The sequence below is a fragment of the Camelus ferus genome, chromosome 5 (genome assembly GCF_009834535.1).
Source record: "Camelus ferus isolate YT-003-E chromosome 5, BCGSAC_Cfer_1.0, whole genome shotgun sequence".
NCBI lineage: Eukaryota > Metazoa > Chordata > Mammalia > Artiodactyla > Camelidae > Camelus > Camelus ferus.
This window is the reverse complement of record NC_045700.1, coordinates 4,651,029-4,788,966: the sequence shown is the minus strand read 5'-3', so window position 1 is coordinate 4,788,966 and position 137,938 is coordinate 4,651,029. Positions and strand designations below refer to the sequence as shown.

General features: G+C 42.6%; 4 protein-coding genes and 1 long non-coding RNA gene across 7 annotated transcripts in view; 3 read left to right on the top strand and 2 right to left on the bottom strand.

Annotated features, from left to right (window-relative positions):
• The window catches only part of PROC (protein C, inactivator of coagulation factors Va and VIIIa), a 10,197-nt gene extending 1,707 nt beyond the window's left edge, over positions 1 to 8,490 (bottom strand). Inside the window, exons 1-8 of one of the 2 annotated variants that reach the window (XM_032479215.1) lie at positions 8,355 to 8,489; positions 6,849 to 6,930; positions 5,315 to 5,481; positions 3,909 to 3,933; positions 3,654 to 3,791; positions 3,379 to 3,513; positions 1,135 to 1,553; positions 136 to 253 (exon numbers count right to left, since the gene is read on the bottom strand). In XM_032479215.1, coding sequence (XP_032335106.1) covers positions 136 to 253; positions 1,135 to 1,553; positions 3,379 to 3,513; positions 3,654 to 3,791; positions 3,909 to 3,933; positions 5,315 to 5,481; positions 6,849 to 6,930; positions 8,355 to 8,393 — 1,123 coding nt within the window. In that variant the 5' untranslated portion in view covers positions 8,394 to 8,489. Of the gene's footprint in view, positions 1 to 135; positions 254 to 1,134; positions 1,554 to 3,378; positions 3,514 to 3,653; positions 3,792 to 3,908; positions 3,934 to 5,314; positions 5,482 to 6,848; positions 6,931 to 8,354 lie in introns of both variants that reach the window. The other variant, XM_032479216.1, reaches the window with a different exon arrangement.
• A 7,884-nt stretch (positions 8,491 to 16,374) lies between these two features.
• On the top strand, positions 16,375 to 21,662 carry LOC116663849 (translation initiation factor IF-2-like). Its single transcript, XM_032480809.1, has 3 exons — positions 16,375 to 16,422; positions 18,873 to 19,353; positions 21,444 to 21,662. The coding sequence occupies exons 1-3, from the start codon at positions 16,375 to 16,377 to the stop codon at positions 21,461 to 21,463; spliced, it is 549 nt and encodes a 182-aa protein (XP_032336700.1). The 3' UTR covers positions 21,464 to 21,662.
• Positions 21,663 to 24,256: 2,594 nt separating this feature from the next.
• Positions 24,257 to 26,159, bottom strand: LOC116663545. Its single transcript, XR_004319714.1, has 3 exons — positions 26,044 to 26,159; positions 25,211 to 25,309; positions 24,257 to 24,503 (listed from the first exon to the last, which is right to left on the bottom strand). It is a non-coding gene; the product is annotated as an uncharacterized LOC116663545 (long non-coding RNA).
• Positions 26,160 to 36,714: 10,555 nt separating this feature from the next.
• Positions 36,715 to 98,295, top strand: MAP3K2 (mitogen-activated protein kinase kinase kinase 2). 2 transcript variants are annotated; one of them, XM_032479213.1, is made up of 17 exons: positions 36,715 to 37,273; positions 59,761 to 59,829; positions 63,475 to 63,593; positions 64,205 to 64,245; positions 65,692 to 65,791; positions 70,769 to 70,882; positions 71,261 to 71,348; positions 74,192 to 74,322; positions 75,264 to 75,343; positions 76,470 to 76,537; positions 76,710 to 76,802; positions 77,527 to 77,733; positions 78,588 to 78,736; positions 79,113 to 79,244; positions 83,638 to 83,767; positions 88,152 to 88,329; positions 96,071 to 98,295. In XM_032479213.1, exons 2-17 carry the CDS (start codon positions 59,823 to 59,825, stop codon positions 96,132 to 96,134), a joined length of 1,701 nt encoding a protein of 566 aa, XP_032335104.1. In that variant the 5' UTR covers positions 36,715 to 37,273; positions 59,761 to 59,822; the 3' UTR covers positions 96,135 to 98,295. The 2 variants fall into 2 exon arrangements, with proteins under 2 accessions (XP_032335104.1, XP_032335103.1); XM_032479212.1 differs by having other exon boundaries at positions 36,718 to 37,273; positions 89,280 to 98,295.
• A 4,952-nt stretch (positions 98,296 to 103,247) lies between these two features.
• ERCC3 (ERCC excision repair 3, TFIIH core complex helicase subunit) lies at positions 103,248 to 125,005 on the top strand. Its single transcript, XM_032479211.1, has 15 exons — positions 103,248 to 103,375; positions 103,734 to 103,939; positions 104,791 to 105,027; positions 106,694 to 106,743; positions 107,157 to 107,292; positions 107,465 to 107,629; positions 108,060 to 108,264; positions 109,484 to 109,798; positions 112,387 to 112,571; positions 114,641 to 114,843; positions 117,118 to 117,214; positions 118,344 to 118,461; positions 120,514 to 120,632; positions 122,687 to 122,839; positions 124,529 to 125,005. The coding sequence occupies exons 1-15, from the start codon at positions 103,348 to 103,350 to the stop codon at positions 124,658 to 124,660; spliced, it is 2,349 nt and encodes a 782-aa protein (XP_032335102.1). The 5' UTR covers positions 103,248 to 103,347; the 3' UTR covers positions 124,661 to 125,005.
• The last annotated feature ends 12,933 nt before the right edge of the window (positions 125,006 to 137,938 follow it).

The window sequence follows — 137,938 nt, the reverse complement described above, 5'->3', positions numbered from 1 at the left end:
GGTGTCTAAAATTCCACCCCAAGGGTAGCAGGCTAGTAGCACACAGGCCTCCTCCCTCCAGGTGCCCCAGAGACCAGGCTCCACACCTGCCAGCCCATCGGGGCCCTCTCCCTCCCTCCTGGTTCCAGCCCACACCCAGCCTGACGGTGAGCTTCTTGGGGTCGTCGAAGCAGTGGGCCGCCGTCAGCACCCAGGAGGTGTGGATGAGCACCGCCCCACACGCCAGCTTCTTTTTCGAGTCCAGCAGGATCACCTGGGGGTAGGGGTGGGCAGTGACATCACAACATTGCCTGCTGGCAGCTCTGAGCCGGGGCCCCAGGGTCTCAGCACAGCCCTGGGACTCAAGCCGGAGGCACTGGCTGTGTAAGCAGGTCTTTCCTGGGTTCCCTGCTCACACGGGCATGGACTCACAGCGCTTTGATGGCATCCTCCATTTCTGCGTGTTTGATGGCATTCACCTATTCCAGGGCATCCCCCCGCCTTTGTCTGTGATCACCCTCTGCGGCATCCAGAGAGTTCTTCCCACACTCGGGGCTCAGGCGAGGTCTTGAGACCTGCAGGAAGCCTTTGAGGCCCCCAGGCTGCCTTGGTGCCCACCTCAGGGTTCAGCCCCTGCCTGTCCTGCCAACCATCCTGGCTCTGGCTGCATCAGTTTGCTGTGCATTTAGATGCCCAAACCTCCTGGGGGCCACGGGCTCCCCAAGGCCTGCCGATCCCCTGCTTATTGATCGCTGGACCCCCCACTCAAGTGCCAGGCAGAGACAGGAACCAAATAGGTGTTAGTTCGCATGGGGAGGCTGAAGACGTGCTCAGGGGTCAACCTTCCCTCCGAGCCCTCTCCTGCTTTAAACACTGCTCCCCTCAGCCAGGTCTCTCCCTGAAATACTACCAGCAGAGCATTACCTTTCCAGCTTGTTTTGAGAATGACGCCTCTCCTTCCTACACATGCCCCGGGCTCCTGGGCCCCATTAGGTTAGTGCCATCTTTCTCCAGAACCCTCCACCCTTAGCACTACCCCCTCCACCACACTCCCCCCAAGGCAGCCCTTCCCTCCCCATTTGTGCGTCCTGAGCGGGAGCTCCCAGCTGGGGCTCAGGGACCCTGACCCAGCTGGTGAGCTGCGTCTGCTCTCACCTGCCAGGGGCTTTCTCCCCATCCGGTCAACTTCCCATTGATGAGCCGCGGATCCACTTGGTCTCCTTGGTCTCTCTGGTCTCCTTCATTTTTTTGGTCTCCTTTGTTTACTTGGTCTCCTTGGTTTTTTTGGTCTCCTTGGTTTACGTGGTCTCCTTGGTTTACTTGGTCTCCTTGGTTTTTTTGGTCTCCTTGGTTTTCTTGGTCTCCTTTGTTTTCTTGGTCTCCTTGGTTTTTTTGGTCTCCTTGGTTTTCTTGGTCTCCTTTGTTTTCTTGGTCTCCTTGGTTTTTTTGGTCTCCTTTCTTTTCTTGGTCTCCTTGGTCTTCTTGATTTTCTCGGTCTCCTTGGTCCGTGTCACGTTTCACGTTCTTGCGTTTCTTCTCTATCCGCTTCCCTGACCTCCCACAGGGGAATGTCACTGAAGGTAGGGGAGGCTGGTGAGTGCCAGGCCCTGCTCCCGAGACTGCTCCCCACCACCTCTGTGCATCTCCTGCCAGCAGCCTAGTTTGCTGCGTTGTAGGATAAATGATGCTTAGACACTATTCCATCAACCAGCACATCCCCTCGGGATGGTCAGTTGACCAACAGTGCCACTTAATGGCAAGTGTCAGACCAAGCAGCCTCTCTCCCCAGCAGTGTGCCCTTGGGCAGGCTGTTACACACTTCCAGATGGGTGAGAGCAATCCCTGAGACTAGTAAGTAAGGTCTCTTGCTGGGATGCCGCCAAGCTCCTAACAGAGGTAAGAACTTGTGGGAAGAGGAGGTGGGGACTCCTAGAGAGCCTCAAGGCAGCTCCGAGTATAGCTGTGAGGTCCTCTGCCCAGAGGAGAGAGCATAGAACAGAACTGGCCTGCTCATGATGGACCACTCATGCTGGGTGGAGAGATTTGGACTTGTAGGAGCCATGGGAAACCATCAGCAGGGGGACTGCTGATGGACAGAACATGGAGACAGCAGCGACAAAATTCTAGAAGCTGGAGAGCAGAGGGCCACTGTAACTGACTTGGCCGACTGACAAAGCAGAAACCTCAACTTGCGGTAGCAGATGCCAGGAGCAGCCTGCTTGACACCACAGAAGCCTGGAGGCCTCCGTGGGTCTCTGAGGATGCACTGCAGGGGGAACCATACAGGAAATGTTGAGAATTTGTAGAAGAAACTGCTAGAGCCCTATACTTCTGCCTCAACTCCTCATCAGTGGCTTGATTCTCTGTGACCTCTGCAGAAGACCACAGGTGTGTTTTCTGCAGAGGGTGAACCAGAGACTGTGACCTGGGGACTCCAGGCACCATCATAGTGACATGCAAGGGTGACCAGGAGTCATATAGACACCTGCAGATCAAGCAGATGCCAGCTTCTCTTCCCTACCCTCTCCAAGGGGCTGGAAGCCAGGCAGGGGCCACCCAAGCACGAGCTCTCAGAAAGTGACCTCAAGATCTAAGAAGCTGGACATCAGGGGTTCTGCCAGTGACCTGGGCTTCAGATGGCTTCACGGGAAAGCCTACGGGCTAAGAGGTCCACCAGGCATTTCTTTGCAATTTCCTGTGAATTTCTAATTATTTCCAAATGAAAAGCTAAATTTTTTTCAGTTAAATGTTTGGAATATAAAGTTGTGGAAAGTTCCCTGAAAGAAGATCACCAAGTCAAAGAGATGTAAAATAGAAGAGATAATGAAACTAGAAGGTCAATCCAGAAGAGATCTGATTAGGAGGTGCAGAAAGAGGAACAGAGAAAGCGAAGGCCAGGTGATCACAGACATAGAGAAACGTTCCAAGAGGTAGGAGATGGGAATTTCCACATTAAAAGGGTCCACCGAGGGCACCGCGCAATGAATGAAAGAGGATCAGCCTGCTGAAATTCATCGCAAGAGCTGTAAACCCCTGACTGTTGTGTACGTATATGAATGTGATAGCAATTAACATGTATTAAAAGGAAAACAGAAAAGAAGGTAGAATCACGCTTCCTGTCTCTCCTCGGAGAAGTCGGAGGTAAAGAGGGAAATAAAGCCATCCACGATAGATGGAGAAAGATGCTTGGCCCTCTACATCGTTTTATCCTTTTGGGAGATGAGCTTCCTCTGTGCTCCTGCCCCAGGAGGCGTCCCCAAGGTGAGCGGCGCACCTGGAGGAAGGCGGGCAAGCCCAGGAAAGAGCCAGCAGGAGACCCGCCGCGGGCACGACCACGGGCTCCTCCCACTGGGACTCTACGGTGCTGCTCACTCACTGCCCTCCCCATCAGGGGCTCACCCTGGGGCTCGCACCGCCGGTGGTCGTCCCCCAGCCGGTAGCCGGGCGCGCAGCTGCAGCGGCGCCCGCCATCCCCCTCCAGGCAGTAGTGCGAGCAGCCGCCGTTGTTCGCCGAGCAGTTGGAGAAGCGCACCTCTGCGGGGACAGGGAGGAGAGCGCCGCCCCGGCGCGGTGGCTCTGCTCGCCCGGGCCCCGCCCCTCCTGGGCTGGTCTGGCCCCGCCCCTGGTCCCCGGCCCCGCCGCAGCCTCCCGCTGCCCCGCGGATGCCCTCTCACCGTGTCTGCAGAAGAGGCCCTCCCAGCCCCGCGCGCAGTCGCAGCGGAAGCCTCCCAGGCCGTCGATGCACGTGCCGTGCCCGCAGCACGGGCTGTCGCACTGGTGCTCCGGGGGCGGGGCCTCGCACTGGTCCCCGTCTGCGGCGCAGGGCGAGGAGGGCGTCACTGGGGCCGCCAGCCTCCTCCGCGTCCCCACAGCAGCAACCCCAAGGGGCAAGGGCGCCGCACGCAGCGGGGGGCCTGGAGTGCACTCACCGTAGTACTTGGACCAGAAGGTCATCTGTGGAGAGAAGGGGCCTCGTCAGAAGCCGTCAGCCCCCGGCCTGGCCCAGGTCGGGCAGGGCAGCATCTAAGCGGGCAGTGGAGTGAGAGGCTTCCACATAGAGAGGGACAACCCCAGCCTCTGATGCAGCCGCACCCTGAGTAAGGCCAGGCCCCTCCTTGCCTCTATCCGATCTCCACCCCACATCCCTCCCTGGGGCAGCTGGAAGCCAGCCCCGGGGGCCCTCGCTGTATGCTACCACCGCAGCCTCTGAAAGAAGGGGACACAAGTCTTCCACCGAGGGCCTCTGCCTTCTTCCAGCCCAGCCCTATCGCTCCTGGCACCCGACTCTGGTCTGCCCTAAGCCACGTCCTCAAAGTTAGGGTAACTAGCAGGATATCGTGGGCGAGACACAGACTGCTGGTTCAGAGGGTCTGGGGCAGCAGAGTCTGCTTTTCTAACCAAGTCCCTGGTGGCACTTATGCTGTTGGTGGGGGACCACTACTCCCTGAGATCCATGGCATAATGCCTAGGCCACAAGCCCCTCTGCTGGCCAGGGGGACCGGGGCTGCAGGTGGGGAGGAATGGGAAGTGCTCAGGCTGTGCCTGTAGAAAAACATTTTGGCATCTGCTGAGGAGGCGGGATGGGGAAAGAGGCAGCAGGGATCTAGCCAGGGAGGTGGTGGCTGAGGGCCAGAAACGGAGCCAACCAGAGTTCCCCTTTCAGCCTTGAGAGCCCTAAGTGGGAAGGGCATCCCTAGGAGAGACAGCTTTAAGGGTCCCAGGGCTTTGGAGCTGGAGCGCCCTTGGGGGTGGAGGGGATCTGAGCCTTGGATCTGGAAGCCACCTCCCTTCCTGAGTGCATCCCACCACCTCAGTGCCACCAGCACAGAGCCCTGGGGGCCAGAGAGGACACAGACCCTTTCCCCAGATCCCCTGAGCAGTCAGATGTCACCCCTGGGGAATTTGAACTGAGGCACAGAGTGTGTGTGGACAGACATCAGGGAGTCCTGGGTCACATAGACCCCGATTGGCAGTTGCGGAGGAAGAGGGCTTTTGGTCACAGGGAGAGAGAGCAGGGGAGGCAGAGGTGGCCAGCGGCAGGTGGAGGGGGACTGAAATACCTCCATGGGACTGGGTAGGAATCCTAGCCTAAGGCTTCCCCGAAGTCTCTTTTCCAGCTAATTGCAGAATTCTGTTTCCTGCGGTCACGTGTGCCCAGACCAGACCACAGGGCCATTCATTCCACTGACCCACCCCCGACAGCCTGGGAGGATAAAGGGCTGGTGCCCACGGCCTTCCAGGACTCCCAAGAGGGCCTCAGCAACTAGGCCCCAGCCGGCTCCTCCACGTCCCACCCCTGAGCCTCGCCCGGTGGACCCAGTGGGGGCGGCCTTACCGTTTCTTTCATGTCTTGGAAAATCTCCCACACCTCCTCAAAATCACAGATCTCCTCCTTGCACTCCCGCTCCAGGCTGCCGGGCCGGAGCTCCTCCAGGAAGCTGTTGGCGCGTTTGCGGATCCGCAGTACCTGGTGGGCATTCTGGCTGCTGGAGAACACGGAGTCTGGGGAGGGGGTAGGGGAGCTCATTTTGGTGGGGCGCCTGCGGGAAGGGGCCCTAGGGGGTCCAGCGGGGAAGAGCCTGGGGAGGTGTCTGTCTCGGGCCCCTTGGGATTATAATTCCAGGTAACGGCCCCCTCCCGGCTCCTCTGCCCTCTTCCTCCTCAAAGCAGCAGGCCGGCCACCGGAGGACAGGATTTGGCCATTCAGAGTGTGTGCATTGAGACAGGCAGACAGTCGAATCCAACCCGACCTCCGTGTGACCTTGAGCCAGTGTCTGTACCTCTCTAAACTTTGGTGTGTTCATCGAAAAATGAGGACAGGATCATCATAGAAAACTTAGTCTGGGGCCTGGCACAAAAATGAGCAGCCAGTGACAAATGCCATCTGCTGCTGCTGTGGTGATTATTAAACTACAAAGTTAACTTGGTCTTGCTCTCCAAATACACCTTGTGCAACCCCATCCTGATGCCATCCCTCCATCCTCCCTCTGCCCTCCTCCTCCACCTTCCCCCCTCATGGAGCGTTTTCCATGCCTGTCCCCATGGGCAGGCATGCCTGGAGAACAGCAGACCTGTCACGCAGTGGGCATCACCAGATGTCTCCTGGGCTCTGAGAGGTATCTGCCTTGGGTACAGGGGGCAGCTAGGGTGGAGGGAGTGAGTCAGGGGATTAAGCAAGAGAGGCTCAAGAATGCAAAGGCCAGAAGGGCATCCTTGGGAAAGGAAGATATGCCTGATTGAACCTGGACATGGGAACCAAACGGACCACAGACAAGAGCCAGGCAGGAGGAGGGGCGGGGGAAGGGCACCCAAAGCAGACAAGCAGTTCAGGAAGAGGCATAAATGTAAGAAACAGCCTGTTGTGGCTCAAGGAGGTGGCAGGGGGATGGTGGAGGCTACAGAATAAGCCAGATTGCTCCTTCCTCCCACAGGCCTACCCGAGCATCCCAGCCTCCAGGTGGTGGAGGCCAGGGGAGGGGTTGGGGCAGGGCAGCAGCCAGCAGGTGGGCATTTTTAGGAGGAGAGGCTGCCCCGGGGGCAGTATAGGTGGCAGCTGGGCCTGGGACTTTCACAGTTGAGGGAGTGAGGGGTGGGGTGAGAAAGCCTGGGGACTCTGTGACCCCCCCCACCACACCCAGGGTGAGGAAAGAGCTTCAGGATGTGACACAGTGGGGCTCTCAGCCCTGTCCCTGGGGGGCCTGCCACCGGGTTCACGGCAGTTAATTCATCCCAGGCCCCAGGCCTCTCATCTCATCCTGAGGCTCAGAGGAGATGGAGGAAGGTGTGCAGGCGTGGGCGTGGCCCTGTGTCGCCCTGGAACAGCCCCCAGGGTCCCACGGAGGTGGGGTGGGGCAGGAGAGCGGCCTTACCAGGAGGAGCTGGTGTGCTGGAAATTCCCCAGATGGTCGAGAGCAGGAAGAGGCTTCCAAGCTGCCACATCCTGGCACCTGTCTGAGGAGGGCTTCTGAGCGCCCGGCAGCCCCCAGCCCCACTCTGCCTGCTGCCCTGGGTGGCGGCCAAGGCACTGGGCCCCCTGTGTGTGCTGACGGCCAGGCCAAAACCTGGGCTCGGGGGTCCCTGTTCAGATAGCCGCCTGGGGCCTCTGTCCCCTTCTGTCTGTGGGGCTGAAGTCACATGACCTGGGTCTGCAGGGTGAGGAGAGAAGGTGGAAAGGGAGCTGCATCCTGGTGAAGACCTAAAGGGACAGAAGGGCTGTGGCTGGTGCACCCAGAATATTCCTGCCCTCCCTCAGTGAGGGTTCGGGGCTGGCACCTTTGCTGAATCAAAACGCCAGGCTAAGAGGAATCACCAACGTGTTTTGGCCACTCATGTTGTCTTTCAAGCATTTGTACGTGGTTCTGACGGGCAGGCCACCAAGTCAGACCACTGGGTGCAAATCCCAGCTCCAGGACAGGAATGTTGAGCGAGATACCTAACTGCCCCTCGGTGTCCTCATTTGTAAAAATGGACAGAAGAGCTGTCTTTCTGCCCCCGGGGGTTATTGTGAGAATTCAGTGAGTGGATCTAGTAAAGCTGTTAAGTACGGAGTGCTCATTGCAGTCGCCATTATTAGTTCAGGTAAGTCTTACCGCCACTCAAGAGGTGGATATTAATGTTGTCACCCCCCCCCTTTTTTTTTGATTTTTTTGTTTGTTTTATTAAAAAAAATTTTTTTAATGGCGGTACTGGGGATTGAACCCAGGACCTCATGCATGCCAAGCATGCACACTACCACTGAGCTCTACCCTCCCCCTGTCATCCCCTTTCATATAGCGGGGAGTTGGGGCTCATAGGAGGGAAGTAGCTTATATAAACACCCACAACCAGGAAGTGCCGGGGCTGGTGCTCAAGCCCAGGCCTGTGTGGCTCCAGGCCTGGAATCTTAACCCCTGCCGCAAGCCACCAGGGGCACCACAAGGCCATGGAGGTAGTCCTGCTGGCCAGAAACCCAGGTGCTCCCCTCTACACTGCCTCCCCATCCGATCTCACTCTCACCTTCCCTGAGTCCCTCTGAGGCTGGTTCTGACATTTGTTTAAATCAGACACCTCGGAAGAGCTTAGATGTAGAGGTGGGGGTGGGGTGGGCTGGGGTGCCTGGAGGTCCCGGGATCCAAGCCGCCTTTGGTGATGGCCCTGGGCTCTGGGGGACCTCAGCCAACTTCCTTATCCCTCAAAGTCTGGGAAGAAGGCCCCCAGGAACGGTGGCACCCAGGCCTGGGGAAGGCCAACCACAACCTGGGACTGACCGCTGGCAGAGCCCTGATTTCTTTTACCCCCAGCTTCAGCCAGGCCTTGAACCCCGGCTAGAGGGGTCCACCTTCAGCCCTGCTCACCCTCCTTGGGACCTCCTCCCAGACCTGCCCAAAGGGACTTACTGGGGTGGGCCGTGGAGACACCGCAAGGACTGCCGCCATGACAGCCAGGAGCGCAAGTTAATCCATAACCACAAATATTTGCTCGGCCCTCAGTGCTGAGGCCGCCCTCTCCACAGATAAACAAACATGGTCCCGGCTCAGAATGGCCCTGTTTGCCCCAAGCCCACCTCTGCCCACCAGTGATGTCATCCGGGAGGGATGGAGTTGAGGGGCGGGCACCCTCCAAACTGTCCGCAGACGTGGTCTCATTTCAGCCCACAGTGGCTGGATGAAGGACGGACATTGTCCCTGTTTTGCAGACGGGGACACTTTTACCCAGAGGTATCGCAGTTTACCTTAGGTCAGCACAACTGGTAAGTATATTTCACCAAATCTAGGATGCCATTAATTAGAAGATGGACCTATTTTGCGTGCCAGCAGAAAAGGAACATTTTCAGTTACACACCATCCCAATTTCTGATCTTCATGGAGCAAAATACAAACTTAAATGCTTCTCAAGGTGCCTACCACATGGGTGCCAGGCCCTTGGCTAAACCCTCAGCTCCAGCAGCTCCTATAAAGGCTTCCACACAACGGCACATGATGATTCGCATAACCTCAATTTTGCAGGCGAGGATGTTCAGAAATCTTGTGTTTCTGAGCTGGTAAGTGGCAGGCCTGGATTAGAACTCAGGTCTTCCTGGCACCTCTTGGCCACTTTTGTGAGCAAGTGAGAAAAATAAACAGGATTCCGGAAAGGCTGCAGTAAGTTCACGGACCAGATGCCAGAAAGGACAGGCAGGTTAAAGGGCTGGACGCAGAACCTTGGCCCTGGCCCTGAGGTCTATTGGCCATTTATTAGGCATCTTCCGTCCTGTACCCATGGTACCCGAGATGCCCCCATGTCTTCCATGCCCTCCCCCCTCCTTGGAGGACTTGATCCCATTCCTCAAAGTCCTGGCCCCTGCACAGGTCACATGACCCTTCCCCGCTTGCCTTTAGTGACTGCACCTGGAAGTCACCTGACCCAGGAGTCAATCAGTCTATGTCAGCCCCGAGAGGAGAGCCTCAGAGCCCTCATTCCACTGTGAGCCCTGGACTCACAGATTTTGAAGCCAGAGTCCGGGCATCTGTGATTGGGCCCAAAGCAGAGGCCACTGATGGGGAGGAAGATGTAGACATGCAGAGAGGCTGAGAACAAATGCAGAGAGGCTGAGCCCTTGAGGACCTGGAGAGTCCGAAGGAGTGGGGGGATGGGGGTGGCAGCTGACCGCGTCATGACTGGGGCACTTCCTGGCTTTGGGTTCATGGGGGTTCAGCTGCCCTCCCAGGAAGCCCCCTCTTTCCTTAAGTTCCCTTAAGTTGGCTGGAGTAGCTTGTGTTCCTTGCAACCAGATGCCTCCTACTGAGGCACAGCACTGCGCCCTGCTTTGGGGTACAAGGTCCCTATGCTGTCCACACGGCCCCCTGGAAAAGACCAGAAGAACAGGGTGAAAGTCTAAAAAGGCAGGCCCTTGGGCAGAGGCCAGGTTGCAGGATGGTGACGCTCACTGGAGTTCCAAGGAGAGGGAAATCAGCACAAGTGGGGTGGCCAGGGAGGGCTGCCTGGAGGAGGCAGAGCTTCAGGCAGGACCCTAAGAGTGGAAGGGCCCTCAGGTGGGAGGGGAGGAGAGGGGAAGGCGAAGAGGGCAGAGTTTGGGGTGGAGCCTCTGGAAATGGGGAGTCAGGGGCTGTTTGTAGGCTCTGAGGCAGCTGCCTGGAGAAGGGGAGATGTGATCCTGACGACTCTGGCAGGAAGCATGGAGGCCGCGTGCCTGACCACACGAGAGGAGCGTGTGCACAGCTGAGGAACTTGTGAAAATGCCTCCGGCACCTGTTTTCTTGTCCCAGAGTCCTCTCCCATGAGTCTGCAGCGGTCACCTCCACTACATGCTGCCACCAAGTGCAAGGCACTGTGCATGTTCTCGGGGACCCCTGCCCATCTCCCCTTCCCTACCATCTCCTCACCTCCCACCTGCATTGTCTCTGCTCATTGTAACAGGCGTCCAGCAGGGGGCGCTGCTCCAATGCCATGGACGGGTCCTGGCGCGGGTTCAAACTGTGCAGCCTCACCGGCCCTGGTGGGCTCTGCTGATTGACCTTGTCTGACTCTGGGGTTTCTCTTCCCAGGGTGAGTTGCCCCACAGGGGCCCGAAATCAGGCAGGTCGACTCCAGATGCTGGAGCAGAACTTCAGCATCACAGCCAGCGGTGATGTCGAGTGAAGGAGGACGTCTGTGGGCAGGAAGTTCCCTGTGTTCGTGAGAACGCAGGCAGAGAAACAAGAAGCAAAGGAGTGCGGGGAAAACAAAACGCCAACATGATGAGATGGCATCCAGCAGTGGGGTGTTCAAAAACCTCATCTTTGGGGCCAGGCTCAGGCTCGCTGAGGGTTTAAACTCAACTTGGTGCCTTCCTGCCTGGATTGTTTAACGTCCGTGGGCCTCGTTCCTACGTCCATAAATGAGGCCAAGCACAGTATCCTCCTCAGGTGGTTGTCACCAGGATGAAAAGAAATAGTTTCTTCAAGGGGAACGGGGCCTGGGACTTAACAGGTGATCAGTCGATGACAATTTTCCCTTGTGACTCGGCAGATATCCTCAGAGAAAAGGTGAGGGACCACATGAAGTCGGGAGGAGCCAAGCCAAGGGCAAATGGGTGTCCCCTTTCATAACTGCCTGTAAAGGGTGGGAGAGGAAGTGTTAGAACAGGCAGAGAGCTAGATTTGAACAGAGAAAGGGAGCCACGGGGCCAAATGGCAGGAAACTACACATCTTGTGAACAACGGGGTCCTTGTGCAGACAGAGAAAAGCAGGAACCTCCAGACTGATAAGAAATCACACATTTAGGGGTGACAAGTATTCTGGAGGCAGAAAGATGTGTGGGAAAAGGCAGGAAATCTCCAGCATCCCAGTGTAACCTTTTGCTCATTATGCCTTCATTTTAATAAAATTAGCCTTGCAGATCAGAAGCACCCACCATGCACGGACTGCCAGGACACTTCCCATCCAGACAAAATAAGGACAAAAATCCCTCCTCCTCTTGGGAAGATGGAGCAGGGATGGAGATCAGGGAATACAAATCCCTGTTCAATGAATATTCTGCCCATTCATTTTTACACTCTTTGTAACCAACTTGCCAAAGAAACTCAGGGCAGCTGCTCACCTGAGCCTGCCCCCTCTTCCCTTGAGAGCATCTTATTATTTAATAAATCCCCATTTTACTTTCTTGACCTCAGAGTCTCATCTCTGAATTCTTTCTGCGACAATACAAGAATCTACTCTCTAACAGCAGAAGGGCAGCTGCATCTGTGTCACAGCTTGGCAGCCCCCCCCCTTTGAGCTTCCAGGGTCACCCCAGCTCCCCGGGGTCTGGGGTGTCGTCTACCTAGCATTGGCCTAGACTCTGGTAATAGCAGCCAGAACCCAATGCAAGCTACTCTACCGACCAGAGTAGTAGGTGGGCTGGTGCTGGTGATGGGGCACCTTCCTCCTCCCCCAGCCCCCACCCCCACCCACTACCCTGTGCCTGCCATCCCTTCCCTCTGGCTTGGAACCCAGGCCACTCAGGGCTCATGCCAAGGAGGATGGGTACTGACCAGGATTCCTCAGACTCCTTAATCAATAGAAATTGATAAGAGGCCAGACAAGAAATTCAGGCAAGGCTTTATTGGGGCTTCCTGCAACAAAGTGAAGACAAATAACAAGTGACTTTGCTCACTCCCTGAGCTGGGGGCGAGCTAGTCCCTTAAATGGGGTAAGGGTAGGGGCAACTCCAGGGATCAAGTCAGAGGGGTGGCTCAGGTGGCCTGCCCGCCCCCTTGGTGGCGCTGTGTGCAGGGGTCATACTGGGTCCCCTGCTTTTGCTCCTGACACCTCAGAAGTGGGAGTTGGGTTTTTGGTCTTTTCGTATCTTGTTGTTCATCACTCACTCCAACTTCTCATGCATCCACTTATTTTTAGTTCCTTATAGTTTCTTTTTTGCTCCAGGAGACGTTTGTCCAGGTGCAAGCACTGCAGCACAGGGTCCCAGGTCCCAGGTCCCAGGTCCCAGCCTGTCTCAGAGAGAGGCCCTGGGGGCTCCCCATTAAGAAGTGAAGATGGATGGATGCAGTTCCAATGTCAAAAGCACAATGACACATTGGTTCTTTTTTTTTTTTCAATCAAGTTTGAGAGGGGAGGGTATAGTTCATTGGCAGAACACATGCTTAGCATGCACAAGGTCCTGGGTCCAATCCCCAGTACCCCCATTAAAAGAAAAATAACAGATTTGAAGTATAATTTACATACAATAAAATTCACTCTTCTTAAATGAACAGTTTCGTTTGTTTTGACCATTGTAGATAATGGCGTAACCAGCACCACAATCATTACATGGGTCATTTCTGTCACCTCCAAAGTTCCCCTGTGCCCCACCCGCAGGCAACCACTGATGTGATTTCTGTTGCTTTTTCTAGAATGGCATACAAGTATGGAATCCTTACCATTTGTATGCCACTTAAAACTAGCTTCTTTCATTCAATATAAAGCTTTTGAGATCCATCCTTTTTGATGTGTGTATCAGCAGTTTCTTTCTTTCCATGGCTGACTAGCTTCCATTGTATAGATGGACCACAGTTTATTATCCACTCACCTGTTCTTGGCTATTATTAAATAAAACCACTAGAATATTCACGTACAGGTCTTTGTGTGGGTGCATGTTTCCATTTCTCTTGGGTAAATACCTACGAATGGGATTGCTGAGTATTGTGGTTAAGTACATGACTACTTAAAAAAAAAAAGCCAAACTGTTACCAAAAGTGTCTGGACCAGTTGCATTCCCACCAGCAACATCCATATGAATGTTCTAGCTGCTCTGTATCCTCCCCAGCATTTGGTGCGGTTAGTTTTTTGGGTTTTGTTTTTTAATTTTTATCTATTCTGTTATGTATGTTGTAGTATTGCACTGTAGCTTTAATTTTCATTTCCCTAATCACAAATGATGTTAAACATCTTTTTCATGTGCTTATTTGCCATTCACAAATCTTTGGTTATGTGACTGTCTACATCTTTGGCCTCTTTTTTTTTCAATTGAGTTTTGAGAATTTTTATATGTTCTGGCAACAAGTCCTTTGTCACATAAATAAAAATTTCTTTCAGTCTTTGGTCTTTTATTGCTTGTGTCTTTTGATGAGCAAATGTTTCTAATTTTGATGGAGTCCAATTATCAATTTTTTTTGTATCTTTATTTTTTAAAATTTTTTTGGGGGGAAGGTAAGTAGGTTTATTTTTTATTTTTTTTTTCTTAATGGAGGTACTGAGATCGAATCCAGGACCAAGCACACGCTCTACCACTGAGCTATACCCTCCCTGCACCTCAATATTTTTTTATGGTCTGTGTTTTTGTGTCCTACCTAAGAAATCTTTGCCTTAGTGAGATCATACAGTATTTATCTTTTTTTTTTTTTTTTTTTTGCAGAGGGAAGGCAGACATAGATGATTTATTTATTTATTTTCTAATTTATCCCCCACCTTGGTAACCATAAGTTTGCTTTCTATGTCGGTGAGTCTATTTCTGTTTTGTAAATAAGTTCCTTTGTATCTTTTTTTAGATTCCACATATAAGGGATATCTTATGATACTTTTTTTTGTGGGGAAGGTCATTAGGTCTATTTATTTATTTATTATTATTATATTTTTTAATAGAGGTACTGGGGATTGAACCGAGGACCTCATGCATGCTAGGCATGTGCTCTACCATTTGAGCTACACCCTCCCCTGCTATCATATGGTACTTGTCTAAGTCCATCCATGTTGCTGCAAATGGCAGTATTTCATTCTTTTTTTTTTTTTCAGCTGAGTCAAACAGTATTTATCTTGAGACTGATTTCTGGATCCTAGAAGCATTTGCCAGAGTGATCCACCATCCCAGTTTATCTGAGACTGTCCTGATTTTAACACTAAAAATCAAAAACATGGGCAGAAGACCTGAATAGACATTTTTCCAAAGAGGACATCCAGGTGGCCAACACGGACATGAGAGATGCTCAACATCATTCATCATCATCAAAAAAAAAGCAAATCAAAACCACAATGAGATATTGCCTCACACCTGTCAGAATGGCTATCATCAACAAGAACACAAATAACAAATGTTAGCAAGGATGTGGAGAAAAGGGAACCCTTATACACTGCTGGTGGACTGTAAATTAGTACAGCCACTGGGGAAAACAGTATGGAGATTTCTCAAAAAACTAAAAATAGAACTGCCATATGGTCCAGCAGTTCCACCCCTGAGTATATATCCAAAAAAAAAAAAAAAAAAAGAGAGAGAGAGAGAAAGAGAGAGAGAATTCTAGTTCAAAAAGACATATGCATGCCAATGTTCACAGCAGCACTATTTACAATAGCCAAGATATGGAAGCAACCTAGGTGTCCATTGACAGATGACTGGGTGAAGAAGGTGTGATATACATACACAATGGAATGCCACTCAGCCATAAAAAAGAATGAATATTTGCCATTTGCAACAACTTAGATGGACTTGGAGGGTACTACTCTGAGTGAAATACAAATACCGTGTGTCACTTACATGGGGGATCTAAAAACTACAACAAACTAAGTGACTACAACAAAAAAGAAACAGACTCACAAATATTGAAAACAAACTACTGGTTAACAGTGGGAGAGCGAAGGGGCCAGAGGTAATATAGAGGTAGGGGATTAAGATTTGCAAAGGTATAAAATAAATAATCCACAAGGATACACGCATAGGGAATATAGCCAATATTTTATAATAACTATAAATGGACTATAACCTTTAAAAGTTGTGAATTATTATGTTGCACATGTGAAACTTGTACAATATTGTACATCAACTATACCTCACTTAAGAAAAGAAAAAGAAAATAGAGGCCACTGAATTAGCTTGGGCATGCCACATGAATGAATATATTTCTCCTTGGATCATTCTATGAAACTGAGTAAAGTCACATGTCCTCATTTAGAGGCTGTACCTGAAATATCCTGTGGGTGAAGACAAGGAGAAAAAAATTTTTTAACAGCTTTATTGTGGTATAAGTCATGTACAGTAAACTACACATATTTCAGATGCACAACTTGATGGATTTTGACAGATGTATACACCCGTGAAACCACCACCACAATCAAGATATCTAACATTTCCATCACTCCCCAAAAGGTGCAAATCTCCAGCTCCCAACTTTTCCCTTCCCACCCTCTTTACCCTCTGGTAACCATAAGTTTGTTCTCTATGTCTGTGAGTCTGTTTCTGTTTGGTAAATAAGTAAGTTCATTTTTTTTCTTTTTAGATTCCACACATAAGCAATATCATATGGCATTTTTCTTTCTCTTTCTGGCTTATTTCACTTAGAATGATGATCTCCAGGTCCATCTACATTGCTGCAAATGGCATTATTTTATTATTTTTTATGGTTGAGTAGTATTCCTTTGTGTGTGTGTGTGTGTGTGTGTGTGTGTGTGTGTGTGTGTGTGTGTGTGTGTGTACACCACATCTTCTTTATCCGGTCATCTTTTGATGGACATTCAGGCTGTTTCCTTGTCTTGGTTATTGTAAATAGTGCTGCTGTGAGCTTTAGGGTGCATGTGTCTTTTTGAATTATAGTAGGAGAAACATTTTGGTAACAGATGTGTTGGCCCTTCATGGTGTAGAGCTGAGTTTATCAGACTCACTAACAATCACCCTTTCTGCAGTCTATGAGTGCTGAGTCAAATCATGGCAATAAAAACATGCTTGCCTACCTCTTAAGTACTTTCATTTGAAAAGTAGAATTTCAAATTTGATTTCTATGAAGATTTTAATGAACCTTCAGAAAAAAATAAAAGAATGTTGATGATATTTTGTACAAAGACAAGGAAGACTTTTCTCCTCTGTCGTTGGCAGGCAGGGCAAATGTAAAGTTTTGCAAATTCCATTCAGTCTATAAACTCCTGCAGAGAAAATACATTTACCTTGCACGCCTTGTGCACAGCACGACTATCGGGATGTGGGTTGCTTCCTGTGATACCGAGGCTTTCATGATGAAAGGTTTGGTGACTTCTGTTTCCTCAGAACATACAGAAGCACTCAATAAGCTACTTGACATTCTAGAAATGGAAAGAGATGGCATCCTTTAAACATATGTCTACAAGATACCTGTCACTACTGTCAGTCACAGAAGAGATGTAAAAAATTTAGCCTGTCATAAAATCATCCTCTCAAAGAGCAGGATAAGAAGAATGTTCTTGTCTAACTTGGAAATATTCTGAGAATGAGAATGGAGAAAAGGACGGCTGTCAAACAGAAGTTTATAAACTTTTCCTCCAAAGCTATTTGATGATCTTCGAATTGGCCATAAGGATTCTAAAAATGGATGGAACCGATGGCACCCAGGTTGTTCAATGTTATGTGTAGGTAATGACAAAAGCTCATGTAAAGAAAAAGGATTCAGTTTGGGGGAAATAAAACAAAAGACCACCAGAAAAGGACAACCAATTTAAACAGGACTTTATCATTCCTTCACTAAAACTGGAAATTATTTGTAATTCAGCTTAAATTTCCCAAGTTCAACTGTCGCCATGCTTTTAAACCGTTTTCCCTAAGAGAGAGAGGTTTAACTGATGACATCCAGCGTGATTCAAAATATTTAAAAGGATGATCATATTAGACGTATACAGTACATGATGAATTTACAGATGCAAAGGACCTGACGAACAGCTGGTCTACCCAAACCAGCCCGTGGATACAGAGCAGATGGACATTTTTGGAGAGCTGGAAAGTCATCCCTCCAAGTCTGAAAACCTGCTGTTGTAAGTAAGACCCTAACTTTTCCACGCTCAGATGATTTTGTTGAGAGGACCGTTAGATCCATGCCATCACACTGAACTGACAGCTGGAATCAGTGTAATGTGGCCTTCGTAACAACCGACTTGCAAGCCAAAGAATTTTATGCCTGGCTGTAGTCAGTTTCATCCCCCCATAAAACAAGGGTTTCCTAAAGGCTGTAGGCAAGAAGATAGAAAGAGGTAAAAGTAGCCTTTGTATCATAGGATAGAAATGCCATGATTATTTTTATTAAATTTACATTTATATCTCCCTTTTAAAAAGCTTTACATGTTTGTATCTTATTTTAAAATATATTTTTGGAAAAAAAATATGTATGTATATGTATAACTGAATCACTCTGCTGTACACCTGAAACTAACGTTGTAAATCAACTACAATAAAATTTTTAAAAAAACACTTTTTTTGGTAGAGCAGTTTTAGATTCACAGCAAAATTGAGGGGAATGTACTGAGATTTCGCACGTATCCCCGTCCCTACGCATGCGCAGCGTCCCCCGTTATCAACACCCCCACCACAACCGGGCATTTGTTACAACTAATGACACATCATCAGCCAAAGCCCATAGTTTACACTCGGCTTTTCTCGTGATGTAATACATCCTACCGGTTTGGACAAATGCCCAGACTGTACATGTGGTGACATATATCTATCATTATGGTAACATACAGAGTATTTTATTTTAATATTTTTGTTTTATTTTGTTTGTTTCATTTTGGTGGAGGGTAATTAGGTTTATTTATTTATATGTTTGTTTATATTTTTGGTCGAAGTGCTGGGAATTGAACCGAGGACCTTCTGCATGCTAAGCACGCGCTCTACCACTCAGTGATCCCCTGCCCCCAGAGTATTTTCAGGGCCTTAAAATCATCTGCGCTTCACCCACTCATCCCTGGTGTCCCCCACCACCTCCACCCCAGCTCCTGGAAGCTACTGATTTTTTTCTCCCTCCTCACAGTTCTGCGTTTTCCAGAATCTCATGTAGCTGGCAGCCTTTCATATGTATGTAACTTAATAAAAAATTTAAGTAGCCAATGAGTTAAAACAAATCACGTATCGCAGGACATAAACATTATAAAACTATTTTTATATGTCTTTCTCACACCTATTGTTTCATTAGACCTACTGTTAATTAATTGCCAGCGTTACTAATCCCATTGTTTTGTTTAACCAATAATATTAACGTAACAGAAAAGTAAATACAGAACATGTAATTTCAAATAAGCACCTATTTTTCACATTTTAATATGATGCTTAATTCTAATGTATATGTATGATTTCAAATAAACCTCTTTCATATTTCTGTGTGAAAGTAACACATATACATGTACGTGTAGAATTTTTTTTACGTATTATATCACTGTGGGTATAACAAGTATAGAACTATTTTTTATTATATTATATTATCATGGGCTTGGGGTCTCTGACTCCAGTGGAATCTCTAAAGTTGGTCACCCGAGTACATATCCACCTCCTTCTTTCCCAGGGCTCTGTTTAAGCCCCAGGGACGCTGAGCCCTGAGCATTTAGGCCCTGTCTCTGCCCTCTAGGGGCTCACAGTCAGGTGACGAAGCCAGACATAAGGCCAGCAGGCGGAGAGCCACTTTGAAGGTGCCAGGAGGGAGGTCCCCCCAGGCAAACTTGGGGCAGGCCCTCCCTAGCCCGGAGGAGGCCCTCTAGGAAGGCTTCCTGGAGGAGGCAACCGTCTGCTGGACCGCGGGGGCGGAGGACGGGGCGGGGCGCGGTCGGAATTCCGAGAGGGGGCGTGTGAAGAGGAGGGCGGGGCCGGCGCGGGGCCGGCGCGGGGCCGGCGCTGGTCTCCCTCCCAGCTGGGGACCCGCCCCACCGGACCTGAGCGGCCTGGGGCTCCCTTCCCGCCCCCGCCTCGGCGCGCCCTGGCGTGTTCCGGGGCAGATCCTGCGCCCCGGCAGTCCGTCCCCCGGTGTCCAGCCTCTGGCGAGGCCACCGCGTCCGGCAGCGCAGGTTTCCCGGCTCCGGGGGGGTCCGGAGCCCGCAGAGCTGCTCCCGCGGCCGCGGCGGGGCGTGCGCCCGGGCCAGAGCTGCTCGCGTCCCCAGCCCGCCCGGCGCCCCGCCGCCAGGCCCGGGCGGGTGTTGGCGGCGCGCCTGGCGCTGAGTCAGCCGGTGAGTCAGCGCCCCCTGACCGCCCGCCGCCGCGTCTGGGCTGCAGTCGGGGACCCGGCGCGAGGCGGGGCGGGGCGGGGCGCGGGGGGCTTCTGGGGTGGGATGGAGGGAACGGATGGGGGGAGGAAGGGAGGGAAAGGATGCAGGGGAGAGATGGAAGGAAGGGATGGCGGGGAGATGGAGGGGAAGGATGGGGGGGTGGGGGAGAGGCACTTCCAAAGCAAGGGTTTACAACCTGCGGCCTGCAGGCCCTATCTGGCCAGTCTTAACGTTTTTGTTCAGCCCAGGAGCTAAAAAGGGTTTTTACATTTTTCAATGGTTGAGAAAGACCAAAAAATGATTACTTTGTCACAAATGAAAAGTATATAAAATTCAAATTTCAGTGTCCATGAAGCGTTTGACCGGAGCAGCCGTACTCATTCTTTACGTGCCGTCCCTGGGCTGCTCTGCACGATAGTTGAGGGTGAGCTGTTGTGAGGGACCGTGCGGCCCCTAAAGCCTGGACTGTTCACCTTTACAGAAGGTGTGCGGTCTGCATCCCAAGGGCTGTTAGGCAGATCGGTCCGTGGAGAGCATGCCCTGTGTGGGGGAGGGAGGCAGGGGACTCCAGCCTGAGGGGCATCCCCACCCCGGGAACCATTCCAGCCCCAGCTAAGCTCCCTCGGGGTCTGGAGAGCCCTCTGCCCCGGCGCCCCTAGGCCTCTGTCTGTAGGGGGTTGAACTTGCTGGGCTCTGGGTCAGAGGGCTCTGGCTGCAGCCTGGGGACCCAGGTTTGTCTGTCCCACACCATGTCCGGGAGCCCTATATTCTGTGGTGTGGCCCCATGCGTGCTCCCATGGGGCCGCGTACTCTCAGCTGAGTGTTTATTGCTCCCGATTAGCCATTAACCAGCTCGTCCTCACATCAAGTTTCAAGGACGTCGGGCCTACACGTTTATTGCCTGGTGGATCGCAGGACCGTGACATGCCCTGTCACCTGCAGCCGGGGGCAAACTGTCTTGACGATCCAGGTTCTGGCATTGTGACAGTTGTACCTTAAGGCAGTGTTTTTCAAACTTTTTTTTTAACCCTCCACCTTTAATAAGAAATGCATTTTACTTTGTAACAAAATTTCACAAAACTCTCTTTGCAGAGAGGCATCTTGCCATTGTCTTTTCGTTTTTCCTTTTTTCTTAAGCTTCCTGGGTGATAACATTTTTTACAGAGGCTACAGTGGCTAATCTCAAACACAGAAAAGTAGAAACAGGATAAGCAACTTCCATGTACACCTTCAGCAAGGAAAGTTTTGTTTCGTCTTGTTTCATCTGTTCCCCTCCTGTTTTCCTAGAAATCGTTCCTTTATATTTTTTTCTTAAATGATGATCATGAAACACTAAATTGATTTTATGACCTACTAATAAGTTGCAGCCAATTAGTGGAACACAAGTGTGTTTGATGGTATCCACACGTAGTTGTCTTGTCTTCTCTGGCCTTTTTTTTTTTTTTTTCAATTAGCAATAATCGCCTCAGGTATACCTCATTGGCTCCTGTGCAAATCTTGTCCTTTCTCTTTTTAATGCAAAGCACAGCAATAGGAAAGGACCTCCTTCAATGTGACCCTCCTTGACTTCCCTGAATCTAAGATCGAGCCCCCAGCCCCTGCCCACCGCCCCCACCCCCCGGCAATAAATACAAATACCTGTTTGTTTATACCTGATGTGCATTGAATCTCTCCTAACTGTGATGACCTAGGGTTCTGGGAGGAGGGGGGAATGGAGGGGAGGAACTGAGGATAGGGAGGAGACTTACTTTTCCCTGTACCTTTTGAATTTGTCCCACATTTTATAAAATTCTTCTCTGGGTTTTTTTTTTTGGGGGGGGTAATTAGGTTTACTTATTTAATTTTTTTTTTCATTTAACCGGAGGTACTGGGGAATTGAACCTATGACTTCGTGCATGCTAAGCATGTGCTCTACCACTGAGCTATACTCTCCCCATTTAAATCTTTCTTTAAAAGCATTTCAAACCTACACAAAGGTGTCAGGAACAAACGTAAGAGTCCTGTACCCATCACCAAGTTCACCAACCCCCCTCCCTTCCCCTTAACCACAGACATCTCCAGCCAGCCTTAGCGCCCCCTCCAGTGGATGAAGCCCAAGAATGAGCATTCCGAGCAGCTCTGACAATCGACCGCATCCAAACTTGAGTTGAACTGAAGCATTGTGCTGTACACCAGAAATTGACACATTTTAAACTCACTGTACTTCAATAAATATATATTTTTTAAAAATATTAAAAAAATACAAACTAACTTATTTACAAAACAGAAACAGACTCAGACATAGAAAACAAACTTATGGTTACCGGTGGGAAGGGATAAATTGGGAGTTTGAGATTTGCAGATACTACTATATATAAAATAGATAAACAACAAGTTTATACTGTACAGCACAGGGAACCATATTCAGTATCTTGTAGTAACCTATGGTGAAGAAGAATATGAGAACGAATATATGTGTGTTCCTATGTGACTGAAGCATTGTGCTGTACACAGAAATTGACACAACATTGTAAACTGACTGTACTTCAATAAAAACATTAAAAAATAGATAAAACTCAAGTCGAAGGTTTTTTCCCACACTGTAGACTGTCCTCTCCTGATGCTGTCTACTAACACCCAGTCTTTTTATTTAGAAAGTTTGAATTTACCAAAAAGGTTGCCAATATAACACCCTTTACTCAGATTACCCTGACATTAAAATGTCTCATATAACCACAGTGTAAGGATGAAAGCCAGGGAATCACAGTGTTATAATACCATTAAGTCATCTACTGAACTGATTTGAATTTTGCCACATCCCACTGATGTCCTGTTTCTGGGCCAGGGTCCCATTCAGAATCCCACATGTCCGTTAGTTGTCATGTTGCCTTCGTCTCCTCCCACCTGGGACAGGTTCTTCAGCCTTTCCTTGTCACTGCAACGCTTTGGATGGTTATTTTGTAGGACATTCCTCACTTTGGGTTTGTCTGATGCTTTTTCCATGACTGCACTGAGGTCACGCATCAGGGAAGTGAGGTTGTGCCCTTCTCGGGACACCGGATAAGGCGTTGTGGATGGGTCTAATTACAGGCATACCTCCTTTTACTGCACTTCACAGATCTTGCTTTTTTATTTTTTTTTAAACAAATTGAAGGTTTTGGCAACCCTGCCCCAAGCAAGTTTGTTGGCACCATTTTTCCAACAGCATTTGCTCATGTGTCTCTGTCACATTTTGGTAATTTTCACAATGTTTCAGACTTCTTGATCATTATTATTATATTTGTTATGGTGATCTGTGATCAGTGATCAGTGATATTCCTGTTACCACTCGCTGAAGGCTCAGATAGATGATAGCATTTTTTAGCAATGAAGTATTTTTAAATTAAGGTATGGACTTTTGTTTTAGACGTAATGCTTTTGCACACTTAATAGACTACACTGTAGTGTAAACATGACTTTCATATGCCCTGGGAAACCAGACAATTTGTGTGACTTGCTTTATTGTGATATTTGCTTTATTGTGGAGGTCTGGAACTCCACCCGAAATATCTCCTACCAGCACCCAGTACTAGTCATGGTAACTTTGATCAATTGGGCAAGTGATGTCTCCCTGGGGTTTCTCACTGTAAAGTTTCTTTTGTCATTAGTAAACATCCTGTGGGGAGAAGCTTTATGATGCTGTAAATATCCTGTTTCTCATCCTTCTTTTCCCCTCTAATTTGAGCATCCGTTGATGATTCTTGTTTGTAACAGTTATTACTGGAGTTTTTACCAAATGTCTTTTTCTATAACCATTGTTCCCCCCCTTTTTTTGTTTTTTAAATTTTATTTTATTGAGTTATAGTCAGTTTACAATGTTGTGTCAATTTCCAGTGTAGAATGCAATTTTTCAGTTATACAGGAACATACATATATTCATTGTCGCATACTTTTTCACCATGAGCTTCCACAAGATCTTGTATACATTTCCCTGTGCTATACAGTATAACCTTGTTTATCTATTCTACATATACCTGTCCGTATCTACAAATTTCCAACTCCCAGTCTGTCCCTTCCCACCCTTCCCCATCTGTTAATTGGAATTCTACTGTGAAAAAGAGTTTTCTCTTTCCTCCATTTATTTATTTATGCCATTATGTTTACATCTGCATAGACTCTTGGATGTTTGTTTCATTCTATGGGTTATAAATCATGACAGTTACTTCTTTATTTTTGCTCAAATTATACCATATTCCTTCAAGTCTTTGATATCCCTGAGTCTTTGAATGTGCCTCCCCCCCTTTCCTCTGAGCACTTCCTGTGGTGATCTGTGATCAGTGATGCTTTTTCATTAGAAAGTAAGATCTAGGCCCGGGGCAGATTCCACTTGGTTAGATGAAAATGTGGAACTGGGCTGGCATCAGGGCAGCTTGGGAAGGAGCAGGACAGAATGTGCAGGGCTGAGAGGCAGAAGGACAAGCGGACTGTGAGACTGAGAGCCTGAGTGCGCCCAGGGAGGGAGGGCAGCTTGGCCACTCCAGCCTTGGCTGTGAGCACCTGTGGGATGCGGGGCCTCCATGCAAATAACAGGATGGATTCAGAGCAACAGCGCCCCCCAGTCCACTGGGCTCCACGCAGAGCTTGCCTCTGGAGTATGCACTTGGAGCCTGGGGTTGAAAGGGAGAGGCTGATTTTTATTTTCTCCCTTGAATTGGTACCGTGGGAATTTTTTTTTTTTAACAATAGCATCCATTATTTTTAAAATAAGGTCGACTTGCTTATTTTTTTCTTGTTTGTTTTGTTTATTTTTTCAGAATGGGGATTAGGTTTATTTCTTTTTGATATAGATACACTGGGGATTGAACCCAGGACCTCACACATGATGTAGATACACTGGGAATTGAACCCAGGACCTCATGCATGCCAGGCACACACTCTACCACTGAGCTATACTCACTCCCGTTTCTTTTCCTTTAACAGTGCCTGTATTGTTTCCTTTTCTCAAACTGAAGGACAGTGGAGAGGATGCAGATAGATTGTTTCAGTGGAGTTCACCCATCTCAGAAAGTCTGGGCGAGGCTCCGGCAGCCCTCCGAAACAAAACCCTCAGGCTTCAGGGGGAAGAGGGGCTTTCAAACTCTCCTGATTGTCACCTACAGGAAAAAAAACCCTATTTTATAACATGGCCTACTCTATACACACATTTTCAGCTTACGATTTCCCAGCACCACTGTCATCCTTGTTATGTGTGACACATTCTATTTTTCGATTCCATGTGGGCTATTTCCCGCTAGTTTGATTTCACAAAGTACGGATGGACGGATCAGGACCCGTGGTTTCAAAAACAGCCCTCTAGGCCACTTTCTTATTGCACAGACAGGGAAAGTGAAGCCTTAAGAAAGGAAGTGAATGGCCAAACTACTGCAGCTTTTCAGGGTACATTTACTTACAGCCTTTAAAACAATGCTACGTTTTTACAGATGTTGGGGAGAAAGAAGTCTGAATAATAAAAGTAGATTTTTTTTGAAAGGGGGAGGTAATTAAGTTTATTTAGTAGATTTTTAAAGTGTCGAGAGCTGGATGAACCAGAGATTTCTTGCCCTTTTCTTTTTAAAAATTTTTATTTATTTTATATTACTGGGGGGGTAATTAGGTTATTTATTTATTTATGTGAATGGAAGAGGTTCTGGGGATCGAACCCAGGACCTCATGCATGCTGAGCGTGGGCTCTACCACTGAGCTATACCCTCCCCCACCTCCCCTACCCCTTTTCCATAGCCTCAAGTTCCTAACGTTGGAGGCCTTAAGCTCTTTAAAATAAAACACGTTTTGCCCTTCACCAGCCCAGGTGTCCACTTACTCAGCAACGTGCGCAGCTTGTACTAGGTGGAAGCAGTCCTGCGAGGTGAGGGCTGGAGTGCTTTGCCCTCAGGGTGCTTTCAGTCTCGTTGGGAGGCATCTGTATAAGCAGCCAAGGGTTGCAATGACAGAGATGGGGGGGGGGGTACTGAGGAAAGCATAGGGGCTGTCAGTCCACCAGGATAGGAGTGTGACCTGAGAAAAGTCATTTTCCTGAGCCTCAGTTTCCTCCCCTGTAAAATGGGGCAGCTGAGACCTGCCTCCCTGAGTCACAGCGAGCCTGGGAGGCACCCAGCGCAGTGGGGCTGGGAGGGCCTTGAGTGGGAGCAGGCAGGGAGGAGAAGGCATTCTGCAGAGGACCTGCAGGCCTGAGAGGTGGGGCTGGTTGAGGATTTGGGGTCCGGAGGGCAAGGGGTGATGAGAGTGACAGGATAGGCTGGAGATGCAGTGGCCCCGTGACTAAGGCTTGGTCTGCCCGCCACACAGTGGAGTTTAAATGTCACCCTGTAGGCTAGGAAGCCACGGAAGTGCTCCAAGAAGAGGACTGACACGGCGGGATCTGGATCCTTGACTCAAGAGAGTTGTGCAGCCATCAGGAAATGGGGGTCGACATCTGACCACTGTTTGGCACTTGGAAGACACCCTTTTGGGTGACACAGGAGGGAAAAAGGGAAGCAGAGAGCAGACAGGCTGGGGCGTGAAGGCAGTGCACCCCCTCCCCGCCAAGTGCAGGGACCATCATCAGCCTTTGTCTGACAACAGAGAGAATTCTCCAGCCTTCCAGCCTCTGGGACTACCCCAGAGAATCGCTTCCAGCTGAGCCCAGAAACTCACCGTCCCCGAACCCATCAGCTGGGCTAGAGATTTGAGCAGGAGGTGGGGAGTCACAGTGAAAACCCTTCTAGAGCTTCGTATCCCACAGATCCAAGTTTGAATCCTGCCTTTTACACCTACAAAGTAGTTGACTTTAGAAAAGTGAGTTAACGTTGCCCTGGACTCCATTTGCCCTGGACTCCAGTTTCCTCATTGTCAAGTAGGGGTGGGCTGGGGAGTGTTAGAGTTAACGTGTTTAAACTCTGTTGTAAGCCTCCAGTAAGGTCACTCTTAACGTGATCGCATACTCTTCTCTTACTGAGGAGGAGGCTGAGGTCAGAGAGGTTAAGTGACTTGCCCGGGGCTACACAGCCAGCCGCACTAGTTGCCCAGCGGCAGCTTGCCTCGGGTTCCTCGTTGGAGCTGGTGCTGCTCCCCTTCGGTTCCACTACCAGAGCCCAGCCCGCTGCACCCGGCCCCGAGCAACGTGTACCTGTTAAGCCAGTCCCCGGGGTCAGAGTGTGCAGTGATGAGTCACCGCAACCCATTCCAGCGAGGAGACCCCTCCTCCCCAGCCCGCTCGACGCCCTGACCTGGTTGCCAGGCAACAAGACACAACACGCGTAAACACGGTGCGAGCCCTGGCTGGAAGCCTGTTTATGGCCCCGCATCTTTTCCGCGCATCTCCCGCCAGCCCCGCCCCTCAGCCTTCCCCCAGCTTCTCCTGGGGCCGTGGCTCTGACCCTCAGGCTGAGAGCTTCCGGGCCAGCGTGAGCCGGGACGCGGAGCGGGGACTGCTCGGGGTGGATGCGGGGCTGTGCCCGGGGCGGAGGGGCCGGGCCGCGCAGGGCAGGCGGCGGGGGCTGTTACCGTTCCCGCCCGGGGCTCGATGCCGGGGCGTAATTCCCGAGACCCACCCGGGGGACCTCAAGGAAGGCTCCTGCGACCCGAGTGCCTGCCGGTCTCCCAGGGGCCGGCGGGGCTGCTGCTGCTGCTCCTGGCGCCCCGGGGGCGGTGACAGCGTCCTGGCTGGGTCTCAGGGTGGACCCTCCTCCAGACCGCGCTGTTCTCTCTCCACCTCGCTGCACCTGGTCACTCAGCTTAGCCGCGGAACGTCATGAGGGGGCGGCTCCCCTGGGTGGCCTCCTGCCTGCACACTGGCCTGCTCTTGCCAAAGACTCTCCACGTGGTCCACAGCTATTATTTTAGGGCTCCTCTCCTACTCAGGCCCTGAACTTGGGGCCGCCATCTGTATCACTCCATTAACCCTCCCAGCGACACTGTAATGTAGGTATTTTTACATCAGCTTTATTAGGCTTAATTTACATACAATAAAATGCACCAATTTTCTGTGTACAATTTGATGAGTTCTGGCCGCAGTATACAATCTTGTAACCACCACCGCAAAGTTCATGACATAGAATGTTCCCTTGACCCCTCTGTAGACAAGCCTCCACTCTTGGCCCCTTCACCGCTGTAGCTTTACCTTATTCTAGACTTTCGTATACATGGACTCAAGTAAACTGTAGTTTTTTGTCTGGCTTCTTTCACTCAGCACAATGCTTTTGCAATTAATTCATATTAGCACTGGTTTGTTCCTTTCTTTATTTGGGGGGGGGATCTTACTCCTACATTTTATTCTAAATTTTTTACTTTATTATTTATTTTTATCTTTCTCCTACATTTTACTCTACAGTTTTTGTTCCTTTCTTCTAATCAGCTGATGAATATTTGGGTTATTTACTTTGGGGCTATCATGAAAGATGCTGCTATGAACACACACGTACAAGTCTCTGTGTGGACAAATATTTTCAGTTCTCTTGAGGAAATAGTAGGAATGGGATTGCTGGTTCATTCAATAGGTATTACTATTACCTCCATTATATAGATGGAACGGTTGAAGCTCAGACGCCTTATGCAGCTTGCCTGAGCTCACACAGCTTGGCAGAACTTCAAAGCCAGGTCCGACCTGTTTGCCAAGGGGTCACGCATAGGTATTTTTTGAGCTGAAAGTACTTCTTTGGTCAGTAATTACTGTAGTGCTGTGTCCACGGGCTGAATTCAGCCGCATTCAAGTTCATGGCTTGCGTAAGCAGACCCACACTGAGCACAAGGTGCTGAGCACAGCATGTGCATAGGGACATAGGTCACCCATGGAGGGCACTTCGGCAGGTGACTTCCAGAAGCCTGAGTGGCAGGGCTTCAGGGTGTTTGTTTCATTTTGTAGAGGTGATGTTTGCAGGTTTCTCCACTGTGAAGTTCTGATTTCCCTGTTGTCATTCATCATTTGAGAGGAGAAGCTTTGACGGTAAGTATCCTATTCCTCATCCAGCTTTCCCCCACCTGTTTGAACATCCATCATGCATTTTCTAACTCCACCATTCCCTTCACATTTGTTAGGCCTTCTTCTGCTGGGAGAGTTTTCCCTTCTGCCTTGTCTATGTTTGCATCACTGTGCCTCACGGGTTATTTTCTTACACAGGATGGAACTCATTACTGTCACTGCTTTAATGTTCAGCGTGTCCCAGATTTGGCCCGAAGCAGTCCCTTTCAGCTGACTCCTGTGTCCTTTTAACCTGCTCTGGTTGTATTCTGAGTACTTCCTTACTTTAGGTGTGAAATGGTCTAGGCTCTCACACAGTTGCAGCATTCAGGAAACAAGCCTGGGGCCCTGGGTATACTCATGGTGACTGGGATGTGGGACTTCTAGGCCCCTCGGGCTACAGGGTCTGAAGGCAGCAAGGTTAGGTGAATGGCAGGGCCCTGAGGCTGGACTGGTGAGCCCAGCCTGTCAGGGAAGCTACAGTGAGAGCTGGGTGACTGGATGGGGAACCCAAGCTGGGCCAACCACACCGGGAATCTCTCTACAAACCTCATAAATTCATAAACCTCCAGGGGGCGGGAACATCTTTCAGCTCTTCTTGCTTTTGTGTGAATTACTTCCCGGGCAGAGGATGTGAGCGGCTGGTTCTCAAGGATGGTAGTTGAGGGGCAGGTATGCCTGGGAAGGGTGGTCCCAGGGGCTCCAGGTGATAGATTACATTTCCCCTGGCAACATAAGGCTGAACAGACTGCTCCTGGCACTAACCCTGTGCTGAAGGCTGACTGGCCAGCAGGTTCAGGAGAGCTGGGTCATCAGAGTGACCTCCAGGCATCAGAGGTGGTGACTTCATAATGTGGGGTCACAATCTCAGAGTTGGTCTCCCTGAAGATAACTGTGTCTTCCTGTCCTGTGTGGGCCAGCAGGGCAACACTCCCTTCTGAAGGGCCTGCTGACTCTGCGGCCTAGCGGGGACAAGTGCTATCTGTTTCCAATGGCTTTCACACGCCTTGTCCTGCTGGGGTCCACTACAATCCTGGGGCGGGATGCCTTCTTCTGTCCTCCAGACGAGGATGCTGAGCTAGCCAGGCTGAGAAAAGCGGGCACCAACGTCTGCCAGCTCCAGGGTTGCTCATGGTTCAGGCTGGCCAAAGCCACCAGGCCTGGCCATGGCGGGGCAGCCACTGTCTAAGGGCCCAGGGAGCCCCACTCTCTCAGACTGCTCAGAGCAGCCTGGAGGGGACAAGGGGTCAGCTGCACTGGCTCTCGGGACACCGAACCCTGCCCCGCTCAGCTCTGGCCAGACTGGTGCCCAATGAAGAAGCAGGCCTTCAGTTGAAGAGAGGACCGCAACCCTGTGACTTGACTGGTGGGAACCATCAAGCTGGGCTGAGGGGGTTGATGAGGCTTAAGGATGAAGATGACTCTTTACTTGCCTGCACTGGTGTCAGCCCCCTTGATGGTGTACTGACGGGGCTTGGGGTCTGGCAAAGCAGATCTGAGAGGGGGCTGGGAAGGCTTGGAACAAAGGACCAAGAGCCTGAGACCAGAGCCCTGGTACTGAGGGGGGCACCCGGGGGCATCAGGCAATCACGGAGGGACCTGGCAACAGGGAGACGGCGGGAGGCATCAGGCACTAGGGAAGGCCAGACAGATGGATGTCAGTTCATTGCTGCTCCATCAGGTGTCCCAGGGGCCTGGTGACAGCAACCCACCTTTCTCTGCCACCTTTCCCCCTGCATGCAAATGAGAATAATAATTCTGCTGACCCCCTTCTCAGGATGTTTGTGAAAAATAACTAATAAAACATGGTAAATTAAAGAGAGTGGGGAAGAGGCTGAGAGAGAAAGAAAAAGAGGAACAGGAAGAGAACGAGACAATATAAACAGGCAAAAGGGAAGAAAAAGCCAATCCTTGTTTTGTTGACAGAGGTCAGAAGTGAGGAGGGGACCATTGTGGGGGACGCTGCCGGAGTGGAGACCACCAGGAGGCTCCAGGCAAACAGCCAACTTCTAAAAAAACAGGTTGTCATTCATGATTTGATGTTTTAAAAGCGTATCTTTTGCTGTGAGGTCTCAGAATGCACTAACTCAGATAAACCATATGATTTAAGTACCTCTGGGTCCTTTTCCGAAATAGAAGTTCTCTCCCACGGGCAATCACTAGCATTCCTTTTGCATTGTAAGCAAAATAGATAATGCTGGGACAGAGGCTAGGGGACTGTGAAAGGGACAGTCATTCCCCAGATGAGTTTCACTTCCCAGAGTGACGTTGGCCCTGGGATCTCGCGTGGTCACTCTCACTTTGCCTCAAACACTAATGCCAGAAAGAAATCTCTTTCCTTCCTCCCTCCCTCTCTCTCTGGTTCCACGGTGGCCAAGAAGCTGTCCTTAGCTCTACTCATATCCATTTTATAAACGTTTTTCATTAAATAAATTAGAATAAAGGTAAAATTTTCAGTATACATACCAGCTATTCAAATTTAAGTTTTTAAGTATGAGAAAATAAAGTGAAGCTACTTACGCTGTCTAAGTGAAAAAAGTAGAATATAAAATTGCATGTATAGGGTGATCACAACTACCTAAAAATTGTCTGGAGAACTTATGTAAAGTTAAAAAAAAACCTCGACAACAAAGATGTGTGCACAGAGAAAAGACTGGATGGACACAGAGCTACACAAGAAATGAGACGTTATTTTCTATTAATATACATAAGAGAAAATGTGTAACAAATATAATTTAAAGAAATCTAGGGACCAGCAAGTGATAAAAGAATTACAGATGATCAAGATCATGGAAAGTTCAAGGTACTCCTGTTAGAAATCTTTCATACGGCCTTTTTCCACACTCAGAATAACTTCTGGTTTCCAAACAGCGGACATCTCAGAAATGACTTTTCTTTGGTTGTGCAAAGCACTGTCGATGTTTTAGCAGGAGATTTACCTTACAAGTGTTTTGCTTTTTGGAACAGCAAAGTGAGTTTCCACCCCAACTGCCCTGGGGATGATACTAATCATAGACTTGCTGCATATCATTTACACGGTACAAGATGTGCGGAGGGTCCTGCTCCAGCTCCCCGAGTCCTGACTCTCCAGGTGCTTCCAGGCAGACACCGCTGGCCACTACGCCACAGTCACCCAGCCCTCAGCTCCCCTGTATCTGAACCTGGGTTTAGGTCCGTACAGACGCGGATTGGCAATTTGCCCATCCCAGGCCGAGCCTCATGTGGGTTGAAGGCATCGAGTTCTTTGCAGGCACAGGCACGTGGGCTAGCTCCAGCCTATGAGATGCTACTAGGAGCAGGTTCAGCTTCCAGAGCCAGGTGTTTACTCCTCTCTCGTGTGAAAGTACAGAGCCCTGTGGTCCAGACTGGGACTCTGCTTCCATTCCTGGGTGTGGCCCCCTGTCCTCACGTTCCAAGATGGCCTGTGGGTACTCCAGGACGGAGGGAGGGATGAAGACAGAGGAGTCAAGGAAGGTACCTGGATGGAAGCTTCCACTGACTTCCCTTTTGCCAATACTTAGTCATGTGGCCATATTTAGCTGCAAGGGAGACTGGGAAATGAACTCTTTCTTATGGGGGGGCCTATGTACTCAGCTAAAATCTGATGACTCTGGAAAGAGAAGAATGAACTCGGGGACACCATTAGCAGGCCTTGCTGCAAAAACAAATGAGCCATCTTCTGGGGGGCTGATGTGAGATTGTCCTTAATAAAAACAGAATCCCAAGCACATCCAGCCTCCGATCATTTCTGATGTCATTCCCTAATAGAGGGAAACAGGGCTCCTTGGAGAAATGACGAACTCTAGGGCTGTGGCAGGAAATATTCAAGATAAATCTGGCACATCTGGAATGCCAGAAAGTAAGGCAGTGCTCAAAAAAATAAAAATATAAATAAAAGCCACAAACGGCCAAAAGCAAAAACCAAAAAGCAAACAAAAAAAACCCACCAACAATGATGGGGTCACAAGGTCACAGGAGCCAATGGAAAGAGCTCCTGATGCCCAAACCTGGAGCAACTTGAGTAACAAAGTCAATAATGTGGTATTAGATTATAACCCAAAGTGCAACATGAATACTCCTGAGCCCACAGTAATGTCAATAAATAATTGCATGAATAAGTAACTGAGGGAAAAGGGACAAATCTCCCACGCAGAAGGATTCCAAGGAATTACTGTCGATACGCTGCACTGAAGGAGGTGAGTGTGACTCCCCACTCTTCAGGTGGGAGCACAGTGACTTCTCTGCAGAGAGTATAGTATGGAAGGGGGTGGGGAGAGTGGAGGAACCTGACAAAGACTGCTTCAGACAGGCAGTCAGGTCCCCCTCAACAACTGGAAATCACGTGGACAGCATGTGTCCTTGACGGGCTGTGGGGAGACTGACATTTTACCTCTGTGATCTGCACCCCTCAACCCACCACTCTAGTCTACGCACGACAGAAATAGCAGACATCCTACAAAACACCTGACTATCAGTGCTCAGAACTGTCAAGGGCATCAAAAACAAGGGAAGTCATGACCAAGAGGAGCTTAAAGAGACAGGATGACTAAAGGTAATGCAGTGTCCCGGGTGGGATTCTGAAACAGAAAAGGGACAAGGGTGAAAACTAAGGAAATCTGAATAAAGAATGGAATTTATTTACTTATTTATTTTTTAAATTGGCAATGATTAAAAAAATTATTTTATCATTTTGTAAAAATTTAAGTACAGGTACAGTGTGTCAATTTCTGGTGTAAGGCATCATGTCCCAGTCATGCATACATATACACGTATTTGTTTCCATATTCTTTTCATTCGAGGTTATTGTAAGATATTGAATATAGTTCCTTGTGCTATACAGAAGAATATCATTGTTTTTTAAATGGAGGTACTGGGGATTGAACCCAGGACCTTGTGCATGCTAAGCATGTGCTCTACCACTGAGCTCTACTCACACTGAAGAATGGACTTTAATGATAACGTATCCATTTTAATGTAAGATATTAATAATAGGGGAAACTGGGTGTGGGGTATGTGGGAACGCTTTGCACTATCTTGATTGTTCTGTAAATCTAAAATTACTCTGGCAGGGGTTATAGCTCAGTGTTAGAGCACATGCTTAGTCCTGGGTTCAATTCCTGGTAACTCCATTAAGAAAAAAGCTACTTTAAAATTAAAAGTTTATTAGAGAAGAGAGGAAGACTTTCCCCCTCTTCTTGAGTGGGAGGTCATAATGTCTGAGGCGGAGGCAGCCACCCTCTACCTGCCCAGATGACAACTCACAGCCCTAATCCACTTGGGGCCCATTTGTTGGACTTTTGTAATGAGAGAAAATAAACTTCACTGTTCAAGCTGTTTCAGCCCAGATGTTTTGATCCTTGTGGCTGAACGCATCTCACCAGAAATTCTTCGTATCACTTTAGTGACCCCCTGCTGTGGTTTAGCCCTTCACCTCCTTACCTGAGACCTCCCGCTGGCTCCTACACCCTTCTGTCCTAATCTCTTGCTCTCTTCCTTCTCTGCCTTTATCCCGCTCGCACCTCTTCCAACACCCTCAGGCCAGCAACTCTTGCTGTGGTCTTCACACTTCCAAGCTTATGCACACTCCATTCCTTCTGCTTGGGAATGCCCACTCCTCCATCTTTATTTCTCGAAGCAAATAACTACCCTGAATCAAGTTTCAGCTCCCCGTGTGTGATAGGCAGGATTCTCCCGTGTCCCTGAAGATTCCCACCCACCGGTGGACATGGCCTGCAAAACCCTAGGTACTGTGAATACGAGTTGTACTCCTGGGATGAGGTTATGGTGTACACTCAGCTGACTTTAAGTACAGATCATCTGGGTGGGCCTGATCTGATCATATGAACTGTTTAAAAGCAGACAGCTTTCTCTGGCTGGTGGCAACAGAGCAAGCCAGAGATTCAACACGTGAGGGGGAATCAGATGTGCAAGAGACCCTCAGTCACTGGCTTTGAGGATGGGCAGGGTCACATGGCAAGGAACGCTGGTGGGCTGTAGAGGCCCGCAGCCAGCTCTCCGCTGACTGCCTGTGAGGAAATGGGGTCCTCGATCCTAGAACCACAAGGTACTGAATTCTGCCACCAAGGATGAGGTTGGAAGCAGGTCTTTCCTAGTGTCTCCAGGTGAGAACTCAGCCCCGTTGACATCTTGCTTTGAGCCTGTGATACTGAAAAGAGAACCCAGCCATGATGCTGTGCAAACTTTTGCCCTGCAGAACGGTGAGCTGGTAAACAGGTATTGTTTGAAGCCACTACATCTGTGGCAGCTTAAGTTATCCTCCCAGAAGTCTTCCTTCACTCCTTGGTCACATCTGTGACATCTTTCTCTCTGCTGCTGTGGCACCTCAAAAACATCCCTGCTACAGGGCAAGTCACTGGGTATTACAATGATTCATTTATCAGTCTGCTCTGCTCACAAGATTCTGAGTTCCTGAGAGGTGATGAGGACCACCACTTGTAATACCAGGCTCAGTCAGGGCCCGAAGGCAAAGCCAAAAACTATTTGTTAGATGAAGGTCATTCAGAAAAAAAAAAAAAAAAAAAAAAAAAGAAAAAGAAAAACCCCAAGGTCACTGATTTGTAATCATATATACTAAAATAACCCCAGATGCCCAAGATTTAATGTCTAAGCAAGAGTCTTACTGAAGTTAAAAGAGAATGGAGAAAAAGAAAAAAGAGAATGTGATTAATATACATGCGGGGTGTTTCTAAGGAACCAGTGATGAATGAAGAACCCAGGTATGGTAGGGAGGGAAGGAGTACGCACATCTCCATCTCTAGATTACTTAGTAAACAAATATTTATTGAGTGCCTGCTATGTGATCAGGTCAGGAACTGTGGGAAACAAGTTTAATATTTAAACTTGAAGATTTAAATCCTGCCCAAGCATACTGAGATCCTTTTTTTCCCCCTGTGACATACCAGGGTGGGAATGTTAGAACCAAAAGCAATCTTAAGGACCAACTTTGTGTGTACATAAGCTTAGAAGTCCTCCACTTTTTAAACAAGTGGGAGCAAACTGATTTTTCTACTTAGTTCTGTATTTTTGAGGTCCTCCAGGAACGGCCCTCTGTGTTGGCGGCCTAATTCTCTGCAGAGCAGATGAACCATTATTTATCAGCTCAGTCTCACAATCACTTCGATTTTCAGGCTTCAACTATTACAAAAACCTGCCAATCAACAACTTTTGTTTCTGCTCCTCTAACTGGGCTCGCGGGTCTTAACAAAAATTCCAAGAAGGGGACCCAGATATTTTGTTCTATCATACCTCCCTCTCCCTCCCTCCCTGCCCCACGGACGCCAGCTCCCTCAACCTCTAGGGCCCCTGAGTGGGAGCAGTTGTTCACTTGGGGCGGGTAGGTGCCAGCTCTCTCACTTCAACTGCGGGAGTGGAAATGTGGTCTGGAATAGGTACGAAGGTGGTGGGCTCCACAACGTATCCGGAAACCTAGTAGGCGCTGAAAGAGGGAAAAAACGGCACAGGAAGTTGTAAGGGGTATTCCAGGAAACAAGAAATGGGGCCGGAAAGATACTTTCTGGATCACAGAAGGGTGGGGTAAAAACAGTCAGAATGCAGCCCAGCCACATCACAGAGGCCTCCCACGCGAGCGCGATGGATTTGTATTTTATCCCGTGGGCGCTGGGGAGTGAACAAAGGATTCAGTGAAAGAGATTCGGGTTTTACACTCTGGCACCAACTCTAGGGGGTGGGTGGGGGGTAGTCATCGCCATCTCTCTGGGCCCAGCTTCCCACATCTGTTAAACTGAAAAAAGGGATACCTGCTAGGCCGACCTAGAACATCTACAAGAACTAAACAGAACTGTAAAACAGGAGGCCGACCTAAACAGGAGTGGGGGGAGTGCGGGGGTGCTTTACGGTCAGGTAGGTGACAAGCCGACAATAATTTCTTTAGTGCTTCAGAAAAAAATTCTGCAGCCAGATCCAAAAATTAAGAAGCAGATGGCTTTTCGCCTGCAAATGACTTGCCATGGACTCGGAGTAGGTGGCAGCCTCTCCTTGCTCCGCTGTCCCCGCTCCGCCCGAAGCCCACGCCGGAGACCCTTCTCAGGATCTGCTTTGGAGTCTCGGCGCCGAGAAGCCCGGCAGAAGCCAGGGCACCAGGTGCGTGTGCGAGTGTGTCTGTGTGCGTGCGTGCATGTGCACGCTAGCCCTCGGAGCTAGGGCCGAGGCGAGCCGAGACGGTTCAAGAGCCCAGCCTGGGCGGGACGCGGAATCCGCACCGCCAAGAGGGAGCTGGCCACGGGGCGTGCGTGGGCGCAGCGGGCCACTGCGCAGGCGCGGGCACGCCCCCTCGGCCTCGGCGCGGCGCTCCCGGCGGGCGCGCGCCCGCGGCGGGTTCCGCTCCGGGCAGGCGGAGGGCTGCGCGCGCACGCGCGAGCCGGCCGTGACGTGTGCCGCGCTACGCCCGACGTCACGGTCAGTGTGTAGTGGCGGCCGGGCTGCCCTCCGCAGCGGCGCCTGACGCGGGTGGTGCGCTCGCGGGGTGCGGCGTTCGAGGGTCGTGCGATTCGCGGCGGCGGCGTGGACGACGACGACCAGGAGGTCCGGCGCCTCCAGCCGCGGAGTCGCCGCTCCCTCCCCTTCTCCGGCCTCTGGCGGCGCCTGGCCCGCGGCTTCCTCCTTTCCTGCCCAGCTTCCCGCGGGCCTCGGGGCCGCGGCGGCGAGAAGCACCGAGGGGCGCCGAGAGGCCCCCGCCGGCCGCCGCAGTCCACGCGCCCGCTACCCCGCCCGGCCCGGGCTCCATGTGAAGGAGGGCCGGGCCTGGCCCCTCGGCCCGCGTCCGACTCCTCGTGCGCCCCTCCGGCCCCTAGGGGCCCGCGGCCTCCCCGGACCGGGGGGGCGCGGTGACAGGCCGCGCGGGGGCGGAGGGGTGGGCCTGCGGCTCCCTGGGTCCCCGCGGAGCGGCCGGTACGTACGTGCGTGGGTGTGGGGGGCGGGGTGCGGGTCTGGTGGGGGCGGGGGCGGGGGCGCGGGCTGGACTAGGGGAGGGGTCCGCTTGGCCTGTGCGCGGCCGCGGGGGCGGAGATTTCGCTAGGTTGTTGCCCCGCTTCGGGTGGGCGGGCCCCGGGCCCCCCGCATCCTGTCCTGAAGTCCAGGTCTGAGCGAAGTGGACTGCTGGGCGGTGTAGCTGTCAGACACGTACTCTGCAGAGATTTTAGAAGGACGATCACCCCTGGTCCCCGCGGGAAGCAGAAATGTTACGTGCAGTAAGCGAGAAAGTGCTTGTCTCTGCACTGCTTCATCGCGGTGTGCTATTGATGAGGGTTGAGTCCCTTTCTCTTACAGACCGTTTAGCTAGTTGGCACTTACCGCACGCCTGGTATCTGTCGTGCGTTGTCTCACTTCACCTCGGCCTAGTGAGGTGGGTACGTATCTCCCCCATTTTACAGATGAAAACATTGAGGCTCAAATTAAGGAACTTGCCCAAGGTCATGCAGCTGGGTAATCCGGAAAAGCCTTGATTCGAATATGATGTCTTTTTTGTAGAGTTTTATGTCTGGGTCTTGCAAATATAAATATAAGAAAATGAGAATAGCTGGAGAATTTCTTCTTGGGAGTAAATTCTAAATACATGGGTAGAGTTTACTTGCCCCTAACGTAGGCTGTTCGACGTGTTTTGCTGCAGCCTAGCCAAATGATTTTCTTGGCTTTTTTTTGGTATTACTACTTTTCAGAGGTGACTTCAAGCACCTTCATCTTTTTTTGCAGTAAGACTGACTGAACAGATATGTCTCTTATCAAAAAGAAGAACTATATTTGGTAAAACTCCGTATTTCTTGAAAAGTGACAATTTTACTTGTGCAGTTTATTCTTGATGCACACAGGGAACTCGCAGTTGGGTTATTTGCTTGAGATTTCCTCATTGCAAAATTTGTTGCTGGATTATGTGGCAATGGCAACACGCTTAGTAATTCGTGCATTAACTTATGCAATATTTCTGAGCGGAGTGACAATTTAATGCGTAGGACATCGTAAAAAGTTATCGTTTAATGGTGTGATTTTTTTTTTTCATTTGTAGCGAGTAATCAGTGTTTATGAACTAATTGAAATGTTCATTTTAGCATTGGCCTATGCTATTTCTTTGATTATGCTTAGGGAAAAAGTAAAGAGCCTTTCTGTTTCTCTTTCTAGAAGAAAGTGTTGGTGAATTATTTTAAGTAATTGAAACTTCATGCATAGTTGTAAATGTTTAAGAAATCTATTGATGCCCAGTTGTAGTACTGTATAATTTTCTTTAGTATATTGCCAGGTTTAAGAAAATTTGTAGTAGAATCTCTTTATAATGTCTGTAGGGAAAAGTCGAGTGATGTTTCACAGACTGATTTGTTGTTTGGTGAAAATGTGAGCATGTTGAGCCTTGTTGAATTATATTGAATATGATATCATTATAGAATGCTCATCTTGTCTTGCTCTCCATGCATCTCTTTTGAAAGAACTAGCTGTTAAAAGATCTATCCTAAATAATTGGATTACATTATAGATTCAATCTTTTAGCAGTTTTTGATGGAGCTTTCACACCTAGTTTACCTTATTGCTACCAAAGGGTAAAATGTATTTAATAGATGCTGAATTAAAATGAGATCATGTTTGGTTCTCAACCGTTCCCACAGGTTTGGTTTCAGGTTGATTTTTTTTTTTCCTTGGAGTTGGCGCTCTCTAGGTTCCCCACTGCCCGCCCCAAACTCAGCCCCAACTTTTTATTGTGAAACAATTTCAAGCACGCAGGAAGTTGGTAATAGTGAACATCCATGTGATGATCCTCTTAATTCATTTGTTGACATCTTGCCATGTTTGCTTTATCTATAAATATGTGTGTATTATTTTTGGCCATACCACTTGAAACTAAGCTGTAGACCCTAAATATGTTGACTTGCATTTCCAAAATATGGGCATTTTCTTACATAGTCAAAATACCAGTATTAATAATTTTCTCTTTCTTTTTTTAAAAAATGTTTTTATTTAGGTGTAGTTGTTAATTTTCTTGGTTAATATTTTTATTGATAATTTGTTAACAGTTTCTTACTAATAATTTCTTAATATAATCTAATATCCATCCAAATTTAAATCTCTCCATATGTGCTGAAAGGCTTTTTACATCCAACCTCACCAGACCAGGATCCTATCAAGGTTTTTATTGGACTTGGTTGTTAAGTCTCTTCGATCTCGCCTAATCTGCAACAGCCTCACCTCCCCGTTTTTAAATGATGTTGATTTTTTTAAGAGATGAAGCTAGTTGTATAAAATGAATTACATTCTCAATTTGTCTGATTTGTTTCCCCTGGTGGTGTCATTTAGCATGTTTCCCTATACCCCCGTATTAGCTAACTGTAAGCTAGGTTTAAGGGGTTGATTAGTTTCAGATTAAATATTTTGGGCAAGAATAATTACTGTGTTGCTGTATACTTTAAATTGCTTCCCATTAGCGGGTGTACATTGGCAACCCCTATTATTTGTGATGCTAAGTCTGATCACTTGGTTATGGGGATTAAGGTGAGGTTTATTTTCCCCACTGCAATTAGCAAGTAGTCTGGTATGATAAATTACCACTGTAGTGCTAGCCTGTTCTCCAATAATCTTTCACCTAATTGTTGTAGCATCTATTGCTGATCCTTGTCAAACTAACTTTTGACTTTCAGTGTTAACAATCTTTTGTTGGTCTACAGATAGTAACAAAATCATAGGAATTGTTAAAGTATTTGATTCAGCTATGTTAATCAGGTTCTGGTTTTGAGGATTTTTAATTATGAATTCAAGGTGTCCACTGTTATGAATAAAAGAAACCTGGCTTGAGAAAAATGGGAAAAACTCAATTCCTTTTTTCTCCTAAATTTTCTCTCAAGGAGTGTGTTTAAGTTTTTCTTAGCCAATATCTGTTGCACAGGAATAGCCAGAAATATAATGAAGGAAGGGTGGCTTTACCAAAAAACATTTTGAGAAAACTGACTCTTTTCTGGTGTAATGCCAGGAGCACAAGGCTGAGAGTCAGAAGATCTAAACTGTGTCCTGATTCTACCGCTATATGAAGTTCAGGAATTACAAGATTTTTACCTTCCCTCTGTGTTCTTAATGTCATAATGATTAAGTCAGTAAACATTTGTGAATTTCTGATTAGGTGTGTTGGTTCATTTAAGGGACAAATCTCATTTTAATTAAGCCAGATAGAAATACGTCAAATACATGTAATATAAAATTGAATTTATTTCACAAGAAATTAACTGACACTTAGTAGGAGATTGTTTTAAAGAAGGGTTCATAATAGGATTCACTTAAGTAACACCTTCTCTCATTTAAAATATGATTTAAATTGCAAATCAAAACTATAGTGAGGTATCACCTCACACTAGTAGGAATGGCCATGATTAAAAAGTCCACAAACAATAAATGCTGGAGAGGGTGTGGAGAAAAGGGAACCCTCCTACACTGTTGGTGGGAATGTAGTTTTTGGTACAGCCACTATGGAAAACAGTGTGGAGATTCTTCAGAAAACTAAAAGTAGACTTACCATATGATCCAGCAATCCCACTCCTGGACATATATCTGGAGAAAACTCCAATTTGAAAAGATACCTGCACCCCAGGGTTCATAGCAGCGCTATTTATAATAGCCAAGACATGCAAGCAACCTAAATGTCCATCAGCAGATAGCCAGATAAAGAAATTGTGCCATACACACACACAGATGCACACACGCACAGTGGAATACTGCTCAGCCATGAAACAATGAAATAATGCCATTTGCGGCAACTTGGGTGGACCTAGAGATTATCATGCTAAGTGAGGTAAGTCAGATAAAGACAAATACCATATGATATCACTCATAGGTAGAATCTAAAAAATGATACAAATGAACTTACAAAACAGAAACAGACTCATACACATAAAAAACAAATTTATGGTTATCAAAGAGGAAGGGGGGAGATAGCAATAAGGAGCTTAGGATTAGCAGATACAAACTACATATAAAATAGATAAACAATGCCCTGCAGGCCTAAGGGTCATTTTTTGCCCCTTCATGTCAAGATTTTAAAAAAAAATCTCAGAATAATTTGTCTTATTTTTGATGGTTTGAAAAAAAATTAAATAAATAGATAAACAAGGTCCTACTGTAGGGTACAGGGAACTATTCAATATCTTATAATAATCTACAATAACCTTTAATGAAAAAGAATCTGAAAAAGAATATATACGTGTAAAACTGAATCACTATTCTGTACACGAGAAACTAATACAACATTGTAAATCAACTATACTTCAATTTAAAAAAGTATGATTTAATTCATGAAACAGTTTACATGAAATTTTTCCACACGTCTCCTGTAAATTAGGTTGAACTGTATATATATGGAAATTTAAAAACTTTTCCCTTATTCTTAAGTGTTGTGTGAGGTATATCTCTCTATATACACACACATTTATTATAAGAAACATGTTTGTATAATTTTGTCTTTTGGATATCCCTGGGATTTATTGGCTGACTGCATTTTCAGTGCTTAATCACATATTTGCTTTGTAACATCTCTTGTAATTTGCCTTTATTGTTACTTAACTCTTAGGTGGTGGTTTAATATTTTTGTTATACATGTTTTGTCTTCCCAACTGACAGAGGAGGATACAGGTAAAATCTGCTTAGGGGTTCCCCCTGTAATTAGCTCACCACCTTTCTTATGAATGCTCAAGAGTGTTTTGCTTGCAATTCACAGTACCATAAATTAAAAAAAAAATTTATAAACGTAGGAAGGTTTTTCTAGAGATAATTCTTGCCCTATTTGTGCACTTAGTCATTTAGTATGGACTTTAATAAAGACAAATTAAAAGAATAGTTAAAGATACGATTTTGTCAGTATTCTTTTGATAATTCTCAGGTTGGGTCCGGTCATCGCTACTGCCTCGAGCACTCTGCCCCTGCCTCTGCCACTGCTCTCCCCACAGGGCACTGTGGTCGTCTCTGGGTCCTGTGCTAGGAAGTTACCTCTTCAAGGACCCAGGCAGTATTTTGTCAATTTTGGTGCCCCAGCACCGAGCACAGTGCCTGTTGCCAACAAGTAGGGACTTGACAGACAGAAGAAATCTCCTGTTCCAGTGTTCTAAGATTCTTAAAAGATGATGCCTACCTGAGTTGAACAGGGTGGGGAAGTTCAGTATTTCCATATGTCCAGGAGAAAGTCAAGTATTTGAACAGCTCTACCACAGAGGCAAGGCCGTGGGAAAGGTTTTGAAAATTATTTTTGAAAATTATTAACAGGAGCCAGTGAGAAAATGTGTGATGATATCTATTTATTATTTTTAGAAACCTTTTGGAACAGATCTACAGTTTAAGGTGAAAATAGTTTTTAATTGTTTCTGGGCTATTATTTAATAGTAGTTAAATGCTCCCAAGTCATATTTTATTTTAGATTTGTGACTTGAAGATGCTTCATTATCATTATTTGATAAGTTTGTGATTACTAAGTGTGACTGCGTTGGCTACATTTTAATGGTATTTGTGGAGTTTTAACCCAAAATATTTTGTTCTTTTAATATGATAAGGAAATGAGACCAATGTCCTCTGATTCAATTTAAGGAGAGATTAATATGATTTATACAATAGCTTTAATGTATTTTTAAGTCAGTTTAGGCATTTTTAAGTAGCCTGTTGATTCCTTTTTAAAATTAATAATATTTAACTATACTATGACATAATGTGTGAGAACAGTATGTCAGACAGTATTTACAAACTTTCTGATTTGTTTAAATACTGTAAGGAAACAAGAGAAGGTATCCTAGCCTTAGTGTTGATAAAGGTCTGTTTTGATAAATGGTGCAGCATTAACCATCTGGTCTGTGAGCAGTACCTGGCCGCATTCTAGTGACTTCACCCCCAGACCACAATGTCCTTGCATATATAAATCCTGCTGCGCGATTTGAGAAAAGGTACATTAGTTATATGTTGTGAGACCATGTAATGTATACTAATCAGCATCTCAAAGTTATGTCCCATTGTCATGGACTGTTGCGTACTGCCTTAGGGTTAGAAGGTTTACTCAGGGATGTTCCTGACGGGTTTCTTGCCTAGAGTTTTCCTGACGTGAGTACCACAAACTGCAACCTATATTCCATGCTGTTTGTTGAACAGTGATGGTAGGTAGGAAGCCTGAGTTCAGTCTTAAATCCACAGTTAATTAGAAATAGACTTACAAAATAACTTCAACACTTCTAAGTTTGAAAAAGTTGCCCTAGCTGACTTCTCAAGGACCTGCCTAGCCTGTGATTCTGTGAGACCCACATCATAACAGAAAATAGTAAGGAGTCAAAAGAAATTTAAATTTTCTTGCTTGGGAGGTTGTTAAGATGAAAACAGTCCAGGGAAGATTTTTTATAGGGCAGCATTTGGAAAATAAATAGCTCTGTTTAAATGTGATTAATGTGTCAGAATGAGATCTTCTACTTAAAGGTACTTTATAGCCAGATACATTGTGTTGAACTGTGCGTGGCCTATAGCAGGCTCTCAGTTAATGCTTGTTGAGAGAGTGAATGAATAACTTCAGGACTGATGTGACAGAAATGAGAATCACTTGTGGGACAGTTCAGTGATAAAATCCAAGATAGTAAGAATTGAACCCTAGAAAATGACAGAAGAACTGTATTATTCTCATGTTATGAATGGAGGAACCAAGACTAGTGAAATATGTTTTTAGAAATATTTTTGCCAAAAAAGGAGAGAAGATCTTTTTGGAAAAGAAAGAAAAATATTGGAAAAATTATACTTGCAGTCTTTTCTGTCCACTAGAAATTAGTTAGGGAGATACTTGGATAAGCCCAAAATGATTACATTAAAAAATGAAGCTTCAATACTTTCCAATGGAAAAAACATTCGGTACAAACCACACATCAGCACTTTTTTCCCCCCAGAATCTTTTTGTATCGTTGTTCTTCTTTCTCCAACCTCACATCTCTAACCAAAGCATAGAAGTACCCTAACTGTTTTTAGCTTATTTTGTTCTTAGTTACTACATTGGTATTGACTTTCATTAATCTGATACTCTAGCATTTTCTCTCGTTTAAATCTTGCTCTTTTGCGAAAGGGAGGATCTTTAGAATGAGGGACACCAGCTTGTTTTCAAAGATGGGCAACTCAGAACTGATAAAAGTCCTGACTGGAGGACTGAGTGACTCCTATTTGGTTGTGTAAGAAGATCCCAGAAGGAAAAGTTGCAAAGATTTCTTGGTCAGTAGGTTGAGGGGAGGCTTGATTAGTTAGATTAGGGTTCAGTCACAGAAGCAGAACTGCTGTGCTGTTATGGAATAAGGGGTTTATAAAAGGAGGAAGACCTTGCACAGTTATGGGAGAGACTCAGAAACGTGAATCTGTAAGGGGACTTGGTAGATCAGAGAGAAGTCACTAATTAGCCTTCCTGAAGCAGTGGTGCGGTGGGCAGGTCAGAGTTTGCAGGTGAATCTTAGAAGCCAGGTGTGCCCAGCTGCTGGAGTGGGACCACACAGTAGAGCTGGTGGAAAGTCTATGGAAAGCTGATAACTCTGCATAGCTACCTTTTCTGTGGTCTTCAGTCAGCTTTTGGTGATGACCCTGAGGTTGCTGTTCGGTCAGCAGGATTGGCACTCAGGAAGAAGACCTGCATGCAGTACTGGGGAGAGCAGAGACACAGTGGAATCTGCTGGCCACTCTATGTTGGTCTAACACGCATGATCTTCAGAGAGTAATTTCCTTTTTCAAAAACAGTATGGGAAGAGAATTCTGGGAAATGTAGTGTGAACTTAACCACGTTGATGAGGTACAAACTGCCACAGCAGGTGAGAGTGAGGGATGGGGTACCACAGTGGGGGATGTGATAGTTGTGGGAGTCCATAGTGATGTTTTGTAGGTCTGCGTTCATCCTACTGTGAGAGAGCGAATTCCTTAAATTCTCCAAGCTGTCTTCTTCCTCTGTGAAATGGGGATAGTGTCTACTTTATGGCATTATTGTGAGGATTAAATGAAACGTTTGTAAAGCATTTAGTGGAGTGTCAGCAGTGCAGACTATTATAAGTAGTAGCTTGTAGTAGTAGTAGTGATTGTAGCAGTAATAAGAGGGCTTAAGAAATAGAAAGGGTGTGTTTTGAAAAAGGAGGGGAGGAGGGGGGAGAAGATGAATGGAGGTAAGAATGAAGCAGAAGTCCTGTGTTTGAGAAGGTTACAGTCTGGCTGCATATAAAATGGTTAGGAAACTGTTAAGGGAATGTACTTTAAGAAAGTTAACTGCCGTGATGAGTGGAGAGACAGTAAGTGCTGTCATTCCCGTGTGGCCAAGGTTAAGCGATAATGTATGTGAAATTGCTAGTACACTGGCAGTCCGCAGAGGTTAATTATTTTCCACTTCTTATCATTTATAGAAGGAAAGATGGCCAGGTGAAGGGGATAGGGAAGGCTTAAGCTGGGTCCTTAAAAGGTGGTTTAGACAAGTTGAAAAAAGGAAGGATTTCAGACAGCAGAAATAGGAGGAGGCATCAACAAGGCACGCAGGACTTCATTAACACAACTCAGTAGCTGTTGACCCTACTCTTTGCTTTTGGTAATCCATTTGTAATCAGTTTCTGGAGATTGTGTTTGCTCCTGCTTGGGCCAGTTGCCCACCTCTGGACCATTATGTTGTGGGACCACACTGAACTGATTTGGTGGCTCTCAGTAATCAAGTGGGTGGTGGAGGTGCTGGTGGTAGGAGGGACAGGCTTTCAGAAAATGCCACTGTAAGCGAGGGGAGGGTATGGCTCAAATGGTAGAGCCCATGCTTAGTGTGCACCAGGTCCTGAGTTCAGTCTCCTGTACCCTCTCTAAAAAAATAGATAAACCTACCACCCACCCCCCCTCCCAAAAAAAGAAAGAAAAAGACTGGCCAGAAATAAGAAGAAGGCCACTGTGGATGACTCACTGCCTTTGTTATAGTCGCTACTTGTTAAGTAGCAGTATTCTACTTCTTTTCAGTTCGTCGGGTTAAGCATTTTACTCTTTTTATATAATTAATATTTGTTTAGGTTTGCCATGTTTACCAAATTCTTGCTAGTTTTCTCCTGGAATCAATTTCCATCTTTTTGAAGTATATCCTTTAGAAGTTCCTCCACCAAGGGTCTGTTGGTGATAAACTATGATTTTTGTTTGTCGGAAATCTTTAGGTCTTATTCTTAAATAATATTTCAGTTGTGCGTGAAAATCTAGATTGGCGGTTATTTTTTTCCTCAGCATTTTTTCTTTTTCTCTTTCTTCCTTAGCATTTTGAAGATGTTACTTCCATTTCTGTTTCTTGCCATGATGTAATCAGACCTAAAAGGCTGTATGGGTGTTTATTAATGATAATTTTTTATGTTGTTTATTAGAGAGTATGTAATTGACTCTTGAATGGAAGTATTCGTATTGGTTTTTCTTTTTTCTTTCTATTTTGATTTTTAAATTCACTGAATATTTATTGAAAATCTTAGGAATGTCAGAGGAAGTCAGTAAAATAAACCTTTAATAAATTTATCTAGTTTTAGTTGTTCCTGTGCACTGTTAATTACTGAAATGTTTGACTACCTTCTCTGGGTTAGCACTGAAGATGAACAGATAAATTAATCATTGTTTCTCTTATCATAGGGCTCCATTCTGGTGGGGGAGGGACACAGGCATATTAAGGTGACCTAATAATTTGTTGTCCAAACTAGGCCACTTATGAGAGTGAAAGGAGGCTGTTTTGATAACTGTCCTGGAGCAATGAAAATAAGTGGGAACTGTCTTTAATAAACTGGGACATATGATTTATCCCACATATGTGAAAATGAATATGATACAGTGAAGTACGTACAAAGTACCATGGGAATATTATAAATAATATATTGTAAAATATAAAAATAATGTTAAATACAAAAGTGTAAGTAATATTCAAATACCAAAGCTATATTTAATTAAGTAATGATAGCACTAGTACTTTTTATCTTACTGGAATGAAGAATACCTAGATGTCAGCTTAGCATGGTGAATACATAACAAAAGCCACAGTTGGCAAAAATATTTTAAGAAATTCCAAATTGAATATGTAGGAGATCATGTGTAGAAATGGGGGAAATGGGGTCAAAGTGCTGAGTTACTTAATTGGAAAAAGTTAATGGGAAATTAAGTTAATTGGAAAAGGTTTCATGAATAAGTGGTTTCAAGATGAATTTTTGAAGTAAGAATCCCTAAAGAGGAGGAAGAGATGGGTATTCACGGGGTGAACAGAAGCCAAGCCCCAGGAAGTGAGGGGGACGGGGGTGTCTATAATGTCCGGTGGGGAAGGCAAGTAGATTAGATTGACTGAAGCAGATGTGTGCTGTTATGGTGTGTTTGTAAGGAGATTCAAATGAGAGGCTTGTTTATTTAAGGTATTTGTTAATGGTATTTGTTAATGGTTTACAAAGTGCTTTTAGGTGCTGTGAGAGATATAAAGATATGTAAGTAATATTTCCTGCCCTCCAGGAGCTTATGGTCTAAATGAAGACACAGCCATATAACTTTTTTAAAATCATGAAATGAAAGGGATTATGGGAATTGGTTTGGTGATCATTGGTTAGCTTTGGAGTTTTATGTTGGAGTTTGAGGTCCTGGCAGCATGTACTGACTTTAGAGTTCTGACTGAGAAGGACTGTGTTTGATATTATTTGGGAGTTTTGATTTATATGATAAGCAATATAAAGTGTTCGATTCTCACCAGTAGAATGAGTGTGGCTAATATAATCCTATTTTGACTGTGACTTTGGTTGTGATTTTATTATGCCAGTATAAGATATATGTATTTGCTTACTTTTTAAACTTTGGATAGATTTTAGAACTTTAGAAAGACATTAGTATTTTAGATTGTGGTATTTTGTCTTTTTTAAAATCCAGGGGGTTAGTGAGGGGAGCATGTCGCATACAGTAGGCATGTGTTAAGTGCTGGTTGAATAAACAAATGATAGGCAATATAATGTAGCATGTAAGAGTAGATTCTGAGCAAGATTGTCTGGGTTCCAAAGCTAAACTTAATAAAGTTAGCTCTTATTGTTTTTTTGAGTGTTCACTATGCTCTAGTATTATTCAGAGTTCTTTACAAATAATATTGCATTTAAGCCTTACTATAATCAAATGAAGTAGGCACAGTTTTGTCCTCATTTTATAGATGGGGAAATGGGCATTATTGTCATTATTGTCATTCTTGTCAGTGAATTTTGAGTGACACTTTTGATTAAACAATTAGGAGTTTTTCTCTCTGGTGCCTGATAGAAACACCAGGGAGTGACAGTCAGGGTACAAATATTTTATCTACACCAGCCTGTAGTGATTTGAGAGTTTTTAAAAAGCTTAAGTTTGCTAGAGTATTGATTTGCTAATAACTATTAACTTGTTCAATTTTCATGGGAATCTGGTGATGATTATACCTGTAGAAACCTTCCTATTACAGTGTGGAAACTAAGGTAAAGAGAGATCGAGTCGTTTGGCCAAGATCACGCAGCCAGTAAGTGGCAGACACAGGTTTCAAACCCAGGCACTTTGGCTCCACAGACTGAGTTCTTAACCACTGTGCTTGGTGTTTTTATTTTTATAGGGAGCATGACCCATTCAGAGTTAAACTATGGGTAAGTATGAAGTAATGTTACAGGTCATAAATACATTGTTTTTGTGTAATACCTTAAAAAGGAGACAAATCAGAATTTGCTTTTGAGACTTTAATCTGCTTTGTCTCTGAGCTGTTTGGAGGAAGAAAAGGCAACTGGTATCTATTAAGTTAGACTATGTCAGGTATTTCTGTTAGGTGCTATACATATTATCTTATTCTGCACTTAAAGCAAACCTGGAGTATGAGCTCTGATATCTTCATTTCCTAAACAAGAACATGGGTACTTGCACTGTATTCAGAATGGCCGGAGCTTTGAACTCAGGTCCCTGTGTGACTCTAAAACATCCTTCTACAATATTCTGCTTCCCAAGGAAATGTGAAAACTCAAATTTGATTTGCCAGATAAACTGCATATTCTTTTTGAAATGTCAATTCAAGAAATGATAAAACATTTTATTAACTAAAAAATCTTTTAGCACTTCATAATGGAAAGGAAGCAAATGCATCCAAAATATGATGATTATCATGACAACAGGGATCACTGGATGGAAATTAGATTTTTCTCTGCCTTTCTGAGGATGTGCAGGCCTGTTTACAAATGATTGCCACTTTATATGAGAGTGGCCATTTAACTAGTTTGAAGTTACATTAGAGTTAGGGCTATGAAGTTATTAAGAATTAACCAAATTTATTGCATCTAGGTAAATATTTTCTTTAATCATTCTAGGAGGCTATATATTTATTGTTATTACATATGTTATTTCTTAAAATGTTTTGGGAACACTTAAAATTCTCTTTAAGTTTGACTTTTATATGGTATTGAGTAGATAATATGTACAAAGTTCAGAAACTATGAAAACATACTCAGTGAAAGTTTCCCTCCCCAGCCACTCAGTTCTTCTTAACCAGAAGTGACCAATGTCACTAAGGAAATACTCCTTTGAAATTGTCTTCAGAATTTTTGAATACCTGAAATTGGAATATATCAGATAAATGATGGCAGATTTTATTTTATTTTTTAGAGTCAGAATTCATTCATAGTCTGGCAAATAGTGGCACTACCAGTCTGGGTAATATTTTTAAAAATCAAAAGCAAGGGTTATCTGGCAGGTAAGTGAGACTTTATTACTTACAAATTGGTTTAAAGTCAGTAGTCAGAATTGCAGTGCTAGTAGCATTATCGAATAAAATTTGTAGTTTGATGTAATTGACAGACTACACATTTAAAGTATGTACTTGGTAAAATAGGACATATGAATATACCTGTGAAACCATCACCCCATCAAGATTGTATACATATCCATCACCCGCAAAGCTTCTTCATGCCCTTTGGTAGTCCCGTCACTGTCTTGCCCCTTTCGGTTGTCCCTAGGCAGCCGATGATCTGCTTTTTGTCACCATGAATTATTCACCTGGTGATGGACATTTGAATTTCCAATATGGGATTATTACACATAAAGCTGCTATGAACATTTGTGTACAAATATTTTTGTGAACATATGCTTTCATTTTTCTTGAGTAAACACCTAGGAGTGGAATGGGTAGGTGGTAAGAATTTGCCAACTGTTTTATAAAGTGGTTGTACCATTTGACATTCTTACCAGCAATGTGCATGTTTTCCTTGTACAAAAATCCTCGCCAACACTTCATATGGCCATTCTTTTGGAATTTCATTTTTTTTAAACCCTCCTTTCTGAAGATGAAAATGAGAGAATTTTACTTTTTTTTTTTTTGAGTAGTTTTAAGTTTACAGAAAAATTGGGCAGAATTGCCATATACCCACTCCCCCTCCCAGTTTCCCTATTCTTAACATTTTGCATTAGTGTGATACATTTGTTACATTTGATGAGCCTGTATTGATACATTCTTATTAATTGAAGTCTATAGTTTACATTCATTTTTTGTGTTGTTCATTTTATGAGTCCTGACAAATGTATAATGACATGTATCTACTGTTATTACGGTGTCATATAGAATAGTTTCACTGCCCTAAAAACCTCCCGTGGTCCACCTATACTTCCCTCCCTCCCTGGCTGCCATTGGCAGGCACAGATCTTCTGCTGTCTCCATAGTTTTGCTTTCTCTAGAATGTCATATGGTTGGAATCATCCAGTATGTAGCCTTTTATTTCACTTAGTAATATGTATTTAAGGTTCCTCCATATCTTCTTTATGGCTTGAGAGCTCATTTCTTTTTAGCACTGAATAGTATTGATGTATCAGTTTATTTCTCCACTGGCTTAAAAAAAAAAAAACCATGATGACTCTCATAGCTGTATGAGGGCTTGGAGTGAAAACAGGCTGGTTAGATGGGCAGGTGTTGCAGTAATCCATGCAAGAGATGAGCATTGCTTAGAATGGAATGGTAGTGGTGGAGATATGTATTTTTAAAGAAAAGCTAACAGGATTTGCTGACGAGTTGGAATGGAGAATGAAAATTCTGAGAGGAATCAAGGCTACCCCTAAATTTTTGTCTTGAACAGCTAGAAAAATAGAGATGCTTTTTTGATGAGATAGTGAAGACTTGGGAGAAATAGTAATGTTTGTATTTTTTTTAACTTTATTCTTATTTAAAATTTTTTCTTTAGAAATAAGTTTAAGCTCCAGAAGTTGCAAAATGGTTATAAAGAAGTTTTTTTTCTGGTAATTTGAGAATAAGTTGCCAACATGAGGCCCCTTCATCCCAGAACACTTTAATTTGTAATTGCTATCAGAAGGGCATTTTCTTAGATATCCAGAATGCAACCATCAGAATCATGAAGTTAACATGGATAGAATAGTATATTCTAATCCACAGAACCCATTCAAATTTTGCCAGTGGTTCCAATAATGTCCTTTTTAGCAAGACAGTTCAATCAACGATCATATTTTTGTATTTAGTTGTGTCTCTTTAGTGTTTTTCCATCTGGAACAATTCTGCCATGTTTCCTTGACTTTCATCATCTTCACAGTTTTGAAGTTTGTAGAGTAGTTAACTTTCAAAATATTCGTCAGTTGGGGTTTGTCTAATGCTTCCCCTGTGATTCAATTTAGGTTACATATTTTTGGCAGGAATATCATAGAGGTGATGTGTTAGTTTTTGCCATGCATCCTATCAGGTGTGACTGATTTTAATTTGCCCATTATTGGTGATCTTAACATTGATCACTTGACTAAGTTTCCTGCCAGATTTCCACACTAAAAAAAAGGTACTTTTTTCCTTTATCATTACTAAATATTTGGGGGAAGGTATTTTAAGACTAAGTGTCTCATGCCTCATCACTTCACCCACTAGTTTCACCATTCATTGATTTTTCTTGGCCAAATTATTACTATTCATGAATGCCAAATAATGATCTTGTAATTTCATTATGTTATTGTAATTCATTACTTTACATTCAAGCACCCATGCTCCCATTTGTTGATTCATTTTTCAGTAATGTCTCTGTGTACTCATGGATTCCTTTTTTATTCAGTGGGTTGTTGTAATCTATCAATTATTTGTTTTGAAGCTCAAATTGTCCCATATTTAGCTAGTGCGAGCTCCTTCAAGGTGGTTCTTGTGTCCTTTTGACATGTCTTGTGATTCTTTGTATACTTTCTTTCTGACACAGTAAGATGTTCCAGGCTCATCTTGCACATACATCCATATTTTTAAGGAGCCCTCATTCTTCTTAATGAATATTGGTATTTAGAAACCAACATCTTGCGGGTGCATTCATTGTGAGTAGGATGTCACTGCTTCCAGGTCTCAGTAGACAAAGCTATAAAGCATACATAGGTATAAACGTGTGTGTGTGTACACAACTGTATCTGTTTCATTTCCCTGATGGCTAATTGTATTAAGCGTCTTCTTGGCCAAGTGCTTATTGACTGCTTTTGTATCTTCTTTGGAGGAATGTCTTTTGAAATCCTTTGTTCATTTTATAATTGGGTTAGTTGTCTTATTATTATTATTATTGAGTTGTAATAGTTCTTCATACCTTCTGTATACTAGACCCTTATCAGATATATAATTTTCAAATATTTTCTGCCATTCTTTGGGTTGTCTTCTCACTCTCCTGTTGGTGTCCTTTGATGCATAAAATAATTTAATTTCGATGAAGTCCAGCTTATTTTTTCACTTGCTGCTGCTTTTGGTATTCCATTTAAGAAACTATTGTCTAAGGTCATGAAGGCTTTTATAACTCTATTCCTTTCTAAGAGTTTTCTAGATTTAGCTTTTCCATTTAGTCTTTGATTCATTTTTGAATTAATTTTTGTATATTGTGTGATGTAGGGGTCCAACCTGATGCTTTAGCATGTGGATATCCAGTTGTACAGCACCATTTATTGAAGACCATTATCTTGGCAGCCTTGTCAAAAACCATTTGACTGTAGATGTTTGGGTTTATTTCTGGACTCTCAGTTCTATTCTACCAGTCTCTATCCTTAGGTCAGTACTCATACTGTTTTGATTGCTATAACTTTGTAGTCATTTTTAAAATTAGGAAGTGTGAGTCTTCCAACTTTATTTTTCTTTTATATTATTGTTTTGGCTATTCAGGGCCCCTTGTAGTTCTTTATGAATTTAAAGATCAGCGTTTCCATTTCTGCCAAGAAAGGCCATTGGAATTTTGATAGAGATTGCATTGAATCTGTAGATCACTTTGAGAGTTTGCCATCTTAAAAATACTTTCTTCCAATCCATAAACATGGGATGTCTTTCTGTATGTTTAGAACTGTTTCAATTTCTTTCAGTGCTTTATAGGTTTTAGTGTACAAGACTTGTTTATTTTTTGTTAAATATATTCCTAAGTGCTTTATTATTTTGATGCTGTTATAGATGAAATTTATTTCTGAATTTCATTTCTGTATTGTTCATTGTCAGTGTATAGAAATACAGTTAATTTTTGAGTGTTGATCTAGTATCCTGCAACTGCGCTGAATTCATACATTAGCTCTAAGATCATTTTTGTGAGCTTCTTAGATTTTCTGTATATAAGATTGTCACCTGTGAATTGGGGTAGTTTTACTTCTTACCCAGTCTAGATTCCTTTTATTTCATTTTCTTGCCTCATATTCTGACTGGAACCTCCAATACAGTATTAAAAATGAGCAGCAAGACTGGACATCCTTGTCTCTGATCTTAGTGGGGACACGTTTGATTTTTCATTGTTAAGTATGATGTTAGCTGTGGGTTTTTCATGGGTGCCCTTTATCAACTGGAGGAAATTCCCTTCTCTTAGCCTTCTGAGTGTAAAGGCAGATTTTAGCACTTGCAATTTCTGTGTCTGTTGAGATGATCATGGTTTTTTTTTTGGGGGGGGGAGGCTTTTATTCTGTCACTGTGGTTTATTACATTGATTTTTGTATGCTGAACCTACCTTTTTTGGGATATATTCTACATGTTCATGATGTATAATCCTCTTTTTTAATGTTCTTGATTAGGTTGCTAGTGTTTTGTTGAGAATTTTTCTATGTTCACAAGGATGTTGATCCGTAATTTTTCTTCTTGTAATGTCTTTGGTTTGGTTATCAGAGTACTAGTGGGTTCAGTATTCTCTTTCTTGCTCTTAAAAATATATATATATTGGTGGTAATTCTTCCTTAAATGTTTAAAGCCATTTGGTGTAGGTCTTTTTGTTTGTGAGAAGCTTTTTATTTCTAATGCAATTTATTTCATCCAGGTGATCTAATTTGTTGATGTACAGTTGTTCATAGTATTCCCTCATCCTTTTTATTTTTGTAAGGTTGGTAGTAATTCTCCTTTAATTACTGAGCTTAGTTATTTGTGTCTTCCCTCTTTTTTTCTTGGTTAATCTAGCTAAAAATTTGTCAGTTTTATTGATCTTTTCAAAGAACCAACTTTTTGTTACATTGATTTAAAATTTTTCTATTTTATTTTTATTTTCTAGTTTGTTTCCACTCTAATCCTTATTGTTTCCTTTCTTTTGCTTGCTTTGGATTTAATATGTTCTTATTTTTTTCAGTGTCTTAAGGTAGAAGGTTGTGTTATTGAGTTGAGATCTTGCTTGTTTTTTAATATAAATATTTACAGTTATAAATTTCTCTCTAGGTTGTACATTAGGTGTATCCAGTAAGTTTCAGTATGTTTTGTTTTTATTTTCATTCATCTCAAAGCATTTTCTAATTTCCCTTGTGATTTCTTTTTGTCCCATTGGTTCTTTAGGAGTGCTTTGTCTAATTTTCCCATATTTGTGATTTTTCCAGATTTCCTTCTGTTACAAACTTGTAATTTCATTGCATCGTTGTCAGGCAACATACTTCATATGACTTAAATCTAAACTTAACTGAGATAAGTTTTGCTGCATAATGTGTGATCTGTCCTGGAAAATGTACATGCATTTGAGAAAAATGTGTATTCTCCTGTTCTGGGGTTGTGTGTTCTATAGATATTTATTAATTAAGTTTAGTAGTTTTATAGCATTATTTATGTCTTTGTTTTCTCATTGATTTTTCTGTCTTCTTGTTTTATCCATTATTGAAAATAAGGCATTGAAATCTCCAAATATTTGAGTTGTCTATTTCAATTCTATCTTTTTTTTCATTTGAGAGTCTGCTGTTAGGTGCATACATGTTTCTAATTACTATATCTTGTTGCTAAGTTGGGCATTTTTTTTTCACTATAAATGTCCTTCTTTGTCTCTAATAACAATTTTGTATTATATTCTATTTTGTTTGCTATTAGTGTAGCCACTTCAGGTCTCTTTTGGCTACTGTTTACATGGCATATCTTTTTCCAGTCTTTTACTTTCCGTCTATCTTATCTTTGAATCTGAAATGTGTCTGATGTAGACAGCATATAATTAGATATGTTTTAAAATCTGTTCTGTTAATCTCTGCCTTTTAACTGGTTTGTTCATTCCATCTTATATTTAATATAATTACACGTATGCTAGGATTATTCTGCCATTTTATATTTGTGTTCTGTGTGTATTGTATCTTTTTTGTTCCTTATTCCTCCATTACTGCCTTCTTTGTGTTAAGTAGATATTTTCTAGTGTGCTATTTTAATTCTCTTATTTCTTTTGCCATTTAAAAAATTTTAAACTTTAGTCATTGACCTGGGGATTAAAATTAAGATCTCAGAACAATGTAGCTTGAGTTTAATACTCACTTAATTATAGTGGTATACAGAACTTTTCTTTTGTTTGACTCCATCCCTCTTCTTTCCTTTGTGCCATTATTGTTATACAAATTATGTTTATATATTGTATGCCCAACAATATGCTTAAGATTATTGCTTTATGCAGTTTTTTTTAAACTTGTGTACTAGGTTCCCTTTGCCGCTTACGTAGAAAAGAGTTAACATAGCAGGCCTTACTGCTTATCCTTAGAATGAACTGCTTGTGAGATCTGCCCTTGGATGGCATCTGAGAATTTGGATTTCAGGAAGGTTCCCACCTGCCTAACAGATAAGAGTAACTTATTGTGTGTGTAGGGGGAGGGTATAGCTCAAGTGGTAGAGTGCATGCTTAGCGTGTATGAGGTCCTGGGTTCAATCCCCAGTATCTCCTCTAAAAATAAATAAATGAATAAATCTAATTGCCCCCTCAAGAAAAAAAAAGACAATTAAAAAAAAAAAGTTACTGTGCCTAAGGTGCTTATACAAACAAAGTAGTTTATGGTGAACTCTTGCTTTTCATCTGAGAATCTGCAGTTTTGGTATCTGCAAGGCAGAGGGTATCTATGTGATTAGCCCCTAATAAAAAGCCTGGGTGCTCAGTCTCTAATCTTTCCTGGTAAGTGACATTTCACATGTGTTGTCCAAACTCATTGCTGAAGGGAATTAAGTGTGTCCTATGTGACTCTACTGAGAAAGGTTTCTTAAGTGATTGCTTCGGGCTCCTCTGGGCTTTGCCCCATGTGCATTTTTCTTTTGCTGATTTTGCTTTGTATCTTTTTGTCATAATAAATTATAGCTGTCAGTACAACTCTATTCCTGAGTCCTGTGAGTCCTCTAGCAAGTCCTTGAAACTGGGGATGGTCTTAATTACTCTCTACATACTGCTGTAACAGATTACCACGAATTTGGTGTATTTAAACAACGTAAGTTTTTTATCTTACAGTTTTGGAAATCAGAAGACTGAAATTAGTGTTACTGAACTAAAATTGTGGTGTCATCATTCCTGTTCTTTCCTGAGGCTCTAAGGGAAAGTCCATTTTCTTTCCTTTTCCACCTTCTGTCAGTTGCCTGCATTTATTGAGTCATGGCCACCCCATTCCATCCTCAGGGCCAGCAGTGACTGGCCAAGTCTCTTAAATAGTGTTACTCTGACACTCACTTTCCTGCTCGTTCCTTTCATGTGTAAGGATCCCTGTGATTATGTTGGGTCCAGCCATCTTATCTTAAATTTCTTAAAATTACATCTGCAATGTCTCTTTCGCCATGTAAGATAATATACACGCAAAAGGCCTAGGAATTAGGATGTGGACATCTTTAGGGTGGGCCAGTTTTGTGCCTACCACAGTCAGATAGGAGAAATACAGTTAGAAACAAAAAACACATTTATGCAGTGTTTTATCTTTACTTATGTAATTACTCTTTCTGCATGTATATGGGAATTACTGTCTAGTGTCCTTTAATTTCAGCCTGAAGGACTCCTTTTGTATTTCATGTAGGGCAAGTCTGGTTGTGATGAATTCTCTGTGTTTGTTTATCTAGGAATGTCTTATTTGTGTCTTCAGTTTTGCAGTATATAGGATTCTTGGTTGACAGTCTTTTTCCTTCAGCACTTTGAATATGCCATCCCATTGGCTTCTGGCCTTCTCGGTTCCCAATGAGAAATCAATTATCGTTTGCACATAGTGAATTCCTTCTCTCTTGCTGCTCTCAAGATCCTTTGTCTTTCAACAATTTTATTATGATATGTTTATATGTGGATCACTTTCATTTTATCCTTCTGTTGGAGTTTAATGTGCTTCTTGAATGTGCAGATTGTTTTTCACCAAATTGGGACATTTCTGGCCATTCTTTCTTTTTTTGGAGGGGGGTAGGGGTTGGAGGTAATTAGGTTTATTTATTTAATTATTATTATTATTTTTAATGGAGGTACTGAGGATTCAACCCAGGGCCTCATGCATGCTAGGCATGCGTTCTACCACTGAGCTATACATACCTCCCGCCTTAGCCACTGTTTCTTGAAATAGTCTTTCTGTCCTCTTTTTTTCTTTCTGGGACTCCTATTTTGCATTTGTTGATGTGCCTGATGGTTTCAGTTATTGTACTTTCCAACTTCAAAATTTCTATTTTGTTCCTTTTTCTAATTTTTGTTTCCTAATTGATACTGTTTCGTGAGGCAGCTTTCTCATATGTTCTTAAGTTCTTTAGATATAGCTTTATTAGTTCTTTGAACGTATTTAAAATAACTGATTTTATGTCTTTGTCTAGTTTGTCCACCATTTGGGCTTCCTCAGGGTCATTCTTTTGATTGCTTTTTCTCTGTATGTGGACTCACATCTTTGCATTTCTCATTTTATTTTTTTTCATGAAAACTGAATGTTTAAAATATTATAATGTGCCACCTCTGGAAATCAGATTCTCCTCCCTCCCCAGTGTGTGTTGTTTATTGTTCTTATTTATTTGTTTAGTGACTTTTCAGAACTTGTTTTTTAAAGTCAGTATTTGTTGTGATTGGTCACCGAAGACTGCTCAGTTTAGTTGTTAGCCAAAGAATAGACAGAGATTCCTTTAGATGCTTGGAACCAATAAATCTCAGAGTCTTTTTTGAGAGGTTTTCTGTGTGTGTGTGTGTGTGTGTGTGTGTGTGTGTGTGTGTTGGGGCAATTACAACTCTACCTTATCCTCCACTTACTGCTGCACAGAGGCTCAAGGTTACCTAGAGGTGAAAGTCGAGAGCCTCCTTAGATCTTTCTTGAGTATGCAACAGCCCTGGGCATTTGTGTGACTTCTAGATTCCCAGGAATTTTTTGGAACTTTTCAAAGTTCCTTAATGACATTTTATTCCTCAGCTTTTCTAAAAAAATTTTTTTCTTAACCTGTTGTTTGCCCCAACTGTTTTCCCCTTCCTCAGACAGTTGAGATATGTGATAGTTGTCCTTATTTGATTTCAACAAGTACCCCAAACTCCCCAAACTTTTTGGACTGGAAGAGCTTTGAGTCAGGTTAAATAATGTGGTCTATTAGCCAATCTTTTAGATAGGTCAAATTATCTATGAGTTTTGGGAATCAGACCTAGAAGACATTCCAGTTGCATTCTTCCCTCTCCAGTGGTTGCTAGGCTGCTTATTTTCGTGGTGACTGTGGGCCGTCGGTTTACATTGCCACTTCGGAGCTTGGAGTAAGGAGTGGGAAGATAGGAATAGGGAGGGTCAGAATCCCACGAGGCTCTCTTTACTGAGACTCTTGGATGCTGCCCTGATTGCTGGAAGCCTTTGGTTAATTCCTCTTTGTCAATTTTGGTAATTGTTTCTTTTATGAAAGGAGAGAATTTTTATAGGTCTTTATGCTACTTTGTTGATGTCCTCCTTTTTGTGTCTAAACATGACCTTTTCCCCTTTATATCTGCCATTGCTCTGTAGGAACTTGAGTTTATTTATCTCTTAAACTTTTTGACTCTCAAAATTGTTTTTTTCCCCTTACCTTAAATAGAAAGGAACATGAAAAGTACTGAGGTAAATGTAATATAACATAGTGATTTTTAGTTCATTCTCAATAATTGCGTATCTGGGAAAAATAAAGCACTTCTCCCCAGCAGTGTGTGTAAAGTATTAATATTGTACATTTCTTGTTAGCATTATTTATATTGACTTTTTTCTTTTTGTGCCTACCTCTTCTCATTCTTATTATTAACTTGTTCATTTTTTTACCCCTTTAGGCAGTAAAGAATGCTGATGGGAGAATCATTTCCCTAATTTTCAAATTGTTGAGCTGGTTGCCATGATGGGTGAGTTCACACTAAGAGGATTTTTCAAAAATAAAGGATAAAAATGGGGGAGAAAATTTGTCTATGTTTTTTTATGAAGAAATTTTATGATATAATAGATTTATGTAATGCTTTATGCTTATTTACTTAATAGATTTTCAATTAAAACACTTTTTTTTTTTACTTTTATAGTTTGGAAATAACAAATTTATGCAGGGCATAGTATGGACATTCAAAATAAACTGTTAGGATGGATTGTGATTTTCTTAGAGTCTGATGGCCAGAGAGAATACTTGATAAAGAAATCTGACTTTTAAAAGATTGAATAAATAATAAGGAGTAAATTGTTATAATTATTCAATAATGTAATAATATAAACTAAAGAAAACAGCATAAAAATAGTAAATCATAAAACTCTATAACAGAATAGAGCAGCACATCATTGGTGTTCAGGGAGGACGTGTTTTACAGCTCTTGTAAATTTCCTGTGGCGTCATAACAAACAGGGAGGCTGAAGGATGGGAATGGATTTTGGGTGTTCAGTTTATATATTATTTTGTTTTCTTCTCTTCCTTTCTTCCTTCCTTTCATTCTTTCTTTCCTTCCTTCCTTTCTTTCTTTCTATTCTTTCTTTCTTTTCTTTCTTTTTTCTTCTTCTTGGGGTTGAGGATTCCAGTGTGAGGCAAGGATTGGACAGGGAAACACTAGAAAGGAGTGGAGCAAATGGCTCATCCTGTCCTAAATGGGGGAAAATGGACTGTGTAGTCGGAAGCTAAGTTTTTAAACTTAGACCAATAATCTTATCCTGATATCTTAACTATGACATATATTTGCCAATGTTTGTTTTTGTCACACTTTTCCTACCACTTTCTTAACAAATGTATTATTCACTTTTATATGTATATACACGGTGTCAGGGCCAAAGAGCTTAAATCTGTCCATGTTCTTCAGTGGAAGGGCTAGCACACTTTCAGAGTGTCTGCTTGTGGCAAGTGTGTAAGCTGAAGCTCCACCTTCCTACTTTCTGAATTTCTCTCCCACTTTCTCTTTTTGTAACCACGAGTGCAGTGCCATCCTGTGGTCCAAATTCTTCACTTTCGTCAGCTTCACCTCCAGTTCCAAATTGGATATCCTTTTACTGAATTCATACTAGCTTTTCATTTCTGTGGCTCTCAAAGTCTAAACTCTGTATTAATCAAATTGATTTCTACTATACTTCTCAAATAATAATTCACTACAGTATGCAACAAAGCAAAGAACAATCATTGCTTAAAAACATTTGCAAAGGGAGCCACAAAAAACCATGAATATTTAACAGTATGGGTCACAGGGATTTGAATTTTTGATTGAGGATTTCCTCCTGTAAACACTTTATAAGGGTAATGAATAAGCATATAAGATACCACATTAAACATTTCTGATAAATTTTTAATTTGAAATTATTTTCCAAATATTTTCTGGTTTTGTGCTTAACTGAATGTCCTTTTAGCATATGTCAGAAATCCACTGCTGTTTCTAGGTGACTGTTGGTCAGACTCCAGGATCCTGTGGGCATCCTCACTACCATTTGGGTCGACTTGTGACCCTCATGACATTTATAACCTGTGTAATCTTCCTCTGCCTGTAACCACTACAGAGGTGCTTAATGGAGTAAAAGAGTCTAAGAATTGTTAGAACAGTGCTTGTGTGTGTTCACCACTTTCCCTTGATCTTTTGGGATTTGTTAGCTTATGTCTTGTCAAAAGTAAATTTCCTGTTGGGTATTTACCTACCATCTGATTCTTTGTCAATCCAGAAAAAGAGCACTCAGTTAAGTAGCCCTTCAGTTGTATGTCATCTCCATAAGAAGTTACTTTATTCAAGTGGCCCTCTTTACTTTTTTAACAAACACATCGTGTAGAAAACAGTGCTCATTTTTTTTTAACAAGGAAATCAGTATACATAAATGTGATGAGAGATTTAAGCCAAGCTTTTCGAGGCATTTATTTTGGTGTTGTAATATTAAACATGTAATGTTAAACGTTAAATATAAAAATATCTAAATTCAAGTGTTTAATGAAGAAAATAATTAGAACATAGATATGTTTAAGTATTAGAGTTCCCCCGTCCCCAGTGTAGAGTTATGGATTTTACTTTTCTCAAGTTTACATCAGAGAATTTTATTCCAATTGAGATCATTTTTGGCTTGTTCTTTTCCTCAGAAAAGATTTATTTTTATTAATAAATGACAGTCTGGCTTGAACCCATGTACACTGCACATATTGTGATTACGTTATACCCAACTGACTCAGTTACTGTTTAGCTAAGCTAATATTTTGTTGACATTTTACTTTACAAAGGATACTTTGTGAAAGATTATGATATTCTCTAGACCTGGAATTTACTAACAAAACCTTTGGAGCTATTATTTTATATTTAGTATGTAAGTAGTTCCACTGTGGAACAGAATATACTGAGTGTTATAAAAAAAAAATGAGCACATAAGAGAAGTCAGCTATGTGTGCATTTGAAAGACCGATGAAGCCATTGACTTGCCAAATTCTTTTTAATGATCTCCCCTTACAAGGTAAAGCGTGTTTTAATTACTACTACTCCGAGTGTAAATTATTGTTCACCAAAATGGTTATATTTTCAAGTGTAAGCTGTTAAGTCCCTCAGTTCCTTTACCGATTGTTGACTACCACTAGGTGAATTTGTTTACTAGTGAAAATCAATTAAATTGTCTCTGAAGCATTACTAGGAGTCTTACCCTTATAGTCTTAGAGAGAAATCTTTGATATATTTGAAAGAGCTTAGGAGTTCATGGTTCATGATCCTTTCATTGAGTTTTATGGATTCAGTACTTTTTTCTAAGGAAGGGATTTTTCTTGCATTGTTACCTTTTAAGCTGTTAGTGGCTGAGATCATTAAATAGTCTGTTAATGTAGTCTTGTTGAACTTCATGGTGAAGAAGTTAAAAACAAAGCTTCCAAATACCAGTAGGCTATTATCTACAGATAAAGCTTTTCTTTGTTTCTAACTTAAAGTACTGATGAAAGAGAAGAACTCTAAAGGAAATTTCATACTTTGAATATAAATATTAAATAATGATGGTATTTATAGAAATTTTTAGAATTCATGGAAATTGTTTATTTTTCCACATTTGTTTTATTTTAGAGGGGGGAATTAGGTTTATTTATTTATTTTTTAATGGTGGTACTGGAGATTGAATCCAGGACCTTGTGCATGTTAAGCACACGCTCTACCACTGAGCTGTACCTTACCCCTCCCCCCATCTGTTTAGCTGTCTTGTTGATGCTTTATTTAGGAGTCATATAAAAGAGTTTATCTTAACAGGGCTGTTTTGCCTAATCCTAGGATGTTACATCATTAGAAGAATCAGAATGGCTTTGTTTGCCTTACAAATGTCTCATGTGAACACTTAGTGTGATGCAAGTCCTTGAGTCCAGTGCAATTTTAATGTTACTTGTCTTTAGTTTTTAGATAATTAAATTTTATTTCACCAAAATAATAGAAATGTAGGCATTGAAAATGTTCTAGATGCATTTTTGCATTAAATTAATGTATTTTTGCATTAAATTTTATTATAAATTTTGTGTTTGATGTCTATGATAAATACATATTGAAATTACAATTTTGTGTATATATTATTTGACAAATCCCTAGATGATCAGCAAGCTTTGAACTCAATCATGCAAGATTTGGCTGTTCTTCATAAGGCCAGCCGACCAGCATTATCCTTACAGGAAACCAGAAGAACAAAATCTTCATCACCAAAAAAGCAGGTATTTGTCCCAGTAATGTTTTAGTAAATGTATATTGTTGTTCTGTGAGTTATTTTTTTTGAGTATCCTAATCATGTAGAGGGTTTGTTTGAAGTGATTAGCTTATAAGCTTTTGGATCAAATATTTTGTCATACATTTTTCTGTAAGGTATCTGTCCTAAAAAATGGTAGTTTCATTTAATGTGGTAATTTCTCTCTAAAGCTGGTATTTTATCCATTATTAAGGAGTGTAAGATAAGCAAACTGTTTTTATTTAAAATAGTCTGTTATTCTGTGTTAATCATTTTGATTATTGTAAGTAGAACTTGTTTGGGATGTCTGACATGAAAAGTGGGAACAGGGTGTTCTATATTTCCCTCCATCAGAGTTAGCAGATGCCTCATACCCATGGTGCTATCTCTGACGGTTCTTGGTGCTCCTTCTGTTGAGTCCAGATTTAGCAAACTAATTCTCAACTCACTGTTTGGTAGACACTGTCAGTTGATTGGAGTTGACACTGAAAATGGAACCTTCTTACCCTCTGCTCTGTTTTAAATGAGTGACTAGGAAAATGATTTAGAAATTCTGGAAATTTTGTCAGATCTCTGAAATGAGTAATCATTTCATTACAGAATGATGTCCGAGTCAAATTCGAACACAGAGGAGAAAAAAGGTAAGGAAGGAAACATTACATCAAGTTTGTTTATTTAATCAAATGCATGTCCTAGTTAAGACCATTAGAGGTTCTTTTTAGATTTACTGAAGGTTTATGGCTTGCAAATTGAGAATGGAATAGTCCTTGATAACTATAACATGTACTTGGGCTTAACATAGAATCTCTCAAAATTTAGGCTTAACCTCAGAAATGATTAATATTTTTACTTTGCAATATTAGGGCATAAGTAAGGTCATTGCATAATGCAGTTTTAAATATTACCATCTTTTATTTTTACTCAGTGGAAATGAAATATATTTCTCCTTATCATAATTGTATCATCCCTTCAGATACAGAACTTAGGTATGTAGACTTAACATTCACAATTTTGATTATTCTCAAGAGACTTCAATCATATGACCAATATTTAATTAATAACATTGAGGAAGTGAGTTGGAATGGTGGCTGTAAGTGATTTAGCAGGGGTGGAAGCCTGGCCTTTAGCTGGTGTCTCTGTCTGAGTGGAATGGGGGAAATGCAGGGTGGTGGCTGACAGCAGAATTGCTAACAAGACCTAATAGGAGTTAGAGAAGATGGGGTTGTGTTTCTATTATGACTGTCCTGTTAAATCAACTTAATGAAAGAGCTGTCCATTTTAAGGACTTCAAAAAGGCTCACAAATCATATAACCTGAAGATGTACCATTCAAGTATTGTCCAACCTACTTTTTTCCTATTTACATTTCTTTTATGGATATTTTCTCGATTTCCTTTTTCATTCATTGAACACTATTTATTGAGTACCTACTATATATGCTGGCCTCTGAAGGGAATAAAGTGAGTGAAACAGACACAGCTCCTCCCCTTACAAAACTTAGTAATGGAGTGGTCTCTAAGTTTAGGTGCATGGTCCCCAGGGGCAACACAGTTCAATTCATTGTGATGTTAGAAGAAAATCCTAGAATTAAAAATTTTTAACCCATTAAAAATACTCAGGTGGGGAGGGAATATTCTTACATGATATATATGTACTCAAAAATGTTGAGTTGATGAGGGTGCAGTAATCTAAATTTACATCCCCAAGGAATGACTTTATTTTCTAACAGTTTCATTGCATTTCATTGTATGGGTATCACATGTTAAAATTTAATCGTTTTCCTCAGTGAACATTTTATATTGCTCTTTAGTGTTCATATAACACTTGCACTGCAAATTATAAATGGCAGAACATTTTGAGAATTCCTTTTTATAGTTTTTATTAGGATAGAACGAACTTCAGAGTTTTAAAACTTTATTTTGAGATTTAGTGCACTTGATCAAAAATTGGCCATTCTAGTATTCAAGTAGAGTGAATGTTTACATTTTAACTTAATTTTGTATTTCTCTATCCAAGAGATAACTGTTGGAAGTATGTTATTTAACCATGCCTAAGAAAATAAAATATATTAAAATTCTGTCCATGTAGAATCCTTCAGTTCCCCAGACCAGTTAAACTGGAAGATCTGAGGTCTAAAGCTAAAATTGCCTTTGGACAGTCTATGGATCTGCATTATACCAACAATGAGGTAAACATGTACAGTTTAACTTTTAATAGTTCTTATTTTGGAAAGTAGTGTGTTTGTTTAAGAGATTGTTTTAGGGGGGTTGTGCTTTTATTTAGGGATTGATAAGGAAGGATATGGTATGTTAATAAGATATCAGAAGTAAATTTTAACTTATTAAAGTAAAATTTTTTATTGTGGAAAAATAATGAATATTCTGTATAAATTGAGATTCTGCTAAAGGAGGAAATTTATTAAAGATTTGCTGCTAATTTATGTTTCATTTTTACTCTGTGTAGTTTATTGATGAATTCTCTTTTCTTCTAAAACTATACTTGCTTACAGAGACAACAGAGCTTTGGTAATGGGACGGTTTAGTTAAATGTAAACAATTACTTTCGTGTTGGTAAAGAAATGATTCGATTGTTACGTTTACGTTTGGGAGTCAGTACATATAATCTGAAGGGCTCGCTGTGACACTGAAGAGCTCTGTGTTCTGGAGAATCCCCTTTTGAACCTTTTGTAAAAATTGAGATTGCATTAGATGATTTCTGAGATTTCTTTCTGATCCTATGATCTCAGATCAAGATCTGGGGATCTTAAAATTTTCAGGGACAGTTTAGTTAATTGGTTAATTTGCCCCTTCCCACCTCAGAAAATACTTGTTGAATTTTCCAGGCATAATGGCTATGATTTATGAATTGCAGCCCTTCATGGAGTTTACAGACTTGTGGTAGAAGCAGACAGTTAATAAATGAATTGTTTAAATATATGAAGTTCCTTGAAAGAAATGCGTAGAAGTATTGTGATAAAGGATTAGGTAGTACTAAGGAAGAGCTAACTGAGGTAGTAATACTTAATGGTTGAGATTTGAAGTGTGAAAAGCCAACCCTGCAAAGAGTTTGAGGGGCACAGCATTCCTGATAGAGCAGCTCGAGAGCAGTGCACACAGAGATCCTAAGGTGGGAAAGACCTGTGTGTTTCAGGGATAGAAAAAGTGTCAGTGGGAATGGAGTGACAGTGGAAAGCTTAGTAAATAGTAATTTGAGAAAACATTGAAAGTACTTTGCAAATGATAAAGCATTGTGCAAATAAAAATATTTGAAATATTACCTATTCAAATCAATTATTACAGGGAAGGGTATAGCTCAAGTGGTAGAACGTGTGCTCAGCATCCAAGAGGTCCTGCGTTCAATCCCCAGTACCTCCTCCAAGCAGAAATCAATGAAGAAACCTAATTATCTCCCCCTCAGAAAACAAACAGTACAATAAAATGAATTATTATTACTTTAAAGCAGAAGAACATGCTGTTGTAGCTTGTACAAAGAAACTACTTACAGCTAAAAGAGGAAAATACATTAGTAAAGGAAAAATCCACATCCAAAGAACTAATACTCCTGAACAAAGTGCTGAGTGCTGTGCCGTGGTAATACCTTGACATTTTATTTTTCAGATACTTTCTGGAATATCAATTAGCCATGAACACCTGTTGTTGCCTGACCCTGTCTTGGCACCTTATTTCTGTTAGTGCTGGCCTGATTTCCAGCTGCCAGCTCTTGAGACTCTGAGGGCTTTTCAGAGGTGTGGGCATAGGGTGTAAGCTGAAGTACATATAGGGGGATGGGGATTGGCCATGAGGCTCAAGGATGTGGTGGAAGGTGGGCTTCCCTTGCCTGCGGTGGTAACGTGCAACATAATACACCCTTTAGGGGCCTCCTTCTCTTCCCTGTCTTCCCATTTCTCTGCCACTGTTGGTATTATACTTGTCCCAGCTCCCAGAATTGCTGTTTCTTTTCTGTGTTCTCCCAATTTGTTTACAGGCATACCTTGGAGATATTGCATGTTCAGTCCAGACCACCACAATAAAGGTGACTACTGCAATAAAGCAAGTCACATGAATTGTCTGGTTTCCTAGTGCATATAAAAGTTATGCTTACACTATGCTGTAGTCTCTTAAGTGTGCAATAGCATTATGTCTAAAAAAACAGTGTCTATACCTTACTTAAAAAATACTTTATTGCTAAAAGATGCTAACCATCATCTAAGCCTTCAGCAAGCTGTAGTCTTTTTGCAATAGTAATATCAATGATCACTGGGCACAGATCACCATAACAATTATAATGATCATGAAAAAGTGTGAAGTATTTGCAAGAATTACCAAAGTATGACACAGAGACACAGGGGAACAAATGCTGTTGGAAAACTGATACTGATAAACTTGTGGCAGGGTTGCCACAAACCTCCAATTTGTAGAAATCAGAGTATCTGAAGTACAGTAAAGTGAGGTGCACCAAAACGAGGTGTGCCAGTGTGTCATTTTTCTCTAGGATTTTCTTGAGGATCAAGAAATTAACTGATTTGTAGTTTCAGGAACCCTCTCCCATTTTCTAAAAATTGGAAAATTTCTCCATTTTCAGTTTCTTTTTGTCATGCTTTCTGAAGGGTTTCTGAGAGTGGTTTTGCCATTATATATGGGTGGCCTCTTGGCAGGAATGTGATAGAGGAGGCAGTAGAGTAACATTACATTGTTTAAAATTTTCTTGCAACTCAGTATCTGTGTGAATCTGTGATTCTGTGGGTTAACGATGTCCTGATTCATGACAAGCCCAGTGCATGACCTTGGACATGGGAGCTACTAGGCAAGACGTATCAGGGGCATTAGTTTTGTGGACCTGTAGGTAAGCAGAAAACTCATTTGCACTGCTTATTATTCTGGTTCTGTAAGTATCTTTTCCTTGTATAACATAAACTCCTCTGTTCTAAAAGAATCATTATTCTATAAACTAGTTTGCCCAAATTGGAACAGCCAGGAAATTTGAGCTAAGATTGGTTGGATTTGTTAGTTAAGCTCCTCTTTATCTAAGAAAGTGTCAGGGGTGTATGTTGTCATGGTGGGTAGACGTGGGGGTGTACAGCAGAGTAAGACCTCTCCCGTTTTAGATGGGGAAGGGAGGAAACCTTTCTGTGGACTGTTCTCATGTTTCACTATGTAAAGTCAGGAAGATAATTCACTTCTTTCAAACTTAGGTTCTATTTAATGGGGTTTGGGGCTCAATTTTTAGTTTCCTTTCCAGAAAGGGTTTTTATTAACGTACAACTGACTTGTCAGTAATAAACCAGAGGCAAATATTTTATGAATCAGGCTGAAATGAATTCACCAAGCAGGAAAATATTGGGTGGTTTATATAGGATAATTTAGTCAAGGTGGGACTTGTTCATGACTCTTAGTCCTCATATTAAAATTTATGATAGGTGATCTTAGTACACATGAGGGGTCACGTCAGAACCATAGACAGTCGTCCACACTGCTGCTCCAGGTTCTCCTCCAGAACGTCCAGGTTCACTGTGGCCGACTGAGGAAGAGCAGAATCATTTATTGATGTTTTGTTACTGTGATTTTAACCTGTGTCTTCTCCAAAGGCAACAGTATCTTGGAGAAGTAAACAATCCACTTATAAATAATGTGCAGTTAAAGTAAATATCCAGGTTTTCCCCTCAAATCAAAAATTGTCAGAACAATCCTCATCATTGCCTTAAAATACTTCCTAGTGCTTAAAAAATAATTTAAAAACTATTAAAGATGGGAACAGGATGTACCAATGTGGTTCATAATTGGTAGGAAAATGAAAGGAATTTAATTAAGTAGGTCAGACTTGTTCTATAATACCAAACAGTTAATATTTTTTTTTATTAGAAAAAAATTGTCACAGAGAGAAAAGGGACTTGGTAGCAGATAAGTTGTAGTAGTGTAAAACTAGCTACCAGCAGAAACTGGGAATAGAATTTCAAGTACAGGGTAAGTATTGTAAGCAGATTGTATGCTGGAATTCACATCGGTCTTGCTTTATGCTTGTGTCTGGCAGCCTTTCTTAAAATGAGGAACGTTTTCATAAAGAAATCTGCCGAGAAAACACACACCGTGGCAGCTAGTGGGTTTGGGTGCAAATGAAGCTTTCACCCTGTGGTGGTTATTAAACAATGTTTACCAAGTGTTTGTTTTCTGCTGTGCTGTGTGTTCATTACTGGTTTTGGGGTGGGGGTGGTCCTTGTCTTCAAGGTATTTATACTCTAGAGGACCCTTAACTAACTAGGCCTTTACTTTGGAATGGCTTGATTAGTGTGTTAATTAGTGTAGGGTAACAGGTGTAGGATGTGTTCTCTTATTTTATTCTATCCTTTCAGTGAAATGTTGTATACTTTGACAATTATTGACAGAGTCATCTTAAGCTACTAAGTTTACATTAAAAAAAAAAAAAACCAACCTCTTTTGTTTTCTTAAGTTGTATGAACCATGCTTTTTCCTCATTGATGGTCCAAATGCTTTTGTCCCTGATCACATCTGACCCGTGAGAGGACTAATGAAAGCACATGTCAGCAGTCAGGGTGCACCAGGGGCTGGCTCACCCATTTAGCTCGTTTGTTTTAGACTGCAGTGGTCAAGTCCCCAGGGTCAGAGAGAGGAGCCCCAGGTGGGCTTAGATTGCAGGGGCATCACTGGAGGTACCCTCCACGCATCCATCACAGGTGCGCATTGTATTTTGTGTGTTGGTGGGTACCCCGGGTAAGAATGCAAATCTGTGGTTACTACAAAAAAGCAAAAGTTTCCTTAATGCAGATGAAAGATAGTACCTTTTCTTGTTTCAGTATGTTTTTTTGTGTATGCTCCTTAATGCTGTTTTGGGGTGAAGATACTGTAACTTAAGTTTAGCAATATTACGGAAGTATCCTGAAAAGTTGATCTTTAATCTTTAAATGTGTTTTTCTAGAAGAACTTAATGTTTAATGAAGCAAAAGTATTTATCCATATGCATCCTTTGATTTTAGAGATGGTGGGATGGGAAGAGCAGGACAATCTAGACATAAATGTTCAGTCAGAGTCATGGTACGCCAGCAAGTCAGAGCAAGGGGCTTTGAGATCTGTATTCTGCAGTAGTGGAGGTGCTCCTGGAGGACTTGGCCGCTGAGATGGCTGCACCATTCCTTATGTTCCTTTCTGTTTAGTTGGTAATTCCATTAACCACCCAGGATGACTTGGACAAAGCTGTGGAACTGCTGGACCGGAGTATTCATATGAAGAGCCTCAAGATACTGCTTGTAATAAATGGAAGTTCACAGGTATGGTTCGGGTTTTTTTCAGGGAGGATTATAGGATTTATGCCTGTAAAAGTTAATATATGAAACATAGTTACATTCTATACTCACCAATGTATTTTCAATATGCTTAAATTTAAACTTGTATATTGTAATTGCTATAGTTTAATATCCTTGTTCCTCAAAGCTATATAGCCAAAAGTACCACTAAGTGTCATATACTGTACGTATGAAACTAACAGAAACTGAGAACTTGAGAAAAATTATATTAGAATTAAAATTTCAAAGAGTAGATTTGCAAAGACCCAGAGACAATGTAGATTAGCTTGTATTTGGTAGGGGAAAGGATTCTGTTCAAAGCCGGAAAAGGGAAGAGTGGCATTAATTTTCCTTTTTTTGTAGGCTGCTAATTTAGAGCCATTGCCATCATTAGAAGATCTGGATAACACAGTATTTGGAGCAGAGAGGAAAAAGAGACTTTCTATAATAGGTAAGGAAGCTAGTGTCTGAGTCATGCAATGGGTGGTTTCTCAGTTTCATCTCCATCCTTTACCGTAGGGCAGCCCCTAAACAAAACCCAGGTAGAGAGCAACCTGTCTCTGTACTCTTTGTAACTGACTCAGTTACCTGTGCTCTAGTGTTGATGTCCCTTGAAAAGTTTTTCCAGGATTAGCAGTCTCCAACTTAAATGTTTAACAAATTAAAATAAAACCTCAAGAGTTTTAATAGTACAAATAAACTGAAGGGAAAAAAATTAAATAATTCTAATATGTTAAAATTAGTGGATGGGCTAATAAGTTCATAAGCCTTTCTCTAAATTGTAATTATTGCCAAGGATGCTATCAAAATAAAGATTGCTAAGAATTTCCAGAGTATGCTTTATTATTACTTTATTAGTCATTAATAATGCACTATTACAATCAAACTTATGGTAAAAAGAGAAATGGATCCTGTGTTCTGTTCTTTTTAAAGGAGGCCTGTTAAAGAGGCATGGGCTGGGCAGAGGTGCTCTGACCCCCGACTTCTTCAGTTTGTATAAAACATTGATAATCTGTATTTTCATATGATTAAAACATTACATTGCTCCAAAAACACTGGTATAAATGTTTTTAGCAGATAGGACAGTGACTCTGGGCATTAAAGAGCATGAGAACATATGTGAAGGATGGGTTTGAAGAGGGGAATTGAAGAGGAGATGAAATGGATGAATAGGGAGGAGGCGGGAAGGTGGAAATCTGAGGATGGTCATAGAAGAAGACTGTGAATAATGGAAGAAAAAATTAAATTGGCATGTGGACCAACCCAAAAGTCCGTTATTCATCTTCTCTTTTGGTCCCCAGAGGCTATTTTATGTCCACTTCCTTCTAAATGTCTGTCTGTACTTGGGTTTCAGAAATACTGAAATGTGAATAGCATAGATAATATACAAGTAAAATAAAAATGCTTGTCTTCACTTGGATATATTTTGATACAGTTTAAAATTTGCATGGAAGAACATTAGGGATACCTGAATTCAAGTTCCAGCTCTTCAGTTAACCTGAGACCAGTAACATTGTCCTCATCTTTAAATCATGGTATTGTTGTAGCAGTCAGTTGAGAAAACACCTTTAAAGTACATCTTGCTTTTCAAACTAGAAAGAGTGACTACTATTAATCATACATTTCTTTCTTTATTTCCTTTTCTTGCATTATAGTATCTATCATTTTAAAGTAAAAAATTGACAGTTCATTTTACTTGCATTAGACAGAACAAGCTAAATGCGTTAAATTGACATTTTAAATTCATTTTGAATTAAAACTGTACTGAATACCTCACTCTTAATCTATGAATAAATACTCTTGTTGTTTGACTTCAGTGCCAACATAAGAAACTGGAAATTATAAAGTATAAAATTACTAGTCATTTCTTGGCACCTCTTTAAACTTGGAATGGCTTTGATAAATATGACCATTGTCTTTTTTTCTTATATATTGACCATTATTTCCTTTAATTATTTTCATAAAAGGTAGAGGAAAAACTTCCTTTGGGGTGGGAGTAAATGCTGGTGTGAAGGTCTCACCCAAGAGTGCATGGCATACTTGGTACTAACAAAGGTTCCAAAAAATGGGTTATCAAATAAGGAGGTGAAGAAATGTTTAGAGCCTTTTTTCTTCCCTACCTCCTTTGATTAACGAGTGTGTTTATCTTCTTTTATAAATAAGGGCACATGGAAGGAATAAAAATATTAGGGACATTATGATCATAGTTGTTACAAAGCCTGAATCAACCCCTGGCTCAAACATGAGTGCCTAATAATTTTGGAGTCAGGGGTAGAAAGTTATCTTTTTTATGCCCATCTCTTGGTAATCATTTTGTTGTCTTTATCTCATCACTAACAAATGCCAACATGTATTTACAGTGACTCCTTTCCATAAGGTAGAAGCCCTTTTTGCCTTAAATCTGACCAGAACTTAAATGCTCACATAACTTCCTCATACTTGTTTTATAGTTTAATCTCGAAAAAAGGAAGAAGAGAAACTGTGTTAATAATAAGCACAGAATAATTAAATGAACTATATTAGATTTGCTAAACTATGAAGAAATTTAAATTCCAGGAATATGGCTTGCCAAAAATGTCTAATTTTTAAGTACCCAAGAATAAAATCCAGGATTCCAAGTTGGAAGCACTCTAATATGGGCAGAATGACTAAGAAGTAATCTCACTTTGGGTTTCTGGAGATTGAAGAGGGAATGGGAAGAACATCATGTAGACAGATGTGTGTAGTGTGTTCATTGTGAGTATTTTTACTGTCACAGCACCCTGCAAATGAGAGATTCAGTCCCGTGTTTACAGATGAGGGAACGGGTTCTTGGAGATTGGATAACTTTCCCAGAGACACACAGCTGGTATTTAAACTGAGGTCAGACTTCAGAGTCCATGTTCTCTTCACTACATCGTGATGCCTTCCATAAATTACATTAAAGGGTGACATATACCAGAGCACAAGTGACCTTTGGAAGTGCAGAAGCAGTGTCGTTTATCTAAAATTCTTTATTATATTGTCCACCTCATAATGTAGTTGTCAGCAGTCAGAAGAACATACCATCTAATAAGTATAAGTGAATGCTACAGTAAGTTAATGATTGTAGTAGGGTGGGAGTTTAGAAAGGAATAAAAATATTTGAAGTTTTACAGACATGAATGCTCTGATAAGTTTTAATAAAAACTGGACTTCAGTTGCTAAAGGTATTCGTACTATAGTCCAGAAATTCTGGGTGTATATTTAATGAAGACAAGAATTAGTTCCCTGCTGGAATTTATTTATAAAATCATACAATTTTTCTCCTTTAAGGTCCCACTAGTAGAGATAGAAGCTCCCCTCCCCCAGGATACATTCCAGATGAATTACACCAGGTTGCCCGTAATGGGTCATTTACCAGTATCAACAGCGAAGGAGAATTCATTCCAGAGAGCATGGACCAAGTAAGCAAAAGTTGGATGTGGTTTTTCATTTCAGTTCATGGGATGCTGTCAGGGGCTAGTGTGATTTGGCAGGTGTATTGGGGCGGGGGCTGACGAGGGTGGTGATGTTTGCTTTACCTCTTCTCCAGTCCCGTTATCTTGCTTTTTAAGTAAACAAAATGGTAAAAATGTAGAAATGTGGGAAAATGCCCACTACTTAACATGTGCCTGTGATCACTCATGTATAAAGGAGGAATAAGGCTGATTTTCTTAGGTTGCTCATTTGTAAATGAATGAATGCTTTTGTTTATAATTCTGGGACTAACATTCAGATTTTTAAATTAACATTTGAAAGATAGAATAAAACTACAAATATTTAACTTTGTGAAGCTGAGGTTTGCCTCCTTTCTAAAACATTTAAAAATGGTTTTTAAAGTTTCGTGATATTGAAGTATTTTCATGGAGTTGCTATTGTTTCCGTAACATTGCATTGGCTGCTGATGTCGTTGCAGGAGTTTACATTTTCTAATAATGTAGCAGTCGTGGCGTCATTAGTTTCCACTTGGGTGGAGCTATTGAGTTTTCAGTAAAAAAAGTTATGTGATATCTTTCAGCTTTTAATTATTTAGCTAGTAATCCGGAGAGAAAGAGTGTTTTTCTGTTAGAAACTTTTGAAGTTGTGTAGCCTACCTACGGGGGACGACTACTTTTACAACATTTAAAAATGAGTCAGCTCGGAATGACTGCTGTTAGTTATTGGAATTTTTTTGGGGGGGGTACAGAAAGTGTTCTGAGCTTGTGGTGAGGGTTACACTCTCTCAGAATTAACCACTGAATTGCATCGTGTGCTTTAAATGAGTGAATTTTATGATACATGAATTATATCTCAATAAAGCTGTTTTAAAACCAGAGTAACTTCTGGTTATATTATGTCGAATCAAGGTGGACTCTTCTTTTTCTAGATGCTGGACCCATTATCTTTGAGCAGCCCTGAAAATTCTGGCTCAGGAAGTTGTCCATCACTTGATAGCCCTTTGGATGGGTAATGTTGATTGTGGTTTTTGTTTCTCAATATATGTGGGCGCATATGCATATGTATAGCATGTTGAACTATCAACTCTTTTGTGTTACATTCAGAGGAATGTAATGATGTTGATCTATCTTTACATATGGCAAAGTGGTTTTTTCACAATTTGGAGAAATCCCTTAACCTCATGAGGCTCAATATCTTTATTAGTTAAAATGATATCTGATCACAGTATTTTGAATTTCCTTCTTGCCAAAATTGTGTGTTTGAAACTAAGTGCAAACTTAGAAGTTATGTATACTTTTAAGCTTGTGATGATGAAACTGCTGTCAGAATTTTTCATAATAGGATTGGTTTTGGAAATTCTTGAGTTGTTTCACCTGTTCAGGATTACGTTCATTTTGGCAACAAATTATAAAGAGTGTACATTCTTGGAAATTGTGGCCCGGTGTGTTGGTTGTCATTTAAACTTTAAGTACTTTATTAAGATCATTCCCTATTTAATTTCCTCTGGGATTGCTTTATGAAAGCAGATTCTGAAAATAAAACTAATATTGTATGGAAATATACATTTAATTTTTTGTTACCCGTATATGTGAAACCTTTGTCTGTGCCCATGTCTACCTCACGATAGATACTTAAAACAGTTAAAGTCAGGGAAATAGTAATGTGAAAGCTATATAATGAGTACTTAATATTTAAAGACACTGTCCTGAGATAGATAAATGTGAAATTGATGAGTTAGACATTATTATCTCCTTGTTATAGATGTGGAAAGTCTCAGAAAGGTGATTTGCCAAGGTTGCAATAATTAAAGTGGCAGAGCTAAGATTGAAACAGATGTTTCCATACATCTGTAATTCCAAAGCGTATCATTCTTACTACCGTACTCCATGGGTTAATTTTAAAAGCCAAGCTTTTTGCATACATGTACCAAATAAGTGTTTAAAAAGAAGTTTCTCTTTTTTCAGTTAACATTTCAGGGTGAGCGCCTGCGTTTATTTATATAGGTATATTTATATGTATTATATACGCATATTTGTATATCCACACACACATACAGGTACTGATATTGTGTGAAGATTTTTTTAAATGTTTTAAGTACTTTCTCTTAATTTAACGTGACATTTTCTTCTTTTAGAGAGAGCTATCCAAAGTCGCGAATGCCTAGGGCACAGAGCTACCCAGATAATCATCAGGAATTCTCAGGTCAGACTGTCCATAATCTAAGGGTTTAAATGTTTATGTCATTGAATAACGTTTTGGCTGGGAGGAAGAGGGAATTTTCTTAAAAAATCAAATAAAAATATGTAAATGTTTTTTCATCATTAGAAAGATTTGATTTTTTTATAACATGTAACTTTCTTATGTGTCTTAATAGACTATGATAACCCTATCTTTGAGAAATTTGGAAAAGGAGGAACATATCCAAGAAGGTATCACGTTTCATATCACCATCAAGACTATAATGATGGTAAGTTTCTGGCAATTAGATCAAAGAATAGTTTGTTAAAAATCTCAAAAACAATAAAAATAAATTTGTTCCTATATCACTTAGTTTTCTGCTTAAGTTTTTTTTAAAGAAGTTGGATCATAACTAAAACTATAGTAACATCTTAGTTTTATGCCAACTTACCTCATAATACTTATCTTCCCCAGAGAAAAGGAGTAATTAAAAATGATATTAATTAGAAAATTACCCCTTGATGATGAAATTCATACTTGCATTGTCCTTTTAAGAAAACAAAATAACTGCTACCTATAAATTTTGCAGTTTTTGTTTTATATTTTAAATTGTTACTGGCAGTGAGGATAAAATACACTTTTTTCTCCTTTTTATCCAAAATGAGAGAGTTCTGTGATTTTATGAAAGTGTGTGTGTTTGTTAACATAAGAGGCTATCTGAATCTGTATTCAGATTCTTTTTCTTTTTTCCCCACATTTCACTTCTGCTTTCACGTTTCTTTTCTTTATATTTTTATTTTTGACTTCATGATTCAGTGTTAACAAGGATATTTCCTTGAACTCTTTTAAAAAGTACTATTCTTAAGTTTAAACATATAATCAAATAATCATTGCTATTTCAGTTTTTTAGCCTAGTTACAGAACAAATTTGTTCCATATGTTACAAATTTTAGATACTTTCAATTACAATATATTAATAAAAGTTGCAAGGTAATTCTATTTTCATTTTGTAGGTCGTAAAACTTTTCCAAGAGCTAGAAGGACTCAGGGGACTAGCTTCCGGTCTCCTGTGAGTTTCAGTCCTACTGATCACTCCTTAAGCACTAGCAGTGGAAGCAGTATCTTTACCCCAGAGTATGACGACAGTCGAATAAGAAGAAGAGGAAGTGACATAGACAATCCCACTTTGACTGTGATGGACATCAGCCCACCCAGCCGCTGTGAGTAATAGATATGGGCATCGTGAAATGTGCAGCAGAGCCTCTGCAGAATTTTATAGTTATTAGAAGGAATAAGTACGAGCCAGTCATCAGGGCGAGACCAGCTTCTCAAGAAAGGTCAAAATGGTATTTCTAAAGGTGGTTCTAATGATGGGTATAAGCATAGTATGACCACGCTGATTACTTTAAATGATCCTGTGCTTCCTTTTATTAGGAAAATTGTTACTGTTTAGTCATTGATTTCACATATTCTTGTTGAGTGCTTAGCAGGGAGATTTCAGATACGACCTGCAAGGTGTAGTCTAATGGGGACACTGATGTGTGGAGAAATAACTACAGTATAGTATATTTAATCTGTATCTTTAATGTCAGTAGGAATTCACCAGTTAAGAAGGTGACAGGTGCAAAGAGCTGGGACGTATTCTGAAAGTGGGGGAATAGTTCGTTTTTGGGTGACGTGGAGGATATCTTACTTGAAGCAGTGGAAGTAAGACTAGAATGGTAACTGAGGCCAGATAGTACTGCAGTAAAGATTAGAAATAGTGCATTTTACAGTCAGTGACATCTTAAATTGAGTGAAAGATGCTATTACATTTGTAGTCAGGTAAAAACAATAATCTCATGGGAAAAAAAATGAGTCACTGGGATATGAACCTTGTTTGGGTTTAGAATTATAAAATTGACTAAACAGAAGTTTTCACAGATGCTGATCATTATGAATTTGTATGATTATGTTTTTCCCTTAATATCCAAGCATATTCAGTTAAGGATATCACTACTGCAGTATTCTCATTTAGTCCTTCACCATTGTATGCCATGTGGCTATTCCATTTTAAGAAAATGTTGTTTTTTAGCACCTCGTGCTCCAACCAACTGGAGACTGGGCAAACTGCTTGGCCAGGGAGCCTTTGGCAGGGTCTACCTCTGTTATGATGTTGATACAGGAAGAGAGTTGGCTGTCAAGCAAGTTCAGTTTGACCCAGATAGTCCTGAGACCAGCAAGGTAAGAGTCACCTGAACAAGCTACTTTACCACATTTATAAGAAGCATTTTTACTAAAATAAATGTAACACACAGTAGAATTTTTTGTTTTTCCTTAGTGCAAATTATTCGCAAAACAGATAGATAATCAGATATGTTTACTTTGTACCATGGATTTTTCTCTTTCAGTACTCAGTTGTATTCCCAATCTGATTTAGTGTTGCTTTAGCGTACCATCAAAGACTGTTATAAAAGTTACTGTTTAGAGCCTTTAAAATGTTTACTTTAGGGGAAGTGAAAATTTCAGAATGAAATCACCTTGATGATCCATCAAATTTGAATTTTTTTGCCTTTACTAACAATGCTGTAAAGACTTAACAGTGAGTTCTGTCTTTCAGGAAGTAAATGCACTTGAGTGTGAAATTCAGTTGTTGAAAAACTTGCTGCATGAGCGAATTGTTCAGTATTATGGCTGTTTGAGGGATCCGCAAGAAAAAACACTTTCCATATTTATGGAGTATATGCCAGGGGTAAGTTAGTACATCCTTTGAAAATAGAGATAGTCTATTTAAAGTCTTAGTTGAGGAAAGAAAAGCAACAAAACTTTGATTATAAAATGTGAAAGGGCATTTTGGAAGCGTTTTAAATTAGAGGGTGGGTAATAATTTTATTTTCTATCTTCTTCATCTGTCTTTGTATTTTTTAACTCATTTTTTTAAAATGCTAAAGTATACTTGTTGCAGACATCACAGCAGTCTACACTCAGATTTCCCTAAATGCTCTAAAAGTCACTCATAATAGCTGATTTATCCAAACTGGGATTCAGTCCAGGACCACACATTACATTTTGCCAAGTCTCTTACTCTTTTAATCAAGAACAATTTTTACATGACATAGATTTGACAAAGAGACCAGGCTGATTTTTTTGTTGACAGTCTCATCTCACTGATTTCTCTAATCGCATCCTTGTGTTTAGTTTGCTCCTTTATCCCCATATTTCCTGTAAACTCCAAGTTAGATCTAAAATCTAAGTAAGATTCAACTTCAGCATTTATTAGCATGAATCCTAAATGATGCGTGCACTTCATGTTCGTCTCATTAGGAAACATACAGTTTCTGGCTGTCCCACTGGTAGTGATGCTGAGATGGACTGGACTGCTAGATGAGGGCGACCAGCATCCTGATTCCTCCACTGTAAAGTTTTGTTTTTCCCTGAAGACCAGAAAGTAATCTAAGCTATGTCAGCGGCACATAGAAATATCCATTTCCTTTTAAACCCTCCACCTAATGTTTTTAACATTATTTAATAATATAAGATTGATAATCATTGCCTGAGTCAATAATTTCAAAAGGAAGTGAAGCAGAGAAGGGTATAGCTCAAGTGGTAGAGTGCATGCTTGGCATACACGAGGTCCTAGGTTCAATCTCCAGCACCTCCTACAAAAATAAATAAATAAGTAATCCTAATTACCTCTCACTCAAAAATTAAAAAAAAAATTAAATTAAAAAATGAAATAAAAAAAGTGATTTGTAAACTGTCATTCCATTTATTGTTATTTTTAGTATTTGCAGAGTACAGTCTAAAACTAATGATTTTCAAGTTGGTGGTACATTTACTTATTTCAAAACACATTCGTTCCCATAATAGGCAACATATGTTAGAAGGTGGTTTGCTTTATGGGTCTTTAAGAACCACTTATTAGAATTGTATGTAGAATGTACAGGTTGCATGTGTAAGTATCTGATATGATAGTACATTTGTCCCTCAGTATCCCCCAGGAATTGGTTCCAGGACTTCTGCAGATATCAAAATTCAAACATGCTCAAGTCCCTTATATAATGGTGTAGTGTTTACATTTAACCTAAGCACATCCTCCCATGTACTTTGTCATCTCTGGATTACTTATAATACCTAATACACTGTAAATGCTATGTAAATGGTTGTAGCTACAGTGTAAATGCTATGTAAATAGTTGCTAGTGCAGGAAATTCAAGTTTTGCTTTTTGGAACTTTCTAGAATTTTATTTCCCAAATATTTTCAGTCCACAGTTGGTTGAATCGCAGATGTGGAACCTGCAAATACAGAGGGCTGACCGCAATGGGATTAACCATCCTCAGTCTTACAAGAGCAACAGCAAACTCTACTTTGTTTTTTATCTTCATGAATAATTATTTATAGTGACACCATTGTTACTCATTGTTGCTACTTTTTTTTTTTTAATTTTCAAATTTTCTCTTGACAGTGTAAATTGGTTTTTTGAAAAAAAATCCCCTTTGGAAAACACATTGGTGGGATGTATTTAAACGCCATAAAAATGTTGAAGGCTTTTGACTTGGTAATCTCATGGAAAGTTATTCTACCAAAGTAACCCAAAAGAAGGAAAAACTATATTCCTTTATTTTAATATCAGTTGTGATGGAAAAAATGGAACTATCAGTGCTCCCAGTGGAAGTAAATTATGATGGCCGTGCCCAAGAGGATATATATTAAAAATTAAAATTGTGAAGGCCATGTAGTAGAGATGGAGGAAATACTTATAATATAAGAGAAGGAAAAAATATAAAGTGTTTTTAAATGATGGTTATGATATTTTAAAAGTATCTGTATTTGGACAGGAATGAAAGAAACTTAGAAAAGTGAAAATGTGTTATGTTGGGATTGTGATTGATTTTTCTTTTATTCAGATTTCCATTACTGTTTGCAATAAATATTTAAATTAAACATAGAAAATAATTATGAATAAATGTGAATAGAGACCCAGATTGTAAAGTTAATCAAAATGCTTCATTGGTTAGAACCAGTTAACATCACAAGTAGAGGTATGGGTCATCTTTATATATTTAGCAATATTAAGACTAAACTAGGACTGTCCAGGAACAGGTGTTAGATCGCATTTCTCGTTACCTGTGCTTGGTTTTGTAAGGGCAGCTATCTCTTCAAAGTATGGGTTATCATTCCTTGAATTTGAAAAGCATGTTACTAAATTAATAATAGTTCATTGACAATCTAAATGAATTATACATATGGCAAGCTCCTGGCATATCTTGGCTGGACATAGATGTTCCTAGACTTTCCTAAATCTCCAAGTTTGTGGATATTCTGTATAATTTCTTTCATTAAATTTAGTAAGATGGACCCTACTCTGCCCTAATTCAAGCTTTGCCAAAACTGTTGTTCTGATCTTTAGTTTTCCCAAACATAGCATTCTGTTCCTTCGTTTATCTAGAATTACTTTTAGACGAGAACCGTAACTTTCTTTTATCTTCAGTACCTAGGCTGGCAGTTGATTTCTCTTTTATTCTTTCTCTTCTCTCTCTCTCTCTCTCTCTCTCTCTCTCTCTCTCTCTCTCTCTCTCTCTCTCACACACACACACACACACACACACACACACACACACACACTGTTTTTATCTGGCACAGTCCTTCCCAACCCATTCCAGTTGTTCATACTGAAGAAGATAACATTTTTATGGCACACAACAGTAAACAGACTGATGGAGCTGTTAGCAGCCATAGGCTGCTGCCCTGCTGCCCGAGGGCCCAGAGCATCCTTAAACCTATCACTCATTTGCAGCCTACAAGTATTTGGGGGCTTATTGTGTGGGAAGGTCAGTTCTAGCTGTGTTATTTTGTGCATTACTATACAAGTAGACACAGTAAGTTGCCTGAACAAACAAGCCACTTTGAATTATGTATGCGTGTTTGTCTGAGTTCACTCACTGCCTAAGGCTCTCCACATGTGCTTGCAAGTTTGGGTCAGCAGAATCGCATCTTGCTGTCCCTTCAGGAATTGCTCCTGAATAGAGCAATTGATTAAACCTGTAAAATCCGGGGCTCTTCTTTAATATGACAGAGTATACAGTTTACCAAAATTCAAGGAATATTTGAATATATTATCTCCTTAAAAGATTTTGTCCCTCAGGAAGCATTTTATTTCCATCTTTTAAAGTGGTGATTATTTATCAGATTTGCACATTGTAATCAGCAGGGAAGCTTTTTCAAAATTCAAGTTGTCTGTGTCTCACCTCAGACGGGTTCTCTGTTCTCAGAGGTAGCACCTCATCCTGCCTTGAAAACACTTAAGAAAATTATAAATTTCTCTTTAATATATTTTCTCACGTTTTGAACTACAATGTTGAGTATATAGAAGAAAAACTTAAAAATCTCATGTGTGTTTTGATCGTCTTATCATACGTATTCTTTCTCCTGAGAAGTAAATCAGCAGATATCAATAAAGCTGTGTTGTAAAAACAGTAAGAACAAAATAAAATGAAAGCAGGACATATATAGAAGAGTAGGTAGGAAAAACTATATTCAGGGAGAAAAAAAGCAAGATAAAAGTGCTGGAGAGTATTTAAAAATATGTAAGGAACAGGAGGTAGAGCCAGCATGGTCATAGAAACAAGGGTATCAGTCAAAAAATAGTTGTAAAGGCTTCCTTTGTCTGTGACACACACACTGCCTCAGTTCTAGTCAAGGAGCATAGTAGAGCTTATGTTGAATTAAGGTACAGAGTGTCCTTACTGAGAATTCCTGTGCTCGCCAACTGTAGCCTCCCAGTCCGAAGTAGGATTCCCCAAATTAAAACTTCCAGTTATAAAATAAATGAGTCACAGAGATGTAATATGCAGCATAAAGAATATACTCAATAATACTTAATAACTTTGTATAGAGATAGGTGTTTACTAGACTCATTGTGGTGATCATTTTGTAGTGTATTTAAGTATTGAATCACTATGTTAGACACCTGAAACCAACATGACATTGTATGTCAACTAAACTTCAATTAAAAATAAAATAATTATTTTCAGTCAATAAGAATAATAAATACACACACAAATCTTTAAAAATAAATATTTACTTGTAGTAGTTTTCATTTCAGAGCATACTATAGTTTTCTTTTGTTTTTCTTTAATCCTAGGGTTCCATTAAGGACCAATTAAAAGCATATGGAGCTCTTACTGAGAATGTGACTAGGAAGTACACCCGTCAGATTCTGGAGGGTGTCCATTATTTGCACAGCAATATGATTGTTCATAGAGATATAAAAGGTAAGTTATAAGGTATTTTTTTAAGTACACAGTTTTTTTTTTAATGAAACAAGTAATATGGTTAAGAAATTTAACATTTAAATTAATACGTCTACCTTTAAAATACCATCAGAAAACAATTCCAGCTAGTCCTGATGTTCAGGTTTCCACAAGAGGAAAGCTCCCTGTGGGGACTCACAGAATCAATAAAGTTCAAATGATCATAAAAATGAGACCATGTTTTCGTACATGGAGCATAGGCACTAGAATATAGTGGTTAAGAGTAGGGCTTTTGACGCCAGATGACCTGGTTAGATTCAGGCTTTATCCATCACTGAATCTGTGACCTGGGACAAGACACTTAATCTCTCTCTCTGCCTCAGTTCCTCATTTTTTGAGGAGGGTGATAATAATATACAACTCACAGGATTCTTATAAGGATTAAGTAAATTAATGCATAGTACATGTCTGAAACATTGCCTGGTACGTAGGAAGCACTCAGAGGTTAGTTAGGATGGTGAAGTATTTCATGTGCAGATCGTATTTAAAGCCGTGGACATGGGTATCACTACCTTAGGAGGGAAGAGGAGAGCCCAGACTGAGCTGTGATGAACTCCAGCTCAGTGAGTCTCACTTTTTAAATCTCAAAAACTCAACTGTTTTCAGGGATCAGGCCCGTAAGGTAACTGCATGGAGCGACACAAACTTCGGTGGTGGAGATGTGTACGTTTGAGAGTATAAAACTATACTGCAAAGCATGCTAACTTTATTCAATCGATGAGAACAATGAACAAATACACAATATAAGTAATAAATTAAAAACATTTTTTTCCATTGGTCTTTCTGGGGCCCGTATAAGCTACCAGAAGTTTACTTCCTTTCTGTGGTGTGTCACATCCCGAATATGGCCGTGTTCAGGCTAAAGAGAACGTTCCTAACCAGTTCCTGGTTGTAGAGCAGAATGCTGCAGAATGTCTGAGCCAGATCCCATGTGCAGAATGGAGCTTACCTGTGAGTCTCAGACAGTGACGACATGGCTCATGATCTGAAAGAAGTAGGAGCTGGTCTTTCGCCTCAAGACCTACCTACTTGTCAAGTACAAAACCGAATAGCTTTTAAAGAACCACGTGAAGTGTGATGTATAATGTATAGAAATATTGAATCACTGTGTTGTACACCTGGAACTAACATAGTGTTGTAGGTCAAGTGTAGTATACTTAAGTTAAAAAAAAAAGCCACAGAGGAAATGATTTGATTGTGAAGTATTCTATTAGGAATAATCTCCATTCAAGCTAGTTTCTCTTTAGCGTTCATGAGGAGACAAAGGAAAGGAACCGAGGGGAGCCACCCCCAAGTGGGTCCTCTTCTAACCCTGCCAGTAAAACGAGCAGGTTGGATGCAAGCTGCTTTAAAAGCATTTTAGGGCAAATAATATTGATAAGAAAAACATACAATATAAAATTGTATGTGCAGTATAATCTCAAGTTTGTAAAATTGAAAAATTCCCATGTGATTAACAGTGGTTACTTCCAAGTGGCAGGATGAGTGATCATTGTTTTTCTTCTGCATACTTTTTACTTTTTCTGTATTTCCTAAACTTTTATAACGAGCAATTGCAAGGGAGAAAGAAAAATAGTTGATTACTTTTAAGTTTAAACTTGGGAGTTCATAAAGAAACCTAGGGTAAAAGTTAATTGATTACTGTTGCTAGGAAACCAACTAATTTTGTAATAGGGTTCCTTTATTCTGCCTTTCTTTTATGAAATATACTACTGAGGACTAAATAATGGATGAAAGAAAATTTATATTTATAAAAATATTTTGGCCAATAAATGAAAAAGGAATGATAGAATAGTACCATTTTACAACTGCTAATGGATTAATAGATAAAATCACTAAACATTAACAGTTGCTGACTTCACAGAATCTAGCATTACTTACTTTGATAGTCATAGACTGTCTTCATCCACAAAGTAGTCCCCTCCCCCACCCAAAATAATTGAACCTGAATCTGATCAAGCTTCTAGATTCAGCTACCAAATTGTAGGATTATAGAACACCTACATAGGACAGATGAACATGTCAAATGACCTCTTGGAATAGACTTAACAAAATCTAGATCATGAGAAAGCTGTAGGTGGACAACTTAGATTCTTCATAAATTGCGAAGGGAAAAAAAGATTGGAAAGACCTTATTTGGATTCTGATTTTTTTTTTTTAAAGAAAAACTGAAGAATCACTGGGTGTGTATTTAACAGTATTGAGGAGTTATTGTCCATCCTCTTAGGTGTGTGATTGTACATATCTTTAAAAGATAAGGACTCCTGAAGTGTTTATTGATCGTGATCTCTTTAATTTGATTTAAATCATATGAGGAGGGAAGGGGGCGTGGCTGCTAGTGTGGCTGGGAGAGATTGCCCCGCTGGTGGTTGGGGCTGGGTGATGAGTTCATATACTATTCTGTGTGCTTCCCAAGTCTGTTTGAAGAGTCTCCTTATTAGCTTACTTCTAACATATCCAAAATAAGTTTTTTAAAAATTAGGTAACTATATTGGGGACCTGGCTATACATTTTCTCCTCAGCCCTTTGTATGGATTGGCATTGGTTTAGCACTGGTGATTACTCCCCAGAGATGGCTCTCCTTGTCTGTGACTTGCCTGGGACTGTTCCTTCCCAGCTGGTAACCAGTAAAATCTGGCTCATTTGTTGTCCTTCCCTAGGTTCAATATTGTAGACACAGGGCCTTTTTTTGACATCTTTAACTTTTAGCCAGTGAGAGATGTTAAATAGGCAGTGCTGTCTTAGAGACAAACCAGTCATGGCACACTTGGGCTTATGGCATGGAGAGAGAGTGGGTCCTTGACCCGCCCCTGGAGAGGGGCTTTGTAGAGCCTTAATTGACTAGACTGGGGAATCTGCTGGGAGAACAGAAAGACAGGTACAGAAATTCACGGTGAGGATGGACAGTCTGTATTCTCACCAGTATTTTCTCCACTATTCACTCTCCTTAGAGGCCAGTAAAAAAAAATATATATATATAAAAATAAGTAACCTTTTTTTAGTATAAAATATGGTTAAGGCTATGGAAGACTTAAAAATAAGAATTGAAGTAGAATTTAAAAACTAAAATTAGATAAGCTAATTAAGTTGCTTATTTAAAAATAGTTTATAGACAAAGCTAAAAACGAGAATAGAAATAATTTATATAAGAAGAAAGACTTATAATCTCAGAAAAAAGACTAATAAAGGAGATAAAGGGGGAAATAGAGAACAAAAATAAATGAACCTAGCACCTTGATCTTGATTTCTAACACCATTCTCCACTGAGTGGAGCCAGGGCTTCTTAGAGAAATGGCTGATTTCTGGGACTGGCACGCAGAATACACAAGGTGAGCTTGGAGCACCTTCTAGTACCAGCAAATAAGACAGCGCTAAAAGACAACAAATGAAAAAACACCCCAGAGACCCAAAACAAGCAAGAACACAATGATTGAGGGACGGCAGAGGGCCGCAGGAGCCAACAGAGAGAGCTGTGGATGGCCAAAGCTGGAGCAACTCCAGCAAAAACATAGTTGTTGGATTATAACCTAAAGTATAAAGTAAGTATCTGGGTGTTCATACTGGTAGAAGTGGGTTGTTGAGTGAGTAAATGGGAGAGAGGAAACAAATCAGTACAGAATAATTTGAAGTAACGTTATGCAACTACTGAGCCTGGAGCAGGCTTCTCACTCCTACTGGTAGGCCGCAAATAGTGGACGTCTGCCCGGGAGCTTAGTGTGGAAAGGGGGCACTCGCCCGTGGAGGACTCTGCTCATACACACACCTCAGCGGATGACCAGAGTAGAGTCCGTTTATAAGAAATAAAATTTAAAGTTTACTATAGGAGTAAATGAAATCGTAAAACAGAAACCACAAAACTTGCTTAGAATAGATTTAAAATATGCTGTATAGAAATGAGGAATTCAGAAGGAAGAATTTTGATTGTGAAGGTCCCTCAAGAAGTGCCTGTGGAGGGAGATAATCTCTGGATTATCTTGGGCTCTTGCTTTGTGACAGAGAGACCGGGCCAGGAGCCTGCAGCTGCTTCTTCACCCTTCCCTGAACGTTCCGTTCTTAGTCCTTTCCCCCTTTCTCTTTTTTTCCATGCATCAATCCTTTTCAGTGGCAGAACCTTCTCAGGCCCTGAGGCACACCCCAGTGACTCAAAATACTCAGTGTTCACGTGGTAAATCTTTAATGCGCACCGACTGTGTGACTGGCATTACCCCAGGTACCGCTCAGAAGGTGAAAAGTACCCTGATTTTGGAGTAGATTGAAGTGTCTGCAATGTAATTCTCTGTGTTCTTTTATATTATATTCCAGACTGCCAGTAAACATAGTGAAATGAGGATATTTCTTGTTTCAGGCGCAAATATTCTGCGAGATTCAACAGGCAATGTCAAACTAGGAGATTTTGGGGCCAGCAAACGACTTCAGACCATCTGTCTTTCGGGGACAGGAATGAAGTCTGTCACAGGCACACCGTACTGGATGAGCCCTGAAGTGATTAGTGGAGAAGGCTATGGCAGGAAAGCAGATATCTGGTAGGTTTTGATGGGGAAGTGGGGGTGGTGCCTGAAAACACCTGCCTTCTTACTTGTTTCCACCCAAGAGAGAAATTACCGAGCTGGATTTGAAGTATCTTTTGTACTTTTGAAATAGGATGTCAGGATTACAAGGATTATCATCATTTTAACTATGCCTCTTTTTGAGTGTTCCCCATTTATTTCTACAACTGTCAGAATTCGTTCAGATTTAGAATCCAACATGATTTTCTTTTAAGAATGCCTACATAATGTACTTCCCCTAGAACTGCACTATATCCTTGACAGATCCCGGCGGGGAGGTTCAGTGATGACTGTAGACGTTTCTCTTTAAAACAGCTTTACCTCGTTTTTCAGGTTTGGGAATGATGTTACATCAAGTATGGAAAATAACACTTTTCCTTAAGAATACATAAATTCAAGGGGGAGGGTATAGCTCAGGGGTAGAGCGCATGTCCTGGGTTCAGTCCCCAGTGTCATAAATAAATAAGTGAATGAATGAATTCATCCATCCATCTAGTTACCGCCCCCACCTCCTCAAAGAATACATAAATTCACTTAAAGGTGTCTCCTCAAACTCAGAAAACCTCATTTCTTCAGCTCCTCCTGTCAGGTCTCCACGTCAGTCATTGTTAACACTTGATTCTTGCCCTGAGGCCACCTGGTCTTGGGTGTCTGCCGGGTGGTAGGTGGTGAACCGCCCCGCCCGTGTAGGCTGCCCAGGATGTGGCGTTGTGAAAGTTATGGGGCCAGAGCCACTTCTGGGGCTAGTGGAATGTCCGCCGCCCCGGGGCCTGGGCTTTGGAGCCTCCGATCTAAGCCAGTTGTATGTAGACGCCTTTCAGGGAGACTTGACACTTGACTCAGTCGTGTTAATCGCCCATGTCTCACTTCCTGCCAGTTCCCTCAGCCCTCGTGGTGGCACTTTGTGTAAGGCCCTCTCTTTTCAGGAGCGTGGGCTGCACGGTGGTGGAAATGCTGACTGAAAAGCCCCCCTGGGCTGAATTCGAAGCCATGGCTGCTATCTTTAAAATCGCCACCCAGCCCACCAACCCCAAGCTGCCGCCTCACGTCTCAGACTATACCCGGGATTTCCTCAAACGCATCTTCGTGGAGGCCAAGCTGCGACCTCCCACTGATGAGCTTCTCCGGCACACGTTTGTGCACTATCACTAGCGGCCTGAGACCTCTCCCGTGCCTCCGCCCAGCACCCATCTGTCCGCTCACCTTCTCTCTGACTGCACTTTTCTTTTTTATAAAAAAGAGAGATGGGGAGAAAAAAAGACAAGAGGGAAAGTGTTTCTCTTGATTCTTGGTTAAATTTGTTTAATAATAATAGTAACCTAAATTTTTTATATTTAATCTTTTTTTCCCTTACAAGAACTTGAAACTTTTTTTTAATTTTTATAATGTACTGATGTGGTTCAGAGAGATAAAGCACTTTAGTACATAGTCACTCTTTTTAGTACAAAAAATCATTTGGAATACCTAAAGATTGTAGAGTCTTTCCCTGTGTCACTGACGGATGGATGGTGATGGGGAGACACAGACAACGAGGAGAAGAAAATGATGTATAATTTGTAGTTTTTAGTGATAGTATTTAAAACAGAGTCTCATTTGTGAGGTCGAGCCCTAAACTTGAGTTTAGGGTAGGTACTCAACTTAAAGAATATAGGTTCCTTCTTAGATCTGTGTTCTTTAGATCCTAACCTCTGTCTACCAAGCTTTTTGCTCAGTAGGAATCTTGATAGAAAATATGACTCTCTAAGAGGTATGTTTGTTAATCCTAACCAGTATAATAAGCAGATACACTATAATAGATCCAAGTTACTGGAATCTGTAAACCTTGAGGGATAGCTTTCTGCTTTAAAAAAAAAAAGATACTGTTTTGTTTTAGAGCAGATACGGGAAGTCAGTAAGCAAATCCAAATTAAAAGACGAAAGGAGATTGCTCTAGTTTAAATGTGTGAGCAGTAGACCACATTTGCCAGTCACCAGAAATCATGAAATAGTGAAAAGAAGTCTTGTTTAGTGTATTTTAAACTATGTTCTTTACCTGAGGGGGAAGGTCTGAAAATTAAGAGAAAGGAGAAATGATCAGAATCACGTGTATCTTCCTAGTTCTAAGCTCCTGATTCCCCATAGATAATATACTTTAGGAACTAAGAGTTTAATCCACAGTATCCATGTGTTAAAGCTTGTGTCATGAGATAAAACCCTTGTTCTTGGGATCACAGAATATTAAAGCACCTCGGAAAGCAGTTACCGTGTAAAACATTGGTTTTCAACAGCAGGGTGGGGATGATTTTGCTTAGCCTTTGGCAGTTCCTGGAGACATCTGTGGTTGTCACAAGATGCTAGAAGCATCTAGTAGGTAGAGGCTGGGGACGCTGCTAAAGGCAGACTGCAGTGCACAGGACAGCACCCCCCCACCCCCGAGTGAAGAATTATCCTGCCCCAGCTGCTAAAAGTGTCGAAGTTGAGAAACCCTGATGTAAATACCAGCCCCAGTTATAAACTGAGAACAGCCATTTACAAAGCAGTTTCCTTGCAAAAAGTAATTTTTAGAGAGAAAGTGATACGACATGTAATAAGGGTTTTACAGGAGCAGGTACCACTACTTCAAGTCAAGGACGAATGATCTCAGCAACAGCAATCCTTTCCTTACGACTAAATCGGTGACTTCTATCTTAGAAACAAAATGAACTTAAACACAGAGCCTACTGAACTCAGCCATCTGTGCATATGCTTTCCTTAAAAGTTAATTCGTAATTGTGGGAAAAGAAAAGCATGTCAAAACAAAGTATTAACTACTTTATAGGAAGGTTAAAAACTACCAGGGGTTCCTGGTATAATGCATCCACCAAGAGCAAGGCCACAAGCAGAGAGAGGCAGCTGGGAAGCTCCCACTGTCTCCAATGGACTTGTGCTGTTGAAAAACGTGATTGAGACCAGAATTTGGCCACTTGCAGTTTTTTCCAATATATTAAAGCAAGTGCTGAGTACTTTGTTTTTAAAGTTCTAGAATATAGTATTCTTCCTGGAGGCCCTAAATGTGATGCTTTTCATGGGATTCATAAGGGACTCGGGTATTTTATTTTCTGCTAAAAGATGTGCTTATTTAGGAACTCTTTTAAGGTACTTTGTTTCTGAAGTTAGGTAGATCTTGGTTTTCCATATCAAGGTCCTATCTGGCATTCCCTGTAGGAATATTTGAAATTCCACTGGCTAGTGTGAGAAGAAGTCAAAGCACAATGTAGTTGTTGAACCTTCTCCCATACCCTTACGACGAAGGGAAGCAGCTTGCAAGGAAGACCATGAATCAGTGGCATCCTCCCCCTGGAACATCAGCTGCCAAGCCTTGTGCTGTAGACGTAGTCCCCAAGGATGTGGATCTATTATAAGTTCTTTATCTTCTGTGAGTGAAAGCATCTCTTCTACTTGAGCAAGATCATGGTATCTGGACCAGTGGGCTTTTCCTTTGTCTTTGTGTTGTGTGGTTGTGATTTCCTTTTGGCTCATTTTTGGTCTGTCAGGGTAATCAGCAGTGTAGGATATGACATGCGTGCTCTTCAGAGAGAAATCTTGGGAGACTGTGAAACCTGAAGCAAAATTGTTTGCTTTTTTCAGTCTCTTTTTTTTTTTCTTTTCAAAATGCTATAGAAAATAAAATCACCTGAAAAGAAACTACTACCTTAACACTGCTGCAGAAGACCTTTGTTTTATAAGAAAAATATTATTAGCTGTGGGAAAGTATTCTTCTTTATGTAAAGACTTAAAAATAGACTAATAGTTTACAGAGTTATATAAAATGTGATGTGAATTTATTTCAGACAAGATGTAAAGGTACCAAAAACCACAATAAAAGTTAATATATATTAAGAATTACTAGAACAAAAAAGCTTAATGTGGGGTGAGGTATGGAAGACCAAAAGTAAATTTAAAAAAGAAAATTTTGAAAAGAAACACCTCTATCAGTGGCAGTTAAATACAACACTCCAAGTTTTTCCTTCTAGTAGTGGTATGGATCAACAAATGAAATTTGAACTTTTTAAGATGACTCTAAATGTAAATTTTGTTTTTTAAATGCACAACTGATTCTTCAATACTGTAATGTTTCTTTGCTGAGGCTGGAAAATGGCCGGGCTGCTGACTTTGTGCCTTTAAAATGCGCTCTGCTTTGACAGTGGCAGACTTTTTGGTGCTGGAGAAGATTCACTAGCAGTCTTTGTATGTGCTTTTCAGGAAATATCTTTCTACTTAGGCCTTGAGAGTTTCAGAACAGCATGACTTAGGCTTGGACCAAATATAAGATCTTTTACATTGCAAACAAAGGGTGCTGAATAAAAGGGTTGAAGAATACCACAATGACTAATGGAAATTTTGATGGTTGGTAATTCTCTAAAACATATATAAAAGTATACAGACTTTAAAATTTTCTGTATGACTATCTTGAAAATTTTTCAGTTTTCCTCATTTACAAAATATGTTTCTAACCTGAAAAATGGTTAAAGACTACTGCCTTAGAAAGTTTTCAAAGGCACAGTCAACCTTACATAATTTATATAAGAGATTGAAATGTTAATGCACAGGCTGAATGGTAAAAGAAAAATTACAGCTTATTTCATAGTAAATTGAATTGGCTTTTACTTGAGAGAGTCTCTGTCTTATTCCCAGTAGAGACTACAGTAAAAAGGTGAAATGATTTCTTTAGAGTAGCTTTCTCTGCTACTTCAGCTCTTACACATGTCAGGTCTGGTCTGTGGTATTTCTGAGATGGAGTTGTTATGAGAGACGTGCAATCACCAAAAAAAAAAGAAAAAAAAATCAAATCTGAGTAGTTCATAGGGACGACCAGGCTTGGGTGCAAAAGCCAAGAGGTTTGTCAGATGCAGACTCCTTGGCCCACAGCAGAGTTCTGTGCCAGTGATTTCATTTGGGGTTTAGGGACCAGTAGCTTGATACAGACTCACCTGGTGTCAATAAGTGTCAGAATCTGTTGATTTAAAAAAGGGTGAATGTTTTCCATTTGCTTACCTAATATTGTGGCTTATGATGTCAGGTACTAAATATTGTGGCTTATGATGTCAGGTACTAAATTAACTTCTCCTTAAGGAGGTCACAGTCTAGGAGGAAACACGGGCAGACAGTTACTTGTTTTTATGGCATATCCTAACTGAAAGTTCAGCAATGATGTTTTAAAATGTTGTTATTTCTTTTGAAGTGAGGGGAAAGCCATTTTGGGTAATCGTTGGCTGTTATAAATACTAAAATGTCATTAATAACCGAGACTCAAGTATCCCCCAGTTGGAGGGATCCCCGTAGGGCAGGCAGCCTCTCTCTCAGGACTCCCTCTCTCAGCCTCTGCTCAGACAGTTCCAGTGGTGCGGGGCATTGATTCCACAATGTAGTTATTTTTTCCCTGCTTTTTCTTTTAAAGAAAAAAAAATTCTTTTGATCTAAGTGGTTAAAATACCAAAACATTTGATAGAAATTGAATTCTGTCAATAGTGTTACTTATACAAAGATCAGGAGAATTTCTCGAGACCTTATTGTTTTATATGAAATTTGGCCTTTGTTAACGAATGTAATGTTCATATTCATTTGAATTTTAAGATTGGTTAAGATGTTAATGAAAAGCAATTTGTTCATTTTTGGTAGTGCCTTTTTCTCTGTATGCCTTAATTTTGTTTCGTATCAATAATAATTGAAGTTACCCACCGAAATGAAGGTTTTTCCAAAATCAGTAGGCTTCAAGAGTTCATTTGGCCTTAGACTGTATATTGGCCCTTAAACATTTCTTAATGCCTGCTTCCTCCTCCTACCCTTTTCTACCTCTTTTTTTTTTTAATATGTTAGAAGAAAAACATTAGTCTATGATAGACACACTGCAGTCTTTACTAGACATGAATTCCTAAGATAAGGATAGAAAGAGGTATTCTAATTCTAAAGAGACAGTAAATTGTTTTCCAGGTTGATTACTTGGTTTTCTATCACATTGGCAGTGTTCAAGTTCTACGTATATCATGGTTCAGTTATGATTTTCAAAGCAGAACTAGAATGGTGGTTTTTGCCCAAAAGAGGTCATTTAAATGGCTTACAAATGTTAAGGCAATGAGACTTAGGGCAATGAGCAAGAAATCCAGGGACAGTGAATTCTAATCCTTACTTTTAAATGAACATTTTGGCTAAATCTCTAGCTTTTCTGTGAAGTGTGCATGCTGTGTGTCTCTGTGTGTGTGTGTGTAGCTGGGACAGGGGTGGGGAAGAAGGAAAGGTATGAATGTCCAATTAGAGTAGTCTCTGTTCTGGGAAGAACAGCTCAAATGTGTATGACCTAGTGATGGATGAGTGTGCCCTCCTCGGGGAGGAGTGCCAGCACCTTTTCCACAAGTAGCTGGTACAAATGATTGTCTAATAAAGATATTTATTGTAAATTGCCAAGCTCTTGTTTGCTAAAAGTAGATTAAAATTGAATGTGTATGTGTGTATGATAGCTTATGTATAATTCTTAAATAGAAAGTACTTGGTTTTGCATAGTTCTTCATGAGCTCTTTGGAATAGAAATTCTGCCAGACATTATCAAAACAAGCTTCCTTAGCTTACCAACTGTTCAAAAGGAAATTGTTTTATACCTCTTTTTGGTTGGCTAGGGAAGACGTGCTGTGAAGCCACTGTTCCTACTTCATAGTCGTCTTTAGCTTTGCTCTGCCTTCTGCCTCAGTCTGGACAGGATGCCATCGTAGGTGTGAAAGTGTCAGGGCCAACCCATCTTTCAGAGCCGTGGAGGGCAGTGAGCTCTCAGGGTGTGGCTAGAGAATCTTCTCTCGGTTGTAGTGAGAGCGGACATGGTTTAGTTTCAGAAAGTTGAGGGAGGAGTCATAGCTATAGTTAAGAAAAGAATAAATTTTATCTGTTGCCCGTATACAGTGTCTCATGTAATTCTTAGTATTTTTCATAATTGTGCATTTTAATTGACAGTAATATGACATCTTTGTTAGTAACAGCAAAGGCATTAAATCAGTGAGTACCGCTATTCTACCCCTCTGCCTGATGACTTCTTGTTTGTATTTACAATCTGTGTTACATAATCACTGTAAACCAAAGCTTTTTTATTCCCTCCACACAGCCAAAATGATTAGCACTGTTACTTCTGCCCACCTGTAAGCTAACAGTATAAAAACGACAAAGCAGGTACTAGCAGGATTTGTATCTCAGTCTAGCTTTCAAGTTAAAGGACAGGTGCTCAGTGTTTGCATCTAGACACACAGAATTTACTTCAACTATCATGGAACTGTATAGACATTACGAACTTGAGCTTGTCCGCGTGCCAATCTTATTAATGTCACTTGACCATAGATGTATATACATGTACATTAACAAGTGATGCCTCAGGCTGGTGGCGTACTTTCCTCCTAGTGTCTTAACATTGATGAACTTGTGTTTGACCTGCGGGGCATTTCAGGAAAACTTTGAAGAAAAGTGGGTTATGGACTTTCTGTGCCATAGACGTTTTGGAACGAAAGGAAGTCTGCTCGCCAGCACACATTGCAGAATTTGTCCCCAAATAGCATTTCTGAGTCCCTTCATGTCAGTTGAGGACAGTAAAGTTGGTGACTATACTGGAAAGCATTTCTGTGTTCACTGTTCATGTAACTAAATTGGTGATTTCAGCATTAGCATTACTTGGAGGAGAGAGATAAGTAACGAAATTCTATCTTAACTCTTATTCGATACATAGGTTCCAAAATGGATTTGTGTATGTTCTCAGTTTTTCCCAAAGACCTTTTTCCCACCTGGAATAAGGAGAACTGGTGGAAACATTTGAGCTGGAAAGGCTTACAGGCAAAAGGAAGCAGGGCAAACCTTTGCAGTCTGCCCCATTCCGGTGAAAGTACAGTGTCTAAGGATAAGAGTACTTCTTTCAAAACAAACACTTGTTTTTAATACAATCTTAATTAGTAAGTTAAAGGTTTACATTTTTTCTATTGCTGTTGGTTTTAAAATTTGCTACCTGCGTTCCGAAATATTGTAAGAGTTAATACCAAAAATACTTTTAATGTCTGACATCTCTTACATTTCACGTGGTTCTTTTTATTCAAATATCATTGTAAATAAAAGTAGACTTGGATAAATCTGAGAATAAACTTTTAATTGTTGCAAACTACGGTTATCAATTTGTAAATTACCCTTTGACCTAATGTACATTTTACAGTGTAACCATTAAATTCTCTATATTTAATCTATTAGTTCCTCTCTGTAAACGTTCTTAATCTCAGTTGAATGCTGGGCAGTTTATAATTATGTACAGAGGTGTTTTTTTCCTATCAAGGTTGACTTTTTTGCACATTTTTGGAAATGTTTAATTTGTACACTGATCTACTACTCTGACCAATAATTGTTGATGGGTGTGTGAGCATCATGAATGCGTGCATTGAACTACTGTCTGTGTCTCCACGTTTAAACTTCTTTCAAGATGTAGCCATCAGTAACTGCACTGCTATTACTGACTTCAATGAACTTTCTTGCTTTTACAAAGTACACTTCTCTATGGTTCTATCTTTGTTGAAGAACTCAGGAGTTCAACATCACTTTCTGATTTTATATGTATTCTGGAACCCATGACTCAGTTGAAAGTATGCTTGTAACTCTGTATCAGGGGACGTGTGTGTGTGGAGATGTCTTTTTCTGTCTGTAGGCACATGTATATATCCCAGTAATTTCTTATTTTCATTTCTACATTTTTATGAACTTGTTTTATAAGGGTACTGTTTAGTTAGAATAATTAAATATATATAAAGCTTTCTGAGAGATTATTTACTATATGAATATATTTTCAGCTGGCTGATCAAAAATATTTTTTTAATTTTGTTTTTAACCATTCAAAATGTATTTGTATTTCCACAATTGGATGCAGATTTACTTAGATATCAATTAAAATACTCTTGCAAGGGAGAACATTGAATTCTCTTTGGGAGTTCTATGAAATGCAAGTTAAAAGGAAAAAAATAGGTTTTAAGCAGTAGCAAAAACACTGTCCACTCTAACAGCCTTTGAATTCTCAGAACTATGAAAAAATGTGAGAAACTAAATTGTCTTGAAGAGATGTCAAGATTTTTATATCTCCAGTTGCTGTTGGCCTGTCCTACTGTTGTTTTTAATATTTCTTTTATTCTACCCCAAAGATTGCAAGTTTTTGTTTTTCTCTTACTGGGCAAGGTCACGCCTCATTTATAAAACAATACATTGACATGTTGTGAGTCTCTGTAATGGACTCTTAATTAGTTTAGAAATGTTCAAACATACATTGTGTCTTTGTACTGTACTGTGTATTTTAAGTAACTGGCAGAAAAAGAATTGGGAATTAAATTTCCAATTTGACAATGTTATTGTGCTTAAGGAAAACCTTTTTTTTGATATGCGGTACCACGTAAAATGACTCATGTTAGGAATAAGTCCACTGTTGAAGTTGAATGTCACTAAGCTTATTATGTTACAAGGAGCCGGTATGATTAGAAAAACCTACAGAAGCCAGATACAGTGTGGTATGTGCCACATTTCATGCACATTTTGACTTTGTGTTCATTCAAAATTATGCTTGTAAAAATGTAAAGAATTTCTGAGTTTTATAGTTTTTATGTACTTGGTTTTTTTCTTGCTGGTAAATAGCTTTTTTTTTTTTTTAAATCTAATGTGAAAGAAACCATGTTTATATTTTGTTAGTGATCAATGACTTTGTTTATATGGAAATTTGTATATTGTTGGCACACATCTTTGTTTAGATTTATCGTGCATGAAGGCCTGCAATAATTAGCACAATGAAAATTGCTTTTTCTTACATGTTAGTTCATTTTTTGAAAGATTGTGGTGCAAAGGCTTACTCTAAGTAACCTTCTGGACTATGGAATGAATATAAATGAATGGCACTTTGAGTGTTAATAAAGCTGATATTTATTTCCACTGTGATCACTTTGTCCAGATCTGTTCTTAGACACAGTGCCTTCCCAGTTGTCCCTCCTTTGCCCGAGTTGATCGCTTTCTAGACGAGTAACAGCAACCTAGAAACATTACAGCTACGTCTTCCCAGGATGCAAGTCTGCAGTGTTCTACCCAACATGCTCTGGCATATTTCTCTGGACACTCTGATGACCCGAATCAGAAATTAACAGTGATTAAAACAAAGCCTACTGTCAGAGGGTACCGGAGTGGGTGTTCCCACAGAATTGGAGATCATGTAGTTAATACCTTCGTGTACAGGGCAACTTAGTCGCAAGTCAAAACCCTCAGGGCCTTCAAAGGCACAATAAAGTTGCATCTTATAGACTATAGGCAATAAAGCTAACAATAAACCTTCTTTAACACAAACCATGTCAAAAAAAACCCAAAAACAACCCAGAATCTTGTATATCCTATGACCCACCAATTTTGTGTGTAGGAACGTGATTGCAGATGTGCTAAAATGTACCCATAAAGGCTCCAAATTAAGTCTACATGTCCAACAATGGGGGCTATTACAACAAAGTACCACAAACTGGGTAGCTTATAACACAGATTTATTGTCTCAGCTCTGAAGGCTGTAAGTCCAAAATGATGGTGTCAGCGGGGCCAGGTGCCCTCTGAAACCTGCAGGTTAATCCGTCCTTGCCTCTTCCTGGCTCCTGGTAGCCCCAGGCACTCCTTGGCATGCAGCTTTACCTCCAGTTTCTGCCTCCTGTCTTCATGTGGTCTCCCTCTATGTGTTTCCCAGACATACTGGATTAGGGCCCACCCTAATGACCTCATTTTAACTTGATGACCTCTGTAAAGTCTGTATTTACAAACAAGCTCACATTCTGAAGTACTGGAGGTTAGGACTTCAAAATGTCTTTGTGTGGTGGGGAACATAAACCCATTACAGTCTGCCCTATGGCCTCTAAAAATTTGTAATTTTTCCCATGTGCAAAAGTACTTTCACCCCATCCCAATTTCCCTCAAAGTCTTAATTGTTCTAGCCATAAGACTAGGCCCAACATCTCATCTAAACTTTATCAACTCAAATCTCATCTTCTAAATTATACAAATCAGTTACGGGTAAGAGGTATGCTTCATGCTGGAGCAAAATTCTTTTCCAACTGTGAACCTGTGAAACCAGGTTTTTTAGATTCTACATATGAGTAACATCATACAGTATTTGTCATTCTCTGCCAGACTGACTTCACTTGGCACACTGCCCTCAAAGTCATTCATGTTGTCACAAATGGCAGGATCTCCTTTCTCATGGCTGAATAATACTCCATTGTATACATAAACCACATATTCATTCTTTATCCATCCATCCATTAACAGACACTTAGGTCCATATCTTGGCTACAGTGAAAAATGCTACAATGAATATGGAGTGCAGATGTAGACCCTACTTTCATTTCCTTTGGAAATATACCCAGAAGTAGGACTGCTAGATGATACAGTAGTTCTGGTTTTAATTTTTTAAGGAACCTATACTGTGTTCCACAGTGGCTGCATCATTTTACATTCCCAACGACAGTGCACAAAGGATCCCTTCCCTACCCATCTTCACCAGCATTTGTTATCTTGTCTTTTTGATGACAGCTGTCCTGACAAGTGTGAGCTGACATCTCACTGAGGTTTGGATTTGCATTTCCTTGATGAATCATGTTAAGCATCTTTTCACATATCTGTTGGCCATTTGTATGTCTTCTTTGGAAGAATGTCTTTTCAAATCCTCTGCCCACTTTAAAATTTGTTTTGTATTGAGTGAGATGAGTTCTCTATATATTTTGGATATTAACCCCTTATCAGGTTTACAAATATTTTTCCAGTTCTGTAGGTTGCCTTTTTATTTTGCTGTTGTTTCCTTTGCTGCACAGAAGCTTTTAAAATTTTTTTCCTGCTTTTTTCTTGGTGGGAGGATATTAGGTTTATTTAAATGGAGGTACTGGGGATTGAACCCAGGACCTCATGCATGCTAAGCACACACTCTACTACTGAGCTATACCCTCCCCACTGCACAGAAGCGATTTAGTTTGTTGTAGTCCCATTTAGTTATTTCTGCCTTTGTTGTTTGTGCTTTTGGTGTCATGTCCAAAACATTGTTGCCGAGACCAATGTCAAGGAGGCTTTTCCTTTTTTTTTTTCTCCTAAGAGTTTTATAGTTTCAGATCTTACAGTTAAGTCTTTAATCCACTTTGAGTTAATTTTTTGGAGTGGTATAGGATAGGGGTCCAATTTCATTCTTCTGCATGTGGTTACCCAGTTTGCCCAACAAAGTTTATTAAAGATTATCCTTTCCCAAGAATATTCAGTGGTATTCTTGTCAAATATCAGTTCATAAAAATATCCTAATTATGAAAACGTCAGATTAGCCGTTCTTCCTCATCAACTCCTTCAGTAAAATTAACCAGTTTTGGCAGTTAGAGCTTAAACAAAGGCTGTATGTTTAAAGCCGTAATTTCTATTTCTCAGAATTTGCCTTAAAAAAACAATTAAAGATGCTGTTAAAGATTTATATCCAGGGGAGGGTATAGATCAAGTGCTGGCGTGCATGCCTAGTATGTACAAGGTCCTAGGTTCAATCTCCAGTCCCTCTTCTAAAAACACAAACAAACCTAATTACCCCCTCCCCCCAAATAAAAGATTTATATCCAACGATACTCATTACAGAGCTATTTATAATAGGATAACCTGGAACTAGTTCAATGCCCCCAAATTAGGGCTTGGCTAAATAAATTATATTACCATAAAATAGAAAAATTCAGTAGTCACTGAACATTCATTTTAGTGACAGGTGAACAAAGCTTGTTAGGAGGATATAAAATTATATGTCCAAGGAAAATCTCTTGGTGTAAAAATACCTACTCATAGAAAAAAAAAAAAGCCTGGAAGAAAAGAAACCAAAAAGTAGATAACTAGGGGTGGTGTTACGTGTGATGTACATAATAGCCTTTGCTATGATTTTCTCTTGTTTTCCAAGATTCTCAGATGGCACGTGTTGCTTTAATCAGAGGGAAAATATAAAAATGCAGAAGTCAGTTTTAAAGGTGTGGTTCCTCCACTTCTTTTTTTCTAATGGAGGTACTGACCTCCCCCACCTTCCTCTTCTCCTTGAGGAAGTGAAATTCACTCAGAGTAGGGAACAGCAAAGCCTCAACTTTCTGAAGGGCATTTAGCTGAGACGCGATCTCTACACTGCATATCCTGTGGCTGAGCCTTAGCTTCAACTTGCTCCGCTGATCTGCAGCATCCAACACAGCCCGTCACCTCCTCGACCTTGAAATGAAATAATGAATGAAAGCAGGACTTCAGGACTCCCAATTTTCCCACCTCACTGACTATTCTTCAGCTGGTGCATCTCCAGCCTCTTCACGGTGAAATGTTTCCAGATGTTTTCTTTACCTACCTTCGTTCCCTAGGTAGCTGCAATCTGTTCTACCGTTTCCACACTGCAGATATGATGGCAATTCCCAAACTTATATTTCTAGGTCCCTGAACTTCACTTTTATCCAGCTGCCTGCTTGACAGTTCATTCAATTGTCTAATAGGCTACTTCTATGGATTGAATTGCATCCTCTCCAAAATTCGTATGTTCAAGCCCTAACCCCCAACATGACTGTATTTGGAGACAGAGCCTGTGAAGAGGTGATGAGTTAAATGTCATGAGGGTGGGGCCCTGATCTGACAAAGCTGGTGCCCTTATGGGAAGAGGAAGACATCAGAGAACTTGCCCCTCCTTCAATTCCATGTGAGGACATATCAAGAAGGTGGCCACCTGCCAGCCAGGAAAAGAGCAGGACCTTGGTCAGCCTTCCAGCCTCCCAAATTGTGAGAAAATAAGTTTCTGTTAAGTCTCAGAGTCTGTGGTGTTTTGTTATGCCACTCAAGCAGACTAATAAAGCCACTCACATTCAGTACGTCCCAAACCACCCTTCAAATCCATACCTGCACAGCTGTACATCCCTTCTGCAGTTGCTCCAGTCAAAAATCTTGGAGTTATCCTTCACTCCTCTCTCACCCTGCACGTCGTCTAGCCAGTCAGCAAATTTTGCACTATCTTTCAAATATATTCACAACAGAACCACTATTCATCACCTTGACCCCCACCACCCTAGTAAAGCCTGCGATTTCTCAGCTGGAGTGCTGCAGCAGCTGCCCTTGACCTCGTAAAGTCCATCTTCCACCCAGCTGCTAACGCAGAGTGATCCTCTAATATTAAATTGCATCATCATTTCTCTGCTCAAAACTCATAGCTTCCCATTTCATCACAAAACCCAAAGTTCTTGCCACGTCCTACAAGGCTCCACAACGGCGGTTCTCAAACTTGAGCATCCGAATCTCCTGGAGGGCAAAGTTGTTGCGCCCACCTGCAGAATTTCATGATTCGGTATTTTGCATTTGTGCCTTTCTAGTCAGTTTCAACTGGTTTCCGTGTGTTGAGGCAGCCAGGGGACCCCATTTTGAGAATCACTATACGTACTGGACCGCCTCCTGTTCTGCGCCCTCCTGGCCACAATGCTCCCCGTCTCAGCTCCCTCGAGGCCCACACTGCTCCTTCCTGGAATTTACATAGGACGTCGTCTCACTTTCTTGATATTTTGCTCAAACAACGCCCCTTCAGAGGGGTATTCCGGGCCTGTCTGTAAGAATAGCACTGCCCGCCATTCGGGGACTGTTTTAAAACAGGCTCCACACATCTTTCTCTGGCCGCATGTCACCGTTACAAGAATTTAAGCTCCAGGTTTCACTTTGTTCACGCTGCTGAAACGACAGCGCCTGGACGATCATAATAGGTGTTCAATGACTACTTCATTGACTGACCAGGAGTAAACAAGGGGAAGAATGGCCCTCGATGGGTACGCAGCACTCACAGGGATCACCCGGCTCAGCCACCCACGCCGGGACCGGCGCCCAGGGGCGGGACTTCCTGTGTGGTCGCCAAATAGCTTCCGGGGTGAACCAGAAGTGCCGCAGAGCGCAGCCGCCTCACTGAGCCGGCGGTTTAGGCTGTGTGGTCCCGACGCCGCCATGGGCAAAAGAGACCGGGGGGACCGCGGTGAGACGTGGCGCGGGCACACTGGGGGCTGCCTGCGCCAGCCGTCCCCGTCGTCCTGTGTGGTAGCCGCTCCGGGCTTCTTGGCGGCGGTCGACCTCGCAGTCCCTCGCGGTCGGCCCTCGCTGTCCGGACGGGCCGCCGGGCGGGGGGCGACCCCTGGCCTTCGGGCAGCCTGCGCCCCGGGCCGGGTGGGCAGCGATTGAGGGAGAGCACGCCCGCGGCGCGCCGGTGGCCCTGTGCGAGGGGCGCTCGGCGCTGGGGACATCCGGCTGCTGCCGGGCTCCCCCGAGAGGCGCCTAGTCAGTGCAGGGGCATCCCGGGGCTCCTGCGGGGCTCACTTCTGTGTCCGTCTCTGCAGATAAGAAAAAGTCCAAGAAGCGGCACTACGAGGATGAGGAAGAAGAGGAAGACGACGCCCCTGGGAACGAGTCTCAGGAAGCGGTTCCCTCAGCGGCCGGGAAGCAGGTGGATGAGTCCGGCACCAAAGTGGATGAATATGGAGCCAAGGACTACAGGCTGCAGATGCCGCTGAAGGAAGACCACAGCTCCCGGCCCCTCTGGGTGGTAAGCACCCCCTCCGCCTGGACAGGGCCCCGCAGTTGGCGGAGCCCACATCGAAATGCAGGGTCGTGCGCTTCAGAGCCGGCTGGGAGAGAGCTCTCCTAGACGCGGCTTGAAACGGCCCAGGGTAGGAATGGGCACGTTCTCACCCACGGCCGGCTAGACCTGGGTTTCCTTTCTCTCTGACCCCTCCCCTAACTCCCCTTTCCTCTCCAGTTCTTCCACATGTTTGGAAATAACTTTTATCTAAAAAGTAAATAGCGTTTCTTATGCAACATTTAAATTCCCCATTTAAAAAATTAACTTGAGACATTAGGTAGGCAGCTCTTTTCACTCAACTTTGTAATTAGCATTCTAAGTTCGTTTGAAGTCCATCGAGATGGATAGCCAGTGAGGTGGGCTTTTCCTGTGAAGACTAGTGGGGAGCAGTTGCTGACTTTGGAAACTTTTTCTTGTGTTCTCTCTAGGGCTTGTGTCTGATTAAAGTAACAGATTCCACAGTTTGGCTGAACTACTGTGTACAAAATATGTGAACAACAAGGTCCTACTGTAGAGCACAGGGAACTATATTCAATAGCTGGTAATAACCTGTAATAAAAAAGAATATGAAAAAAATATATGTATAACTGCATCACTGGGCTGTACACCAGAAACTAACACAACATTGTAAATCAACTATACTTCAATTAAAGAAAAAAGAATGAAACAACCCCCAAAATATCCCTGGTGTTGGTTAGCTTAAAGATCACTCTGGGGGCAGCTTATCCTTCCTAGGTAATGATATTGGAAGGAGTCGAATGGTCTCTGCAGCTCATTATTCTCCATGTCTCTTGTGCCCATTTGCTGTTTGTCAGGCTCCCGATGGCCACATCTTCTTAGAAGCCTTCTCTCCAGTTTACAAATATGCCCAAGACTTCCTGGTGGCCATTGCAGAGCCGGTGTGCCGACCAACCCACGTGCATGAGTACAAGCTGACTGCCTACTCGCTGTATGCGGCTGTCAGCGTGGGGCTGCAGACCAGCGACATCACTGAGTACCTCAGGAAGCTCAGCAAGACGGGAGTCCCTGACGGAATTATTCAGTTTATTAAGGCGAGTGGGGCTACGGCTGGCTCTTGCGCCTTCCTTCTTGATGCAGTAATAGGGGGGCCGGGTGCTAAACGTTGTTACTCTGCGGCAGTCACAGAAATGCCACATTCAGATCCAGTGTGGGGGGGCTTGAACACCGATTACCCCAGCTGCTGTCCCTGCTGGGGCCACACTTCCTGTGCGCTGCTCTTAGCCAGTGGGCACTAACACAGTGGGGTTAAAAATTCAGGCCCGTTCTGGCCAGGGTTATTTGGGAATACAGCCCAAAGTGAATGGTGTTACAGGTAGAAATATGCCCCCTCCAGAGTTTGTGTGTTGGGGCCCCACCCCCTGAGGTGATTGTATTTGGAGTCAGGAAGAAATTAAAGTGAAATGTGGTTGTAAGAATGAGGCCAGTAGGATAAATTAGTGTCTGTATAGGACAGGAAGCCAGAAGGCCTGTGCGCGCTCTTTCTCTTTGCATCTGCACAAGGAAGAGGTAATGTGAGCACACAGTGAGAAGGTAGCCCTCTAAAGCCACGGAGAGAACCTTCACTACAAACGGAATGGCTGGCATTGTGATTGTGGACTTGCATAAATAAGTTTCTGTCATTAAACAGCTCAGGCTGCTCTGTTCTGTGTGGCAGCCTGGGCAGACTGGTATAGTCTAATACCAGCTGAGTACTGGCATGAGACCAGTAGTCAACAACTTCCGGTAGGAAAAGTTAAAAATGACCTCAGATGTCGAAGTGGACAGGGTTCCATGTGAGGAGCACTTGAGTGTGCTTGGCTTTGTTCTGAGAGTTGGTGACAGCCATCCCAAAGGGATGGACAGTGGCTTTCATTGCCCTCTGCTGATCTACAGGAAGTGGGGTTTGGACCCCTAAAACTAGAGTAGCAGGTAAGTGCCACAGGCATCCAGTACCACAGTGAGTCCAATCTCAGAGAAGCTGACAGGAGCCCTGGAGAGAACCCTCTCTCTCTCTGATGTGACAGGGTGCCCGGGGAGAAGGGCTGGCACCTCTTTGGGGTGAGCCCGCGTCGGTAACTGGGCTGTTCTCAGTCTCAGCTGGAGGCTGCCTGCAGGAATGCGGGGATTGGTCAGTGTGGTGCTGGGTCTGGGAGGGCAGCAGTGGATGCGGGCAGGAGCCTGAGATCTGCATTGTGAACCTTCGTGGCCACTGCACATTCTCTGCTGCACTCTGTCCTGGGAGGATTTTCTGCCATCAGGAAGCTTCCTTCTAGTTGGGGAAATAGAAACATTGGTCAGGAGGCCAGGAAGCTTCGTGTTTCATTTACGCAGCAGTGAACACGTACTCTGTGCCAGCTTTGTGCTGGGAGCTCTGGTCATACTCATGCAGCAGAAGGAACCTCTGGGTTAGGATGGGGCCTTTGGGCATGCAGAAGAAAGGGAAAGGGAAAATAAAAGATTTTAAGCAGCTTTTGTATAGATTGAGGGATGTGCATCAGAGATAGCCAGGCAAGAGGAAGGGAGGTTTTTCTCTCAAGCAGAAGCTCGTAGAAAAGGCTCAACTTACGCAGATCTGGACCCTTTTGGATGGCACGGTGGACTTCCCTGAAGTCGAGTAAACACTTGGTGGATGGGTAATGGGAGGAGCCGGGAGCGCCCGTGTTCTCAGTGAGCTGCATGTTGCTAACTTTGCCTGTGTGATGCTGTCGCTCCTTGCAGTTGTGCACTGTCAGCTACGGGAAAGTCAAGCTGGTCCTGAAGCACAACAGGTAAAGGGTCCTGTGCCGGGCCCGTCCAAGGCACCTTCACCCTCTGCAGGCTGGGTGGCGGGGAGCGGCCGTTTGTAGGCTGTCTGCTGTGTGCTAACAGAGCAGGGGTCAGCGGGTAGGAAGAGTAGTGGAGTGATGTGGCCGAAACGGGAAACTCGTTCACAAACCAGTGTTCCCCTGAGCGATGGAGCTGGGTTCAGATCCCGCCAGTTTGTCTTCAGAGTGTGGCTTTGTCTACAACCCTTGTGTGTTACATCACGGCCACTGGCTTAGCGGTCAGACTTGGCAGCAGGGTGTGGGACAGTGAGAGAGTAGAGGGAGATGTGAGGCCACCGTCTCCAGACCCTCTGGTAGAATGTGCAGTGGGACCTTCTGAAAACAGTGTGCTGGTCCTCCTCCCTCCCCTCCTGTAGGTACTTCGTCGAAAGCTCTCACCCTGACGTCATCCAGCATCTCCTCCAGGACCCAGTGATCCGGGAATGCCGCCTGAGGAACGCTGAGGGGGAGGCCACCGAAGTCATCACAGAGACCTTCACCAGCAAGTCTGCCGTACGTGGGCCCTGGCATCACCCCTGGGCTGAGGGCACTGAGGATTTTAGTTCTGTCAGGCCCAGCACTTGCAGCCTAGGAGTCCTGCAGTCTCCTTTCAACCTTGGCTGTTGCTTGCTCACAGCAGGCTTAAATGTTTTGTGCCAGCCCATTTCCTGCCTTCCTACTACAGATTGCAAAGACGGCTGAGGGCAGCGGGGGGCCCTCCACTTCCCGGGCGACAGACCCACAGGGTAAATCTGACATCCCCACGGACCTGTTTGACTTCTATGAGCAAATGGATAAGGATGAAGAGGAAGAAGAAGAGACACAGACAGTGTCTTTTGAAGTCAAGCAGGTGAGTGAATGTACGCCATCCTGGTTCCCTGTCTAAGCAGGTGTCAGTGGCTGGTCTCACCCTGCGTGGGCTGTCTGGTCTGTGTGAGAGGATGGCTTCCCATCTTTCCCCCGATGTTGGTGTCTGTGCACTTAGCATCGGTCTTCCTGATGGGGTTAGATCTCAGTGTCCTGTTCCTCAGGCTGGTGGGTCAGTGTTCACAGTGCCTGAGGGGCATTTTTGGTGGCTGACTGGATTCAGTTTTGTCCATGTTCTTAGTCTGGGGTGCTTTTCTGTGCTTTAACTCAGCTGTTATCAGGCCAGATCTGAAATTGCAGAAGTCTAGGTAAACGTTTTTTTAAAATCATTATGCCCCTTAGAACGTGTGCCGTTTTTGAGCACGCTTTGGAGTTAGTAAGATCTTAAAACATCCCGGGTGCTCACTCTTCAGGAAATGATTGAGGAACTCCAGAAACGGTGCATCCACCTGGAGTACCCGCTGTTGGCAGAATACGACTTCCGGAACGATTCCATCAACCCCGACATCAACATTGACCTGAAGCCCACCGCTGTCCTGAGACCGTATCAGGAGAAGAGCTTGCGGAAGATGTTTGGGAACGGGCGTGCGCGTTCAGGGGTCATTGTTCTTCCTTGTGGTGAGTGGCTCCTGAAGGAAGAACGCGGCCAGACTACTCAGTCTGGTGTGCCCGCTGGCTTATGCTCTCTGGAGCCGCCTTTCCCTGCGTCACAGCTGGTCAGGGACCAGCCCAGGTCAGGTGGCTACCCAATTCCTGACTTGACAGACACTTGAGGGCTTGTTGCATGCGGGGCCCTGGTATGATGGGGACATGATGGGGCGCATTCTGGTAGGGGACAGACTGACAGTAAAAAACCAGCCAGGCCGTGTACGAAATCTTGGGCAGTGAAGAAAGGCAGTGTCATGGGGAAGGGTGCTGGTTTATGTAGCAGGGTTAGAGGCTGGTTCTTTGCAGTCAGTCCTGTGAGTTGTGTGTATTTGGAGGCTACCTAGCTCAGAAGCTCTGTTTGTTCCTGGGCTGCCTATTCTAGTGTGCATGTCTGAGAGAGGGCAGGAGCAGCCCTGTGCACCTGTCTGGTACCATTTGTCCTAAGGTGTGTCAGGTCTGGCCTAGGTTGTTGGCCAGAGGTCACAGTCGACTCAGCTGGGGATCCTGCCCCTGGACTTAAAAAGGCAGAATCTCCAGGGCCTGTAGTTCAGATTTGTTTTTAAAGCTCCGTGGGTTATTTTGATGCACGTCCCTGGTAGAGAAGAATGGCTGTTTAAAAGACTAGCCTGACTTTTAATCTGGATCTTCAAATGGTGAATAGCAGTAATCTCAGAAGCTCCTGGAGTCTCACCTTCCTGTGTCTCTGCTGGTGCTGCTCACACGTAGTGCACTCCCGAGTTCTCAGGCCAGTTTGTGGTGGAGCCGTACCCGCTGTCTTTACTGAGCCCCTCCCTAACTGGTCTCTGGGTTAGACACTCGGGACCCCAGCAGCACTGCTCTCCCACGGCCTTGGGCACCTTATACCTGGGCTTTAGTTTGCCCACGTTTAAAGCAGCAGAAGTAGGGGAGTGGCTTGTTAGGACAATTGTTGTTTTTCAGCATTTAAACAACATGTGTGTAAAATGCTTTAATAGGGCCTGGCACTTGTCTCTTAATTCTCACGTGTGTGTGTGAAGCAGGCGTGCCTTCTTTTTATAAAGAAGAAAAGAGAGGTTTTGAGCAGTAACTGCCTTCGTAACATTAGCTGTGAGGGTCATGACAAGGAATTCTGGCTAGACTCATGCTGACAAGTCCTTCTGTCTGCCCTGTCCTTCTTTTCGACCTGGGGTTGCCCTCTGGGTCCTCAAAGGTGCTGGGAAGTCCCTGGTGGGCGTGACGGCTGCATGCACAGTCCGAAAGCGCTGTCTGGTGCTGGGCAACTCGGCGGTGTCCGTGGAGCAGTGGAAGGCCCAGTTCAAGATGTGGTCCACCATCGACGACAGTCAGATCTGCCGCTTCACCTCCGACGCCAAGGACAAGCCCATTGGCTGCTCCGTTGCCATCAGCACCTACTCCATGCTGGGCCACACCACCAAGAGGTCCTGGGAGGCCGAGCGAGTCATGGAGTGGCTCAGAACGCAGGAGTGGGGCCTCATGATCCTGGACGAAGTGCACACCATCCCGGGTAAGCAGGCCGAGCGCTGAGCTGCCCACTTGTCGTACGGACAGAGATTGACTTCTAGTTCCTGGGCCAAGGGGGGCTGCTGTGTAATGTACCCATCTTGCTGGAAAGACTTGCTCCGTGAAGCTTTTAAATAAGTCATAAGCACGTGTGGGGCGGGGTTGGTGGTGGATGGGTGTACGCACTGACAGCGTCCCTCATCGCTGGCCCAGCGTCCTCAGTTAGAAAATGTTATTTTCTTTCTCCCTTCATCTTAACTGTTGAAGCTCAGCTTACCCTTAACCCTCCCCACTCATTTATTTTTTTTTTTACTTGTCCTGTGAAAATTGGACTAGGAGCACAAAAAAGTCCTTGCACTGTCTGTTTTACTTGAAGAGTATTGATCCTTAATATATTATAGAAGCCCTCCTTTTCCAAGTATTTCAGGCAGTTCTTCTCTTAAACAGCCGTATTGATATAATTTGGATTGTGAGTCATTTCCTATTGGTGAGTTTGGCATTGCTTTGTAGCAGTTTAGTTAGAGGATGTGTTTGGAGCCTGGGAAGGCTGGAGGCTTTCTGCCTGAGGATGTATTTAGTACATGTTGATGTTCCTTTTCAGCCTGGATCTCAGTCCCAGGCTCTCCTCGGCTCACTGGATCAGTTTGTCTGTTTAGGTAAAAGAGGGAACCCAAACAGCTCTAAAGGGTTTTGAGTTCAGGCCTGGTGAGCCCCATGGCCTGGCCGTGCTCACTGGGCCAGAGAGCGGATGTTAAATAGGAAGTTCTAGCGAAGCAGAGTAAGACCCTGCTGTTAAATGTTTAGCGCTTCAGATCAGGAAGGATGAGAAATCTTTGGAAGATTTAGGTTTATCTCGGAAGATGAAGACTGCTAAATTCTCTTACAGATCTTCCGGAAGGATTCCTGTCAGGTCACTGTATTAGTAAGACATTCTCCTTACAGTACTTGCACATGTTAAGTGCTTCCTGCATGTGAGGGACTGTGCCACTGTCATTGTTCCAACAAGTGTTTATTGAGAGCCCATTAAGTACTAGGCACTGTGCTTGGCACCAGAGACAAAGTGGGAGGGACAGTCTAAAGAACCACGTGCGTAAATGTCAGGTGACAACCGTGTCGTGATGTCCAGTGAAACGAGCCACACGCAGAAGCTCGTACTGTGATCCCACTTGCAGGAAGCTGAACAAAGGGGGCCGACCTGCTGTCTGACGACTGAAGTGGAATCACGCTCCCCTGGGGCGCGAGAGCTGCTGTGGACTGGAGGGGTCGGAGGAGAGACTTCTGGGTGCTCTGAACACTCATATCTTGTTCTGGGTGGTTCCGCAGGTAGGGGCCAGTGTAAAAGCTTACTGAGCCATATGCTTCATCAAACGTGTGACAGCTGTGGTGCTGACAGCAGGGACGTGACCTGTTTGCAGGGCAGAGGCCCCCAGGAGGGCTCATTTCTGACTGCGGAGTGTCTAGACAGGGTCCTGACTTGTGCGTACCTTGAGTGGATGTGCCCCTGGGCGGTCCCCAGTGCAGCCTCCGGGGAGCCCATGTTAGGTTGGTGTCTCTATTGCCTTGGCTGCTTTATCCTTCTGATGTGAGGAACCTGGTCTGGGGGCCTTAGCTACCCTTTTTTGGAGCCAGGCATAGTCCTTGGAGGTCACCCTGACCCCGGTTTTTTGTTTGTTTGTTTTCCAAGTGTGTGTGAAACTCTGTAAAACCTGGATGTTTGCTTGGAGTTAGCCCTCTGTTATTTTGCTGTTCTTAAGTGTTTGGTTTGTGATTTGTTGAAGTCAGCCCTCTCTTTGCTTGAGATTGTCATGTCTGTTTCTGAAGTACCACTAACCTTACCTTTCATTGTAATACAAAATGAGCATGACTTAATGAACGTTTTAACCTTCATTCCGAGTATTAGAATTTTTAAAAGGTGAGCCCATGGAAAAACTCATACATGGATTTTTAAAAAATGAGTGTTTCATACCCTTTTATGTGTTTGTTTAATTTAATTTGATCAGTCAGAATTGTAGCATTCAAAAAAAGGAAGGCAGAGGAAGTTGCTGGTTAGCCAGGATGAGTCCAATCAGAGACGCTGGAGGGGGGTCCCTGGAAAGGGGAGCGGAGCCTGGGGCCCCCTCGCTCCCTGTTTCCTCCTTGGTTTCTGGGGAGGTGGTGGGAAGTGGAGCAGACCTGGCCCCTTTCCTTCCTCTGACTCACCAGCTGCCCCACTGTCTTCCTGGTAACCGAGGCATGAGTTTCATGGTGAACAAAGTCCTGGTATAATGAGGAACTTGGTGGCATTTCAAGTGCCATAGATCATGTTTCAGATCGCAGCTGAGCTGAGGTGGGGAGAGTGCTGGGGTTCGCTAACTTGGCGCTTCCCCTGGGTTATCTCTCCCCACCCCGTTCTCCTTCACCCTCCTTTTGAACAGGTCTAGAAGTGACAATGAAGTGTTCTCGCTGAGCCTTCCTTGTGTAGGGCTAGGCTCCTGATCCAGGAGCCCAGGGTGAGCCCCTGTGGGGTCATGGGCCAGGGTTGAGTCCGGGTTGTCTGTGGGACCCCGAGCGCTTGGAGCAGGGATAGCAGGAGCACACCAATTGTCTCTTCAGCCAAGATGTTCCGGCGGGTACTGACCATCGTGCAGGCCCACTGCAAGCTCGGCTTGACCGCCACCCTTGTCCGGGAAGACGACAAGATTGTGGACTTGAATTTCCTGATTGGGCCCAAGCTCTATGAAGCCAACTGGATGGAGCTGCAGAACAACGGCTACATCGCCAAAGTCCAGTGTGCCGAGGTACCCCGCCCCGTGGTCTCTGGGGTTCGAGGGGTGGGGGTCGGGTCAGCTCCTTGTGGGCAGTACACAGGTCAGGCCCTGCGCAGAAGCACCACCTCCCTCCCTCCTCCGTCCCCTGTGGGCTGGGCAGTGTCCACCAGCTCCCACCTCCAGGGCGCAGGAAGTGGTGGCAGTGGGAGGATCCCTGAGGCCGGCTGGGCCTGAGTCCCTGCTTCACCTCCTTCCTGGGAGCCGGGACCTCAGGGTCATCCTGCTCCACCTCACCCTGAGGGATGCTTGGTGGCCCTGCATGGGCAGCCCACAGGCCACCCCCAGTGCCAAAGCCTCTGGGTTCTCCTGCCCCCAGAAGGCACATGTGGGCCCCGATCATTTTATTTCTCAGAACACACTTCTTCAATATTGTTCTGTAATGAATACCTGCACAGGTGCCAAAGGTAAGTCTTGTTCAAGGGTAAGTCTTCTCAGAAGGGACAATAGCAGAAATCCTTTTTGCACTTTAACATGACCGTCGCTCCCTGGCTGGAGTTGGGTGGGCTCTGTCCTCCAAGGGCTGACGGGACTCTTGGGTAAACATGAATGTGAGGCCAGGGTGACCACATCTTGAAGCTTAGGTTTATCACTGTCTTGATTTTATTATTTTACTTCCTGTGTGTATTTCCCTAAACATTTATTGTTAAGCTTTGCTTTTAAAAAAATCTTTATGTATATGCAGATGGAATCAGCTTACATATGTTCTTGTATGACTTCTGTCTTTTGCTTAGTATTTTTATTCCTTGCATAAGGCATTGTTTTTCAATGATAGGTGTAGCTGTAGTTTGTTCCTTTGAGTTCCTCTCTGGCATTCCATTGTACAGATATACCACAGTTTGGTAGGTAATGGAATATTATAAAGCAGTGAAAATAAAAATCTTTTCTAATGTTGACAGACATTTGGGTTGCTAAGCTGGTTTTTTTTTTTTTTTTTTTACAGCTTTATTGAAGTATAGTTTATGTTCCATAACTTTCACCTGTTGTAAGTGGATACTGTAATTTGTAACTTCTGTGATTTTAGTAAATGTAAAGAGTTATGGAGCTGTACCCCAAGTCCACCTTTAGAACATTCCACCCACCCAAAGTTCCCTTGTGCCTGTTTGCAATACCCTGCTTTGACACCCAGCCCTAGGCAGCCACTGGTTTGTTTTCTGTGAATTTGGAGCTTAGTTTTTTGCTGTTAGGGCAGTGTTGCTGCAAATTTTTTTTTAAAATGTATTTTCCATTTCCTGGGGCTTTTGTGTTAGAGATTTTCTAAAGCAGCATTGTCCAGACTGTGGACTGTGACCCTGTAGCAGATGGTGACATCACTTCAGTGGGTCATGACCAGGATAGAATAGAATCTACCAGAATGTGTCATGCGTATTGTTTTGTAAAACCATGTTTGTGTGTGTAAATGTTTAGTTTGTGATGTAAAGGGTCTCAGGTTTGAAGGCCACTTCTCTGGCAGATACCTTCACAATTAGCATTGCTGGGACAAGGGCTTTCCAGGTGTTCACTAGTCTTGTTGTGAAAACCTCTGTTGCCACGGTGGCTGTGCCCGTGAGCTCTCATCGGGTGATTGAGACTGCTCCACGTCTCCAACACCTAATGTGGAGATTTTTTTTCTTTTAATTTCTTGCTAACCTTGTAAGTGTGACATGGTATTTTTTTAATGGTCTTAATTTGTGTTTTCACATTTACTAACGATGTTGAGTGTCTTTTCGTATGTTTATTGGGCATTTGTGGTGCATACTCTGTGAAATGCACCACTGGTGAGAATCTGATTGTCCTCACTTGGAGCTGGTGTGAAAATAATTCCCTGGTTATCGGTATGTTTAAAAATCTTTGTTAAGTGACTAACATGTGAGAGTGTCCTGGTTCCACACTGGGTATTAGATTTTGTTTGTTTTGTGTGTGTGTGTGTTTCTAGTGTTACTGAGATGTAATTCACATGCCACTGGTTTTATCTTGATTTGTTTGAAAGCTGATTTGCTGAAGTTTCTAATTGTGTGATGTTTAAACTTGCATACTGAGCCCTGATTCTCTCTGTATCACAGGTTTGGTGTCCAATGTCACCTGAGTTTTACCGGGAGTACGTGGCAATCAAAACAAAGAAACGAATCTTGCTGTACACCATGAACCCCAACAAATTCAGAGCTTGCCAGTTTCTGATCAAGTTTCACGAGAGAAGGAATGACAAGATTATTGTCTTTGCTGACAACGTGTTTGCCCTGAAGGAATATGCCATTCGGCTGAACAAGTAAGAATGCAAAAGTTAGGGTTGCTTCCAAAGCCAGTTTATCTTCCCCTTGTGAGAGTACAGAAGGTGCCAGTTTTGCCCTTGAAGCTCTCAGGGACTTCTTGGGATCTCAAGGTCTAGGTCTGTAGTCGCAGGGACCAGGTGAGACAGAGGGGCATGTGGTCGGAGTCAGAGGCTGGAGCGTATAGAAAAGGGAGTCTGGTCACAGTGAGCCCCCAGGGGGCTGAGGCTAGAGTCCTGCTGCTTTGGAGCTGGGCTCCAAACATAAGCATGGTTGGCATCTGGAGTATCAGGCCAAGTGGGCATGGTGGCCAGAGACGAAGTCAGACTGTGTGGCCAGGGGCCAGGGATGCAGGGCATCCCAGATACTGGCCCAGCATCTAGAAGGAGGTGCTTAGAAAACACCCACCAGAGTCCTGCTTAGCCTACAGCCCTGCCGAGATACTTGTGCCTAAAACCTGGCTATTGTAAATCCCCTGCCAAGTAGGGAGGAAGAGGCCTGTGCTTCCTTCTACAGAGACACGGGGCTTCAGATGCTGTGAGTGCAGCAGAAGGCAGGGCCCTCTGTGAAGATGGGCCTTGATTTATGTTTGTGGGGTCGGGATGGAGACAGACCAGCTTCTCTTCAGTCGTCACCTCGGCCTTATGAGGTCACTCTATTGTTCCTATTTTATAGATGAGAAAAGTGAGACACGGGAAGATTACATTTCTCAAATTTCTACAATTGTACCTTTTTTTAAATTTAGGGAAGATTTTACTTTTTACGAAAGTAACATAGGTTATTATGAAAATAAGCAGTTCCTTGCACCTCTCTTCCCATCCACAGTTCCTGTTCCCCCGAGGGAGCCACTTTCAGCTCTTCTCTCTCTACCTTCATATTTCTGAGTAATAATTTATATAGTAGTTTCCTGATTATTAATTGTAGAAATTGCCTATTAACTTCCTGCCATGGGCGTTGAGGATTTAACTCTCTGACATATGCTGCTCCAGCCTCCCACTCCATCCTCCCAGTACGTTCTTGGTTAAGTTACTATTCAGGGTTACGTTGTTTTGACTGAATAATAAGTATCGTTCAAGCCAAGGCATATAGTGTACTATGAGTATATTTTCTTTTTTGTTAACATTTGTTTTTCCTGGAGTTAATAATTGCCTCTCCATTACTTTTGCTTGGTTTTCTATATACTTAATAATTACTCCATTTCAGACTCTTAATGCAATCCTAAACTCTGTCTCAAAAGGGTCAGACCCGTCAGGCAATCTCTCAGTTCCCTTTTACGTTCTTTCCCTAGTGGGATCCTTACCGGTACTCCATCCTCCATCCTCCTCCCTCCCTCCTCCTCCTCCACCTCCTCCTCCATATCTACCTCCTCCTCTTCCATCACCTCCTCCTCCATCTCCATCCACCTCCATCCACCTCCACCCATCTCCACCTCCTCCACCATCTCCTCCACCGTCACCTCCTCCACCTCTTCCACCTCCACCTCCTCGTCCACCTCCACCCTTCTCCCTTTTCCACCTCCACCTCCACGCGTCCTCTTCCTCCTCCATTTCCACCTCCATCCATCTCCACCTCTTTCTCCACCTCCTCCACGTCCTTGTGGTCATTGTCATCACTGTCACTACTGACCCTTTGGAAACTACAAAAACCAGGTCGTTACGAGAAAAGCAGAGGAATGGCCTTGGCAGGTGCCAGGAGGTGATAACCAGTGAGGTTGTCAGACAGGCTTGTGCCTCTTGGTAGACAGCTGGGAACTGAAGAGGCAAGTTTTGAACTTAGTGTTATAGGAGGTCAGTGGGGAAAAGTATGGAAAGGGCTCTTTTTTCTTGGAGAATGCCTGTGTCATCAGGAAAACAGTTGCCTCCACACTTTTGTTTGAAAATAGCAGTGTTTTCTTGGCCACTCCCATTCGGCTTCATGAGGGGGGTTTTGTCTTGTTGAGTCACTGAGCTTGGAGCAAGAGATGTTGGAGCAGGAAGGAGCAGAGTCCAAAACCAGGGAAGTGCAGGAGGAAGTCCTGGGGAGAGGGGCTGCCTGCACCGCGGAGGGTGATGTGTGTGCGTGCGTGCGTGCGTGTGTGCATGCGTGTATGTGTTGGAAGCCGGGTGGGAGGGCCTGTAGCCACTCAGTTTTATGGTCTCCTCCTGATACTCTCGCCCGACAGAGGGCTTCCTGGGAGAGCAGCCTTGCAGGAACCCCCTTGCCCTGTGCCATGCTGTCAGGACCACCGAGGAGGGATTTCATGGTCTTCCTAACACCGCTTTGTCCTTCTCTAGACCTTATATCTATGGGCCTACGTCCCAGGGAGAACGGATGCAGATTCTCCAGAATTTCAAACATAACCCCAAGATCAACACCATCTTCATATCCAAGGTCTGTGTGGCATGTGGCAACCCCAGGGCCTCTGGGGGACACTGGGTGACTTCTGTACAGTGAATTGGTGTTTGTTGAAGGAACGTTCTGTGTCAGTTTTCATTGCGTGTCCAGTGTCTGGAGGCAGGAGGATGTTGCCTGCCAGGTAGTGGGAGAAGCAGATTGAGGATTTTAATGTGCATAATCTGTACTCCTAACTCGAGGGCTGTGTAATCTATAAAGTCCTTTTGCTTGATAAAAGTTTTTCCCGTCTCTTTTTGGGATACAGGGATTTTAAGTTGTATTTTCTTTAGACAAAGGAAAACGTTCGTCGCCTACTCTGGCAAAGGTAGGCATTTGGATGATGTCCTCTTTGTGGCGTTGGGGAGTCCTGGGGATGGTGGGCAGCCTTTGTCCCAGCTCCTGGAGGGCCTTGCTGGTGGGTAGGGAGTGTAACTGCAGTGCAGACTCACATAGGCCCAGCTTGGTGATCGTTTTAATTTGCAGGTAGAGTTGGTGGCCGAACAGTTTAGAACAATATTCAGGTTAGAACCCCCTGGAAGCCCGATTTCTTATAAAGTGATCATGATTGGGTCAGTAAGTGCCAAGCTTTGGTTTCTGCGTCTGGGAACCTTGATGGTTGGATCCCCTCCTCTGCTAAGGCAGCTACCCTGGGCCAGAATCCAGCCTACTGCAGGCGGTGGCTGCTACCAGGTCACGTGCCTCACGCATGCTGCCTGGCCTTAGTGGCCTCCAGTTAAGACCGTGGATGGTTTAGTGCAGACCTATTTCTGTAGCCAAAAATAAGAATCACTCAACAGAGAGATAAGTCTTCTTGCCTTTGGTCCCCTGGCAGCCCACTCCAGGAGCGTTGCTGAGACAGAGATGCCGCACGCCTGTGCTCCAGAGGCCCCATTCGGGCCCGGAAGAAGCCTATCTTGGCTTCTTCAGGACAGCTCTCAGGAGCGCATACTAGGGCCTGGAGGCCTGCCTGTGTCTGAAGGACCCTGACACAGACTGAAGACGATCGTTACTGCTTTCCTAAATGACTTACAGAGCTCGTTTAAATTTGACGCTAGTTGATTTTTTTTTCTCTTGTTGTCTCATGTTTGAAAACCTTCCCAAACTCCCAGCTGTTTGTTTTCTGTAGGTGGGGGACACATCGTTTGATCTGCCAGAAGCCAACGTTCTCATTCAGATCTCCTCTCACGGTGGCTCCCGGCGGCAGGAGGCCCAGAGGCTGGGGCGAGTGCTCCGAGCCAAGAAAGGTAAAGACGGTCTTCCCCCTTCTTCTCTAGGAGGCCTCTCCCTTCCAGCCACTTTGGGCAGGAAGAGGGTAGGGCTAAGCTGCCTGTGTGTTCCTGAGGGCAAGCTTGTGCTCCGGGGCTTGGCAGACTCTGAAGGGAGGGGGTCCCAGAGCAGAGGTCCCCGAGGACCTCCTTGGCCCTGGTGATTTCTCACGTGTTGGCTGAGTGTGTGGATGTTCTCCATGGCAGCCGTCTGGAATTCACACTCTGAGCTCTGTGTGGAGTACAAATACTTGTATGTGGAATCTACAAAAAAATTAACAAAAAACCAAAACCTTACAGAAAAAGATACCAGATTTGTGGTTACCAGAGATGGGGGTCTGGGAGCGGGGGAGTTGGATGAAGGTGTTCCAGAGGCAGAGACTTCCAGCTGTAAGGTAAATGTGTACTGAGGCATAGAAAGTCCCACAGGGTGACACAGTTAACCTCGCTGTATGCTATACTTGAAGGTTGCCAAAGAGTAAATTCTAAATGTTCTCATCACTGGAAAAACCTTTTTTTTTCATTTCTTCTTTTGATGTTAATATGAAATGATGGATGTTAACTGAACTTACTGAGTAATCATTCCATAATATATGTAAGTCAAATCATTATGCTGTGTACCTTAGACAATGTTGTATGTCAGTTTTATCTCAATAAGACTGAAAGGGAGAAAAAAGAAAATATTTGAGGTAAGATATTTGGCCCTTTTCTTTGCATCACTGAGCTCTTGTAAGACGAGGAAACAGTTGAAGTCAGAAGCAGTGCATCGATACTTATTGGCATTTGAACTGTGAAGCAGAGCAGGTTTTTGGTTTGTTTTGTTTCTAAAAGATTGGGTTTTATAGGCTATGGTATTTTCTCCTACTTTCTATGATAATTCTCTTGTTAATAGGTTTTCTCTCTGAGCTTTTTTTTTTTTAGTAGCTTTGTTGAGATACAATTCACATACCATACAATTGATCCATTGAAAGTGTACAGTTCAGTGGCTTTTAGTCTAGTCACAAGGTTGTGTAACCATCACCACGGAATTTATGTTCAGGATATTCTCATCACCCTCAAAAAGAAATCCTTACCATTTTCTCCTGCCACCCAGCCTGCAGCCCCAGGCAACCACTCAGCTACTTTTGTTTCCATAGGTGTGTTCATTCTGGACATTTTATATATGTGGAATCATGTTGTTGGGGTCTTCTGTGACTGGCTTCTTTCATCTTAACATGTTTGTAACAAGGTTAACCATGTGGTAGCACGTGTTAATACTTCATTCTTTTGTATGGCCATGTAATGTTCCACTGCATGGACATGCCACCTTTTTTTAATCCATTCCTCTGATGATGTGGGTTGTTTCCACTTTTTGGCTCTTAGAATAATGCTGTTAGGAAATTCATGTGCAGATTGTGTGTGGACATAGCTTTTCAGCTCTCTCGGGTACAGATCTAGGAGTGAGATTACAGGGTCATGTAGAAACTCCATGTTTAACAATTTAATAAACCACCAGACTTGTTTCCAAAGTGGCTGCACCATTTTACCTTCTCACCAGCACTGTATGCGGATTCAGTTTCTCCATATCCTGACAGCAGCTGTAGTCACTTTTTTTTTATTCTGGCCATCCTAGTGTGTGTCAGGTGGTACCTTGATTTGCATTTCCCTGAGAACTAATAATACTGAGCTTTCTCCCTGTGCTCACTGGCACGTGAATCTTCTTTTTCTTCAGAGGAATGTCTGTTCAGATCCTTTGTTCTTTTTACAATTGGGTTATTTGTCTTTTCATTACTGAGTTGTGATCCGTTTTTATATAACCTAGATGCACATCCTGTATCAGCTGTGTGCTGTGTGAATGTTTTCTCCCACTCTGGGGGCTGTCTTCGCACTGTCTGGATGGTGTTTTAATTTTGATGAGGTCCCTGTGCAGAGTCAGGGCAGTGACCCCTCTGACCGCAGAGCTCCCCCACTGCAGTCCTCGCTTTTGAGCCCCGCCCCCTCAGTTCCTGCGTCCTGACATCGGATGTTGTCCTCTTTCCCGCCCTCCCCCAGGGATGGTCGCAGAGGAGTACAACGCCTTCTTCTACTCGCTGGTGTCCCAGGACACGCAGGAGATGGCTTACTCCACCAAGCGGCAGAGGTTCCTGGTGGATCAAGGCTATAGCTTTAAGGTATGTATCCCTTTGGCCTCTGGTCAGAATAGGACCTAGGCTTTTTTGGTACCCAGTCCTCCAGGAGAGGTGGGGGCCACTGTCTACACAAGCAGTAGGACAGATGACAGGCAGGCACAGAACGTGAGGGGACCAGGGGCCCCGCCAGCCTCAGACTCCCTTTGTCCTTGTGTGAATTGGGGGTTGGGGGCTTTGAGAGAAAAGTACTGGGGGTTCCCCTCCTGCTTCCAGCTTCTCCTGGTGGATGGTAAGAGAATGGGGCCTCTGGAGCACAGGCGTGTGGCGTCTCTGCTTGTTAACTCTTTCCAGCTGTCTTATAAAAAGAACACTGGGTGCTGGTGGGGAATGTGCTAGCCTGGTGGAACTGGATATGCCGAGGGGCTGTGGCCACCACTGTGTCAGTCTGAGCCCCTCGGGGTTACTTCTCAGGGGTGGCCCCTCCAGGTGGCTGGTGAGCCTGGCCCCAGTGGGCCTCCCAGATGTCAAAGCCACCGGATACTGAAAATCTGGTATTTTAGTGATTCGGGAAATTCTAAAGCTTTGGTCAGCTTTTCATTGGCTGAGGCATTTGCTTTCTCTCCTGTTGACACAAGTAGCAAGTTAATGTCAGGATTTAGTGTCCCAAAGGCTTTGTGTTGTGGGATTTGTGTTTGTAGGGGTGGGGGAGGGCGCTGGAAGCAGGACTGGAAGAGCATCTCTGAACATGTAGGTTCCCTTGTTCTTTTTTTTCCAATCAATATTTATTCTTGTTTTTTGGGGGGGGTAATTAGGTTTATTTATTTATTTTTTTATTATTTACTTTTAATGGAGGTACTGGGGATGGAACCCAGGACCTTGTGCATGTTAAGCACGTGCTCTACCACTGAGCTGTACCCCTCACCCCGAGTCTTGATTTATGAAAGACCGTGGGCTGCCTTTTCAGATACTTTAGATTGTGTCTTTTTACAGATGAGTTCCCTGTATTAGCCTTAGACAAGAGGACAGGGTTGTCTGACCCCTCCTCTTTTAGCCAGAGGCAGTGACGCTTCTCAGCCTTCTCGTATGGAATTCTAGTTCAGGACACTTGAAACAGTTTTTCGGAGGAGTTTCATTGTGACCTTTTTACCCGGCTGTAACATGTTCTTGCTGGTCACAGCATCCATATCTCCTGATTACTGGGAGGCGCCGTGAGGGTAAGACAAGCCCCGGATCAGGAAGTGCTCCGGGCCCCTTGGCAGGGGGGCTTGGCAGGACGGTTCCTGAGCGTGTAGTTGTGTGCTGGTTGGGGCTGCTTTTGCCTTCCTTGCCTTCAGGGCTGCCTGCTGAGAGCAGCCAGGTGAGAGGTCCCAGAATCATGCCCCTGGAGTTCCAGGAGGGGTGACTGGGCCGGAGCAGAGGTGTCCCATATCTGTCATCCAGATCTGTGACCACCTGAGGGGCTCAGCCAGGTCGCTGCTTCTAGGAATTTCCTTTTAATTCGAATTATGAGAAGAATTGGAGGAGAGGGGGAAGTTCCCTTGACATGATCAATCCAAGCTTTCTGCAGGGATAGGTAGGCCTCATGGTAAGTTATCCCCAAGGAAATGTAAACCACATCCCCACCACGCTACTACCTTGCTCTTTTAGAAAAATGTATAGATGTGTCCTCAGCGTTCTGTCTGCTGTAAGGCTCCCTCCGGCTGGAGGCCCTGGGCGCCTGGCCCAGGGGCTGCAGACCCACTTGGAGGGCAGCAGGCTGTGCCTTTCGTTCACGTGGTGCCAGACGGGAAGACTACAGACGGCTGTTTTGAGGTTGCCAGGATCTCTGGCGATCATTTGTAAGGGATCGTTTTGCTGCTCTGTGTTGGCAGCAGACTTCCCTAGAATTTCCGAGACCTCTCCCGCCTTGCGGTTGTTAACTAAGTTCCTTGTCAGAGGCGGCTCCTGGAGCTAGCCTTGGACTGCCGGAGAGGAACCCCCCACCATGAGCTCCCTGCTCAGGGGGGCCAGCACAAGGGAAGTGAGCAGAGCACGTGGACCTGGCAGAGGGCGGGATGGGGCCAAGGGCGGGAAGACGAGAGGTTTCTGCGTTGCAGGTGATCACAAAGCTTGCTGGCATGGAGGAGGAGGAGTTGGCATTTGCAACGAAAGAGGAGCAACAGCAGCTCCTACAGAAGGTCCTGGCCGCCAGCGACCTGGATGCGGAGGAGGAGGTGGTGGCAGGGGAATTCGGCTCCAGGTCCAGCCAGGTGAGTGAGCGGCTGAGGGTCCAGGGGTCAGGCCTCCCCGAGGACAGGATCTTAGACGCAGGTCACACGCCCAGTTTTGTGTGTATGTGCACCTGTGTGATTTTTTTTTTTTTTTAACTTGGAAAACACAGGAAACTGTAGAGAAGAGAGTAAGAGAAAAACAGCGCCTGATGGCTTTTCTGTGCATTGGTCTGGTTTTACGTGTCTGAGCCCACAGTGGCCTCTGCTGGTCCCTGCTCTGTCCATGTAACGTCCCTGATTCGATGTTTATTAGTGTTGGGATGTTGACCCCACAGCTGGCTTTCTGTGGGGCTGCTGCAGGCGGGAGCCTGACGAACCCGGGCTGTCTCTCTCTGCCGGGCGGGTCACCGCATCTGTTTCCGCCTCAATGACAGATGGAGAGCCTTTCCATCTGTAGGATGAAGTTGAGGATCAAGTCATGTAGCAGCTTCAGTGCATTAAAAAAAATTTTTTTTTGAGGGGGGAGGTAATTAGGTTTATTTATTTAGAGGAGGGACTGGGGATTGAACCCAGGACCTCGTGCATGCTAAGCATATGCTCTACCATTGAGCTATACCCTCCTCCCCAGCTTTAGTGCATGTTTTGAAAACTTCAGAGTTTTCTGAAAATGCTCAACTTCACATTTATTCTGCAGATACTTACTGAGGTCCAGCCGTGTGCCAGGCAGATATAACACGGTGTAACTAGTGAAAGGATCATTGTGAATTCTTCTCAGGCCTTTCCAGGGAGAGAAGGACAGTTTAGTCAGGGGCTTCTGAAACTGGGTTGGTTTTAGAGCCAGAAGGGGAGCAGTGGCTGGAACAAGAGAGAAGGAAGCAGTGTCACCTGGGGAGGGGCTTCCTCCCCGCGCCTGAGGCCTTCTGGCCCCTAGACCCAGGGTTGGGGCTGGACCTCCTTGTGGGCCCTCTCCACGGAAGCGCCAGGGAGACTGCCTATTTCTGACTGCATCTGAAGGTGACGTCTGCTCAGTTCCACATCACAGTGGGTCCCCTGAGGTCAGGCTGTTGGAGGCATTGCTTCAGGGCCTGTCTACATCCTTCGCTTGTAATCTGGTGTGAGTGGTGTGCCAGGCTCTGGCTCAAGCCCTGGACTTGTGGGATTTCTGTTCACAGCACAGGAGTCGAGGCAGTTGTGGTTATCCCCTTCTGACAGATGAGATCGTTGAGATGCAGACACTGAGTATTTGCCCAAGGCCACCCAGTGCAACATAGAGCCGAGATTCAAGCCCAGGCTTTCTGGGTTTCCACATGATTCAAAGCCTTATGGTAGGGTCTCAGATTCTGAGGGACTTCTTCCCTTGCTATTAAAACATTCTGTTTAGACCTTGTCCTGAGAGAGGCAGGGTGTCATTGTGGAAGCTGAAGTTGAGCACTTGGGTTCAGGCCCCATCTCTTTAAGACTTGTGTGATCTTGGGCACGTCACTTCATTTCTCTGTGCCTTAGTTTCCTCTCCTGTAAGATGAGGATGATAATGGTTGTGAGGGCTGGGTGAGTTAAGACGTAGTAGAACGGGAGAGCAGTGCCGGAGATGCAGTAAGTAGTAAATGTTACTTTAAAAGTTATAAAATGTATTACACTTAAACATTTTGTAAGACGTGTTGTGGTTGTAAGTGTCACAGGAGGAAAGTCTTTCCCCTTGGAAACTAACATTGGGCCGGGTCCCCGCAGGTGTCGCGGCGCTTCGGCACCATGAGCTCCATGTCTGGGGCCGACGACACGGTGTACATGGAGTACCACTCGGCTCGCAGCAAGGCTGCCACCAAGCACGTGCACCCGCTCTTCAAGCGCTTCCGGAAGTGACACCCGCAGGTCCCGAGGGCAAGGCTGGGTGCTCAGCACCCACACTGGAACGGGGTTTAAATGTAGCCTTTTCCCTCCACATCTACGTTCTTTCCGGTGGCGTTGGTCAGACTGACCTAGGTTCCCTGTCGACTGTTGAAGACAATGCATCAGGAGCTTGCTTCCGTCTTCATGGGTCAAGCAGGGTTTCAAAAAAGTGGGAGTGGGGGACTCTATTCTCCGGTCTTTTCAGACCACTTTTCAGGCTGGTTGGGGAGTGGTCTTCCTGTATATAAAAATTTGTGATATTTAAGGTGTATTTATCTCACTGTTCTGCTGAATAAACAGCGATGGGACGTTTAACAACTCTTCGTTATAGATGGTGCCCTGCCTGGCTGTGGACCTGGCTTACATCTGAGTGGCATACCTCCATCAGAGCCCACCTGGTGGCAGGCCCAGGGGAGCGAGGTGGGGCCCGGCCTCGGGGAGGATGAGGGGAGACTTGCCATTGTTGACCGGGAGGCCCCGGGAAAGTTGGGGCACGAGCAGTTTGCAGTGCTGCCCAGGCCATTTGGCTGGGGTGGGTTGCATGCTCGACGGCCACGGCTGTGGTCCTCTTGGTGCCCTAAAGGCCGTCGCCTCAGGGAGCCACAGTGCACACGGCTCCCAGGGTCAATATCTCTGAGAGGACGATCTCTCATTTCTCCCCCAGATGCCTTTCTGATGTCCCCGGGAGGCTGGATTCCACTTCTAATAGCGGTTTAGTGCCTTGGATCTTTCATAGCTGCTTCCTTTACTCTGAAAAGTGTCCTCTTGTCTTGTGCAGCCCTGGTATGAAAGGAAAGATGTTGGGGAAGGACACACAAGGCAGGCCTGCTTCACAGAGGATGGGCGCACACGGGGCACAGGTCACAAAGGAAGGCTTGTTAGTTTGAGGTGGCTTGTTCAGGTAGGCAGCAGCTCCTGCAGCCGGGACCAGGGAAGCCTGTGCTTCCTCGGCCTGTAGACCTGAGGCCCCTGCCGCCCCCACTCCACAGCAGCACCCTGTTCCCTGTGAGCACCAGGCACTGCTTGTATTTTCCTGTTTGCCCAGGTTGCTCCCATTTTCTTGTTCTCTAACCTGTCTGTGGACAATGTTGAATTTTACCCAAGCCGTGGGATTCCGGAAAACAGGGACTATTAAGGAAATCCCCCATCTTCTGTGCTCTGGAGAACAGCTTACTACCAAGAAGCACCTCCCCCCACAGGACTGAGGTAAGACTGCCGGACGCCCTCCTTGTTTGCTACTGACAAGACCCAATGCAAACCTTCCAAATTCCCATTCTTTGCCTCAAGTGATTAGCTGAATTGCTTATTCCCTTGATCAACTGCAGCAAAATGCTTGTTAACCAAGCCTTGGTTAAGATTCTCTCCTGCCCCCAGCCCCCAGCCCCTGAATTTTGGCCCAGCCTCAGCCTGCAGCCCCTCCTGAGAGCAGGCTGGTCTCAGGGTAAAACAACATCTGATCTGCTGTCTGACACGCTGCTGCATTCACCCCACTTCCTCACACCCTCCTTCAGCTTACTCCCTCCTCCCTGTACAAAAGGGGCTTTTTTGCCTAACCCTGGAGAAACTTGCAGACCTTAGGGTCAGTGTGTTCTCCCTCTTGCAGTAGCTGCCCTGCTCCCCCACCCCCTTTGCAGTAACCCTTTCAGATAAACACTCTCCTTACCAAACCTGGGTTAGTTTTTTTGACACTATGTAACAAGTTCCTATTTGTTCTGTAAAAGTAAAGGGAGGTATCATCTCCAGGAAGCCTAACTCCTGCTCCTGTCCTAACAGGATTTCCTCTTCTGTGCTCTGTTCTTAATGCTGTCCTTTTTTTTCCTCCTTTGAGGTGTTTACATTTGTATCCTATCAGTTATTGGACAGATTTGCATCCTGTCCCCCAATATCTGGCATAGAGTAGGTGCTCTCTGACTATTGAATTGGACTCTCCAAAGTTTATGGGCTTAAGTGGAACCCAGTAACCCTGCCAGCTTATGTCCTGAAGGAAGCTGTGACTGAACTGCTCACTGGCAACCGTCTACCCTGTTAAACCTCCCTCTGCCTTTTTCCAGAACTGGCAGATAGAATTCACAGGATAGAGCACCAAGTAGGAGAACTGCACAGAGAAGTACAGAGATCTGCTCGGGGTCCCTTGAGTCCTCCATGGAACATTGGTCAGGACATGCATGTAAAGAATCTGCCCACAGCTGGGGAAGAGCCACATGAAAGGACGAGGGGGAGGTTGTCCAGGGCCTGGCCTCTTCCTGTTCCCACCAGCAAGAATCAAGAACCTCGTCATCCACAGAGCATCTGGTGGGGGGGCGGGTATTCAGCAGGGTTTGGCTTCAGTACTGTGGAAAGTTGGATGCAAACTAATGCTGCTTCAGTCCTAACAAAGTTTAAAGCAAGTCCCAAAAGGATCCAGCTGTTTCCAAGGAACTTAACCACATTCCAGAACAAAGCTGATTGTTGTGACACAAAGATACCCAGCAACCAGCGAGGTCAAACTCACGGTGTCTGACATCCAGTCAGAAATTACCAGGTAAGCAGAGTCAGGGGAATACTACTTGTAATGAGAAGTCTTGTTGCCGCCCTCTCTGACGTTTCTTGTTTGCTTGCTCTGACTGAGCTGCCCAGTGGAGTGGCTCATGTGACAGGGAATGGATGGGGGGGCCTCAGTCCAGTGGCCCACCGATGGACTGGATCTTGCCAACAACCTGTGAGTGAGCCTGGAAACAGCTTCTCCCAGCTTGAGCCTGAGATGACTACAGCCCTCACCTACCCCTTGACTGTATCCTATGAGAGACTTGGAACCAGAGGACCAGGCTAAGGGCTGGATCCCTGGGTTCCTGATGCACAGAAACTGTGAAATAGTAAATGTTGCCATGTTAAGCCACTAAATTTTAAATTTTCAACAATTTAAAAAATATATTTTTCTGTATTATTTATGTCTCTTTTTTAAAAGAATAATCAATTGCTAAGTCCTGGCCATGGATAGTGGTCATGCCTGCCCATGGTTACGTAGCAATAGATAACTGATACATAGCTTTTGGTACCAACAGTGGGATGCTGTTGTAACAAACACTCAAAAATATAGTAAAGCTTTGGAACTACAAAGTGGCCAGAGGCTGAAAGGATTTGGAGAAACATGTTAGAGAATGCCTGAACTGCCTTCAGGAGACTATCAGTGCACATCTGCACTTTGAGAACACTGCCTGTGAGTGCTTAGGAGGAAGTGAACAACCTGTTACTGGAAACTGAAGGAAGAGGATCTCTGTTAACACAGGGGCAGAAAACAGAGTGGCACTATCGTCTGCAGTTATATGTAGAGCAGAATGTGTTTAACGAACTTTGTGATCAAGATTTGTGAAGATTTGTAAGCACAGTGTTCAAGGAGCTACCTGATTTCTTCTTTCTGCTTAGTAAAATGCAAAAGGAGAGAGAGCGAGTGAGGGCAGAACTGTTTTTAAAAGGGAGCCAGATCTTAATGGTTTAAAAAATTCATAGCCTCTCCCCCAAATAACCGCTAACTGAAACAGTGGGAATTTTGGAGATTAGGTGTCGTTGGGGGAAATATTAGTGAACTTGAAAACATGTCATTGTTAATGTCCAAAGTGAAACAGAGAAAATGAAAGAGAATAAACAGAGTAGCAGTGAGGTACACGTGCCTGGGTGGCTGATAGGTATGTATTCAGAGGCCTTGAGGCTGAAGAGGGAGAAGGGAAGTTAGGGGAAAAAAGATTGAGGAAATGATGGCTGAAATGTTTCCAAACTTGATTAAAACTATAAACCCCCAGTTCCAAGAAACTCAGTGAACCCCAAGCACTAGAAATTCAGACACCAAGTTGCATCATAGTCAAGTTCCTTAAAATCAGTGATTAAAAGAAAAAAAAAAAAAAGGAGCCAGAGAAGATGATTTTTGTGCAGGGAAAGACAAAGACGGCATACTATGTTCTTTGACCACAGTGGAATTAAATTTAGAATCAATAAAATAAAGATCTCTGGGGAACCCCCAAATATTTGATAAGTTTTCTTATTAAAAACCACGGAATCAATTCTGTATAGCACAGGGAACGATATTCAGTATCTTGTAGTAACTTATAGTGAAAAAGAATGTGAAAACGAAAAAAAAAAAAGCAGTCAAGAAGACAACAGAGCACTATCTTTAAGTACTGAAAGGAAAAAACCAATCACCTAGAATTCTATACCCAGCAAAAAGATCTTTCAAAAACTAAAGTGAAGTGAAGTTCTTTGGATATAGGAGTCCTGCAAGAATTCATCACTAGCAGACCTGCACTACAAGTCATGTTAAAGGAAGTCCTCTGAGGAAAGGAATATAATCCTAGTTAGAAAATTGTGTCTACACAAAGGAATGAAGACCACTACAAACTACATTGGTAAATATAGAAGATTTTCTTATTATTTACATCTTTTTTTTTTTTTTTAAGGAGAATTGATTGCTAACTTCTGGAGACAAGTAGTGGTCATGGTTGCACAACAGTGTGAAGTACTTAATGCCACTGAATTGTGCACTTAAAAGTGGTTAAAATGGTTAATTTTATGTCACATATATTTTACCACAATTAAAAAAGAAAACTGTTTAAAGCAAAGAAAATGTATTGTGGAGTTTATAACGTGTTAATGTAAAATGTATAACAACAGTACAAAAGCCAAGAGGGTAGAAATGGATGTGCTGTTCTAAGGTTCTTGTGTTAATATGTGAAGAAGTATAGTATTACTTAGAAGTAGCCTGTGATAAGTTAAAACAACCCCCAGAGCAACCACTGAAATAACATAAAGAATTATGGCTAGTAAACCAATATAGGAGATAAAGTGAAATCATGAAAAATACTCAATTCTAAAGAAGGGAGAAAAAGGAAGAAGGAAGTGAGCAGATGGGACAAACAGAATAAATAGGAAATGGTCTAAATACCCTCAAAATCAAGGATTGTCAGATTGTTAAAAGAAGAACCAAATTATGCTGCCTATAAGACTTAATATTAGGATGCAAGTAAGTTGAAAGAATAGGAAAATACACATTATGCTAACACTAAGCAAAAGAAAGCTGGAGTGGCTATGCTAATATTGGGCAAAGTAGATTTCAGAGCAAAGAATGTTAACAGGGTCATTTTATAAAGAGGTCGATTCACAAAGACTAAGAATTCTAAACACTTATGCTCCTAATAACAGCTTAAAAATACATGAAGCAAAAGCTGATGTACTGCAAGAAATAGACAAATTCACAATTCAGAGATTTCAGGACCTTTCTCTCAATAATTGACAGAATAAATCAAAGATCAGTTAAGACACAGAAGAGTTAACACTATCAGACAACTTCTGGTTGACATTTATAGAACACCACCCGGTAACTTCAGAATACACGTTCCTTTTAAGTTCATGCAGATCATTTACTAAGACAGATTTCAGTTCTGGGCCATTCAGCAAGTTACAATAAACTTAAAAGGATTCAAGTCACACAAGCTATATTCTGTGACCCCAGTGGAAATAAATTAGAAATCAATGAAAGATCTATGGGAAACCCCCAAATATTTGAAAACTAACACAATTCTAAATTTTAAAAAGGTAATAAAAGGGAAATTAATGTTTTGAATTGAGTGGAAATTAAAACTGTTTTAATTTTCTGTATATTATGATGTTTTGACACCTTAAAAACTGTTCTGGGTGGGGAGAGTCCACCCCTGCTGAGGCCTTGCCTACAAGATTTAATATTAGGATGCAAATAAGTTGTGCAAATTGTTGTGCAACCATGACCACTACTCATTCTTGAGATAGCAAAGGGCCCAACCAGAAGTGTGTCTTTGATCTACACCAGTCCAGAGCCACACCCCTATCTGGCCCACACACCCCAGGAGGCAATATTCCTCTACCTTAATCACCCCGGGCCAGATACCAGGCAACTCTTACAGTGTAGAGCCTGCTGAAATTATTCAAGCTAGCCAGTCCTACACTGTCCATCCTGCCCTGCCTTGCTTGTCCCACAGAAACTCGAATAAAGATTCTGGGGGGAGGGTATAGCTTAAGTGGTAGAGTGCATGCTTAGCATGCAACATGTCCTGGGTTCAATCCCCAGTACCTCCTCTAAAAATAAACCTAATTACACTCCTCCCAAAAAATCCAGTACAGATTCTAACTTCAGCCTTCCCCTCGTTCCTACTTTCTGCAGCTGACCACCCTGTATGATGGTGTGGTATGCTATGCATCTTATTTCTAGGACCTGGGAACACAATTAACTTTTGCTTTCCTAAGCCTTTCCTCTGTCTCCTCTTGTGGCTGCACCTGACTGATGATCACATAAAAGAACATGAAACAAAACTCAACACATCAAAATTTGAGGGATACAGTCAGTGGTACTTAGAAATGTATAGCATTAAACTATGTTAGTAAAGGGGGGGAGGGTATAGCTCAATGACAGAGCACATGCTTAGCATGCACGTGATTGTGGGTTCAATCCCCAGTACCTCTGTTAAATTAAAACAAAATTAATCCCCCCCCAAAAAAACTATATTAGTAAAGACAAAAGATCTGAAATCAATTACCTCAGCTTCTAATTTAAAAAACTAAGAAGAGCAAATAAAATAAAAGCAAGCAAAAGAAAGGAGATAAAAATCAAAGGAGAAAAATCAATGAGATAGGAAACAACAATGTAGAAAATCAACAAAAACTGAAAACTGTTTCTTTGAAAAAATAAATAAAATTGATAAACTTAGCCAAACTGATCAGGAAAAAAAAAAAGATACAAATTACCAATATCAGGAATAAGAGAGGTGACATTACTACAAATCTTACAGATATTAAAAAGATAGTAAGTGGATACTGTGAACAACTACACATTCCTTCCCCCTAAAAATCATTCTGTGAAAAGAATTACTTTGATAATGAAAGACAAGGATAGGTCGGGAAGAAAATTACAGACCAGTATCCTTCATAAACACTAATGCAAAAATTCTTAACAAAATGTTGGCAAATCAAATCTGAAAATCTATAGTAAGGATAATACATCATGACTAAGTGGATTTTATCCCAAGATTGCAGATTGTTTTAACATTTGGAAATCAATCTCTTTCACCATATTGAAAAACCATCCAATCATCTCAGTAGATACAAAGAAAGCAGTGGACAAAACCCAACCTCCCTTCATGATAAAAATTCTTGGAAACCAGGAATAGATGAAAACTTTCTCAAATTGATACAAAGCATCTACAAAAAGCCTACAGCTAATAGCATACTTAATGTTGAAAGACTGAATGCTTTTCCACTAAGGTCAGGGACAAGGCAAGGATGTCCATTCTCACTTGATTTTATTTGACACAGTACTGGAGGCTGTAGCCAGTGTAATAAGGTAAGAAAAAAAATGAAAGTCATACAGATTGGAAAGGAAGGACTAAAACTATCTTTATTTGCAGATGACTTGATTATCTACATCAAAAATTCTCCTGGAATCTACAGAAAAATTTCCTAGGACTAATGAGTGAGTTCTGCATGGTTGTAGGATATATGAACATATAAAAATCAATTACATTTTTGTGAACTAGCAGCAAACGATTGGAAATTGAAACAAATACTGTGTATAATAGCATAGAAAATATGAAATCCTTAGGGATTAATCTGCCAAAAGATATCAATTCCACCTATATTCAATTCCACCTATATTAATCTATAAATTAAGCCTATTTTAAATCAGATTCTTCACCAGGTTTTTCAAGGGAATTTACAAGCTAATTGTAAAACAAATATAAAAAAATATTAATGATAATTTACAAGAAGAGTGCTATAGGCACAGGAACTGGAAAATGCACCAACAGAATGAAATAGGGAGCCGGGAAAAGGCTCATTATTGAGAACTTGATCTGTAATAGGAGTAGCATAATTTGAGTTTATATATCCATTATACACCCAGCTATATCCATTTCAATGTTATTTATCTAGTGTCTCCTTTCCTCCCTCCCTCCCTTCTCTTACTTCTGTCTCTCTGTCTGTCTGTCTGTCTGTCTGTCTGTCTATCTATCTATCTATCTATCTATCTATCTATCTATCTATCTATCTACCATGAGTTCACACTGAGAGCTGTAATTCCAATTTGAGACACAGGGTTTATTTTATTCTTCCTTTCATATTTACAACTCCCTTCTCTGACAGAAAACTTGCTTCCACTTTTACACAATATTTTTTTATTTACTCAGTCCTAGTATGTACATAAAGCAGCTTCAGAGATGTTAATTCTTGCCTCTGTGAAAAAGAAGCCTACTAATTAGAGCTCAGTGTTTAGAAATGTTCTAGGGTTTTAGCCTCAGGAATATAGTGCAAATACCGTCTTCAAACATTACCTAGGTTCTTACCCCAGTCTGCCTTCAGTGTGGTTGTGTTATTCATTTGATATGCAGTTTGGTTTCTTTGTGGGTAGGGGTGTGTTAAATTTTAGTTTTATTAAATTCTCCCCATCCTTGATGGTTTTACTAATTTCCCTTGTTTGAGTGTATGAAACAACTAATTTACTTATTTTCCTTTTTTGAGTATGTGAAATACTAACAAGGTTCCAAAAGTCTGGATTGTATTAAAAATTATATTCAAATAAGTATCTTTTTCTCCCACTCTTACTCCTTCTGTACCATCCATTTCCTGACATGCCTTATTGGTAGCCAATTTCAGCTTCTAATTTACCTTGCCTGTGTTTCTTTATGCTCAAATGAGGAGACGCATGTATGTTTTCTTACTTTTTCCTTCTTTATTAGTATTTCTTGTTTCTTATCCAATAGGTAGTATACTGTAGATAACCTTTTGCACTTTGCACTTTTGTTGTTAGACTTAATAAATTCTGGAAATCATATCAACTCACAGAAAGCTGTCTTAAGATTTTTCTTTAATTTTAATTTTGAAATTTAATTTTGAAAATTTCTTTAAATCTGTTTTATTATGGTAAAATTGGCTTATAACACTACATATGTTTCATGTATACAATATTGTATTTCTGCTTCTGGGTACACTACAGTGTGCTCACCACCAAAAATTTTGTTTCCATCCCTCACCGTACAGTTGAGCTCCTTCACCTGCCCCTCCCACCCCTTCTCCTCTGGTAACCACTACCAGAGAGAGAAATACTCATATGTGGAATACAAAAAACAAAAACAAAATAGAAGGACAAACCAAATCCTGTCTTTTTTTTTTTTCCAACTTCCATTGTGCAAATGTACCACTGTTTATTTAACCACTGTTATTATGGGCTGAATGTGTCCTCTCAAAATTCCTGTGTTGAAGCCCTAACCCCTGTTGTGATGGTAGTAAGAGGTGGGGACCCTTTGGGAGAGGACTAGATTTAGGTGAGGCTGGAACCCATCATGGTGCTCTTAAAAGAAGAGGAAGAGAAGGAAGAATCACAAGAGTGTTCTCTCCCTGAGTCCTGTACAGAGGGAAAACCCTGTGAGCCTCCAGAGACAGGTGGTCATCTGCAAGCCGGGAAGTGGGTCTTCACCTGCCAGCATGGTGACTAGGGACCTCGCAACCTCCAGAACTGTGAGAAAGCAATTTCTGTTGTTTACCACTCAGTCTATGTTACTACTTTACAGTGAGCAGAGCAGACTAAGACAGCTGTCTTAAGCCTGGCATGTAGATTGCTGAAAACATTCAGCAATTGCAAACAATACCTCAACAATACACATTGTGCAAAGTATTTTCTTACTGTTGGAAGTACATCTTCAGAGTAAATCCCTAGAAATGGGATTGCTAATTCACAAGGTAAATGTGTGAGTAGTTTTGTTAGATACTGCCAAATTGCCATTTACAAAGGTCATACTAATTCACATTTCCTCTAGCAGTGTATGAGATCCTGGTGTATCCATTCCCTCACCATCAGAGTGTGTTGTAACTAAAATTTTGCTAATGCAATAGGTGAGAAATGGTATTTCAGTGTCATTTTAATTTGCTTTTCTCTTATGAGAAGTTGAAAACCTTTTAATATATAATTTCTTGAATTGCTTATTATCTTTTGCCAGTTTTCCTTCGTTTGTATTTTAGTTTTTTTCCTCTTTCCCCCTCAATTTTAGATGCAGGCATTTGGACCCTTTATCTGTAATAGATGTTGTAAATATTTTCTTCTAGTGTATTGATTGTCTTATGATTTTGCTTATTTTGATATTTGCCATGTAAAACCATAATTTTTTATTTTAACTTATCAAAAAATTTTAGTACATTTAGTGAATCTGGATTTTGAGTCATAATTAGCAAGCCTTTCTCTATATGCAGATTCAAGAGAAATTCACCTAGTTTCCTTCTAATACTTACATGAATTCAGTTTATGTTTAGATCCTGATCATTTGGAGTTTATTGTTGAATATGGTGTGAGGTATAGCTCAATCTTATCTTTTCCCCAAATGGCTAACCAACTGTTCCAGCCTCATTTATGAATTGTTTCAGCCTCATTAGTGTTTTCCTTGCTATTCTTGAATTGCATGTTTATTTTTCCATATGAAATCTAGCATCAACTTGTATAGTTCTATTAAAAAATCTTATTTTTATTGGGATTACATTAAATTTATAAATTAACTTAGGGATACCTGACATTTTTTATAATATTGAGTCACTTTATCCAGGAACAAGAAATGTCTTCATGTGTTCGTCTACCTTTAATTTTGAAGTTTTCCTCATGTATTTATTTTTAGATTTCTTATTATATTTATTCCTGAGTAATTAATTTTCTTTGTTGTCATATAAATGGGATTTTCTCTATCATATACTCTTACTGGTCATTGCACAGTCGAAGGCTATTGATTTCTATATGATAATCTTATAGCCTGCTACTTTATTGAAATGTTAGTTTTATCCTTGATTCCCTATCATTTGCAAAACAGAGATGGTTTTACTTTTCCTTTTCAAATCTCATGCCTGTAATTGATTCTCTTGTCTTGGCTATTACCTCCAATATAATGTTGATTAGTAGTGGGGATGGGGGGCAAACTTGCCTTGTTCCTGATCTTAGTGGAAATTTCCCAGTGTTTCCCATTATATGAGATCCTGGCTTTAGAACAAAGATGTGTGTGTATGTGTCTCTGTGTATGTGTACATGTGCACATATATGTATTCACATGTTAAAAAGTATCCATCAATTCCTATTTTCTTCAGTCTTTTGAACAGGAATAGGAAATGAATTTTGTCAAAGGCGTTTTGCACATTTGTGGGAATAAACACAATTCTTCTCCTTAGATCTATAAATACAGTGTGTTATTTCATTTATTAATACAGAATCAACTTTGTATTCCTGAGTAAGTCCCCCTTGGATCTGTTGTGTTATTTTCATAGTGTGATGTTGGCTTCTGTTCATTACTATGCTAATTAGAATGTTTCATGAATATTCATGAGGGATATTTATAATTTTCTTTTTAAAATATCTTTATCAAGCGTTGGCATTCTCCCTCTTTTACAAGAAGAGTTACGAAGTTTTCCTGCATTTTCAATGTGCTTGAAAAATTTGTGAAGCACTGTGACTATCTGGCCTTTGAAGTCTTCAAAGAAATTTTGGTGAAACCTTAAGACTTGGCTCTTTTTTTACGTGGAAATTTCTTGATAATTTTTTCTATTTCTTCTAGGGAAATTAGTCTGTTTAAACTATCTCTCTCTAATGGAGTAAATTTTGATGAATTATGTTTTCATAGGAAGTTATCCACTTCATACAGGTTTTCAATATTTTCATAGAGGTCTGAGAAATGGTCCCTTAGGATTTTAAAAATATCCTCCGTTTCAACAGATATTTCTCTCTATTTGTATTTCTTATTTTGTACATTTGTACTTCATTTCTTTTTTCTTGAGTAAAGATAGGTAGCAGTCTATCTATTTTGTTAATTCTTTTCTAAAGAAATAGGATTTTACTAATCATATCTATTGTTTTTTGATTCTTCAACTCATTAATTTCTGCTTTCAGTTTTATTGTTTCCTTTCTCTTCCTTTCTCCTTTCTTAGTTTTTGCGCTGAGAATTTAATTAGAAATCATTAACAGAAAAATATCTACAAAACCCCAAGATACTTGGAGATTAAACAACATAATTCTGAATAATTCATGGATCAAAGATGTCTCAAGATAAATTTTAAAATAATCTCAAACGATATGAAAATAAAAATACATCTTATGAAAAGTTGGGGGATGTGTGAAGGTAGTGCTTAATGGGAAATGTATAGCATTGAATTCAATATATTAGAAAAGGAAGAAGATTTTTTAATGAATAATGTTAGTTTCCACCTTAGGAAACTAGAAAAGAAGAGCACATTAAATCCACAAAGAAATAATAAAAGAGCAGAATCAATGCAACTGAAAACAGGAAATCAGAAGAGAAAAATCAATGAAACCAAGAGCTAATTCTCTAAAAAGCTCTCTCTGAAATCCATCAGGATTGATATTTCCAAACCTGACCGGGACTTCTATCAGTGCATGGATGGAAAGAGGTGGGGCAGGTAGGTGGGAAGAGTACTGGACTAGGGGTCAAGAAACCTAGAAGGGTCCTGGCCCCTTGCCCGCTGGATGACTCTGGGCAAGTCACTTGAATAATCTCCAGTCATCTGTCATGGGTCTGTCTAGCCAAAGAGCTGTTGGGCACGTCCCATAGAAATAACGTCTGTTGCGAAACTATAAAGTATTGTACACAAATCGGGTATTAGAGTCGTTATTGCCATTGCATTTTCAAATAGGGAGCATAAGGGTCAGAAAAGAATCCTAAAGTGAAGCTCATCCTCTGCCTGTCTCAAGTTAAAAGGAAAGTTGGTGTTCTTTTTTTTTTTAATTGAAGTCTAGTTGATTTACAATGTTGTGGTAGTTTCTGGTGTACAGCATAGTGGTTCAGTTATATATATATGTATGTATATATATTCTTTTTCATTATAGGTTATTACAAGAAATAGAATATAGGTCACTATGCTATACAGTAAGTCCTTGTTGTTTATCTATTTTATATATAGTAGTTTGTATCTGGTAATCCCAAACTCTTAATTTATCCCTTCCCATCCCCTTTTCTCTTTGGTAACCATAGTTTGTTTTCTATGTCTATGAGTCTGTTTCTGTTTTATAAATAAGTTCATTTGTGTCATTTTTTAAGATTCCACGTATAAGTGATATCATATGATATTTGTCTTTCTCTGTCTGACTTACTTCACTTAGTATGATGATCTCCAGGTCCATCCATATTGCTGCAAATGGTGTTATTTCATTCTTTTTTTATGGCTGAGTAGTATTCCATTGTATGTATGTTACATCTTCTTTAGCCAATCATCTGT

What these genes read in the sequence shown, in the direction of transcription:
- LOC116663849 (XM_032480809.1), top strand. Translation starts at nt 16,375, where the DNA reads ATGTGGGTTGCTTCCTGTGATACCGAGGCTTTCATGATGAAAGGTTTG. An exon ending in CTTTCATGATGAAAGGTTTG is followed by an intron (nt 16,423 to 18,872) that starts GTGACTTCTGTT and finishes GGCCCTCCCTAG; the next exon opens with CCCGGAGGAGGCCCTCTAGG. An exon ending in GCCTGGCGCTGAGTCAGCCG is followed by an intron (nt 19,354 to 21,443) that starts GTGAGTCAGCGC and finishes CCTTAACCACAG; the next exon opens with ACATCTCCAGCCAGCCTTAG.
- MAP3K2 (XM_032479212.1), top strand. An exon ending in CATCAGCCCACCCAGCCGCT is followed by an intron (nt 77,734 to 78,587) that starts GTGAGTAATAGA and finishes GTTGTTTTTTAG; the next exon opens with CACCTCGTGCTCCAACCAAC. An exon ending in GGCAGGAAAGCAGATATCTG is followed by an intron (nt 88,330 to 89,279) that starts GTAGGTTTTGAT and finishes CTCTCTTTTCAG; the next exon opens with GAGCGTGGGCTGCACGGTGG.
- ERCC3 (XM_032479211.1), top strand. Translation starts at nt 103,348, where the DNA reads ATGGGCAAAAGAGACCGGGGGGACCGCG. An exon ending in AAGAGACCGGGGGGACCGCG is followed by an intron (nt 103,376 to 103,733) that starts GTGAGACGTGGC and finishes CCGTCTCTGCAG; the next exon opens with ATAAGAAAAAGTCCAAGAAG. An exon ending in TCGGCTCCAGGTCCAGCCAG is followed by an intron (nt 122,840 to 124,528) that starts GTGAGTGAGCGG and finishes GGGTCCCCGCAG; the next exon opens with GTGTCGCGGCGCTTCGGCAC.